Source organism: Ochotona curzoniae, unplaced genomic scaffold (genome assembly GCF_017591425.1).
Source record: "Ochotona curzoniae isolate NIBS_2020 unplaced genomic scaffold, NIBS_Ocur_1.0 scaffold_461, whole genome shotgun sequence".
NCBI lineage: Eukaryota > Metazoa > Chordata > Mammalia > Lagomorpha > Ochotonidae > Ochotona > Ochotona curzoniae.
The window spans coordinates 6,683,021-6,827,199 of NW_024467120.1; the positions used below are offsets into that span (position 1 = coordinate 6,683,021).

A 144,179-nucleotide genomic window follows, 5' to 3' on the forward strand; every position below is an offset into this window, starting at 1 on the left:
GGGGCAACAAAGCTCAACACTATCTATTGGCCTTTCAGTCTTCCTAAAAAGATGATCTCTCATTCAGAGCTTAACATAGCATAAAAAGTACATTCTAAATGCAATTTATTCAAGCTAATAGTATGAGAAGAATGTTTCGATGTAATTGTTAAAACGGTCGTACATTGTCTGGCGATATAGCCCTAAGCCCACGGTTCAGATTGTGACATCAGTTGAGTGAGTTCTTCCCCATCACATCACCTCCATGGGGAAGTTACTCAACTTCTCAAGCTTTGGTTTCCTGTCTGAGGAAGGAGTGTAACACCTGGCTTCACCAAGACCAGGTTGCTCATTTGGGAAACAGAGGAGAGATATGTGTTTGGGTTTTATTAATCATGAGTTACACATAAATTAGCCTGGGTTGGAGGTCCATCTTCTCAATAGTGACTGCAAGCAGCATTGCAATGTTTAGAAATGCAATTGCTAGAAAGATCAAAAGGAGGGGAGAAAGGAAGAAAAGAAGGGAAGACTTGTCCAAAATTTGCTTCTCAAATTTCCCGAAAGAGGCCGATGCATGAACTCAGGTTGTGAATCTTATCCAAATCTGACTTTCAAGTGAATAAGTACATCTGTTAAATTTTTTTAAAGAAAAAAATTCTTTACTGCAAAAGATTACTGCTCCTGTTGAAAAGAAGTTAAAAGGGCAGCTGGCACAAATGAGTGAACACATTGAAGAGTCACCTGAAACTACCTTAAACGGCCACAAGATGTCACTACTGTACACCATTTCCAAATAATCAAGCATTGAGAAAGATCCTTTGGACACACCAGTGATTGAAAGTGGCTCAGTCGTCCTTCTTGCATTTGAGGGCTTTGGTGCCCTCTAGAATCCGCTTTAAGACACTCAGCAAGTGGAGCTGAGGTTCTACACCTGAGAAGAACTAACCACAAGTCATGACGCACCTGTTTCCCAGGCAGAAGCAAAAGGAGGCTTGACACCTTTCACATCTCCTCCACCTGCCCTTCACAACACTTCTTGGTATTTTCTGGTAATTCTATTACCCTTTCTGATGGGAATTTACACGAAACAGTGACTCACCAACACCTCCAAGGCACGCAGCTGGGTTTTAATTACGCTTTCTAATTGACATTTGTCATCTAGACGGAAGTTTAAGTTACTGTAGTGAATTTTTGTAGTAATTTATTATTTTGGTTCAGGGCTGTCCTGTTTACTTTTACTTTTTCCGTTTTTCCTTTTTTAGTATTAGTAAGTCAAGTTTTTAAAAGTTCTAAGGCACCAAAACTATGTTAACCAAGTCAATGCTCTCAACTTCAGCTTTGCTAAACTAAGCCTTAGGTTTATTTTAAATCCTTCTTTTGTATAAAATCTACTTGTAGGTTTAAAATATAATTGTAGAATATTGACATTTATAGGAAAAAGTTTGGAGATTTCATTTTATTAGCACTATCTACCAAGCTTTCTTTCCCTAGTATTCATTATTAAAATTATTGATAAATTCAGATTTAATGATTTCCATGAAGGAATTAAGCTGTGGTTGCTTGTTAGGTTTCAGGGAGATCATTCAACGTTAGAGACCAGAAGGGCTGTTTGCTGTGAAGGCCCCATCCTATCGAGAGTCTACATATACCGTCCGCTGGGAGGCAGAGCACTCAATGGTTCAGAAAATGTAAGATTGTGAGACACGCCCAAGGAATTTTTCTTGTACTAATAGCGAAGAGCTAAGGTTTGCCATTGACTTAACTTTTGAAAATTGGGCACTTGGCACAGTGGTTGAGACACTGCTCGGGATGCAAACAGCTGCGTGTCCCACATCAAGTCCCAGCCCAGGGCCTGAAAGCAACTGCCCTGATAGTACACACCTGGAAAGCCGCAAGGAACAGCTGAAGTGCCTGAATCCCTGCCACCGGCACGGAAGACTCAGGACTGAGTTTGTGACCCTGGCTTTGGCCGCAGCCAGAGCCTGCTGGGAGCATTTGGAGAGAGAACCCAAGAATGGTAGCATCCCCTACCTCAGGCCCTCAGCCTCTTAAATAGAAAGTCAGTAACTCTTTTTAAAAGATTTTTTTCATTTTTCTTGGAAAGTCAGATTTACAGAGAGAAGGAGAAACAGAAAAATTTGTTCGCTGATTCACTCCCCAAGTGGCCACAATGACTAGAACTGAGCTGATCTGAGGCCAGGAGCCACAAGAGCTTCTTCTGGGTCTCCCAGATGGGTGCAGGGTCCAAAGGCTTTGGGCGGTCCTCGACTGCTTTTCCAGGCCACAAGCAGGGAGCTGGAAGGGAAGTCGAGCAGCCGGGATATGAACCAGCACCCATATGGAATCCCGGTGCATGTAAGGTGAGGATTTTAGCCATTAGGCTGTTATGCTGGACCCAAGCAACTTTAAAAATATTAAATTAGTAGACCAGTCTCAAGTCCACCTCACTAGTTTTTATACCTCAGTATGCTTCCTGGAGCAGAAAAAAAAGGAATAGAAAATGTCTTGTTAAGGGGACAGGCTCACACTGCAGAGCGAAAAATTAAAATTCTGAATGCAGAATCAGCATGGTGGCGTGGTGAGCTAATCCTTAGCCTAACAGCACCAGTATCCCATGGATGTGTGCTGGTTCATGTCCCAGCTATTCCACTTCCAATCCAGCTCTCTGCTGATGGCTTAGAAAAGCAGTGGAGGATGATGGCCCAAGTGCTTAGGCCCTCCACCCACACGGGAGATCAGGAGGTAGTTCCTGGCTCCTGGCTTCAGATCAGATCAGCCCTCACTATTGTAGCCATTTGGGGAATGAACCAGCAAATGGAAGACCTCTCCATCTCTCTTCTCTCTGCAAACTTTCAATAAATAAATAAATAAAATCTTCTCTAAAATCATAAATGCCATAATAAGCATTAGGGTTTTTTTTTAAATACATACTTATATAAAGAACAATTAGAGAATACTAAAACCAAAAGCAAGACTACATAACACACTGGACAGAGATGAAAGCAGGTTGTCAGGATGCAGTGTCCTCCCCCCAGCCCTTCAGCACCCTCTCCTGGTGGGTCCTTGTCCTACAGCCTAGGCTGTCCAGGGACTTGGCCTCTAGCAGAGGTGGTAGGAGCTGGGAACTCGTGTCCTACCTATAGCACAAACAGCAGCAGCCACCCTGCAACCGCATCTTCTCAGTCCCCTCCTTTAGATGTCTCCGGCCAGGTGAAACGTGCCGGGAATCTGCAGTTCACCTGCACTTGTCTGTGAAGCCAAAGCACCTGCACCTTTTTGACATGCCTACTTCCTTCCAGGAGGGGCAGCTTGACCTGCAGCTCAACTTATCCCAGAGTGACCCGGATGACCCCGGACACTGACCTCACCATCTGAGGTGTTGATAGGGCAGATACTGCTCTCAGTGCCACCAAGGGCAGTTACAGGCTGCTGACCGAAAACAAGACTCCCCAGGCTTTGCAGTCACCTCTTTGTGATCACTGCTTCCAGGAAACACCCTAAGACTCTCAGGGATCAGCACATCAAGGAATTCCACAGAGGTCCACAGACCCCAAAGTTTGGGAGTGAGTTTCAGCATGCTCTGGGATCCCATATAGGTGTTGGTTCGTGTCCCGGCAGCTCCGCTTCCCATCCATCTCCCTGCTTGTGGCCCAGGAAAGCAGTCGAGGATGGCCGAAGTCTTGGGACCCTGCACCTGCGTGGGAGACCCGGAGGAGACTTCTCACTCATGGTTTCAGATTGGCTCAGCTCCAGCCGTTGCGGCCACTTGAGGAGTGAATCAGTGGATGAAGATCTTTCTCTCTTGTCTCTAGTTCTCTGTAAACCTGGCTTTTAAAAAATGTTAAAAGATAATAAAAAATAATAAAAATTTTAAAATAAATAAAACTTTTGACCTGAACCTGCTGGTGATGCTTCTAAGGATTGAAAACAAAAATCAAAACTTTTCTGGTAACAGTCTCCTGAGACCTTCCAGAAAACTTGCAGTTTTGCTTTCCATTTTGTTTCAAATCTGTTCGTATTTTCTCTGAGATCATGCGCAATACCTGGTTCCATTTCAGGACTGGATTTACAAAAGTCTGCTGAGTGGGGCAGTGGTATGTGAGGCACTGGAATGTAAAGTGTCAAGGAACAAATGGAGGGGTGCTCTTGCTAAGATCAGGAGGTGTGCTCAGCCCCCTGCTGTTGGAACCAGTTGCACAGAAGTCTTGCCAACACTGCCAGAGCACTGCTGTGAAATGGAAAATATTTGGGCTTTTCAAAATAATTTTCTTTTTGCTGTTAGTAGTGTTTCTGTTCCTTTATTATTAATTGTAGGGTTTGGCACCAGCAGTCACCACTTCCTTATATTGGAAGGTTGAAATAAAACAGTGTGGTGCCATTTTGAATGAAACCTCAGCAGCCAGAAATGTAATAAGAGAGCTACATGTGCAGGTTTATGGATGTCTTGTTCTAATTATGGATTGTAAACATTTTCTAGAAAGAATATTCTCTTATAAGTAAAACCAAAACCAAATACCCAAGAGTTAAAGGGATGTTTGCCAAAACAATACATTCGTTCACAGAATATTGTGCAGCTATTGTTAACAACTTTTAGTGGGGTTCCATATCTGTATGGAGAAATGCTCATGAAAGGAAACATTTGCAACAAGCTGATAAGTCAGACACATGACAGAGAATGTTCCAGAAAGATTATATTCAAAGAGAACAGTGGGCTGGCATTGTGGCACAGCATGTTAACCCACTCACTGCCTTCGACACCAGTATCCCATATGAGCACTGGCTCAGTGCCCAGTTGGCCCACTTCCTATTCAGTCTAAAGCTAAGGAGATGCCTCAGGAGAAACACCCTGCTGACAATTGGATTTCACACTTCAGACCTCTAGAACTGCAAGAAAATAAAATTTCTGCTGCATAAGCCATGGTTGCCTATAGCTTTTGGTTGTGGCAATCCTAACATCAACTCTGTCAAAAGGAGAACAGACGAATACACTCTTGGTTATGCAGTGAAACACTACATAGTGTTTAATGAAACCATGAAGTAGCAAAAGTTGTCAAACATAAAGGTCCAAGCTGTGGGAGATCGCCCCTAGATCTCTGTCTGTTTAGCCTACGTGGGAGGTCATAGGCACACAGCACACTGTGTCCCCAGGGGAACCCCTTCACTATGGTTTCAGCTTACTGAGGCCTCAACCTGCCTTGTTCACTAATCATAGAGGTGAGAGGGGTGGGCTGTACCCCAGTCTCTGCTCTCTGTGCTTGGATGAGCTGTGCTGAGACTTCCTTGATAAACACGTACAGCCCATGTTATCTGCCACGTTATCTACATGGTGTATGTGACTCACGGCCTACCTGCCAGCCATGAATGTTACATGAGACATATGATATGAATGGAGCAACTAGAGAGATAGGCATGCTTTCTAGCCAATTATAGTGGCATTGCTGGGTGGGAGGAATGTTGGGAGATGGCCCCCGCCTTCCCCTTTCTTAGTCTATATAAGTTTGTGCTTGAATTACAATGAATGGACATGCTCCATGAGACTGTCTCCGGTGGTTCATGCTGAAGAACACCATTGCCTCACCCCCTCGGTGGTCACAGGGGCCTGCTGGCAGGAAACCCCCGAGATCAAGCAACATGGAATTCTGTGAATAGAGAGCTCCCCCTCAAGAATTTAGTCCTAACATGCTTGACTGAACCCACTCAATCCTAGCAGCCAAAAGAGCTGGGAGCAATACCGTATTCCAGCAGAAGCCTGGACTCTTTGAGCTCGGGGATGTGAAGCCATTGACTCAATCATTACTGGGACCATTTATAAGAACAAGAACAAGGCTGTTCTCTAAATGCAGTGCCAGAACTCCAAACTCTACTCATCTCTGCAAGACACCTCCATTCCCAACCCAAAGAAACCACCTGGTGACGGCAAATGGAATTCATCATTCACTCACTCTAGTTAGTCAGAGACTTGCTAGATAGTAAGGAACGAAGAAGATATAAGAAGCGACCTAGCGGCAGCATAAGTATTAAGGAGAGGGGAGAGGCGTTTCAATGCCAGCTACTCAGCAATTCTGATACAGCTTCCTGCTCTGTGGGAGGCACAAGGTAATCACTCAAGTACTTGGGCTGTTGCCACTCACAAGGACCTGGACTAAGTTCCCAGCTTCTGGCTTTGACCTGGCCTAACCCTGCCTATAGTGGGCATTTAGGGTACGGATCAGTAGATGAGGACTCAATCTCTCTGCCTGCCTTTTCAATTAAAAAAATAAGTAAATGTAAACCAATTTAGGGCAGTGACACTGAAAGTCGCAGACAGCCCATGGTTACTGCAGACAGGCTCCATCAGGCCTGAGGGGACGGATGGTGGCAAGGCTGGATAAAGTAGTAGACTGTCAATTTGGTATTGTGGATTGCAGGAACCAACTGTCCAGGATTGTCCAGCAGGCATGCAGGACTGGAAGGAACAGGTTCCCTGTGACCAGACAGAAATCTTGCCCCGGCATCTGGAGCTTTTCCAGGCCAATGCACACAGTGACCGTGGCAGCCTGGGCTGCAGCTGAGAATGCTGAGACGCCACATCGCCTGGGAAGCAGAGACAACCAGGGGGAGAGAAGGCCTGGGATGAATGGATCCCTAAAGCCCATCCCATAGACCATGCAAATTTGAATGTCAGAAGTGCTTGTCTCCTATGAATTTCCTTTGTCTGGAAACAAAAGGGGCCATTGGATCCCAAAAGTCATGCGGATCCAGAAAAGCTTTTCTCTAGAAAAGTGCTGCACTTTGCAGCAAATGTTCCCCATCAGCAGTTACAGCAGAACAATCCACGCAGCTGGTCAGGCTTTGGGGGACACAGGAGATCCAGGGGGTGCAGGGGTTCAGGTCCCAGAAACATGCTCATTCACCTAAGCAGGATACCTGGAGACTTGTTTATCACCCTGATGCACACTGTCCTGGACACTTTTTTTCAAAAAAGGTCTATTTCTTTTTATTTGAGAGGAAGAGTTACAGAAACTAAGAGGGAGAAATCTTTGGTTGTCTGGCTCATTTCCCATGACCACAACAGTCAGAGCTGAGCTGATCCAAAGCTAGAAGCCAGGAGCTCCTTCTGGGTCTCTTACTGAGTGTAGGATCGCAAGGGCTTGAGCCATTCTTCATAGCTTTCCCAGACTATGGGCAGGGAGCTGAATCAGAAGTGGAGCAACTGGGGGCACGGTATGGTAGCCTAGCAGCTAAAGTCCTCACCTTGTATGCACTGAGATCCCATATGGTCGCCGGTTCTAATCCTGGCAGTCCTGCTTCCCCTCCATCTCCCTGCTTGTGGCCTGGGAAAGCAGTCAAGGACGGCCCAAAGCTTTGGGACCCTGCACCTGAATGGCAGATCTGGAAGAGTCTCTGGGATCCTGTCTTTGGATGGCTACAGTTTGGATGGCTACAGCTTTACAACCGCCTGGAGAGTGGATCATCGGATGGAAGATTTCCCTCTCTGTGTCTCATCCTCTCTGTATATCTGACTTCTAATAAAAACAAAAATAAATAAAATAAATCTTAAAAAGAAGAAGTAGAGGAGCAAGTAGGACATGAACAAGTGCCCATAGGGGATGCTGGCACCATAGGCAGAGGATTAGCCTACTAAGCCCTTGCGCTGGCCCCTGACCTGGGCATTGTTGTAGAAAGGCTGCATAGGAAGTATATCCTATTGGGGTGGGAAACTTGTTCCTGCCAAGGATCGTTTGGATACTTACAACAGCATTTGCAGGCTATGCAAAAATATCAACATAAAAATTAGCATGTTACAGATGTATTGAATTTCAAGTTCAACCTGCAATTGCCTTGGCAAGCTCAAACCAAGTACATGGCTCATGGACTGGACGTTTTCCATTTTTCCACTCCTGCTGGCAGGTCAAAGCAATTTGTTCCTGATCTCATGTCTGCTCCAAGAGAGATTTGTGATGGCTCAGGAAAAGCAGGAAACTCCTCCGGCCTCAGTATTCTCACGTAAGACCTGGCTGCACATCAGACTTAGACAGCACACTACTCTAGAACACCAATCCCATGGCAAAGCTCCAAGCCACGCCAATTGCTCTAAGCAATCTGGGAAATGGAACCAAGGAATCTGTTACAGAGAGCTATGAAGGCAATTGCTACCTGCACATCCCCAAGGTCTCCTGCTTTATAAGTTGTTACTGGACTTAAAAATGTAAATAAGCCATGGGCAACAATGGCAGCCCCGCTCCACCCCACAGGCAACACTGCCAACTGACCAGTACATCCGGGCATTCTTTCAGGCAGCCTAGGAACAGCTACTCCTGGGCTCCAATCTCCATCCTTATTGCACTGTCTATCCTATTGTTTATTTTTTTCCCCTCTCCATCCTAGCCAAAACTGGAATCAATATGATACTTTTTCAAGATGACAGTGAAAAACACTCCATAACAACCCAGCAACTTGACACCTTCCTATTCTTCAGCAGTCACCGTGACCACTGCCTTCATCAGCAATTCTCCTCCTAGGTATGCAAGTCTCCACCATTTCTTTGCATCTGAAGGACCTATACTTCCTCCTCTCAAAGTTCTGTTGGTTTCTCCAGAAAAGCAGTGCATTCCTTCACAATGTACTCCAACTTTCTTCATACATATAGGTTGAGCCTTGCACATTGCAAATGCATGCAGGGCCACAGTGAGTAAGCAGCACATAGCAATGACGGACGGTGTAAAAACACTTTAAGCTAACCAGATGCTTTGGCTTGGCACCCCTAAGCAGCATGAAATGGTAATGCTGTCATAACCACCTTAGGCCTGAATGACACCACTTCACAGAGAAGATGCTGTTGTGAGGTGCAACAGTCAGCATTGTGTAGACTTCCCTGTCCCTTGCATGGTTAACAAACTCTCCATGCAGCAGGGCCAGTCAGTCTGCCCTGTGAAACCATGCAAGAGGAAAAGGTTCAGAGTTTCAACTCTGTCTCAAAAAAGAATCCTCATGCACAGAGGGAGGTCCACTTTGCGGACAGCCAAGCCAAGGTTCAAAATCCAGCTTCTGCATTGAGTGATTCTGAGACAGTCACTTACAGGAGGCCACTGACTTGGACTGGCCCCCTGCAGTAGTCTTGCAGATCAGGCCAAACCAAAAGGCAGCCACAAACGCTAAGGAGGCAGGTAAATCTGCCCAACAGCCAAGTTTGTTTTTTTTTTTTCTTAAACAAAAAAGGAGATCCAAGTCTTCATAATATGGAAGTCCTTCTGTTTAGATCATTCCAATGAAACTGTTTACTATAGCTCGACAATAGGATGCTGGACTCTCTGCCATTGATCATGTCCGCAATGATGGACATATAACTGTGTATGAAGTACTATAGTAATAATATAGGGGAAATCAGTCACGAGGGAGGGACTTGGGGAGGGGATAAGGGAAACACCAGGGCCTATGAAACTGTATCAAAAAGTAATAATAATAAGAAGAAGAAGAAGAGGAAGAAGAAAAGAGCAACAACGCATTAAACTCACACACTCAATCTCTCATTCATTCAACAAACACCGAATTTTCATGACGTACTAGGCACCATGCCGAGTGTTAGACAGAAAGGAGGTAGTCCCTGGAGGGGTCAGGTGCCAACCAATTTTCTTAAAGCTTCCTAGTGGTTGTGATATGTTGCAAAGGTCTGGGCAGAGTAGTGGAGAGTCCCAGTTCTGGGGAGCCACCTGCTAACACTGAGGGAACTCTTACACAGAATCTCAGCCTGAATTATTTATGGCATTTTGCAACTAACAAATTAAGCATTCTTACTCCTTTAAATTATCTTAAAACGTAAAATAATAATAAATATTTTAGATTTTAAAAAAACAGAAAATGTATTCCCTTTCAGCTAAAAGCTCACCAATATAACATATACTTATTACCTGCATATTATATTTGGGAAACCTCAGAAATCTCAGGCAATAAAAGCAGTCTCAACCAGGGCCAGAGTGGAGGCTCAACAGGCTAAGCCTCTACCTGCGGCACTGACATCCCATAAGAGAATCAGTTCAAGTCCTGACTGCTCTACTTTCCATCTATCTCCTTGCTTACAACTTAGGAAAGCAGTGGAGGATAGCTCAAGTTCTTGGGATGCTGAAACCACATGGGAGACCCAGAGGAAGCTCCTGGTTCCTGGCTTTGGATCAGCTCAGCTCCAACTGATGTGGTCATTTGGGGAGTAAACTAGTATTTGGAAGATCTGTCTCTTCTCTCTCTATAAATCTGCCTTTCCAATATAATTAAATAAATCAAAAAGTCTCAACCTTCTTCCTGAATGTTAGCCTTACCTTGACTTTTTCTAATGAAGCAATGGTTCTCAGGAGAAAAACAGGTGTGAATCCATCTTATACGTGTAGCCCTGTAGAACTGAATATAATCTCATAGTGACAAAACACCAAAGCTTTCAGACTCTGTCCGCAGCCCTGATGTCTCCTCCTTCCGTGACAAGACACGGTGCTGGGGGTTCACCATGGCTCAAGGGTCCTGCTCTTCCTGGGACACAAGGGTCGCAGAGAGTAGTAAACCAGTTCAGGTGGTCATCCTAACAGTCGCCTCTCTAGTACCCAGTTTCTGTTTTTAGAAGTAAAGACACTTCAATGCAGTGAAAGCCAGGAGCCAATCACACTGCAAATCCAAAGGCTTCACATGGATTGTTCTCCAGGCATCACACCAATAGCATCATTTTCCATTTTTGCTAGTGTGTGAAGTGTGTACTCTTCTTGGTCCTGAGCCTCGAAGTGTCATGGTTGGAGAGAGACATTGACAGGCTAGAGGCACCTCTATCTTCCCTCCTGGGACAGTGAAGTAGGTCTAAGCCAAGCCCTCCTGGTTCAATGGGAGTAAGCTACTTCTTAGTTAACAATTATTCCACTTAGAGTTCAGGTTTTACTACTGTCCGCACCCACAGGTTCCAATGTCACAGGTTCTGCTTCTAGCCTCTGAAAATATTAGAAAAGGGCCTAGGGCAGTAGCCTAGTGGCTAAAGTCCTCACCTTGTATGTGCTGGGATCCTATATGGGTGCCAACTCTAATCCAGGCTTCCCAACTTCCCTTCCAGCTCCCTGCTTGTGGCTAGGGAAAACAGTAGAGGACAGCCGAAGGTCTTGAGATCCTGCACCCACATGGGAGACCCGGAAGAAGCTCCTGGCTACTGGTTTTGGATGGGCTCAGCTCCAGTCATTGCAAACACTGGGGGAGTGAATCATCGGATGGAAGATCTCCCTTTCTGTCTCTCCTCCTCTCAGTATTATCTGCCTTTCCAATAAAAACAAACAAAATCTTCAAAAAATTAGAAAAAGAAATGGCATAGACTGAATATGCACAGACACTTTCCTTGTTATATACCAATTTACATAACATCTACGTTGTGTTAGATTGTAAGGACTCTAGAAATGATTCAAAATGCAGGAGAGAGCTGGGCCCTTGGCCTGCTGGTGATATCTGCGTCCACCGCAGAGTCCCTGAATTCCACTTCCACTTCCAGCTCCAGACTCTGGCTGCCTGCTAACGCCAGACCTGGGAGGTCACAGTGAAAGCTTGACTCATTGGCTTCCTGCCTACCAATGGGGAGGATCTGCACCGAGTGACTGGGCCAGTCCTGGCAGTGTGGGCATTAGGAGAGTGGTCCAGTGGATAGAAGCACTTTCATAATAAACAACAAAAATTTAAAATACAGGGGAGAACATGTAAATGCAAACATAAGAACCCCAATTTGGGTGAGTGTTTGGTCTAGCAATTAAGAGTCTGCTTGGGATGCCCATAGGCCATAGCCGAGTGGCTGGCCTTGATTCCCACCTTTGACTTCCAAGGGCAGCTTCCGACTAACGCACATCTTGGGAGGTAGCAAGTGACGGTTCAAGCAGTTGGCTTCTTGCCAACCACAAGGTGAACTGGATTGGGTTCCCCACTCCTGGATCAGCCCTAAACTGGGGGTCATTGTGAACATTTGCAAAATGAACCTGCAAATAAAAGCACTCTTGCTTTCATTTTCCCTGTCTTTATCTCTGTCTCTTAAAATGCATATATATATATACACACACGTATACATGCACATATATGTGTATACATTTATATCTATCTATGTATATACATACATGTGTATATATACATGTATCTATTTATATATACACATGTGTAATATGTGTATATATATATATTCTAAACGGGGCCCAGAAAGCAGCCCCCCTGAGTATACTGAGGGCAGCTAAACTTCCGCCAGCACCAAGGCTGGAGGCATGCATCAGGGATGAGCATGCCACATCCACACTTCATGGTCATGACAGGTGCCAGCAGGACACTGCCTGGGAGGAGCCTCAGCCTTTGTCTTTCAAGAGGGTCTCTTGAGCAGGAAGCTCTAGCACCACCATTAATTCTGTGATGTCAGGACAGGAGGGAAGCACCTCTCTGGCTCTCAACTCTCCCCTCTACAAAAGGGGGACAAAACCCACCTGCAAAGTGGGATCAAAGGTCAGAAATGTCACCGGGGAGTAAACCAGACAAGTGCCTGACACACATGGTAAAAACTGAGCATGCCCTGATGCTCATATTACAGCCAATAAAAAAAAATGTATCTCTCATTAACACACACACACACAAGCTTCTGTATGAACACAAAAAGCAATCCTTTCCATCAGAAACATTTCTTTTATATAGAAACAAACTTTTTATTCAATAACAAACTACCATCTGACTCAAACCATTGATTGCGGGCACACCACTGCAGCATATATTTATTATTATTATTATTATTATTATTATTATTTCCACCAACATTTACCACTAGGCTTCTTTTTCCCATGTAGAATTGTGCCCAAACTGAATCCCTCAAGAGCAGTCACAACACAGAACAAAAATATTCGTCTTTCAATTCTGCTTTTCAAAATGATGATCCCCCTAAAACAAAGCTGGGTTTCATCAATGGTGAATCTGAGAAAAGTGGAAATCAACCCCTGTGGAAATCACGGCTGTAATTCTCAACACTCCACACAGGGAAGAGAGAGAAGATGGAGACATCCTCTTCTTCATAGCGAACTTCCATTTCACCTTCCATAAAAATCACCTCTTCACAAGATGTTGTACTGCTGTGGATCATGTGAACATTCAGGTGCCTTTCTGAGCCCATCCGTGGGCAAGCAGATAGTACTTGTCAAACAGGAAAAAAATTTTTTCAGAAAACAACTGCACTCCTTGGCTCTTGGTATGCATGTTTCAGGAAACTCTGATTTCTAATCACGGCTCAGTTCAGAACAGAAAAGAAAGAGGCTGAAGGGTTATATTTCTGGAACAGAACATAGAAACAGCCTACTTGTGGGCACGACTGATTTTCTGTCCATTCAAGCACGGAGGGCTCATTCTCTTGGCCTGTAGAGTTCTCAGTCCTGGGGAAACCTCACAGCCCAGTGCCATCTGCTGTGGCTTTTGGGCTCAGTTACTGTATCTGCAAACCAGTGATGTTACAAGTCAGGGCGTCTGTGGGTATGCTCTGATGGAAGAAGCCCACCCCAAGACTCCTTAGTGATCACCTTCCCACTTTTGGAGCCAAGGCCTGGGTGCCCAGCACCCTGATTTCAGTGGCTGGAAATCCACGTTTTCAGATTCAGTCCCACATTCCAGAACAGACAGTCTCTGAAGCTCCTGCCCCATGCTCCAACACATCCAAATCCACTCAAGCATCCTATAAAAATATGCCAACAAATAAACTGGACATGGCCAATTTAATTGTATAAAAGTGGAAAAAAAAAAAAAAACACTCCCTGCACTTCAAAAAGAAAAAAAAAAAGATGCATGTAAACTTGGCCTCTGAGTGGCTGGAGCATCCTTGAGCCTCGGCAGCTCCTTTTTCACAGGTGTCGCAGTTTCACTCGCTCAGTTTTTCTTGGAGGTATCAGTATGTTTTCTCCTTATTAACAGAATTCAGAGTCTGAGGATGCCTTTGAGTGTGAGCTTGTGGCTTGGCTGGCAGAAATAGTATTATCAAGAGACTTATGATGTGTAAATAAAAATACATGGACCTAGAAATAAAAACACCAGAAGTTATGTTTCCAACGGGAATACCAATAGCAATCATCAATGGTTATATCACCTTCACTGGGGTGAACGCAGACATTGCTTTTGGCAGTACCAAGCATGTCAGTTCTCAGGCTGTCCTCTGTGTACTCCATCAATAGGTGAGGCAGGGATGAACTGAAACACACGCTGTGAAAGAAAATCAACTAGCTCATCTGCAGATACACACAACACAGTGCCAATGACCCAGTAAACAGACCAACACAATCAACCCAACAACAGCTAGCAATCCCTAAGAGTCAAGTTCTAGGGATGCACAGACCAAATTCACACACAGCACTTTGTTCCCTAAACCTGAATATAAATAACACTTTGACCCACCTACTCAAGTGTAAAGTCTCAAGTGTAAAGGGCTCTTTTTGCATACTCTACAGATCAGAAAGATTTCAATTTCCATGACCCTGAAAAATAACACATATCTAAACTGGTAAGAAACAAGCTGTGCTTTCTACAAAATGATTATTTATTTCTATTTGAAAGGCAGATTTGCAGATAGAAGGAGGGAGAAGGCTTCACTCTGCTGGAATGACCAAAGCTGAGCTAATCCAAAGCCAAGAACCAGGAGTTTCTTCTAGATTTTCCATGTGAGTAGAGGGGGTCCAAGGATTTGCACCATCCTCTGCTGCTTTCCTAGATCACAAGCAGGGAGTTGGATCAGAAGTGGAACAGCCAGGACATGAACCAATACCTATATGAGATGCTGGCACTGAAGGTGGAGGATCAGCCTTCTACGCCACCATGCCGTCCCCATCATTGCTTCTGAAGTCCACTGACATTTATTGCAAAAGTGCAGTATTCAATACAAGGCACACAATGTAAACATATATTTCTATCCATAAATATATCTACAAGGGTCATGCAAATGCAAGCTGTTTCTAATTATTTACTTGAAAAGGTTAATTTTATACATTGTCTAGTGCTTTTTGAAGATTAAAGGAAAATAATGTTAAAAGAGGGAGGGAATTACAACTGATTTATCCATCACTTGTCAGTTTCTGCAATTATAAGGTCAGGACACCGCAATCAGAAAACGCTCATGGTGCTCTAAATGTTTCCAGCCTTTAGCAAGAGGTATCTCATGAAAACTGTCTACCAAACAGCCAAGAACTAACAGAAAGAAATATGTCTTCATTCATGTATTCTTGTAGCAAGCACTTAGCGGCTGAGGATAGATGGAGCAAAGACAGAAAGGAGTAAGCCTCGGCCCTTCCCCTGGAGCAGCAGAAACACCTGACGAATGATCGTGTAACCAGCAGAGGGGTCAATGGCCACAGTAAGTGACCACCTAATTTATTGTCTAAACCAGGACATCACTGGCTGTGGAAAAGGACTCTATGGAGAGACAAGTGATTTGAACAAGCATCACTGGATACTTACCTCTAGCTGTAGGTAATGCCAGCTTTTCAAATATGCACATTGAAAATACATTTCAGTCCTGTGCTTTGCGCTAATCTTTCATACTGGAGCAATTACATTAGATTTTACCCAAACACTTTAGCAATCAGGGAAAACATTTCAGTTCCCCCAATGATCTTCAGTACATATACAGACATTCCATCTCCCTCTATCGAGTTTTAAGGATTATTTCATCTTTCCAGTATGGAAAAAACAACCTCTTGAGAACTTACTGAACATGCTAAGGACTGTCCTAAGTGCTCCAGACAAAAAGGTCAATCAGGACTAGGGGGCCAGGTGGCACAGTAGAGGCAGCCACCACTCGAGATGCTGGGTTTAGCCACCACTTCAGAACCAGCATCCCATATCTGAGTTTCAGTCAAATCCTGGATCCTCTTTTTCCAGTCCAGCTTCTTACCCATGCACCTGAGAAGGCAATGAACGATGACCAAGTGTTGGCTCCTTGCCACCCACACAGGATGCCCAGTGGAGTTCCTGGCTACTGGCTTTGGTATGGCCCAACTCCCACTGCTGTAGGATTTGGGGAATGAACCAGGAAAAAGAAGAAGATATCTCTCTCCCCCTCTGTATTGTTCTAATTTTCAAATAAACAATCTAGCTTCTAAAAAAAATTAAGATGAGATACACATTCTGTTTTTAAAAAAACAAAACTGAAATATGACAGTACTTCAAAAAATGTGTGGGAAATTTCATTTGATGTAAGTTTATCCTGTTGCAAAAAAATTGAAATCTGCATGTAGTTCTTTGATGACGATTTCTATAAACCTTTCAGAGATTGCCCCTCATATCCATGGATATCAAAAACTTGTTTTACAAGGAAAAAAAGGATATATATTTTTTTAATTTTGAAAGGTAGAAAGTCCTAGAGACAGAGAAAGCTGGTCCAAGCTCCTAAAGCCACACAGCAGTCAGAACTGGGACAGATCAAGAGCCTAGAACCCACTCTGGGTCTTCTGTGTGGGTGGCAGGAACTCAAGCATATGAGCTGCCACCTGCGGCCACCCAGAGCCTGCACTGGCAGAAAGTTGGAATTGAGAACTGGAGTCCGGACATATACCAGGAACTCAATTTTAGGATACAGGCACCTGAAGAAGTGCCTTAACCACTACAGCACAATCTCTTCCATAAAATAATCCCTTTTTAAAAATTTTCCATTTATTTGAAAGACAGAAGGGAGAGGGCGGGGAGTTTCTATCCATTAGTTCCAAAGCCTACAGCAGCTGGTAACTGAGTCAGGCCAAAGCCAGAAGTCTGCATGATACTCGGGGCTTCCTGCACAGGTAGCAGAAAGCCAGTGACTGAGCCATCTCCCACTGCTTCTAGTCTCTGTATCAGCAGGAAGCTGCATTGGAAGTAGATCCCAGAAGCCAATCAATCCCGTCACTCCAGGACAGGACATGACATCTCACACAGCATCTCAGCTGCTGTGTCACACGTGCCATCCCCAGCTCACCTTTTAATTTCATTTTCCATGAAACTGTGAAATCTCCTCGTAGTTCACTCTCTCAAGGAGTTTGATATCTACAAACTTTTCTACTCAAATGCCAACACTTTAAATAGACCCAATTTAAGAAAGTATTATCTAACAAAAAAGATGCATGAGAACTTTTTAAAAATGGTTTCGCAGAAGGTTAAATATTCTTTAAACTTGGGGTTCAATGATAAAAAACAGATGGAGAAATTTAAGACTGAGACAGGAAGATAATCAGGATTGAAAACAAAACATATCTAGATCTTGAAATATTAAGTGAAGATATTTTGATAAAGCGTGAGTATTCTAAGAAATGGGTTTGCATCCAATAATCATTCTCCCCCAGTTACTAATGTTCACCCAGGTAAGAATCCAAAGTCACATGCATCTTGACTTGAGCCAAAAGGCCTTGTCATTTCAATTTCAGTTCTCTTAAGTGATTGTAAAAACACTGTTGAAGATGCAATCACCAAATAAAAGCTGCTAACAGGTGTTATTAAAATTCAGATTAAATAACATTCTTGCTGGCTGCACACCAAGATGCTCAACGGTCCCACACGTTGGTCACTAAGGCAGATATTTATACAGAGATCAAGAGTCCTTCTACCTCCACAGGAATTTCTGCCTGCACAGAGCTCATCTAGATAAGGAAACTGATCTGAAAGGGCTTCCGCAGTTCATGGAGAATTCATTACCTGCTAATTGCATTGCTCATGAACTTTTGGACATTCCCTGGCAGACAGAACCAAGTTACAAATTCAATAGGCCATCTGGCCATCTGAAATGAACCAAACTGGCAAGAATGTCCGTTATTGTTTTATTCTCAAGATAGGAATATATATATTTAAAAAAAACCCTCAAGATTGTATTTAAAAATAAATGGAAATCTACTTAATAGCAATTTGATTGTGTACCCCCAGTCCCTGACACAGCTTAGCAAACAGCAGAGTTCCAGGTCTCAGGAATTTTTCTTCTTCCAAGCGTTACTTGGGTATTTATAACATCACTCATGGACCATACAAAGTCATCAACTTAAACATCAGCCGATTTAGAGAGTTCCCAGTTCCACCTGTGGTTGCCTCTGCAGGGCCAGATCAGACCATTTTTCAGTCCTTCAGCAGGACCCCATCCCTGCTTTTAGCTGCTTACGCACAGCTCATCATAAACCAATCACCATTCAGTGTGACACTCCAACAGTAAGCTATTTTTCCAAAGAGCTTCTCCAAAGACAGTCTGTAGCTACTGCATTGCTGTTTTTGCCTTTAATGAAACTCGGGTCCAGCCCTTAATGGCTGTGTGAGCTTTTCTCAATTACTCAGCCTTTTCATGACTCCACTTCCATGTAAGAAAACTCTCTCTCCTCCACTGACCTGTCTCCGCCCTGGACTTCATGTTTGCCCACCTTCAGAGTTCTCTGACCACAGGGCTCTCTGGGGTGCTGGCAAACATGGCCCCCTAAAACCCTGACACACTGTGCCTGCTTCATTCCTAATGCACAGCCGCCAGCAACGAGCTCCAATGCTACTTCCCCCCAGCCCCGGAGGTGTCCCTGCTTCCCAGGCCCACAGATTTCAGGTTACAAGCCCTCAAGGCTAAAGCCTTGTGCTATGACCCAGAAGGTGCTCTCAGCAGACATTTAGGAATTTGTCCGTCACTGCCTGCTTTTCCCTCCAGCGAGCGTGCCCATGGGAGCAGGAATGATTTCCATATTCTCTGCCCTTTCCACTTCCAGCCTCTAGGCAGTGCCCCACACAGAACAGCTATTAAATGATACTGAGTTGAATACAAACATTTCTGCTATTGTGTGGTAAATGCATTCCTGAAAAGCTTACCTATGCTTAGAATACCAGGGCCTATAGGGAAGAAATCACCTTAGAAGCAGACAATTCAAATCTAAGAGGCTCATCAGACACAGCACTGCCCAGAACAATTAGTATCTCAGGCAACAACTGGGACAGCTCAGGCAAATGGCTCTGTGGAGCTGAAGAATCACTTTGCCATTCAAGGTTCAGGTCCATAGAAGCCAAGCGTTGGCTTAAGGATCTTGATACAGAGAAAACACACAGAGGAGAGGCACAGGGGCAAAACCAGCTAAGGGTCTGAGTGGCATGGCTGTGTCAGTAGAGCTCACTTCCGTTTTCTTCCTCTAGAGCTCAAAAGGTTCCTATCCGTGGCAACTGAACTCAGTGCCTTTTCTTAAAATTTTTTGGGACTGAATGTTATAATTTTCTTCCTATTGTTCTAGCATCTTTTACATAGAAAAATTGAATCCAAACTAGTATGTAACTTCTTACCACTCAGGTGGTTTTATGAAAATATCACTTTATAAAATAAAACAGACTTCAGTGATGGGTATTACATAAAGTTCCTCCACATAACTTAAAAATAATCATCCTGCTCCTAGACATTGATCCATATATTGAATAGGAGGAGCTTCTCCAATCCATTCCCATCCAGCCCATCACTTATAAGGAATCCCCAACTTATGAGCAAGATATGTTTATGTAGGGCCTGGAAGAAGTTGTTCTCTGACTGTTTCAAGTTTTATAATTGAATCTGCTGAAAGAAATTAACAAAACAATAGGCAAATAAAAATTGTGTGATGTGTAGTCCTGCATGAGTGGTGACAAAGTATAAAACACAAAGAAGAGATAGATGGTTGAAGCTTAAATATCATCTCCAAAGAGGAGAGCAAAATAACGGGCTGTCGGCAATTTTGGAGCAGGTGTAAGTGCTTTTTCGGGCAGATGAATAGTCCCAAAGAACAAACACTCGCCTGGGACAAAGTTCAGCTAGAATCTGGATGTGCTGTTCACCCAGTGTCCTCCTGGGAGTTAATCTTCAGAGAAAGTCATTCCTGCACTTCAGAAGGCCAGAGGTGTGACTTAGGGTGCTGGTACTCCTTCAGCATGCCAGTGCTTCATATTTGGGGGTACTGTTTCCTGAGCTTCAGCATTTCACTGTTCATTTCTAAGCCGTATGTTTGAATCACACTATGTTCTACAGTGAACATAGAAAATCCCGTGCGAAACATTGTATAACACATGTACTGAGTATAAACCGCATGTCCCAGACTTCAGTATGTTTTCCATACTCAGTTCTCACTCCTTTCTTAACCCTCACAGTGGTATTTTAAGTTGGATCCTATGTGCAGTCTCAGGTAAAAGGTAAAGCACAGGTAAAAGGGGGTTAGGAACTTGCCAGAGGTCACACAATCAGCTCGCAAGATCAAGCATCTGATTGCAACACAACATGGAAAAACACAGTCAAACACGAGCAGGAGACAATAAAAATAAGATAGTATAGGTGTGCAGTCCATCCGAAACACTCATGCTTGAATGTAAGGACCTAACACTTTTTCCCTAAGAACTCTGATCTCCCTTATAAGCCTTCTCCACCCTCTATTCCACCTGCTGCCCTCCACCACAAACACCTGGGAGTGTAATTCCCAAATGAGCACCCACCAGGACCACCACCACCTCAGTGGGCAGCCCAGAATCATCCTATAAATTATGCTAGCCAGCCCATCCTCACCAATGGCAGCCCCTACCCTCCATCTCGGTCATGTTTTTAGGATGCCCCTATAAACTGCAGGACAGCTTAAGCCCCGGGAAACAGAAGCAAAGACAGAAAACTCTGTTTTTACCTAGGACATGTATATTCAAAATGCACCATCATAAGTATCCCTTCAGGCATCGTGAATGGCTTAAGGGAGTCCTGTCAACTTGCTCACAGAATTTTGTATGAAGCTTCAATGAATATTTTTTTTCCACATTGAAAAATCCATTCAGAAATTTTTACGAATGCTGGATTCGATTCACAGAGTCTTAAGTCAGACACAGAAAACACCTCAGTCTACTGGATGGCCGTACGGTACTGCAACAACTTACTTGTATAAACTGATGGTTGGCTCAACGGCCAACAGAATGAAGGGTGCGACGGTGTAGGAGACGGCCAGCTGAGTGACAGCCCAGGTGACCACGTCATAAATGCCCTTGGTAGCTTGGGAGGACAGGAAGTAATGTCGGCAGTTGCTCCTCACCTGTCGACCAAGGAAGGCGAACAACGAGGGGTGGAAGTGACCAAAACACCAGGATTACTCCAGGCACAGAGGGAAAACCACACAGAACACAGGTTGCAACACAGAGCCTCCCATCTTGAGTTCCAACTAAAAATGCCATTTACGATTTTTCTTATTTAAGAAACAATACATGTTCACTGTACACAATCTTTAAACTGCCAAAAAAAAAAGTTTTTCTTTTTTAACATACTCCAAAGGAAAGTATTATTTAAAAACTTGGCAACAGCCCTCCAAATTTTCCTCTATTTATTTGCAGGCATATTTAGATTCCTAATGACTCCAGTCTATTTTCTAGCATATTTGTTCATCTAGTAGTTGATCATGAACTTTTTCCTTGTCAGTACTGAGCTCCAATCTAACGTTAACTAGGGAAAAGTTAGCTTATCTTCCCAACTCCCCTCCCCTTTTTTTGGCTTTTATGCATTCACTGCCCCATATAAACATCTCTGCACTGCTTCTGGATGATTCCTTTGGGTAACAGTAATACAAACAAGATTACTAACACCAGCAATAAAAGCAACTATCATTTATCAAGGGCTTCTTGTGTGGCAAGCTTGTGCTAAAGTTCTAAGTAGATCATCTCTGTTGATCTTCCCAAAAAGCATGGTTACTCATCATGAGTCCCATTTACAGATAAGGAAACAAACTTAGATGAAGAGACAGTCCCTGACACGGACAACACTGAGTCGCCGTGATGAGACTCGCGTCTACACAGACCCCCGTGTCCAGATTCAAGAACCCAATCAGGGTCGGATGTTAGGGAGCTCAGCTGCCAAGAGCAAAGCTTCAGTGCCCAAGGGTGCTGACGAGCTGGGGCCTCCTCTCCTGCGACCTAACCAGCTCAGCTCCGCGCCCAGGGCTCCATCGCTGGGAATTGTTGGTCAGAAAGGACACGACATAGTCTATCAGCTTCCATGGGGCTAAGTCATGTTCTAGAAAAAAACAATGGAAGCAATGTTCTATCAGCTCTTTCCATTCCTCCCCCTACCATTGTGGAAATGCTTCTGGGCCTTTCACCAAAAAAAAAAAGTGTTTAAAATCAAAATCATAGTGTTATGTCAGCCAAGGCCTCTGAACTTGAAACATTTGAAGAAGCAATGCTCTGATATACTAACAAACAAAAATCTGACCTTTATGTCTTAGTTTTTCTTGGTCATCTGTTCTTTGGGTTTCTTTTTAAATCTGAGTGAGTATATATATGGGAAAAAGAAAATGTCTTCCCTGTTTTCTACACATACATGGGTATAATAAACATATAACTTTAAAAAGAAGTCCATCAACATGAGTGACAATCAGTTATCCAGCTTGCTTACACACAAGTTCCAACAGACCTGTATCTAAATAACATAGGAACCCCTCAGGACAGTTCCTTCAGAATTATTTATTGTGGTAGCCCAGCAGCTACAATACCAACTAGCAAATACTAATGCTCTTAAAATACTCATAGGCTAGATGAATTAGAAAATGAGTGACTAGCTATTTTGGGCTCCTACATGTATATGCCAAATACAGTTCAGCAAATACCATTAAATACATACTCTTGGTATCTGAAATAAAGAGAATACAGGCATCACCAAAGATTAAAATTAAATTCAACACAAAAATTCTTGACAATGTATGCCCTTTTGGCAATTCCTAAACTTCTAAACAGGTTCCTACCCATTTTTGAGGATTTTAATCCTTTTCTTTTAATCCTTTTATGATTCCCTGCTCTACGAAAAGTACATTGCAAGAACCATCTTGTACAAATCAAAGACTCCTCAACAACAAAAAAAAAAGTTAGGGAAACAAATATACAAAATTCATGAAATCTTTTGCTAGAGTAAGCTAGACTAAGCTAGCTGGCAAGGACCCAAGCGCACAGGCAGTCAGATGCATTGTGGCAGGCACGGTTCTCACAGCTGCCACTTTACCAACTGCCCAGAGAGTTGGTGAACTGCTTCCGGGTTTAGGTTGTGAGCTGGGAAATTTAAGTCATCAGTATCATGACCTGTGACCAGTGCACTCCTTATGCTCATGGACTTCAATAATTAACAATGTTTCCAGCCCTGCAGGAACTACACACTGCTCCTGAAATTCCTTTTCTTTTCACAAGAGCTCCTCTGAAATTAACAAGAAAATAAAATGTTGAACCACTTTGGTAACGACCACAGGTTTCTGAAGGATTTCTTTAATGGGAAGACTTTGGAATAACACTTGATTTTTTAAAACACTATTCCCATTGCCCCTAGGCTTCCAGCCCCCAACTCCAATTAGAAACTAAAGCAAATACAGGCATCATATTCCTAAGGAAAACACCCTATATCCAAAGGATGCTTACCGTTCTAGCTGCTAATGTGACAAGGACTCCAGTTAGGAAGGTAAAATAGTATCCAGGGTAGACACCATGCCACAAAGCAGACAGGATGAAGGTCAGTACCGTGGGGTACCATGGGACCCGCTCATAGCACACACTGTGAAGAAAAGAAGGAATGATAAGCCACAGGCAAAACTGGAAACTTACAGGAAAACCTGCTTTGGGAAAGCAGACCACACAGAAGTCATTTATTTGATCCATTGTCTATCGGAGTGTCAGAATCATGAATACTCCACTTGCAATTCAGTTTCCTGCTAATGTTCCTGGGAAGGCAGGAGATGATGGTCCAAGTGCCTGGGCCCGACACCCACATGACACAGCCTGATGACGTTCCAGGCCCCTAACTTCAGCTCTGGCCATTGTAGCCATTCGAGGAATGAACCAGCAGGTAGAAGATGTCTGTCTCTTCTGTGTGTCACTTTGACTTTCAAATTAATAAATACATTCTTTCGTTAAAAAATTAATATTCTCACATAGTCAAATCTGATTTATATTTCCAGTCAGGCCCATGTGTGAGCCCACATTCTTTTCCATCTTTGAGAAGCAACGCCAGCACAGAATCCTGATTGCAGTTACATGGTCTCCTTAGGCCTGCCACGGTCCACAGGACTTCAATCTGCAAATTTGCCTTACAGAGCAATACAGATTAAATATCCCTACCCTAAATCTTTGGAACATGACATTTTTTCAGATTTTGGATTCTTCCTTTCAGAGTTTGGAATATTTACATATACTGAGATATCCTGTACTCTGAACACAAAGCTCCTTTCAGGTTTCCTATGCACTTTGTCCATGTGGTATGAGAGAAGAACTTTATGCAACATTTTTACTGCAGCTGTGTCTTAACTGTGACTTGTCCCACAAAGTCATATGTGGAACTTTTCTATTTGTGGCACTGTGATGGTCTCTTTAAAAGCTTCAAATTAGGGGCCTGGTACAGTAGCCTAGCAGCTAAAGTCCTCGCTTTGCGTGTGCTGGGATACCATACGGGTGCCAGTTCATGTCCTGCCTGCTTCCCATCCAGCTCCCTACTTGTGGCCTGGGAAAGCAGTAGACAATGGCCCAAAGTTTGGGGACCCTGTTCCTATGTGGGAGACCCAGAATAGGCTTCTGATCCCTGGCTTCAGGTCAGCTCAGCTCTGGCCATAACAGCCACTTGGGGAGTGAATCAGCAGCCAGAATGCAGCATTTGGTGAATGCAGAAGCTCAGCTTCATTTTGAATGTCTAGATCCTATATGCCAGCAACTCTTCTGGAGATCTTTAGCTTTTGTTCCTTAGAAAAACAAACAAGAAATTTTCCCCCAAAATCAGTGGATAAATTAGGAACAATGCCCAAAATAAGCAATGGCATGGTCTATGGGATGAGAACATCCAAATGAGAAATACAGTAACAACTCAAACATTGAAGCCAATCCAGCATTACAGTCAATGGTAATTGACTTAAAACCAAACCCTGACTCTTCACAGGAAGAGAGAATCCATTTTGTCAGGGGGATGAACTCAGGACCAAGACGACATTGTCAATGTTTCTTGTTAAAAGGAGGAGCAAGTACTTTACCATTTATTTCTCATTCCTCTGTTCTTCTATCTGAACATTTTGACCTATTCCCTTGGGAATCTGCCTCAAAGCTGACTACTTTTATACTCTCTCTACACGCATTATGATCAGGAGATCCACCGTTTGCTGCTTCAAGGATAACCATGCAATTAGTTCCCAAACAAGTGTCATTTGTAATTCTAGAACATATAGAGAAATATCAACAAAAACACAGACTTAAGATACAATGATTGAGAAGCAGCTTGGGACCCCCACATCCCACAGCAGTATGCCTGGACTGAAGTCCTGGCCCCACTTCCAGTCTAAGCTTTCTAATAATCCCTAAGCAGCAGCATGTGCTGGTGCGAGTGCTTGGATTCCCAGCTTTCCACGCACAAAATCCCGCTTGAGTTTCTGGCTTCTGACTTCAGCCTACCCTGGCCTAGTCTTGCTATTGAAATATTTTCAAAGTGAACCAGTCAATGGAAGCTCTATCTCTGTTTCTTTAAGCCTTTCAAAATAAATCAATCATTAACACATAGAAACATCTATCACTTCTAAAAACCCAGGGATAAATGGACAATTGTCACCTATTTGGTGCTATCATGGACCCTTTCTTTGCTCTGATCAATAGACTCTCTTTTATCTAAGAGGCTGCACAGTGTGGATGCTAAGAGCCTAGTTGGAGCTGGCCAGGACCGGGACACAGCAGACGAAGCTGTGACTCCTGACTCCAGCATGCCGTATTGGGGTGTTCCTGCACAGGCAATACAAGATGGCCCAAGTGCTCGAACCCTTGCCATCCATCAGGGAGACCTGGAAGGAGTTTCAGTCTCCCGGCTTCTGCGTGCGCCATAGCTGGCTGACATGGCCATTTGGTGAATGAACTAGCAGATGGAAGAGTTTTCCACACCCTCCTCCTAGCCCCGTCACACTGCCTTTAAAATGAGTAAGTATGTAAATCCTTAAAAAAAAAAAATCTAGTTCTAGAAACAGATCATTTGGGCTAGGATCTTCACTCACATGCTGTGTGTCTCTGGGCAAGTTAAGCAACCTCTCTGTCTCGTTTCCTCCTCTCAGGGGGGTTATCACGAGGATTAAATAAACGCCAGGTCTACAGCAATGGTAGTATTAAGTGACAACATGAATGTGCTGCATTATGACCTCAAGTCGTTCTGTTTCTACTTTGTTCCTTCACAAAGTAGAGAAACCAATGCAAAAGTGTCCGACAGCATTAGCCTTGCCAGACCACCGGTGTTCACCTGCTGAATCCCATCTAAACACAGCCAAGGGTCTCGAGCTGTGAGGTTATTTGTTGTTGTTGTTGTTGTTGTTCTTACCATTTTAGCCAAGCAGCTGTCTGAATATTCCAGTTTGCTAAGTACATCTTGAAACTTGTGGCAGTCTAGAAAGAAGAAAATAGCACCTATCATTAGCTTTAAAAATACCCTGAGTCATGGAAAGTCTGTCCCAGCACTTCCCTGGCAGCGGATCTGCCGTGGTGCCTCACCAGCGACTGTCCGCGTGCCACAGGAAGTTAGCTGCTCCCCGCCTCCCGATACACGGTACTTCTTCTGCTGTTTATGTGACTGACTACAACTAAAACTTGGCTCATCCAAATCTCACTTTTCCTAAGACTCTATTTTCAAATTATAGGAAAACCAAAGGAACATTTGTGGGTTTCCCTTCTATGCTAGTTTTTTTTTTTTAAATCTAAAGTCATCTGGATTTTAAAGCTAAACTCTCCAAAAGGAGATTTATCACAGGAAAAGTTTAATCAGGTATGCTCGGAGATAGCTTAAATTTGTCATCTTTTCGTTCTAGCCATTTACAAACTAGGTCAGTCTTGTGCAGTTAATTCTAAAAATAGCTACCCAGGTCCACACGTTTCTTATTGTGTCTGGAATAGTAAAGAGATCTTACACATGAAGGCACCAAAATACAGAAAAAGGAAAAGAAATTATCCGCAACTGGCACAAATCAATCAACTGCTGAAGAAAACAACCTAGAGCGAAGCTGTCAGCTGGGTTCTCACTGTGACGCTGGGAAACACCTATTTGATCTTCCTGGACCGCAACTCTTCCAATTCTTCAAATGTCAAGAGTGATGACAGTGTCTTTCTCTAGGCTAATGAGTTAACTGGTGGCTGGCTAGCCCTCTATGGCTCCAGGATGGGGCTGTTTCTTTAAAAGACCAAGGCAGGATTCCCATGTCATTCCCATGGAGGCAATGAAACCTCCATGAAAACAAAGGTCAACGTTCTGAGAGCTGCTGGATAGCTGAGCGTGAGGAGGCAGCAGGAATATGAACAAGACCTCATGGGTTGGTACGCCAGCCCCACCATAGAGGCAGCTCCGACGCTGGGGCCCTTCTAGCCTTATGCATGGGCCTGATTACCTGGCTGCTCATTTGTATCCTCTACAAGATGCTTCTTATTAATCAATTCTAAATACAAGGATAGTGATTCCATGAGTGCTGCTCTGGCAAATTAACTGAACCCGAGGAGTAGGTTGTCAGAACACCAACGTGCAGCCAGCTAATCAGAAGTTCAAAAAATCCAGGCTGGAATGTGGAGTAGGGACCAAGTCCTCCACCTGGGATCTGCCACCCTCTGCAGGTAGACAGTGTCCAAGGGGGCATCTGCCACAGGATGGCCTGCTTGCTCATGGGGACACATCTTCAGGAGCCCAGAAATGATTAGAGTGATCAGAGCTGAAGAAACACAATACAACAAACTGAGCTGCAGGCTATTTTATGCTATATCCTCACATTCGCCAAATGAATAAGTAAAATAAAAAGTGCTGCGGAGGCAGGTATCATAGTGCTACAGGTTAGAAAGTCACTTGGATTCGCACATCCCAAGTTAGAGTCTTGGTTCACGTACTATTTACTCTGCTTCTGATCCAGCTTCCTGCTATAAAGTACATGGGAAGGCAGCAGATGAAGGTCTGAGTGCCTGGGTCCTTGTGTCCACGTTGGGAATGTCAGTGGAATTCCAGGCTCCTGGCTTCAGCCTGGTCCACCCCGGCTTACAGGCAGGCAGCCATCTAACGAGTGAATCAGCAGATACATAATTGCTCCATCTCTGTTTCTCTTCCTGTCACTCCCCACCTTTCAAATTCATCAATCTTAAGAATAAACAAGACAAATCAAATCAAAACAAAACAAAAATCTTTGGCTGAAATAGCTGGACATAAAAAAAACCATGATGGAAACATGTAAGTTCCAGAATTCTTATGGAAAGTTGAAAATATATGTGCTACTGTTTCCTGCTCAAGTCCCTTTACATATACGAATATCTTATTCAGGCCACAGGTTGGAAGGTTAGGAGATGGGGGAAACAGAAGGAACAAGAGAGATGATAGGTTTTAGGAAGATTTATATATTTTTAATTTGAGCTTTAATTTCAAAACCCAATGAGTTTTTTGTTGTTATTATTTTTGAGTTTTTTTTTTTTTTTGAATCCTGTAATGATAAGGTTGGATCAGACTGAAGCCAAGAGCCTGGACCCATCCAGGTCTCCCACACAAGTAGCAGGATTCCCAGCTCATGGGTCATCTTCCACTGCGCTCCCAGGAGCATTAACAAAGAGCTGGATAGGAAGAGGAGCAGCTGGGATTTGAACCAGCACCCATATGGAATGCCAGCATCCTAAGCGGCGGCTTAACTCACTGAACCACAACACCTGCCAAAGGGGTTTTATGATTTATTTCATTCTTTCTACCACTAACAAACACAATGCTCATAAGCTTAAAGTCCCTTAATTAAATGAGTCTTCTTTGTGTTTATTTAGCTCCTTGCCCTGTATCAATCCCAATGAAAACACAAACTCTCTCCTTCCAGTTTTCTCTTATCATAAATGCGTAACTTCCTAAGATCGCCCTTGACTCTGAACACGTATGGTGAGTTAATGGACTCCACCTTTCAGGATGTCACTGACTAGACTAGTGAGCAGTGACACAGCAAAGGGAGCCACTCTGAAGGACACTGTCCAGCTACAGTATTATCCACAAGTCTGGAGACAGAGAAGAATTTGGGTGGGCAAAAAAGTGGTGACACACTTGACCTCTCTCTGACATCACCTCCGCAGATGGTCTACACTGCTTTTCAAAAATGAGACAGCTTGTTCTGAAGACCGCAGCTTGTCCACTTAAGATGCAATTCATAGTGATGGGTACCTGGGACAACTGATGGGCAAGGAAATATTTGTTCATTCAGATAAAACCCTGTGTGTGTGGCTGTGTTCTCACTATATCTGCCCCAGGTCTCTGACCACAGGAGCTCCCCAGAAGCTCTAGAACCATCCAAATCCAAGCGTCTGTCTATAACAGGCATTCACTTAGTGTGTATTAAATATGACTGACCTTAACAACCAAAGAGCACTAAGTTTAAGTTAAATGTGTGATGTCACTTAATTACAGAACAACTGCAGATGCTTATATTTCTTTCTACTTGCTTGTTTTTTTTTAAAGTAGCAATGCTCCAGGGCTAAAAAGGAAAAAAAAGAAAAAGTAATCTCCCTTACTAATTCCACCAGACATTTTTTGTAGGAAAAAATACACAGATGTTTCCCCTGGAGGCCATCCCAGTGTAAAAAGTCTCAGGCAGAAGAAGAAAGAGGCGTATTTCCTGTCTTATTTTGGCCCAGTATGCACCAAACACGTGTGACAGGTGATCTGTCTCTATACATCCCTGGCTTTGGGCTCAACACTCAAACCTTCTAATGGTTGTCTCTCTGTGCCCTGTGGTAGGCAAAAAACCAAAACCAAATGCAAACATGAGTCACCTGGCTGAAGACCTGAAGCTCCTCCTGCATGTGGGGAAGCATGCCCTCCCTGCCATCCCGCTGCAGGGGCCAAAAGTCTACATCTTGATGTTCCTGTCCACTGGAGGCCAACAATGCAAACAAAGCCAAAAGAGATCTGATTCCAAGGAGATCACCTCAGCGATGAAGACAGATATGCGATCCAAGAACAAAGACTGGGAAAGACAAAAGTGACACCATGCTAGTACCCTACAATTGTGCATCAAGGCAATTCTCAAAAGGAATCAGCACCTAGAAAATTGAAATATAAGCATAGGAGTTCCAATCTGTATTCTTGGTTGAAATACATAGAATAAGAACAAGAGAAAAAAATGGCATCTGGTTTTACAAGCTAAAAGAACAAGAATGCAAACAACAAAAAGATTTTGCTGGCTTGTTTTCAGATTGACTGAGTCATTCTTCACTGACCCATTAAAACAGTCAGAAGATAGGTATCTCTGAAAAGCACAAAAAAAAAAAAATATCTAACATACAAAATGTCCAAGAGTCTGGTGAGCCTGGCATTCCCCCGGCTGGCAGCTTTTCTCAGATGTTGGTGAAGAATTCTGGGCTAGAACACCCCAAGCAAATCACTTCTTTACTCACCAAGGAAGTTTGATTCGAAAGTGTAACACACTCACCTCTATTTTCCAGATGTTTAGGTTAGAAAGCAGATCCCAACAGAAATTTCCATTCTTATCCACTCCGCTGAACCCAAAGCCAGCTGCATTATTGACTGCATCCGCTATGGTTTTCAAAACAATACATTAGGACATGGAACAAAAGTGACACGGCTGCTTCAAAAGACACAAAATATGTCTAGCCTCAAGACTTGGTGAGATGTCGTCGTATCCTCAGAAAAGGAACCAAAAATGCAAAGGACCTGCTAACAATATGGGTCATAAATACACTGTTGGCTGTTTGGTAGATCTGATTTTTTTTTTTCATTCCCTAGCATTTGGTGAGCACCTGCTAAGAAATAGGAAAGGTGCTAGATGCAAAAGTAAAGCTCAAAGAGAACTGAAGATCAGAGGGAAGAGTTAAACAGCAGGATTTAGTGATCTGAAGGGAGAAAGCAAACAGGTAAATGCACATCTAAGCTCAGAAGAAAAGACCAGAAGACACAGGGAACCGACAAGAGGACCAAGAGCTGCCACTAAAAATGGCAGGGCATAAACTGAGATGCAGTGTGGGGCCAGGGAAAAGTCAGCTCTGCAAGCAACAAGAGAGCTCAATCTGGACGTGGAAATGACGTTGTGCCAGTAGCACATGAGATGGAGCCGCCAAGATGCAGTGAAGAAAATGATCAAGACAACAAACAGAGCTAGAGAGGGCAATCTGGGGCCAGCTGCAATCAAGACCACGTGTAGTCACAATGATCAAACCACCTGATCCCACAGAGTCAGTCGAAAACTCAAAGCACCATCTTTATTTGGCTTCATTACATTATAAGAAAATCTTCTTCAGCAGTGAATATTTGATCTCCCATCAATTCCTTAATAAAGTTCTTCCACTAAAGAAACCATTTGGTATAGCAGTAAAAATGTCACCTGGGTATTTCTACATCCCATACCACAGTACCCGAGTTCAAGTCCAAGTTCTGACCCTGAGTCCAGCTTCTTGTAATGCACGCTTCCAAACCCAGCAGGTTATGCCTCAACAGTTTGAGTGTCTGCCACCCACATGGCAGACAGAGTGCAAGTTTCTGACTCCTGGCTTTGTGACTTCAGGCATTTGGGGAATGAGCCAGTAGGTGGAAAAATCCCCTGATTGGTTGTATGCTCTCTCTCACTCCCTCCCACTCTCTCTTTCATTCTGACCTTCAAACAAAATAAGTAAATAATTTTGTAATCAGCCATGCACTCGGTTAACTCAACACACTTCTACAATGATAACCAAGAGGTCAGTTTTCTCTTTTCATTTCTCTTGCTTCAGATTCTGTTAGAATAATCCTCTCTTAAAAACGAAATCATACTCCAATGTAGGATAGAATTCCTTCAACAAGCCTCGCTCAACGTGGCCTTGTACAGAGCTGTACTAAAGGGGAACAACCTGTCCTGTGCTGTCTCACTTATTTTTAGCATAGTTGATGATTTACTGTTGCTTATCTAGGCTTGGCTTCACTGCCCAATGACCTGGTTTCTCCTACAATAAAGGAGGAAAGCTCCTGCATTGCTCTACGTCATCCTCCCAAGCCAACCAGATGGAAAGTCAACAGTGAAAGAGAAAGAAAATGATGGTGGGCCAGGAAACAAATTAAGATTTTTGCATGTGTAGGAATCAATTTGTGAATGACAGAGGTAAACTACCCTGGGAGCAGGAGACCATGGAGAGCTGAATTGACAACTCCCAACAGAGCTGAGACCACAGCAATGATCCCTAATTCTTTTCTCCCGTCTCCAGCCTCTGATACACAATTCCTATTCAGGCCTGAAAGAAAAAAAACTACCGTTGCTGGGCTCAGCATGGTAACCTAGCGGCTAAGGTCCTCGCCTTGCACGCACCGGAATCCCATACGGGCGCCTGTTCTAATCCTGTCGGCCCCACTTCCTACCCAGCTCCCTGCCTGTGGTTTGAGAAAGCAGTCAAGGACAGCCCTGAGCACCCACGTGGGACACCCAGAAGAAGCTCTTGGCTCCTGTCTTCAGATGGGCGCAACTCTAGCCTTTGTGGCCACTTGGGGAGTAAATCAACAAATGGAAGATCTTCCTCTCTGTCTCTCTCCTCCTCTCTGTACATCTGCCTTTCCAATAAAAATAAAATAAATCTTTTTTAAAAATCACTGTTTCTTTGTGTGTTTCTTCAGGGCTTACCATCCTTTCATTTGTTTATGAAATATTTCAGCACATTTCCTAGTTCACCTACACAACAGTTAAGACAGAAATTGCAGAGTTGGCATTATGGTGCAGCAGGTGAAGTTTGCATTTTGGAATCCAACTCCCAGATCAGAATGTCTAGGATGGAATCCCAGCTCCCCTCCTCATGCATACTTGGGGAAGCACCAATTGACAGCTGACATAATGTGGGTCCTGGCTACTCATATTCCCAGATTGAGCTGTGGGTTCCTAGCCCAGATCCCGTTGTTGTGGGCATTTGGGGGAGTAAAGAAGCAGATGGAAACTCTTTGTCTCTCTCTGCCTTTCAAGTTATAAATATTTCTTTAACCAATGGAGATTTAAGATGAGAACGACAGAATAATTATATGCAAGGCCTTGGAAGTCACCTGACTTCTAGAAACTTCTAGAAGTTTCCATAAGATGGATATAATAATGGTACTTAAAAAAAAAAGACACTTGATAGGTGCCAGGGGTGTGGTACAGAAAGTTAAGCAACCACTAGTGATATTGGCATCCTACATCAGAGCACCAGTTTGAGCTTTAAATATTTCAATTCCAATCCAGTTATCCGTTAATGTGCCTGGTTGGTAAAACAGCAGAAGACAGTCCAGGGACTTGAGCCCTTGCTACTCATGAAGGCGCTCCAGTCAATTTTAGGGCTCCTAGCTTCAGCCTGACCCATCATCAGCCACTGCAACCATCTGAAGAATAAACTAGCAGATGCGAGACCAATCTCTGTCTCTCCTTCTCTCTCGCCACTCTCCCTTTCAAGTAAACAAAATAAATGTGTATTTTAAAGGGCTCTTCAAAGAATTCAATGTAACTGTCCATAGAATATGTGGCACAGTGCCTGGCAATCACATGTCAGTGGTTAGGAAGATGGCTGTCACCTCCAGCTTGGTTAGGACATTGATTGAGACTGGAGACATCAAGTAAACATACAGACCACTCAGGTGGCATCAATAACGCCAGGATTCTGAGTCCACAAGCTCATCAGCCAACAACAGCTCTGAAAGAAGGATGATGTGGGCCCGGCAGCAGTGAACCTCAGAGCTGAGGCACTTAGAGGACAGTGGAATTCCCCTCCCAGCGTGGGGAGTTCCACGGTAGTTCATCCAAGATTTGCTTTTGTCTCACAACCGCGAAGGGGTTCACCAATCCAAAGTTGGCTTTTCTTGCATGGCTCTAACCTTTTAACACACTAGTTAATTTGGACATCAATGGACTGGAGTTGGTAATCCTTAGAGCATAACTTGGGCTACAGTGGGGTCTCATTAATTAGTACTACTTAGTAGGCAGAAATCAACCAGAATTATATGCTAAGCCCTCCACAATGGTTTTCTTTAATATAAACAGTAACTAGAGCTGGACTAACACAGCGCTCAGCTCAGCTTTAAGGATTAAATTTATAATCACATATAATTAGTGTATCAATTATATGTAAATGGTGTTTTAAAGAGATTGATAAAACAATTACTCAGTGAAGCAGTTTAAATATTCCCTGATACACTATTCATTGCTTCCTTTATTCATAAATTATAGAGGTTCATTTCAGCTCAGCCCATGCAATCTAAATTAACAAACTTTAAATTGAGGCCACACAAATTAATGAAGTATTTCTACTGAAGCTACCCCAAAAGAGAAGGGATGGGGGCAGAGATAAAGAAAAGGAAGTAAGGGGAGAAAAACAGTGAAGTTCACAGAACAAGCTGTCACAGAGTGACTGTTCTACTCCCAATGCCCCAGGTATGTCCACAGAGCAGGACCCCAGGCGGCCGTGGGCCCTGTCACCTGCTGGCCGCCGAGGCACCTGCCAGGTGCTTGCAGGTGTTTGGGAAGTAACTACCAGAGGGCGGGGGCTTGTTGTCTCATGTGTTCACTCCCTTTCATGAGAGTTTCTTCTCTCTGACACTCTCTGTCCTCTCCATATAGCTCTGATTCAAACAAATAGTCATTTCATATTTGCAAACATTTTCATTTGCAGCTTAAAACCTAAAGCATGAACTGAGAGAAGAGAAGCACAGTCTACAAGGTGCTGGCTCTCACCGATACGGGCTAAAACTAGAAACTGAGTCCACGAATCTGGCTGACCGGGTTAAGTCAAGCTCTCCAAGGAGCACCAGGTCCCTTTCAGCTAAAATGCTTGCCCCCATTCCTGAAAGGCTGCCAAGTGTGAAACAAACACAGCCAGGTTTATCACAATCCGTCACCAAATGCTGCGAAGTGTGCCCGAGAGCTCACCGCACACGTAAGCAAACCTTTACACTGTTACAAGCATAAAACTATTGCGAAAGAAGAGTTAAAAGCTTAATACTGTAAAAGTTATCCCACAGCAGCCAAAAAAAACATGTGATAAAACCAAATAAAGGCAAACTTTCGACTTGAAAAAAAAATCTCTGGCAGTCAGCATCTTTCTGAGATGTAATTCTTAACTGTGTTGGAGCATAGCAAGTTAAGAAGCCACTTGCAATGCCCACATCCATTATGAGAACATTGGTTCAAGTATCAGCTACTCCATGTTTCTGATCCAAATTCTCACTAATTTGCTTACAGAAGCACCAGATAATGAGTTAACGGCCCACGCACCCAGGCCCCTGCCACCCACAGCCCGGAGAGTTCTAGGCTCCGGATTTCTGTGTGGCCAGTTTTAAATATTGCAGGCATTTGAGGGAATTAAAGGATAGAAGATCTCCCCTTTTCACTCTCTCTCCTTCTTCTTCTGCTTCTATTCTCTCACAGTTTCAAATAAACAAATATTTATTTAGAAAAAAAAATAAACAGTTTCTTGACGAAGTGCAACCTAACCTAGCATGTGTGTTAGTCAAACACATGCAATGCATATCCAGTGGTGCCTACAATCCAAGAAAACTACAAGAAAGCAAGAGCATTATGGAATTTTCCCTTAACTTTCCACTGCACTACAATGGCCACACTTGCTTGGTGCAAGGTGAAGCTTACACGTTTTGACACCTGTTAATGACACTGGATTCAAACACTGGCCAGGCTTATTGCTTTGCTTACCACAGGCGAGGTTTGCAGGGGGTGGAAAAAAACACAATGTTGGGAAGTCAAACCGACCCTGGCTCTACTGCCTTGCAATGCAGAGCAGGCCATTTCTGAGTAGGTGATCCAAAGCGTTGTTCCAGCTGAGCCTTCCAAGGAGTCTCCTTATTTCCTCCCTCATTCAGAGCTATTTCATCAAACTCACCTAATGTCCACGCAAAGTAATACTTGGGCTTGGAGGCTTGGGTGACAATATATAAGTAGCAGAGCTGAGTCCAAAAGTTCGTTTCATGGATAAACCATTCTTCAGTAAGGCACGTGACAGGGAAAGTCTTCGTGAGCGTCAAAAACAAAAGGAGGGACACCAAGGTGACGCATAACTTGCGTATCACAGCTCCCTGGAAATGGGGGAAACCAACACAACCATTCAGAAGCTTCTGGAATGACAACAACAGATTTGACAAAGATATTAAAAAGAGCATTGCTCCAACAACTGCTTTGGATTGCTCCTAAGAGAGCTTTTTTTTTCCAAGACAAGGGGGTCTGATGACGACAATTAGGATGAGGTGCTATATTTAGGTACAGACCAGAGCACAAACACTTGAGCACTGGGTACATTCAGAATGGAAGGGAAAAAAATCCTCTAAACAAAGGGGAGACTTCATCATCCAAACTGGAAGAGAAATGGGCAATATTACATCTGTTAATTTTCCATTAGTAAAAAAATAACTATTTGCTTCTACTTCTGTAGCCAAGTCCAAGTCCTGTCTCTGCTTCTGGTCCCAGCTGTCTGCCATGTGCACCCTGGGAAGCTCCAGGGATGACTCGAGTACCCTGCCTCCCAAGTGAAAGAGGCAGACTCAGCTCCACATGCTTGGCTTTGTCCTGGCCCTGCCCGAGCTATTGTAGACATTCAGCGAAACAAGCCAGTAGACAGAAGGTTGATCTCTCTCTCTCTCTTTTCCTCTATATGAAGTCATTTTCTGACATTCGAGAGAATGCCATTCAACAGATCACTGTTTTCAATGTCTCAAAATAAACTACATGGAGGTAGCACTGTAGCATAGTAGACCAAGCTTCCATCTCTAGTGCCAGCATTCCCATACAGACATCAGTTTGAGTCCTGGATGTTCTACTTCCAGTCCAGATCCTTTCTTATAGCCTGGAAAAGCAGCAGAAGATGGTTCAAGGCTTTGGGCTCCTTCACTCATATGGGAGACCTAGAGGAAGTTCTTAGCTCCTGGCTTCAGATCAGCTCAGCTCTAGCCATTGTGGTTATCGCATGGTAAACCAGTGGGTGGAAGATCTCTCTCCGGCTCTCATTTTCTTTGAAACTCTGTCTCTCAAACAAGCATAAAATAAATCTTCCAAAAATAAAGAAATAAACTACCTTTATTGCAAATATGGGCCTAGCAATAGCATCTCCTTTAGAGGGTGGCTTGGGCCTAAAGATAAATATTGACAAGATCAAGTGTTAGCCACAATTGTGACAACCACAAGAGGCACAGCTCCCAAGGGCCAGACTCCAGCAATGTTGCCCAGCCGCACACAACATGCTTCAACCAAAGATATCCTCATCACTTCATGGGCTGAGCACAAACACACAAGTGTCTCCCAAAGTGGCAAGACACCCTAAAAATACTATTTTTGTTTTTTTTAATTTATTTGAAAGATAGATTTGAGAGAGAGAAGAGGGAGAAAGAGAGAAAGAGATTTCTTATCCACTGGTTTACTCTCCAAATGGCCACAATGGCCAGAGCTGAGCCAATCTGAAGCCAAGAGCCAGGAGCTTCTCACAGAGTCTCCACATAGATTCACAGGTCCAAGAATCCAGGACGTCGTCTGCTGCCTTTCAAGGTCTTAAACAGGGAACTGAGTCAAAAGTGAAGCAGCTGGGATCGAACCGGCACCCAAATGCATTCCCAGTACTGCAAGCAGAGGATTAGTCTATTATGCTACTGCGCCAACCCTTGTTGTTGCTGTTTTTATTTAAATAATTTTATTTTTATTTTTATTTGAGAAGCAGATTTTACATAGAGAGAGAAAGAGATCTTCTATCAGGTGGTCCACTCCCCAAATGGTTGACATGGTCAGAGCTGAGCCAACCCCAAGCCAGGAGCCAGGAGCTTCTTCCAGGTCTCCAGCATAGATGCACAGGCCCAAGAACTTGAGCTATCCTCTACTGCCTTCCCAAGTCACAAGCAAGGAGATGGATCAAAAGTGGAGCAGTTGGGCCTCAAACTGGTGCCCATATGGGATGACAGCGCTGTAGGCAAAAGATTAGCATGCTGAGCCACCATACTGGCCCCCCAAAATGATTTTTTTTTAAGTAAAATCATGAGAAACCTGAGAGGTCTCCGGTACCAGATACCCCCTTGAAACACGTGAGTGGCTCTGATGCCTCATGGCCGCAGTAACTTCACTCCCCAGTCGCTTTCCGTGAAGCAGCTGAAGCTGACACCAGACAGCACAAAGAGCTCACCTGCGTCAAAACTTCCCAAAGTCATGAGTAATTAACAAGCTACCTTAACTTCAAATTCATAACTTGTTGCTTGGACTTTAAGTTATGCAAGACTTAACTCAAATTATCTTTGTTTTCTTCCACTCCCAATTTTCATCATTCCTTCAATTAATTATAATTTCCCTTAAATATAGCACATTTTATCAGACTAAATATATTCAAAAGTTCAATAAATTATCCTAACATTGACGAATTTGTTAAAATGAAAATATTATTTCTAAAAAGCTATCTTAAGTTCTCTCTCCAGGTCAATAAGACCAGGTCAAGAATGCCAGTGGGGAACTGGTCTGGTCCTAATTTCCTGCTAATGAGACAATAGGGATGGTTCAAGAATTTGAGTTCTTGCCACCCATGAGGGAGACCTGTATCGAGTTCCTCACTCCTGGCCTCAGCCTGGCCCAACCCTAACACCTGCAGTCATTTAGGAAGTGAACTACAAGATGGGAGGTCTCAATTTGTTTCTTTGCTTTACAAATAAATAAAAAAGAAACAAAATTTCAATAAAGGGTAAATTTATTTGATACAATTTTCAAAATGCATTTGCAGGTTTTTTTTTATTATAACATGCATGGGGGGGGGGGGTTGGTACTGTGACAAACCAGGTAAAGTTGCCTCCTGGCGTACCAGCATCCCAGCTGCTCCACTTTTGATCCAGCTCCCTGCTAATGGCCCAGGAAAAGTGGCACAAGATGGGCCAAGCATTTAGATCCCCACCACCCACAAGGGAGACCTGCATGAAGCTCCTAGCTCTTAGTTTTGAACTATCCCAGGGCTGAGCATTGTGGCCATCTGGGGAGTGAAGCAATGGATGGAATACCTCTCTCTCTCTCTCTCTCTCTGTCTCTCTCTCTCTCTGCAAATGTGCCTTTCAAATAAATAAGTAAAACTTTTGAAAAGGCCATTTGCCATGAATGTTTTGAATATCCCTTATATACATGAATTTGTAAAAGACTTCACACCAGATAAACCTATCTTTTATTCCCATAAACTTCTTGAAGCACATTCATACGACTTATTTTTTGCTGTACGTGAAGCTCAATTCACAAAGAATACATTCATAGTGTTTGAAACGTGGTAAAGGCATTCTACATGCACTTAATATTGGCTGACTAACTAATGAGTTGATCATTTATATATTCCCAGCCACCAAGTTCCTTTGCAAAAATAAACACTCCTTGGTCCAGCTCAGAGAACTGCTACCACTAGATCTCAACACAGGTTGCGCTTCCCTAATCCCAGAATACAAAATCAAAGTATTCCACAACCCGGCACTTGCTGAATGTCAACATGATGCTCAAAACATTTTGAATTTTAGAACATTTCCAATTTCAGATTATTACAGGAGGGATGCCCAGGGCTAAAACCGCCTATGCAGAGATCCCTAAATCACACCAAAAACGGCCCAAATCTGAAACACATCTGGTCCCAAACATTGCAGAAAAGGGATACTCAACCGGTACTAATATCTTAAACAAATGAGAGAAAAGGTTATCGGCCAAGCTATTTCCTCTAAGCTGTTTGGATTTGTAATTATAGCAGTTATTATTAAAAGTCAGCGTGGCAGCAAAACCCCATTCTCTGAATATCTAGGTAAATAATTGGCACTGAAAACTTACAGTGGGAGAAGGTTCTGGGCAGCTGGGAGGGAGGCGTTGCTTCCAGTTCACTTCCAGCAGCTTCATCTGCACGTGTCTCCCCTCAATGAAGGCCACATAGTCAGTGAAATTGTTACAAGGGCCTGCTATGACACTCATGAAATTCAGAAGGTAGCTTAAGTATTCCAAAAATGAAGGTTTTACTCTGAAAACATAGTTGAAATGCTCTTAGGATTGATTTTTTTCTGCAGAATTTAGCAGCTTGCATATCACAAATGCAGATGTTACCTTTGTAGATTACTGTAGGTGACAAGGCTTTTCCTTGCTCTGTAGACTACCAAATCCATGGAAGAGAATCTTATGGTAATGTATAGTGATGGAGTATTGGGGTCTATCATATACAGACATGGGGGTATAATGGAACATGCATCCCTGCATCCAGACGAAAGATGGATTCCCAATGAAACTGTTGGACATGTGTAGACAATGGGATGCAGGACTGTCTGACATTGTCTGTACCAACAATGTTGGGGTACAGTTAAATAGAAGACTGACAGAATTATGATCCCTTATGAAGGACTACACTATTGTAACAAAGTGGGAAAAAATCTGATGGGGGTGGGAGTTTGGGGGGCAATCCCAGCCTATACAAAATCGTACCTCACAATTCAAAATTCGAAATAAAAATATATTTAAAAAAAAAAAAAAGGAAGTTAAATGGAGAGGATGGTCCCAGGCACACTGTGCTCCATAGCGCCCTCTGCTGGCAGACTAGAGCAGCAAAAAGCAGCGCAGGGTCTACAGTAAAAACTCCTTTGGCTGGGAAATGTTCATCATAACAGGTAATAAACACAAGGCAGGTGGAACTGGCCATTTGGCCACCATTCTGGGGCTCACTGAAATGCTTCGAAAGGGAAAAACTTCCTGCCTGCCAAAATAAATACATAACAGATATTGGGTGGATCCAGTTTCCACTGGAAGAGGCCATACGAAAGGACTGCTCAGCAGTGTCTGTGTCGCCCCAGTAGGCAGGCATGAGTCCTCAGCAACAGGCCAAGGTAGCAGCGAGAAAACAATCCGGAGAGAACAGAGCTCCGCTGTGTTTGGTGGGTATTTGGGGAGACTTGTTCTAATGGCCACGGGAAGTGTGCTCTGGATCTCTGCTCCCCACAACGCTTAGCAAGGAACTCAACTCATTGAAATTCATCCCACGGTCTCCTCGCTTCCAAGTCTCAACTCGTTAACGAAGGAGCCAAGACTTCATCTCCTGTGGCCTTCATTCCCCAGTCATCTCTGAATGTGTTCTTGCAGGACCTTCCCTCCCAGCCCTGCCTCCTCCACCCCCGACCCTCACGCCACCCTGCGTGCCTGGTTCTGCCCCACAGCAGTGCTCCCCTCTCCTTGCTCCCCCTCCTCCTTTAGACACGCTTCCTTCTGCTCCAGCACCCTCTCACGCCCCGTCATCCCACACAGCACCACCCTCAGCCTTCCTCTTGTCCCCTCTCATGTTCTTCTCTCCAGCCCCACATTCCATCGTTTTCAACACCAGTGTGTAATACACCAATGTGCTCTGATAATTACCACGTTGTTGAAGTTCCCTTTCACTTGCCCAACAGTGAAAGGGGATCTTACAGCACTGGCACGATCACAGATCCACACACAGTAGGACCCAACAAGCCTGCCACTGGGGATCTATCCTTCAACTGCACCCAAGCACTCCCCTGCCTTACCACTTGTAAAAGACAAACTGATACGCCTACCCAGGAGCCCATCGGTGTCAGATTCAAGAAATAAACCTTATATGCTGGATATGGGACCGAGAGAGGGTCTTGTTAACCTTAACTTACTTCACAGCGAGCCGCTGCTGCTCGGCAGAGAGGTCTTCAGCTTTTCGACCTAATCCTATGAAAAAGAAAAAAAAAAAAAAAACAATGTAGATATGCAGTATCCGTGCACTGGCATTGGCACATAGCTTGTGTAGGTGCTGCCTGGGATGTTGGCATAAATTTGAGTCGCGGTTGTTCTACTTCCAAACCAGCTCACTGCTAACGCACCTAGGCAAGCAGCAGCCGGTGGCCCAAGTACATGGATGACTAGCACCCACATGGGAAGCCCAGGTGGAGTTCCAGGTTTCTGGCTTTAGCGTGACTCAGCCATGGTTGTTGCAGCCAGTTGGGGAGTGAACTAGTGAATAGAAGACCTCCTCTTTTCTCTCCCTCTGTCTCCAGTCTCTCAAGTAAGAATAAAAAGTAAATCTTGGGGGAAAAAAAAACCCACACGAGATATTGATGTTACAAAAGTTACCAAAAATCTGATCAAACTTATTTGAAAAATGTGATGTATCTTTGCTCCAGGAATCATGAAGAATCCTGCACTGGATCACAGAGTCACCCAGTAGCAAGTGCACAGGACGAGCGGATCATTCGGAGGTTACGCGCAGTTTGGATGGAGTTCTCTCCATCTCCTACCCTCACCTTTCCTCACCACTTCGTATGTTTCACTACAACGGGTCTTCTAAAAATTGACAGAGAATCATATTGTGAAAAAAAAAACTACAGATGGTCTTCAAAAATGTTTTAGCACCCAAACTGATCTTTTCATTCCATTTCCCAAGGACCATTAGAAGTTCTCTCCCGAATAAATCTTCTATCTTGCTGGATACAGTTACCTGGTACCTGCTGAGAGCCTAAGGACAGGATCTAACAGGAAAAGCAATAGGGACTTTCCTCTCCCACAAAGAAAGTCAGGAAATGCAGTCCTGAGTGCTTGGAAGACACAAAGGAATAATGAGAGAAATGTTCTTATCACTCATTCATAGCAGAAAATTCCCCCATCAAACCACCTCTGTGCTTCCTATAAAATGTGCACATGAACTTGGAGTCAAGGAAGCTGAAATGTTATAAATAAAAGTCACATTTAAAACTGTACACTCAGCTAAGACTGACAATAGTCACCAACTATGAAGGCAACTAAAAAGAAGCCTCAGAGAAGGCGGGGTGTCTCTGGAATTCACTTTTTCCTCCCACACACAAGGGGGAAAAAAGAAAAAGGCAAATAAACACTTTGCATCAAAAAGGGATGTTCTGAGAAATAACATAAACTGGGAATCCATAAAAAGTGCATTTCGGCAGTTTTTAAAATTTCACTCTTAAAAAAAGAAATCTTCTTAAATTTTTTTTTACTCTTTTTCTAAGAGCTTACTAAGTACTACACCTCTAAAAATTTCAGAAGTTAAACTTGATGTTTGCTGTTGGTTTATGGGGGATAATGTCATCCTATAACCACCCTCAAAAGTGTGACCATTAGGATTTTGATCCTGGAAGTCACACATTGGAAAAACCAATATGGTACTGGGCAAACCAGATGGCTGATCTCTAAAAAGACTTCATCCTAGAGCTAAAATTACCAAGTTCTTTACACAGTGACAAAAATTACCATGCCTGAACTAGGAAGAGATGGGGTCAAATGAAATTCAATTGATTCTGAAGCTTTAAGGAGAAAGAGAGATCCACCTTCTCAGTCCATCAACAAAGACATACCAACAGTCACAGAGTATCCGGCAAAGCAGTGCAAATCTGCAGAATATACTATTACTAATTGCACTGGCACCTCTTAAGCCCATATTAATATCTCCCACCTGGATAATCTTCATCTTTCCAGGAACCCAATTTGAGCTGTAAGCCATATACTCCATCCATGTTCAGGAAGAGCCCGAGCAAAACAAATCTCTAATTTTATACAAACAGAAAATGTCTCTTTCTCTCACCTTTCACAGGATCAAGCCAATCTCATTAGATAATTTTCCAAGTCACATAAACAACTATCATTTAAAAATTATTCGTCAGACGAAGCTGTTTGAATTTTTTTTTCTTTTTTAGCATCTCCTGGGCATCCCCAAAATGAAGCCAAAGCCAAAAAGGAGCCCCCCACCCCTGCTGCCTTTGTTTTTCTTAACAGATTTGGAAATGACGGGCATAGAGCACAGAAAATTAACTTCCATTTAACATGTCGTAAAGATAAACAGAAAGTCCACTCTTCTGAGCACAAACAGCTCAGGAAATGTAGACTCAGCAGGGAAATGGTGAATAATAGCTGGAAAAGTAAAAGGCTATACTTAAAGGGGCCTGGAAATTTTGAACAAGATAAAGTAAGATCTGCCAGCAGTTTTTAAAGCTCGGACTGCACAGAGTGTAAAAGGTGGAGCTCTGAATGTCAGGCTCACTGAAAGCACCAAAGGCGGGGTTGTTTTTCTCACCGTCATGAACTTGGAAAGCCAAGGTTGTGATCTTCTGAGTAACAATCATCAGGGGCCTACAAGGACAACAGAAAATATCCAGATGGGCAAAAATACCACAAGAAAACATTGCATTCCATTCCTCTGCCTGGTGGGGTGTTTGAAATCTTAAAATTCATTTTTGAAAGATATAAAAATGTATTCAAGTCCCTTTATCTGTAGATGAAATGACACTGAGTGACAGTGTCCTGCAGCACAGTTTCCTAAAAGCCATTACTCAAGCAGTGTCCCCGGGCCCAGGCAGACATCACCTGGAAAGAGTCAGAAGATACAGTCGCAGCCCCCAGTCCAGACTGAGGAAGCCGCATCCTGCGGGTTAATACAATTAGCAGGGAATTCCAACATGCAGTGAGAAACACAACAGCCCAGTGCTGTGGTTCCACTAGAGGGATTAACACACAAGGAAACTTGTAGTTCATGGAAAACAGAACTACAAAAAAATGTGAAAGCCCAAGCATATGAAGGTTCTTCAAAAAATTCTTAAATGGCACATTGTGAAAACATTATGCGTGTATTTCAAACATTTTTGTGCCATTTTTCCATTTCTCGGCAAACTTTCTGAGGTATCCTGTGCTGTCTGTTTCACCCAGGTATGCTCTCATGTGCTCTGTTCTATTTTAAAGGCAATTCTCTAGTGTCCACATGGAAGATATATTTGTAAAATGCATCTGCTTATAAATAAATCATTTATTGACCAACATATGATACCAATTTCGATTTGGGGGGAAAAAATCACATAAAATTTAACAAGTGGCAACCAAATCAACAATTCCAGGATAATTCAGTGAGGCAATAAATGATGAAGGGATTACTAGACATCCCTGTAAAAAGAATACAAAAATTAATTCAAAATGAATCAAAGAGCTCAGACTCCTAGAAGACAACAGAGATGTAGAGATCCCTTTTATATAAAATTCTGCTCCAGGTTCATAAACCTAACATCAAACACAGAAACAAAAAGATAGACTTGACAGATACCATTGAAATTGATATTTAGGGGCCCAGTGTAGTAGCCTAGCAGCTAAGGTTCTCGCCTTGCACGCACCAGGATCCCATATGGGAGCCAGTTCTAATCCAGGCAGCCCCATTTCCCATCCAGTCCCTGCTTGTGGCCTGGGAGGGCAGTCGAGTACAGCCCAAAGCCTTGGGACCCTGTACCTGGAAGAGGCTACAGGCTCCTGGCTTCAGATCAGCACAGCTCCACCATTACAGCCACTTGTGGAGTGAACCAGCAGACAGAAGATCTTCCTCTCTGTCTCTCCTCCTCTCTGTGTATATGACTTTCAATAAAAAATAAAATAACTCTTTTTTAAAAAATTGATTTTTGTGTCTCAAAGTACACATACCACCAAGAAAGTTAAGACATTTCATTGTATGCAAAACATTTGCAAGTCATCTTTCTAATAAGAGACCTGGAATGTATCAAGAGATATTAATAGCTAGTAATTAAAAAAAAATAAATAACCACTTAAAAACGACTAAAGAAACTGAATGGATAATTCTCTTAAAATATAAAAGCAACAGGTAAATGCATCAAAATATGCTCTACAGTAATTATGACCAGAGAATTGCGAATGAAGCTACAATGAGATTTCATAGCATGAACACTAAGATAGCTGGACTTCCAAGGATAGACAATGCCAAGTGTTTGCCAAGCACTGAAGACTTTGGAAGATTCTTACACTGCACTGCTAACAGAAACAGGAAAATATCTCAGTGATTTACACATGAGTTACCTACGACCCAGCAACTCCAGCCAAGTATGTGCCCATTAAAAGATGAAAGCATAGCTACATAAAAGTACATCTGTAGCAATAGACAGATATTATATTAAATAACCCAAGGGAAATAATCCAAATGTTGATATAAATACAGATTATTTTATGCAAACATTCAAGATCACATCCAAAAAGGAAATAATTCAGATATCTACCAACTGATGAATAAATAAAATAGAATACAAAATATTATTCAACAATAAAAGGGATGAATATGTACAAATTGAACAGTAAATGATTAATAGTGATAATTTTATAAATTGGCATCTGTTTTTCCAATGGTTTGCCCAAGTTTAGTACTTTTTAGCTCTAGCCTTCCTTGTCTTCCCTGATGGCTGAAACGAAATACTGCAGACTGGGTGGCTTACACAACAAAAGTTTGCTGCCCACTCTGCTGGAGGCTACAGTCCTAGACGAATGCATTGGCATAATCCACGGACGACCTAATCATCTCCCAAAGGCACTACCCCAAAACAGCATCCCCTTAGGGATAGGACTTCACCATATACATTTTAGGATGGACACCAACATTCAAGTCATATAGCATTGCTTGGGAAGATGAGACTAAATGCCACTGCTCTAACTACCACACTTTTCTTCAAATCTTTTCAATCTAGCCTGGTTTTCTCTTAGAGCTATTGATTTAGCCATCTCTGACCCCTTTTGACCAAATGCTCATTTACATGGAAGAATACAGCTTGAGTCATTGCCCTGTGCCAGCATCCTGGGATCACCAGGGGATGCTACACACACCCTAACTCTGTGGCTGGAGGGTGCAGTTTTGTGGGAAGAAAAGACCACACAGCGTTTCACCTCCTTTCTGCAGGACTAAAAACCTAGGAACCAGATTTCTTTATGCAAAGTTCAGCACACAGTATTTTTAATAGTTACTGTCTCTCTTTGTTTTTAAATGTTTATTAAATGTTTATTTGAGAGAAAGAGATCTTTCATCCTCTGGATTATTCCACAAATGACTGCAACAGCTAGAGGTGGTCCAAGTTGAAGCCAGACACTTGAGATTCCATCTGGATCTCTCGTGTGGGAGCAGGTGTCCAAGCACTTGGGGCATCTTCTGAAGCTCTCTCAAATATATTAGCAGGAAACTGGATCAGAAGTAGAGGAGCTGGTGTTCAAGCCAGTGCTCATATGGGACGCCAGCATCACAAGAAGTGGCTGAACCTGCTCAAAGCAGTACCCACATGGGATGTGGGTACTATGGGCAGTGGTTAACCCGCTCATTTTCATTTTCCATATCAATCCACAATCAAAACTAATGTGGCTTTCATATTTACGAAACCTCAGCTTTGAGCCGTATCTTCAATAAAACCTACTTATTTGATTTTCACATTTGCACCTAAACTGGTTAAGCTCAGATGTCCCCATAAAGCTAGGATGAAGTAATGAGGTGACATTATCATCAGTGACAACTGTCAAATGAGTCAACCAATCACCAAAGTGGCTGGCCAATATCAAAATAGATCTAATATGTATTTTCTCAGCAGATACTTTCAGTGCCAAAAAGTGGCACCCTATATTTTTGCAAGGTATAAAAATCTACTTGCGATATCTATATGCTAGGAAAGCAGAGTCATGCAAGCAAGAAGTTTGGCAGGGTGATGTTAAGACAAGCATTACCAACCTCCAACCAACAGCAATCTGGGCCAGGACCACCATGTTGGCATAACCCCAGTGGAAGCTGAGATACGTGCAATCTGTAAGTAGGACCCAACACCTAAGACGATGAGAAAATTCAAGCAGCATCTTGTTCAAGTCCCTCTGGCTTTTGCTCCTCCCACATCCAGGCTCCTCGAGTGTCCACCTTAGTGGAATGCTCTCCAGTTCCTATCAGAGAGGCCAGCATGGGAAAGAAAGAACAAGGGACTTCACTGCAGCTAAGGAAGAACCTGGCCCAATCAGACCTCCAAGGACTCTATCTTCTGAACTCATTTCATTATCACTGGTGTCTGTCTAGAACCACGAAGTGGTCAACCCAAGCAGAGCAGGCTCTAATTCAAAATGCTGATCTTTCAAGATTTAACCTCTCTACTTCTGTATTGAAAACCAATAGTAATATTATCACTTCTTTATTTTGACATAAATCCACCCAGTTTGGTTGGTATAACTTATATTTGCATCCACAGAACTAAGTTCCAAGTGACTATGCTGATTACTGAAAAGCTGGCAATGACACAAAGGAGGCATGCAAATCTTGGAATCTCTTTACAAATATCTTCTCTTTTCCATATTACGGAACCCAATTACCTGAACACACTGGGCTAATCAAATTGAGTGAGCATTACATTGTCCCTGGGACAACAGAGCAAATGGTCCCACCACTTCTGAGTCCTCTTTCTATTAGGTTGCCGTGAGAGAACAGGGAGAACTCCGTGGCTGTTGTCGCAATCATGTGGGCCGCAGCACAACACCATCTTCTAATGTGTATGCAAATTACTTAAAAGACATTCTGTGGGTTCCCTTTATTACCCAATATACTATATCTATATACATGAAAAAGAATGAAACAAATATTAATATCACCAATGAGGGCCCCCCAGGCAGACCACTATGTTAGCATTTTCACTGTTTTCTTCTCTGTGTATACGCACATCCACATTAAGGGGGCAAAAGGAACTAGATACTTAAATTTTGTCTTTTACATTCTTTGAAAACATTTTTGATGAAGACATCCTATTGTCATATTTGAATCACTTCCTTTTTTTAGACCACCTAAGGCATTTCCAGTTTTTCACTGTTGCTGACAAAAAATTAAATATTCTTCAGTGGGAACTGACTTCCCGATGGTAATTCAACTCCTAATCCTATTATGCAATGCAAACTTTTTAAAAAGATCTTTGCTTGAAACTTTTGGCCAAATTGGCTTCTAGTATACCAAGCTATACTCCCACATACAGGTTATAAGAGTTCTCATTTAAAATGTTTTCCGAAACACATGGGCAACTCAAATTGCCAGCATGGTAGCAGAACAATTATCTGCCTGATTCTGGCTTAGCCTGGAAAAAGAAAATAAGAGTGCTTGCTGCTTCTCTTAGATGAAAACTCGATTTGCACCCTTCTGTGACCAAACAAGAAGAATCAGTTCACTATCACAAACCTAAAAGAAATCAAGTACCAGCTTTATTATAAGCAATTGCTGAGCTTCACCCCAGGAGAACAGTAAATGTTCTAGTGCCTTCAACAGCCCACATTCACAGAGAAAACACAAAGAACATTCACCGCCACAGGTATTGGTAGAAATTGTATTAGCAGCACCAATAAAAGTGTATCTTGTATGTTACCATGACCATTAGTGCCAGTCCAGCCCTTAGAAAGTTGACTGCTTATGATAAATAAAACTTCAAGTCCTAGATTAACCTGGAGTGCACATTTATGTGCACACCAAAATTAAAAACATATACATGCTGTTTGACACAAATGCCAGTCTCACCCAATCCCATCAACCCTTCCCTGTGCTCATAGGGCATAACAGAATGTGTTAACCAATAGGATTTACAAGCATGGCCAAAAAGGAGCAATTACCCCACCACGCCGCTTGAAAACACCAAGTTCAACTTCAAAACATTGTTTTACGCCTGAGGAAAAGAAAAAAATTCCTAAGCAAGATAATTCAACTGGGACAGGTTGTGGTTCAGGGGCTGAGATGTCACTTGAAATGGCTGCACCCTACATCTTGGTGCCTGGGTCCAAGTTCAAATTCTGCTCCCAATATCAGCTGACTACCAGTGTGTATCCTGGGAAGCAGCAGATGATGGCTCAGATACCAGAGTCCCTGCCAGCACGAGGGAGATCGGGATTGAGTTGTAGTGTCCTAACCTTGGTATAAGCCAGTCCCCACTGTTGTGGGCATTAGGGCTGGGAACTAACAAAGACCCTTGCCTAGCTTTCTGCGTCTCTTTCAAATAAAATGGGGAGAAAAGACATTTCAAATTAAACAGTAGAGATCAATCAATTCCATTCTGTAATGACTGGAATGTGATAAAAATAGATGCTTGCAAAGAACTTCTCTAATTGACAATCTGTGACTTTAAACACTGTCAATTTCAGGTTGGTATGCATCTCCCCATTAGGCTCCACTATGTTGACTTTCATTATCTAATATTGTTTCATGTTAAGGAAATACTGTACCTTTGTGATGGGTTGGGGGAGGTTGCTTAAGAATGATCTACGAAAAAGAAATAAGTCAATTTCCCATTTAAGACCTGTAGAGTTCAGCAGTTAGAGAATTAAGACATGTAAAATTTTTAGGTAGCAGGCACATTTTCTTTGTATTCCTCTCCTAACAACAGTGTACTTTCTGATTTGAACATGTGCACCTTTGCATATCAGAGATTTCTGAATTCCAGGATATCCACACATCCCAGAGAATAAATAACCCTTGGGGAAATGTATCAGGCCTAGGAAGCTGAAAGGAGACATAGCAGCTACCAATTTCCATCTGCCACGTCTGTCAAACCCCAGAACCATGACATTTAAGAAGCAGAGGACTGTTTTCCATAAATGTCTTCTATTTTTCCTTTGGGTAGCTTTCCACCAATTTTTTTTATTATACTAAGAAATATGTAAAAGTTATTTAAGACTATCATCAAGCCAAATATTACATGTCCTAGCTCATATGTGAAAGCTGGGAAAGTTTATCTTAGAAGCAGAGAAATGAGTTGTCAGGAAAAACTAGGAAGGAATGGAAAGGAAAAGATTAGTCAATAAATAGAATATTGCAGTGAGGCAAGAAGAGTAAGTTCTGATTTTTCCCAGCACCATAGGATGACAGCAATTCTCAACTCAGTATATAGAACTAGAACACACTTTCCCAACACAAAGAACTAACAACCGTTTGAGGAGATGGAAATGCTAATAATCCAATATATCACAGCATCTGCATATACTATCAAATTATTTCCAAATGTGTGTACTTATTGTAAGTCAATAAGGAAACATTTCTTGACAAAGATGAGATGAGTCAGGGCTGGCATCGTGGTACAAGCGGTTAAGCCCACCTCAGATAGCTAGTTCAAGTCCTGGATCCTCTGATTCCTATCTAGCTTCCTGCTAATGGTTTCAGGAAGGGAGCAGGTGATGGCCCAACTTCTTGGGTGCCCTCCACCCATATGGAAGACTAGATGGAGTCCCTGTCTTCTGATGTCAGTCCGTCCAGACCTGGCTGTTGTGGTCCTCTGGAGAATGAACTAGCAGATGAAACAGAACTCTCTCTGTCTCTCATTGTCCTTCTCCCTTATCCCTTCCACCTTCTCTGTCCCTATGCCATTCAAAGAAACCATTTTAAAACATTTCAGTGGAATTATTCAAGGCATTATGGTATTCATGAATGAAAGAGGTATGACAAGCAACAGAGATAAGAACAGCAGAAATGCTCTGGACGCATACAAACACAGAGGACAGCTGTCACCACTCCAAAAGGAACAGAATGAGTCTCCTAAGGCTGCCATAAGGAATCATGATGGGCTGGGTGATTGCAACAGAAACTTGCTCCTTCCTTCTCATCAACTGATTTGGTTCTTCCTGGTGGCTCTAAGGAAGAATCTGTTCCACATGTCTCCCTAGCTCCTGGTGATGCATAGTGCTCCTTGATGGTCCCTGGCTCACAGCTGGCCCTCTCCAGTGTAGGCCTCCACTTTCAATGACCATCTTCCCACCAGGTATGCCTGAGCATCTGTCTCCATGACCTTCTAATAAGCACACCAGTCATATTGGACCAAGGATTCATCCCAATCAGTATAACTTCATTTTATCTTTTTTTTTTTTTAATTTATGTATTGTATTAGAAAAGCAGGTCAGAATTACACAGGGAAGAAGAGACACAGAGAAAAATCTTCCATCTGTTGGTTCACTCCCCAATGACCCAAGCTGAGCCAATCTAAAGTCTGGAGCCAACCATATCCTACTGGTTTCCCACATGGGTACAGGATCCCATAGACTTGGACCATTACTCCACTGCTTTCCCAGGCCACAGCACAGAGATGGATGGGAAGTGGAACAACTGGGACATGAACCAGCACCCATATGGGAGACTGGCACTTACAGATGAAGAATTAGCCAGTTAAGAAATCACGCCAGCCCCTGACCTCACCTCTTAACTAATTACCTGTGCAAAGCCCTGATTTCCAAATGAGGATATATTCTGTGATTATGGATAAACATAAACGTAGGGAAGACAATATTCAATCTATGACTCAATGATAAGTCACATTTTCAACTCCCTCTAAAAACCTGAATTAAATAGTTGCACATTCATTCTGCATTTGCTCATTCCTGTGTCTCTTGTAACCAGGTTTGGTATGACCAGGATTCCTAATATAAATCTGCTGAGTGATGAATGAATGAGCCTTTGATACAGGACCAAAGCCTGTCTTTGGAATGTGGATCTGCTAAATAATGGCCTCTTTCCTAAGACCCACCCACCTTCTCTGGGGTTAGTTCCTCCAGTTGAGACTGAGAAGGTACAAGAGTACAATGCTTGCAAAACAACCCAATCGAAAAATCTTTCATGTTTACAGTACCCCACATCCAAAGACGGCCAATATTCTCGACCCCAAATGCATCTTATTTCAACAAAAACCTTTAAATGCACTAAACTTGCCTTGATGGCTTTCCCAAAGACCCAGCCAAACTACCCTCTGGCTTTTCACACCCACATGGAACCACCTAGCAACAATAAGTTCTACATGTGATGGCTAAAAAATACCCAGACAACTGGTAAAGTAGTTTCTAAGCATATTTGTGAGGGTGTTTTTGAAAGAGTTAATCATTTGACTTGGTTGACTGAGTAAAGAATATCCTCTTTTACCAATGTTGGTGGGGATCACTCAATTCATCAACAGAAGAGTTCTCTCTCCTGGAGCTCAAACATCCATCTTCTCCTGCCCCTGGACATCAGAGCTTCAAGGTCTCAAGACTTGACTCCAGAACTTACTCCAGCAGCCCTCTGCATTCTAAGGCCTTTGGCCTCCACTAGGAGTTACTCTACTGGCTCCTCTGGGTCTCCAGTCCACAATTGCAGATGGTGAACTTTCTCAGCCTCCATAATCATATGAGCCAATTCCTGCAATAACTCCCCATTTCTACATGAGAGAACTTTAAAAAAAAAATGCAGGCAATGAGCCAATTCCATGGCACAGCACAGTTAAGCTGCTGCCTGCAATGCCAGCATCACATAAGGGAGTCAGCATGAGTCCCAGCTGGTCTAATGGCCATCAAGACATCTCTCATTCACCAGCTCACTCCCCAAATGCCTGAAAAAGCAGAGGCTGGGCCAGGCTGAAAACAGGAGCCTGAAAGTCATTCTGAGTTTCCCGTATGGGTGGTAGAAACACCAGCACCTGGCCCATCACCTGCTGCCTCCCAGGGTGCACAAGAGCAGGAAACTGGAATCTGAAGTGGAGGTGGGGCTGTATTCTGGACACTCCAATAGGGTATGCATGCATCCAGTGTGTTATTTTAACAGCTGCTTCAAATACCTATTCCCATTTCCAATCTTTTAAAAAAAAAAAAATTTAAATGCCATGTAAGAGAAGCAGATAATAGCATACTTTGGACCAATTATTTGGTTCAATAGTCTATTTATTCATCGTTAATTTTTATTTTTCATGATACAGTTCCTTAGACTGGGGGGATTTTGCCTTCCACCTTCCCCCCACCCACCACCACCACTATCCTCTCCTAAATTATAACAATAGTATAGTCCTTCAAAAACAGTCACAACTCCATCATTCTGTTTAGGTGTATCCTGACGTTGCAGGTATAGACAATGATGTAAAGTCCGGCATTCTGTTGTCAAGATACATTTAACAGTTTCGTTGGGATTTCATCTTTTATGCAGAAGTAGAGATGCATGCTACGATTAACCTAACCGACATTGTTGGAGCAGCTACCTACCTATAAGTATGAATCTCTTGGAAACACTGAGCAATGGACTGACAAATAGGATAATTAGTTTACTCACTTACAGAACACCTACTAAGAGTCAAGAGCTCTAGAGTGAAACCAGAAATGACATTCATTGATGAGACACTATGGGAATTTACAATCCCATTTACAGATTACTTTCAGTGATGTCTCTTCCTGACTATTTTGTTATCTCTGTTGCTTCCATATATTCAATACTTTCCTAGAAATATACATCATTAAGAATGAGTTTTCCTTTTTTTTATTACATTTGATTACATAACACAATTTCATAGGCTCTGGGATTCCCCCAACCCCTCCCTGTACCCTCCCCCCATAGTGGATTCCTCCACCTAGTTGCAGTATTACAGTTCAAGTCCAATCCTCATTCTTTCATTGCAAGCATATACTTTGCATAGTGTCTAGCATCTTAGTGTCCAGATAAGTTCAACAGTTTCTTGGGCAGACCATCTCTGTTCTGAAGGCAGAGCTGGCAGAATATCATCCTGACCATTAAAAGCCACAACATAACATCAACAACCGTTTACAACCTTATGGAGTTAAATGACAAGGTATTGAGTGACCAATATGTTAGAGAATGCAAGTTCTTAACTACATCTTGTGATTATTTCATTGACATTTCAATTTTAGTTTCTACACAACCGGCTGCTATACACTTAAAAATGGCTATAAGGTACTATTCAGCTGTCTCATGTCTACTTTCATTTTTGTATTTAGTAGTTTATAGTGTTGAAGCATAATTTTTACTGAACTTGGTGGATTTGGGGATAGTCCATGTTGGCTTGTAACTCTAACAAGGCATGTAAGAATGAGTTTTCTTTAGAAAAAATGAGAAAATGTTTTCCACAATGATGGAAAGGGACACAGCTGGAAGAAAAGCAGCTATGACATCATAGTCATGAGTTCCAAAACAACAATTCTTGCTTGTCTGAGCCTTTTCATACTAGAACAGTTTAGTTGCACAATTTGCAAAGTTCACAGAAATGAGCTACAGGTTATAACTCCTTATTTCACTGCTTCTTCTTCAACAGTTCACCTAGTAAGATGCATTTCAACCTACAACTGAACCCTCTCTTTCCCTCTTCTCTACATCTCCCTGACCTCAGCCTGCTGAGAACTGAGCCAAACTCATGGTGGGCGGAGTGACACACACGACGTGCATATGCAGGAACAATGTTGCTTTCTTTTTCACTCCCCAAGATTCACAGAATGATCTTGAATTAACTTCAACCCAATACAGATGGGTGGAGATGGGTGGGAGATGGCTGGTCCACCAAGTGAAGAGCACAGTGACAGCCACAGACTTCATGACTCACCTAGACCCTTCCAGTTGTTAGAGATCACAGGACCTTGGAGTGAGAGTTGGACCAGGGAACACTCAAAGGGTCAGAGTAGTGGCTAATTGTCAGTTTGTATGCTATACGAATTTCTTTTAAAAAAAAAAAAGGATTTGTTTTTATTTGAAAGGCAGATTTTACAGAAAGGAGAGAGAAAAAGATCTTCCATCTGCTGCTGGTTCACTCCCCAAATGGCCATAATCAAAGCTGAACTAATCTGAAACCGGAAACCAGGAGCTTCTTTTGTGTCTCCCATGTGGTTGCAGTGTCCCTAGGATGTGGGTCTTCCATTACTGCCCTCCCAGTCCATATACAGAGAGATCAATTGAAAGTGGAACAGCTGGGGCACAAACTGGCACCTATATGGGATGCTAGTACCACAAAATGCAGGATTAGCCGGTTGTGCCACTGTGCCTACCCCCTTGTTTGCAAGAATTTCTGTACAACCAGCTGGTAAGAGATGAACACCAGCCTTTGCCATATATAGCAATTTCTTTTCTGTTAAAAGCAAAATGGTAAATATTCCAGGCTCTGTGGGCTATATGGTTTCTGTTGCAACTACTCAATTCTGTCATTTTAATGTAAAAGCAGTCACAGACCATACAAAGGTCCTACTTGCATTCCAACATTATGGTACAAATATGGGCAGCAGGACAGAGCCAGGCTGCAGCTCCATCTTGCACTAGCAGGGCTAACAGCCCTACAAAACCATCACACCTTCAACCTGGGGCAGGTGTTGTGGGGCATCAGGTTAACCTGCTGCTTGGGAGGCCTGCATTATATATGAGATAGCCTGATTTAAATCCTGGCTGCTCTGTTTCCAATCCAGCTTCCTGTTAATACACCTAAGAAGGCCACAGATGATGTTCCAAGGCTTTATGTCCCTGCCTTGCACACAGGATACCAGATAGAGTTCAAAGTTCCTTTCAGCCTAATCCAGCTCTAGCTGTTGCAGGTACTTGGGGAGTGAAACATTGGATGGAAATTGTCTCCACACCCCTCTTAAGTACATGAACACAAAATTTTTTATATAACCTTTGACTTTACCCTCATTGGCACAATGTCTTATCAATAATCACCACCACCAATGATTCCTACGCACTTGGTGTTTACAGATCCCAAGAAATGAAATCAAAAACAGTAATGAAATCCCTTTCCCAGGATACTCACCCAGAAAAATCAGTAGTAAGAATTCCATAATGGAAGATGTATATTCGGCTGATGTGACATATAGTAAGATATCCCATTGCTACAAAGAAGGAGTATCTGAAACCAAAAACACAAATGGCCAGAACATTATGTATGACAAAATTGCATTCACTAAACACATATCTTCATCCCATCCACTTACATTTGGTCTCAAAGTCCTGTCCAATCCAGCTACAGTCATGCCCAGCCCCCCTCCTCATCCTCCTATTCCCACTCTAGGAACCATTCTTATCTTCGCACCTGGGCCAAAGCTAAGGCTCCTAGCCTTGATAATATAATGAGATCTGAAGCTTTACAAATTATATATACCCGGAACACAACCCCAGGGTCTCTGGTTTAACTGGAATCAGCTGAGCCTGACCAGTGTGTTTCCAAGGGATAGCCAGGAACCACAGACCTGTAAAGGCTCACACAGATTCTCCTCCACCCACCATGAAATACAAATCACCACCACGATCCTAACCATTCCTTCCTTTACTTTTCTTGGCTTTCATGCTATTGTTCTTTTCCCACCTTTATGGTTAGTTCTTCCAAAGCTCCTAGCTCAGCTAATCTTTCTTTACCTATTTCCTAAGTGTTGCTATTTCCCCAGGAAGCTCCCTATCCACACGTCAGGACTGAATCACAACCTGCTCATGAACTGTCGGTCCTTCAGAGATGATTCCTGTGTTTTATGTAGCACACACACACACACAAGCTCAAATAAGTACTTGTGTTATTCATAGCATTTATCAATGTATAATTATAAGTGTATGTGAAAATCTGTGCTGGAGTAGGTACTTTGGCACAGCATGTTAGGTTGTCACTTGGGATGCCCATGTTCCATACAATGCCAGATTGAGTCCTGGCTACTTCACTTTTTGTGAAGATTGGAGCTCCAGAGAGAGGTGGGATAGTGAGAGAGACAGAGAGATCTTCTATCCACTGGCTTACTCTCCAAAACCAGGAATTGCTTCCAAACAGCCCAACCCAAGCACCTGTGCCAGGCTCCACCATCTTCCCAAGCACACTAGCATGGAGCTGGGTTAGAAGTGGAACAGCTGAGGCACAACATGGCACACATCAGCGATGCTGGTATTGCAGGCAGCTACTTAATCCTCTTGCCATAAGACCAAACATTTCACTACTTTTTTTTAAGAGAACAAAAAACAAATTTTTTTTAAGATTAATTTATTCTATCTGAAAGGCAGTAACAGGGGGAGATAAGGAGAGCAGAGAGATATCTTCCTTCACCTGGGTTACTTCCCCAAATGACTACAACCATTGGAATTGGGCCAGATTGGAGCCAGGTACCTCGTGCAGGTCTTTTATGTGAGGGCAGGAGCCCAAGTACTTGAGTTATCATCCACTGCTGCCGCAGTCACACAAGCAGGGAACTTGACTGCAACCATTGTGGGAGATCACGATGGAGCGCCTGGTTCTTGGCTTCATCTTGACTCACTCCTGATTTTTGCAAGAATTTTTGGAAGGACTAGCAGTTGCAAAATAGCTCTTTCTCACTTGCTCTCACTCTTACTCTTCCCTTGCCTTTCAAGTAGATGAAAATAAAGAAATTTTTTCTAAAGCTATGTAATGAACTGAATGCTTATGTGCCCCTGCCCATATTTTATATGCTGAAATCCTAAATCCTTATGTAATGGTATATTGGCCAGTTTTTCATTGCTTAACTAAAATACCTGAGAGGAGCTACTTAGAAAGGAAGATTTATTTCACCTTACAGTTGTGGATGATCACAGTTCAGATTGGGCAGTTAAGATTGGGCAGGGCCCATCAGTTCAGTCATCTGGTAAGGATGGATGGGGACAGTGGCAGCATAGCAAGACAGAAAGTCAACTTGGCTTAAATAACCAATCCTCTCCCAAGAAATTTCTTCCCAGACCACACCCGCAATGACCTAAAGACCTCCCACCACGCCTACCTCCGAGATGTCATGATTAGATCAAGCCTGTTTACATAGAAGAGAGTCTTTACTAGACACCAACCATGTTGCCTGACCCTGACTTCCAGTTTTCAGAATTACGAGAAATAATTGCTTACAAGCCACTCCATCTATGTACTTTGTTACAGGAGCCCATGCTAAGATAATCTGATGAACTACTATTCACCCACCAGGGTGGTCATGTGTGTTTTCTTCACCCTCACCACCTACTTGGCATTAAATGAGTAAACAACTGTGTGAAGGCTACTCTTCTTGAAAGTCTCCAATGGATTCTACTAGATCCAAATTAAAAGCCTTGAAGACAGTAAGTAAGATGCTTCTCACACTAAGCTTTACCCCCACCTTTCTGGACTCAGCTCCAGCCATACCTTGTGTCCAGTTTACATTCAGTTACACTGGGTTTGTCATATTCCACAACAATCACATCCCGTATTTTTCAGGCTGGATGTCTTTCCAGAGGCTCCTTTTTCTGTGTCACTCTCATTTTCCATTCTAGAATCTACTAGACGCTATCTAATGATCAGATGAGGCTCAGTCCCAACTTCACCTCTTCAACACCACTTGGCCTGCATGGTGTTACTTTACCCACCCAATCCCATTTTTTGCTCTCCCATCTCAGCACAATTCAGTGCTCCATTTTTTGGATTTCCCTGGTATGCCATGCTAACATACATAATATTACAAATGTAGATGTGTTAACTCCCTATGACCTTGAACACCTCAACCCTTGGCTTGCTTGACACATGGGAAGGGATCCATTGCTATGAGTTGAAACATACTGAGATAAATACTTTGCACATTTTAAGTGATGCAGAAGCCCATCACATACAGATATAAATTCAAAGAGTATGACTTCAAACATGCGCCATAATAAAGAGAAGATATATTTTCTGGTTTTACACTGAAATTCACACAGTCACATTAAAATAACTCCAGAAAACTACATCAACCTTAAGAAACAGCAAGTAGGTTTACTCAAAATTCATTTTGTAGCAAGCAATGGTCAGGAAAACTGAAGAAGGGTGCTGTGAATGCGAAAGCATTATACAACTTTCATTTATCCTTACCAATATTCACAATCAAATATGTTATAGGTGTGGAGCATCCCTAATGCAAAAATCCAAAATGCCCCCCAAATTTTCAGATTTTAGAACAGTTTGGATTCTGAATTTTTGGATTCCAGATGTACAAATGGTAAAGCTTACACAAATATTTACAAATCTGGAAATCTATCAAACTCAGAAACATATCTAAGTCCAAAACATTTCAGAGAAGGGATTCTAAACCGCACTACACAAGATCTTTCCCTAGCTTGTGTTCATCCTAAACCCTTTTTAAACGCCTTCCAAACATGGCTTCGAAGCCATGTACAATGCAAACAACTAAGGAAATCATCAAGACAAGTCCCTGTAAGAGCTGAAGCAGGACCAGAGGACAGGGAAGCCATGTCACTTCTAACATTTGTTCCCCTTTTCTGCAGCCAGCCCATGGTGCTCAAGACAGAAGCACGGAGCAGATTCAAAAAGAAAGTCTTTTAGGACCACTTCAAATGCAGCCCAGAGCCATGGGAACCAGATCCTCCAACTCCTTTGTTGCAGAGACCCCACCTGTCAAGCGCAGGGCCAAAGTCTGGGCCCCAACCAACAGAACAATGAACTCATACCCTGATCAGACTTGCAAACCTAAAGAATTGAAAAGTAGTGACAAGAACATGATTCAGGAGACAGAACAGCAGGGGCAAAAGTCATCTGAGGTGTCACAAGTTGGCACAGTGATTAATTTAGAAAGTAGGAGCATGGAAGACTGGGACATGAGGAATGGTACACTCTCCTTGCTGACCTCGGTGATGGTCATTCTGAAAATTCACCCCGCTGTATGCTTACTTCCCTCCTTGAGTTTTCACTTCCTCATCTCAGTAAAGCAAATCCAAGTCTCATACAGCTGTCCCAGAATTAACATACTTGAAATACTGAAATGAAATATTAAATTATAAATTAAATAAGTGTGAACAGATTAAAAATAATGAAATAGAGTATACTTGAAAGAGCCTGGTCTAGGACAAGGTTAAAAAAAAATAGATGCTACCCAAGATAACCACATCAGCAAGCTCTCACACAAGGCTAGTCCAAGGAGATACAACTTACATTATGCTCCAGTTGGCTCACAGATGATGATGAATGATGAACTGGTGCATTTGAATCTGTCCCACAAAGGGGATGGGAAAGGAAAGAAGAGATGGTTCCCCAGGAACTTCCTAAATAAGTCCTGAACAACAGTCATTCCAGGAAGGAGCTAATGGCACCAGGCAGCAAATAGGAGTCCTCCCCTCTTCTTCCAAGCCAGGTGATTGGACTCATCTCTGTGGTTCTGTGAATTGACATTACTAGAAACCCCATGTTTTACAGATGAGAAATGAGAAGGGCAGGGAAGCCAGATAACTTGACCAAACTTACACTGCCTTAAGTCGCTGATTTCTCGATTCCCAGAATCAATAGGAAACTGACCAGAATTTATTTGTTAACGTATATTTAGTTCATCTGTGGGAAAACATGGACCACTCCCTACTTCTGCAGCAATACAGACAGTCACACAAGCACGCAGGAAGAGAGTTTCTTCTGGCCTTAACCCCTGATGTTTCATGAAAGAGTTGTCTGCTACTATTATATGACTGTGGTGAAACAGCCACAGCCGTCCTAGGAACTGTTTAGCTGTGCATCCTAGAATGTAATTCTGCAAACCCAGGCCTGACGCAAAGTAAGTGTGCCTGCAGGCTGTCGGCCTGCTAACAAATGGATTCCTTTTACCAGTAGCTCACAAGTGTGGTCAGAGATACCAAATCACAATTTGTAAACTAATTAGAAATATGTAGAAATATGCTATTGATACACATCCTTATTATTCATTATTTAATTGCTTCCAAAATCATGTTTAGGAAAAGTTTACATGCTCCCTTTCCCTATTTTTTTTTAAAGAAGCTTATAAGTATTTTGCTTTTATACAAAACAAGCATTTCTAAAACCTAATGTTTCCAAATCAGAAAAATGAACTTGTTATTTCCCTCCTGGAACTAAGGATACCATTTTTTTCTAAGAGGTCACTAAAGAGAGAGATTAAGAATTCAGATTTTCAGGACCGGCACGATAGCATAGCGGTTAAAGTCCTTGCCTTGTATGTGCCTGGATCCCATACGGGCTCTGGTTCTAATCCCCGCAGCCCCGCTTCCCATCCAGCTTCCTGCTCATGGCCTGGGAGAGCAGTTGAGGATGGCTCAAAGCCATGGAACCCTGCACCCACGTGGGAAACCTGAAAGAGCTCCTGGCTTCGGATTGGCTCAGCTCCAGTCATTGCGGCTGCTTGGGAAGTGAACCATCGGACGGAAGATCTTCCTCTCTATCTCTCCTCCTTTCTGTATTTCTGCCTTTCCAATAAAAACAAATAAATCTTCAAAAAAAAAAAAAGAATTCAGATTTTCAGACTGAACATAACATTTAAAAGAATGCCAAAATCTTCCCCTCTAAAAACCAAAAATTGAGTCTAAGTAATTGTAAGAGTGTGCACTAAGAATTTAGATTTCAGTTTTTAAGAAGCAAAGCTATTGTGCTAACAACCATTCATCAAAGAGCTTTCTGAAGTGAGAATGGAGTACCTGCTTTCTAGAAGTCACACAAGGGTGATTCTCCTTTCAAATTAATTCAATCAATTCCTTCCATAAATATTTATCGAACTTCCTCTTGTGCCAGGTATTGTCCTCGGCTTTGTGGCCACAGCAGTGAAGGAGTGAAAAATCTTTGTTTTCATACAGTTTACATTTCAGTGTCCATCAAAGTCAAAGTAAATATTGAGTTTTCAGACAGATCACTGTAACTGAGACAGCGTAGACAGCAAATACCCAGATATGTCAATCAATTATTCAAGGGTATAGCTTTCAAAATAGGATTAGATTACTTCTGCACACTGAAGTCAAAGCAATATAGTGAACATATATGTCTTCTTTTGCAAAAATGTTATTATATACATGTAAGAGATACAGTTGAGTAAGGTTGGACATATGCTACACACCCAGATGGTGAACATACAAGTATCTATCACTCCCTAAAACACCATCACACTTCCTTGTCATCTCCCTAAGCCACCACCCCAAGCAAATGCTGGTTTTCTGTACCTATAGATGAGTTCACATTTTCCAGAATAAAATCATGGGGCTTCCTTCATTCAGCACATTTACACGGATCCATTCGTGCTGTTATGTCTACCAATCATTCATGTTTTTGTCTGCTGAGTAGCCTTCCACTGTGGTGAACACTGGGGCTATCACAGAGCTACCCGATCCTGATTGATGTTTTTGTCTCCTGAGGCACCACACGCATCACACCTGCTTCACAAAACCCATGGAACAATCTGGCATCTCCCACTGTCTCCTTCTGATAACATATAGAAGCACAGGTTCACCACTTGTGGAAAATGGGGCAGATACACATTTACCCTGGAATTACGTTGCAAACCTCATAACAACATATGATGCCTTTTTCATTCCCAAGTCCTACCTGTGAACATTAGTTACGCTTGTGGTGACCATGATTCCATAACACATTAACACCAGCACAAACAGATGTATAGAGTACCTTTAAGACACAAGAAAAGTGGGGGTACAATGAACATAGTTCATAGCAACATAGCCTATCATGATGCCAGTACTTCATTTAAAAAAGCAAGCGATGGATGAACTCACTTTTATGTAAGAGAAAATCAATCAAATAGGATTGCTCTATGCAGTTAAGATACTGTATCTTGAAACGACATGAGGCAGTAATGACCTAGTTTGTCAGTTGCAACAGTAACACTATCAAGAATTCATAAACAGAACACTCACACATTTTCACCTATACAAGACAGAGTCTAGAGCGTATTCTTTCTCCATCACTGCTTTTAAGTTTTAAAAGTCCAGTATTGAGGTAGGTACTTCGCCCACCTGTTAAGATGCTATTTGGCATACCCACATCCCACAGCAGAATGCTTGGGTGCTAACGATGGCTCCTCTCCCAGCTCCACCTTCCGGCTAATGCACATCCTGAGAGCAATGGATGATGGTTCAAGTACTTTGGTCCCTGCTAGCCATGTGAGAGGCTCACATTGAGTTATATAGTGGGCAAGTTGGTCCTGGCCCAGTGCTGGCTATTGCAGGCCTTTAAGGATTGAACCAGTGCACAGAAGATGTGCCTGTCTATATCTCTTTTTCTCTATTTCCTCTTCTCTTCTCAATTTTTCCCCATCCCTCCTTTTCTTCATATGTGTCTCTTTCTACCTTTCAAATACATTAAAATAGCTATATAAATTTTTAAATAGTAATAAAGTACCAGTAATAAAACTAGCCTTCCTCAGATTACAACACTTTTATCTGGAGACTGGTTCAAAACATTCTTCTTTTCTCAAATTTTTGGTAAGGATCACAAGCAATATTTGAGTAACCTGATCAAATTCACAAATCTCCTAGAAATATGCTTCTAGAAATGTTGGTCCCTAATTAAAATTTCTTCTCCCAAGAGATTCCCTTCCCAGCATGTATGTGCCAGTTCACATGGGAAAGGAAGTCTAGGCCACGGGGCTTAACAGGTGCCAGTTCATCTGCTTCAGAATAACTCCCATTCCCTCCAATGTGCACTCCAACCATTGTTCTCCTCTAACAACATGCAGGAGCAACAGCAATGTCTCTAGCAGAAATGCAAGACATATATCACCATCTACAAAGGTGAGGGGAAGTTCCTCTTGGGAAAAAAATTAGACCTTACAGCATCTCATTCATATGGTCTTGGATGGGTGTGATTCATGTGCAGAAGTCTCATGGGCTTTTTTCAAATGTATTCTTTATGTCTTTTACAGAAGAGTTACAGAGAGAGGATCTTCCATCCGCTGGATCATTCCCTAAATATCTGCAATGGCCAGGGCTGGGCCAAACTGAAGCCAGGAGCCCAGAACTTCTGGGTCTCCCACGTGGGTGCATGGGCCCAAGCACCTGGGCCATCCGTCACTGCTTTCCAAGGTGCAACAGCAGGGAGGTGCATTGGAAATGGAGAAGCTGAGACCTGAGCAGAAACCCATGTGGGATGCCGGCATCACAGGTAGCAGCGTGCCTACCAGGACAGAGTGCTGGCCCCAGAATCTAGCTTTAAGGAGAAAAAAAAAATGATGCATTGCAATGAGTAATCAGTCCCCTGGAGATACCTCCAACATCCCCATTTTATATAAAGTAATTACAATGTTATAAAAGTGTATAACAAGTGGTATTTCTCAATGCAAGGTTAAGACTATTGTTACAAAATATCCAAAAGATAAATGTGAAGCCTATACTTACCAGCCAAAACAGAAGATGGAGAAATAGATGCCCAAAAGGGTGGCAAATGCATGCCGGATCTTGGAATTGGTTTTAAAGGGAGTTAGGTAGATGCGAAACCAGAAGGCAGCGCCCAATGCAAACAGCTGGCAGGCCACAAAATTCACCTGGAGAGAAAGACAGAAGAAAAATCTATAATGTATTGCCTACATGTGGACTTGCGTTTATTTTCCAGCTTTCCACATCAAGAGACATCTCAGACTTGGATTGGATGTTTTGCCACAGGAGAGTACTGCTTCAAGGCCCGAAGCACAGAAGGGTAACAGTGCCTTCCAGGGTTTCAGAAAGGACAAACTCAACAGTTTCTGCTCCAACTCTAAACACTGGCCAAGGTTGTCTGTTCAAGCCAAGTAGGGAGTTTGGGAGGGAAGGCGTGGCTGGCTGGAAGGTCTGTTGGCAACCCTCTGGCACCACATTGGGAGACTTAGTTTTCAGACATGCCAAGTTGGATAAAAGAGTTCCCTGGTGGACACCAAAGAAATCAAATGCTTCCTGCAAAGTGATCACCTGTTGTCTTCTGATTTCTCATGTTCTCATTTCAATTTCGCACCCAATAAACAAAATCATTCCCCAAATCCAAGGTATGATGTTTCAGAAGAGACTTAACCCTGAATTAAACTTGGAATGCCCATACTGGTTAATGCAACAAAGCAGCAGCATATTTCCTTCAAAAAACCTCAGTGATCAAACTCAGAAGAATGTTTTTATCTTCATATTCTTTTTTTAAACATTTTTAAGTGATAGATGATATATTTGGAGGACTGTAAACTCTAATTGGGAAATTTCACAATATCCCATCTAAAACAATTCCCTGAAAATATGGAGGAAAACCTTCCTTTAAAAAAAAAAAACACAACAAAAATGTATCTCCATAGTTTAAATGTGCATAAATTCCAAATCCACTAAGTGGCTTCAACTATTTGCGAAGCCTAGGCAAGTAATCTGGCCTCTTCCAAGTACCATGAGCTAAAATTTCAGAATCCATTCATTTTAAGAAGATGCTTAATCAAAAAAAAAATGAAGATATGAGTAAGCCCTCCATTTCAGGATGCCTGGTTTTTCAGGCCACAACACTGCAGCTGCTAACGCAATTCAGTGGGGTTGTGCAAGAGGGTAGAGCTGCAGGGAGCAGACATCACTGCACTTGGACTTGCTTTGTTTTTGCCATAAAAAGATATCACACTTTGGAGCCACAGACAATATTACACTCAAAGAAATTTTGGTTTAATTTTTTTTTTTTGGCTGTATTAAGTTTCCATCCCATAGGGAGATTATTCCTCATCAATTTTCCCAAAAATCTATTCCCATGACTTCCCATCTTCACTCTTTTCTGTTTAAAAGACAGAAAGCGGCCTGGCATGATAACCTACTGGCTAAAATCCTTGCTTTGCATGTGGCAGAATTCCATATGGGCACCAGTTCATAACCCAGCTTCTCCACTTCCTACCCCTGCTGTGATCTACCAGGGTGGGAGTCCCAGAAGAAGCCCATGGCTCCTGGCTTCAGGTCAGCTCAACTCTGGCCATTTTAGCCATTTGGGGAGTGCACCAACAGACAGAAAATCTTTCTCTCTGTCTCTCCTTCTTTATGAATCTGACTTTCCAACAAAAATAAATAAATGTTAAAAAAGAAAAAAGGACAGAGAAGGGTAGGCAGTCAGCCAAGTGATTAAGTTGCTTACTTCTTGGATATGAAGACAATGTGGCTATGACATCTGTATCCCCAGTGATCAACCAGGATTGATTTGACTGATCTGGCTGGCTAGGCGGGTGCCCCTTCCTCTCTCACTCTGTGTGCATCCCTCTTGAAGCTGTGTGCTCAAACAGGATGATCTTCCCCTCCAGAGAAGGACCAGTCTCCAGCCAAGGGGAACCTGGACTGAGTTCTCAACTCGCAGTCTTGGCACCCCCAAGCTATTGTGGGCATGTGCAGAGTTAACCAGGGGATGTATGCCCTTATGCCCTCTCTCTGTGGTTGTCCCTCTAATATTCTCTGTCTCCCAAATAAATTACTGAGAGAGAGAGAGAGAGACAAGAGGGGAAAGAAGGAAGGAAGGAAGGAAGGAAGGAAGGAAGGAAGGAAGGAAGGAAGGAAGGAAGGAAGGAAGGGAGGGAGGGAGGGAGGAAGCGAGGAAGGAAGGAAGGAAGGAAGGAAGGAAGGGAGGGAGGGAGGAAGGGAGGGAGGGAGGGAAAAGAAAGAGTGAAAGAGGGATGCAGAAAGATAGGCCAGTGGGTGCTAAGTTACAGTTAGGAGAAATAAGATCAGGGTTCTCTCACACAATAGGATAACAAGAGTTAATGATAGCTTATTGTATTGTTTCCAGAAGGGAAAAATATAGAAAAAAACTCAGCCAGTGTTGTGGCATCCATCATGAGTTAAGCCAAAGCGTGTGATATCAGCATCCCACAGAGGCACAAAAACCCTATATGAGCACTGGCTCATTTTCCATCTGCTCCACTTTCAGTTCAGCTACCTAATACCGAAACTGGAAAAGCAGCAGAAGATGGCCCAAGTACTTGGGTCTTTCTCGCCTGTATGGGAGTTCTGGGTAGAATTTCAGGCTCAAGGATTCGGCCTAAACCATCCCCAGCTGTTACAACCATTTAGGGGATGAACCAGGACTGGAAGAGCTCTATCTATGTCTTCCTCTGTGTGTGTGAGTGTGTGTGTGTGTGTGTGTGTGTGTGTGTGTGTGTGTGAGACTCTGCCTTTCAAATAAGTAAATAAATATCTTAAAAGTTAATTTAAAAAAAAAAAACTAGAAGTACATGGACATTGAATGCTTTCATCCTAAAGAAATAAAAATGTTTGAGGAGATATACTTGCTCTGATTTAAGTAAACATGCATTGAATCTTCAACATTGTACTCTATAAACATATATAAGTTCCATGTATCAACTAAAAAAATTAAAGAGAGGAACAATGAATTATGAGCCTGCCACGCATAACTTAGAAATCTTTTGACCTAAGTTCAGTGAAAAACATACCACTGACTCACACAGAAAATACACACACGAAGAGAAATATCACAACCTTAGCAAAAAAAGGTTCAAAATGTTAAGGAATTAGCAACTAGAAAATTTTTTTTAAAGTTATGACCACATCTGATCTGCAGGTGATCAACCACACATCCTTTCATTCTCACAGCTCAAGAGCCAGCTCTAGGCACAGAAAAACAAATTTCCTTAGGAAAAGTGGGGAATCTTGCTCCATGTATGATGGCTTGACCAGTAGTTACAGAACATCTGTGCAGCAGGGATGATCCCTGGACCAGCAAGAATGTTCTCTAGCAGGGTGACCCTCCCTCCACCCTGCAGCATCACTGTACCAGGCATTTGTCAGAATACACACACTCCCAGGCCCTTGCCCACCAACTCTGACGCTTCCTAGCAGGGACCCAGCATCTATGTTTAACAGATGCCCCCACCCACCCTGGCATATTCAGGTTTGGTGACCACAGGAAGAGAATACAAAGAAAGCAAGTTCCTTGACTTCAAAGAGCTTCTGATCTAATCATGAAAGAACACAAGTCATCTAAACTTAACTGTCAAGCCATCAAGCTATCATTGTGTAGGGGTGGAGAAACAGGTAAGACAACACTTAGGATGCCCATATCTCATGTTGGAGTACCCAGGTTAAAGGCCCAACAACGCTCCACCTTCCAGCTGGGTGCTCAAGGGCATCCTCGGATATAACAGGTGATGGGACAAGTAGTTGGGGCCTTGCCACCCAAGTGGGAGATATCTCCCGGCCTTGAATCAGCCCAGTTCTGCCTGTTACAGGGATTTGAGGAGTCAATGAGCAGATGAAGATTTCTCTCTCTCTCAAATAAAAACTAGATTTAAAATATATCTTTAATGTTGTATGAACTGACAAAGAGCAGCCAAACATTCGACCACTATCCCCACCTTTGTACTTTCTTGTAAAACCAAGTTTTAGGGCCCAGCGCGGTGGCGCAAGTGGTTAAGGTCCTCGCCTTGCACGCCCGGGATCCCATATGGGCGCCGGTTCTAGTCCCGGCAGCCCCACTTCCCTTCCAGCTCCCTGCCTGTGGCCCGGGAAAGCAGTCGAGGATGGCCCAAAGCTCTGGGAACCTGCACCCGAGTGGGAGACCAGGAAGAGGCTCCTGGCTTCGGATCGGCATAGTATCGGCCCGTTGCGCTCACTTGGGGAGTGAATCATCAGACGGAAGATCTTCCTGAACTCTGTCTCTCCTCTCTGTATATCCACCTTTCCAATAAAAAATAATAGAAATAAAAAAACAAAACCAAAAAAAAAAAAAAAAACAAAACCAAGTTTTAATAAGAGCTCTGCTAGGTTAGTTTAGCAATAATCTTCCTTCTCCATCTTTGATTAGTTTCTTCATCCTCCACTATTACCCACTCAGGACTGCTCCAATATATGAGCTGACTGAAAACAATGGCTGGCTCTGCTTTGCACCTGCTATTAACATTGCACACCAAAGATCAGCACGAGGGACAACGGGTTAAGCCACCACTTGCCACGACAGCACATCAGAGCACAGGTTCTGTTTCAAATCCAGCTCCCTGCTGATGTGCTTATGAGAGGCAACAATGATGGCCCAGGTGCCTAGGCCCTGCCACCCATGCAGACATCCAGTCGTGACTCAGCCAAACTGTTGTGGCTATTCAGAAACTAAAGGAACAAGTAAATCAATCTCTCTCCATTTCTATCTCTCCCCCATTTCTGATGTTCTGCCTTTCAAATAAACAATAACAAACCATATAGATATAGATATAGATATAGATATAGATATAGATATAGATATAGATATAGATATACATACATACATCTACCAAACTCACTTTTGCCCAAGGTGTGCGCATAGAATAAATTCAACAAGCAGTTAACCACTGTTGGCCTGCTAAGACTTAGCTTTCTATTAGTAGCTTCCTCTACACGGCAAATGTTTTTAATTGCATTTTTTCCATCTATATCTGTAATTTTAATTCTGTTACTAGAAAAGGGCAGGAAAGTTTTGCATAAATACATTCACTTCAGTATCATTTCTTATACCTAGAATAGGGAATCTAAAAGTTCAATGTTAGAAAAGATACTGGGGCTGGAGTTTGTGTTGTAATGAGCCAAGCCACAACGTGAGACACCAGCATTCCACATGGACACAGACTAAAGTCCAGACTGCTCCACTTCCAACCCAGCTCCCTGTCAATGGCCTCGCAAAGCAGCAGAAGATGGCCCAAGTGTTGGGCCCTTGCACCAAACATGGGAGACTGGAGGAACTCCTGGCTGCTGGCTTCAGGGTGGCCCAGAGCTGGCCACTGCAACCATTCAGGAAGTGAACCAACAGATGGAAGATCATAATCTCTCTCTGTAACTGTTACTTCCAAAATAAAGCTTTAAGTAAAGAACATTTCTGAGCACATGAAGGCAATCCAGGATTAAAAGCCATAACTTTTGGATGACTCTCAGAAAACTATTTATTGGATAATAAAACATTAAATGCTGGCAAAAATGTTGGGGTATTATTTACCAGGAAAAATGAATGAAATAAAAATCAGCTTAAACAGAGGACAAAGAGAAAATAACAACGAGAAGCCTAATATGATAGATTGTCATCATTAAAAATGAAGTTGTGAGGCACCCATAACAAAAATAAAAGCATTCATCATTATTAATAAAAAGCAAAGCATAAAACTATGTGTGTACTTATAACTATGAAAAAGTAGCACATAAGGCAAAAATAACATGTAAAATTCAATATTGTCTAACACATTGGGATGGCAGGAATCTAGGCAGGCTTTTTGATATGTAAATTTGGGCTTATAAAACTCCAAGTGGAATTTCACACACACACACACACACACACTTATTAATTCTACTCCCTGCATCCTCAAGATTGTATTTACTGACACCAACTGCAATTACAGTTTAAGGAAGAATTCGATATAAATGCAAGAAATCAACCCAAGGAAGAATTTCATTCTAAAGAGAAACATTCTCTTTATAGGTAATCAAATGTCAAGAGTAATAATGTGGGTGGTCAAACAGAGTGGAAATATGTACCCAGACCTTTAATAAACCCTTCACATTCAAGAGGAACACAGCGAATGCTTTCATTTTTCTACTCATCCACTCCCCCTACAGCAGCGAAGAAAGCTGTACGTTGATTCCTGACATCTAACAATATGCTCTCCACAATTAAAGCATTGTGTGGGCCCTCCTGCATATGGAAATAAGCACAACTGTTCTGATCAGAGTCCTACACAAGCGAGACCCGCATAACTCAGATCTAGTAACAGCTCAATTTCCACCCCTCCTGCAAGATTTCAAAGGCTTTGCAAAAGAGAACAAAATGCATGCCCAAGTGTTTGATTTCTTATTTCACCAACCACAATCAAACTGTGCTGCAGATTTCAAGTGTACATCTTCAATCTTTTCATTCTAATGGGCTGCTAGTAAGGCATGATGAGAGGATCTCTATTCCAAGCCCTTCATACTTCTTCAACCCCCTAAAAAAAACCTCTTTACCAAGAGGTGAAAACATTGCCCTTCTTCCCTTCCATCTAACGAAGAGATGTAAACAGACTATTTTTAACAAACACGAAATATTAACAGTCTAAAATTGTTTCTCCTACTGGAGTGGTTTACCAGGGGCTCACCAATGAGGTGCAAGCAACTGCCTGGCCTGGAATGCTAGCCTCAGCAACACTGCCTTTTATACCCCAACACAATATGTAGCTAATTAAACGATTCCTTATTTAAAGGCCAGCATTCTTGCACCACTAACAGAAATCTTTTTGCATTGCCCGCTACATACAAATGTGTCAGAGATAAGTACTAAGACCACTATTTTTCTCCATGTCATAGAACAAAAAGTGTTTGTACCACACTATTTAGCCACTTTGAGTTTTCAAAGAGATCCTTGTTAAACCTTCATTCCAAACTCCTGGAATGTCAACAAAAATGAGCCCGTTTGCTTTCTCAGCTCAGGGATGAGCAAATATTATTTAAGACTGATCATTGGCGTTATTTATTAATACTGGTCATTATAACCGAACTTCTCATTGGAACTGTATCATAACAACCAACACCACTTTTAAGGCTTACCATGTGCTGGGCAATGCTAAACTTCACTTAACTGACTCCATTTAAGGCTTGCTACACACGTAGGAAAGTAAAGTACAAAACTTGGGAGTGAAACAGCTGGAGGCCAAGGCTTGACCTGAGTTCACATCCATACCGTATTGCTAATAGACTGTCAAAACAAAAGACCTCAGGGTTGGTGGCTGACGTTCTCTTACACTCTCGGGCTAGACGTTCAAGATGAAGATGCTGACAGTTTGATCTCTTGGGATGCCTCTCTCTTGAACCCAGAGATGGCCATCTTCTCCATGTTTGTGCGCACATGCCATCTTCTTATAAAGACACCACTCAGATTGGACGAGGTTCATGCTAATGGCCTCACTGTACTTTGATCATCTCCTCAAACACTCCCTGTGTGAAGTACCATTTCAGGTTCTGGGCATTGTAAATTCAGGCTATCACACCGCCAAGAAAAATCATTCAACACATGGAAAGAAATCATTTTCCTTCTCCAACAGGTAGAAATCAAGAAAAAATTCAAACTCAAGGCTGTGTGAGGTCTGTGGGTCTTGGCACAAAATAGCAATGCCTGACTAGAGGCACCTCAGCCACTACAAACAGCTCCTAAGGGGCCTCTCAACCACTAAAAATCGTGCCGGCCTACTATGGGTTTACACGTGATGAGAAAGGTCAGTACCCGTTGTTTCAAACACACAAGTTTAAAAGTACCAATAGTCAATATCCGTTGAGCCTGTGATATGTGCCAGAGGCTCAGCAAAGGTGAACTGCTCTTCTAAATGGCTCCTATCTGTTGCATCGCTATCCCCTCAACAGCCCTCAAGTTCTCAAAACTCCCATCTCGCAGGCAGCACCATCCCCCAAATTGAAGTTCTGTCACCATATGTGAGGGCTTCTCCGGATCACAGCCTTACACAGAGGAGACTTGATTTAAACTGCGAGAGCGCAACGTCCTTCCCAACAACTGGCCTTTGAGGTCTCTCTCTTTCACTGGAGCCTGCATTCCTACGTACCGAGCCTCCTCCCACCAGAACAGAGGAAGTCATCCAATCTCTAGAATGAGATCATCCTTCTTACTTCTCAGAGAATGAACCCATACTGGTACACTTTAAGAGACTTCTGGTTTCCCTTGTTCTGCAATACATGCGTTACACATGGATTAACTCCCACTCAGACAATCCTTTAAAAAAACTGACTCCAAAGGATAGAAGAGGGAAGAAATGACTACACCATCTCTTTGGCTATGGCAGTGAAAATCTTGAAAACTATCTGCCTCCAGTTTGCCTCCTTCTTAAAGACTAAATTCTGATTACCCATGGCCCAGTCCATAAGGAAGACTGCAGAGAATTCAGAGTCACCTAGGAACCCTAAGATCCCCACTAACAGACATGCTGTCACTCACCTCCTTTGAAATTAACAGTGCTCCAGGAGAGCTGATTTTATCATTAGCTCAGACTACATGCTAGGAGGTGTCCAAGTCCTCCTGGCTGTGTACCTTCCTCTATTTTAACAACTCTGAGGCTCCCTAAGGTATCCTTAATAGAATTTCATCAAATAGAGATGACGAAATTTACCCCCAAAAGCATGCATCTAATCATAATTCCTCATCATAGCCACCTGTTAGGTTCTTATAACTCTTTCTCGCATGATCCAATGCCTCAACTTCTAGATGAAGAAGCCAGAGCCCAAGGAGAACAGATGACAGCCTGTCTCCCTTTGGTCCTCTGCCAGCCCTGGCTGTGGGCACAAGAAATATGGACTGAGAGGGCTAGAGCGGCCCATCTCGATATAAAGACCTGAACAAAGAATCCTGAACTGCCACAGGGAGTGAGGGCATACATACAGTCACTGACCATCATCTTGACTACGCCCTGGATATGTCCAATTTTAATTTTTACATATTTAAAAAGCAGAGAGACAGAGTTAGGGATGCAGAGAGATTTTCCATCTGCTGCTTCACTCCCCAAGCACCCACAACTGGAGCTGAGACAGATTGAACCCAGGAACATAGAACTCATTCCAGTTCTCCCACATGGTGGCAAGGACCCAAGTATGTGAGCCATCACCTGCAGGGATTTAAAAAGGAGCTAGAGGGCCCAATGCAGTAACCTAATTGCTAAATACTTGCCTTGCGTGCACGGGAATCCCATACGGGCACCAGTTCATGTCCTGGCTGTTCAAATTCCCATCCAGCTCCATGCTGTGGCCTGAGAAAGCAGCAGAATATGGCCCAAAACCTTGGGACCCTATCTGAAAGACCCAAAATAAGTTCTGGCTCCTGGCTTCAGATTGGCTTAACTCTGGCCATTGTGGCCACTTGGGGAGTGAACCAGCAGACAGAAGTACAGATCTTTCTCTCTGTCTCGCTCTCTGTAAATCTGCATCTCAATAGAAAAAAAAATCTTTAAAAAAACATTTTAGTGTTTTCAATAGGCACATACATTGATTTTAATTTAGAATTCCCTGACTATTGGTTGATGAATTGCCCAGATGAAGCAAACATAAATATTTTAATCAATCAGCAGTAATTAGCAACTGCTATAGAGTTAAGGCCCAAGTTATGACATCTGACTGCCTGGAATGGATTCTTACCTGACCCCTTAGTTGCACAAGGTTGGCCAAGTTATTTAGTCTGTGTCTCTACTTTTTTAATACAATGGGACTTACATAGATTCCCTCTGTAGATTAAATTAGTTAGTATATGTCAACTGGTTAACATCTCTGACATGCCCAAAGTGTGCTAGACAGAGTTAGTTTCATCTCTTTGTGTTATATCAAGCTGTTTATCCAACACTGCAGTCCAGAAGAAAAGCCCAAAGGCACTAATTCAAGTTGGCCAAGTTCCCTGCACATCCTTTAGTAGAAAGCATATAAATTATTTTTAAAAGACTGTTCCTAAAATCTGAAATACACAAGGAGTTCCTACTTAGTCAAAGAACTAATGCCTTGGGGCCAGCACAGAGGATCAACAGGTTAATCCTCCACCTTGTAATGCCTGCATCCATATGGGTGCCTGTTCTAGTCCCAGTTGCTCCACTTTCTGTCCAGCTCCTTGCCTGGTAAAGCAGAGGATGGCTCAAGTCCTTGGGCCCCCAAACCCACATGGCAAACCCAGGAGAAGTTCCTGGCTCCTGGCTTCAGGTTAGCTCAGCTCCAACTGCTGTGGCCATTTGAAGAATGAACCAGTGAGTTGAATTCTTAATTGGCCTTCAGGAAGATCACATTCATTACTCAATTTTTATTCTCTTCTTTATTTAAAAATTCTTAGACAAACACATTTTGAAATTGTAATCAAATCATATAAGCCCATCCAGCACAATTCAATTATGCTATGATATTACCATGTCATCTTTCTCAGGCACAATATTTAGTTGTTTCATGTCACCAAGGAGGCAAACACACAAAGATCATCAACGTTTCCCAGTGGGCTAATCCAAAAGGTTAAAAAAGGTTGTTAAAGAAAAGAAGGGAAATGGACTCCCAAGTTGCCTTTCCCAAAATCTACATTGCCTCCTAAACCAAAAATAAAACAAAATAAACAAACAAAATACAACACACACACATTAAAAAAAAAAACCTTGAATGCTTTCTTTCCTGATGGACTTTAAACGTCTCCCCTCCAAAGAAAGAAACTGTCCTCTAAAGCATTACACTCTCCTACCACCAAGAACACTGCTTTCAATTCCAGATGCTATTAGCAGTGAGATTTGGGGGACCATGGAAAATGCAGAGTCAAAGCTGTATTTTCTTATGCAACACCCCAGGGTGAATAGGGTGTGACCAATTACTTCACAGCACGTTGTGAAACTCTCAAATGCCTCAAAACAAAATTAATTTTAACTAAATTTGATATGAAAATAAAACATACTGTCATTAAGGTTTTCATAAATCAGAGCATGTGACAGGCCAGCTGGGATACGGCACAAATACCGACAGTCCAGGAGTGCAGGGGCCAGACCCAGTGGCCACTGCACAACAGGAGACTATAAAAATAGGAATAGCTGTGATTCTGCCTGGTCGTAAGAACTGAGCTATTTTGAACCTCTGTTATGTAATCATTCTCTCCAAAATATGTGTACATAGTAAAAAGGAACTCTAATGTGGACCAAGAGTGAAAAAACTGCACATCCCTGTTTAAAAGGAACCATATTCTACTCAACAGAAACCAGACAACATCTTTCAAAGAAGGAAGACAAGCCATCAACCATGGGCCAATGGCAATTTAAATGGGATGCAAGAGCTTTCCTTGGTACTTAGAAATTCTCTCACCTCCTTGTCTTTCTCTAGAATCACAGGAGAAAGGGAGGGGAAGGAATCATCCACGTCTCCCACTTGGGTTGATAGGAGCTCAACTTGGGCCATCCTCCTATGTTTCCAGGTATATTAGCAGAGATGCCAGCATGGCAGGTGGTAGCTTTACCCATGGTACCACAGCAGCAGCTTCCTTTCTCATCCTTTCTCATCATGAGTTATCCTTTTGTAAACTGCTGATTTCTGGTGCCCAGCATGGTAACCTCGTGATTAAAGTCCTCACCTTGCATGCGCTGGGATCCCATATGGGTGCCAGTTTGTATTCCAGCTGCTCCACTTGCCATCCAGCTCCCTGTTTGTGGCCTGGAAAAGCAGTGGAGAATGGTCCACATCCATGGGACCATACACACACATGGGAGACCTGGAAGAAGCTCCTAGATCTTGGTTTCAGCTCAGCTGAGCTCTGGTCGTTGAGACCAGTTGGGAATTGAACCAGTAGATAGATAATCTTTCTCTCCGTAAATCTGACTTTCCAATAAAAATAAAAACATTTTTTAAAAAAGAAAAAAACTGCTGATTTCTGTGAGCACTATCCCCACAAACTTTTCATAAAGCATCAACGGCATCATCATTCTTCCACACAAATTTGATCATAAAGTTGATAGTTGTTCTTGCTTTAATTTTAGCAGAATTCCTGCTGCTCTGATAAGGGCTCTTCTTAATTGATGTCTAACCTTTTAATTGCCTTAAACTAGATCCTATTCAAACATATCATGGCAACTTAATAAAAGTCTATTTTGCTATCAAAAAAAAACTGCACTTTTGAAATCAATAGTTTTTTCATAATACACAATTTCCATGAACCTGTTGAAAATCCTTCACGGTAGTGATCCACTGAATCCTTCTAACTCAATTTCTTACAAAAATTTTTAAATCTATTTATTTTATTAATCCATAATACAGTTCTATCGGCTCTGGGATTTCCCTTCCCTCCTCCCCAAATCCACCCCCACACTCATTTGCCCATGTTATTACAATAATACAGTCCTTTACAATCAGTCATAAGTCCCTTACTCTGTTAGTTAAGTGTATCCTGACATTGTAGGCGTAGACAATGGCAGACAGACCAGCATCCTATTGTCAAGATACATTCAACAGTTTCATTGGGAGTCCATCTTTGATTTGCATCGTATCTTCACATCTGTATGTGATAGTCTCTACTACACAGTTACTATATATCCCTGGAAATGAAAAGCCATAAAACAAAATCAACAATAGAGAGAAAAATAGAAAATCTACAACAATATGAAATAAATAAATGGTTTTAATATTTTGGTGAGGGTAAAATGTCTTACCCTAAGGAAAGACGCTGACTCATCTCTCATAATGTCACCAGTGACTACACAGATAGTAATTGAATACATATATTGTACTGGCAGGGGTGAGAAAAGAAAGGCAGTCCTCTCCTTTCTACAGCATCCACATCCTCCAAGTCCAGCTCCCTAAACATACACTGGGGCTACAGAAGGTATTACAGACTTGCCACAGGTTGAATATTAAATAATAATAAAGTAACTGTAATTTTCCTCCAAGAATTGGGGAAAGGTAACCCTTTTCCTCCTGATGATTTCTTCTGAGATTTGTGTATGCCAGCTCACTGCACCCATACATACATACACATACATTTTTTTTTATCTATTTATTTATTTGAAAGGCAAAGTTACAGAGAGAGACCTATTTCCTATGCTGGTTCACTTCCCAGTTGGCTACAATGGCCAGTGCTGGCCCAGGCTGATATCAGCAGCCAGGTCTTCACCCAGGTCTCCCACTTGGGTGACAGGGATGCAAGCACTTGAGCCAGCCTCTGCTGCTTTCCCAGGAGACAAACGGGAAGTTGGGCTAGAAGTGGAGAAGATAAGAATCAAACTTGTGCTGAGATGGGATGCCAGTGTCACAGGTGGCAGCCATTTCTGATATTACAAATCCAATCCTGATGTTCATTCATGTACTCTGATATTTATGTGCATGTCACGTGCATCCTAAGACAGTGCCTTCCTGGACAAGGTCAACTCCACCCATTCGATACCTGTGCTGGACGGAGTAGACTCTTCTTGCCTCTTGTTACAACCTCTTGATGTACTTGATCACCTCCACCTTACCCTAATTTTCCATCATCACTTTCTCCAAACACTTCTACTCACCTTTGCCCTCACTCCTTACCTTTTGCATACATTCCCAAACCCTTCTGCCCATCTTTCCCAGTCCCTACTCCTGCCATTTTCCATCCTACACTCACCTCCACTGTCTCTTGGAATAGAAGCATAGGCAGCTCAAGAACCCCTTTCTGCTCCACTCAACACCATGTTGCACATTACTCAATTCCTACAAAATCAGCAACTCAAATTTTTTTGCTAGCTAAGCTTGCATCTTACTTGCATGCAATGAACCTGCCAATAAATTTGCACTCTAAGCCTCACAGCATCTGAACTGTTGCACTTACAACAGCACTGGTGATGATCTCTAAGTCTGGCACCAGTTTTCAGCACTTCATAACTACTGGTTCCTTCTCAATTAAAGAAAAAAGTTCTTTTTACTTACAAAAGGGAACAAATATCATGTATTTCATATATACAATTTTAGGAACATAATGATACCCATGGCCAAGTGAGTTGCATCTCATCAAGGATGTCATTCGCACAATACAATTGAAAAATGTAAGACTGTAACAGGTTTTCAAACTGGAAGTAGATAAAGAATGAGTTAGGTCTAGTGCTATAGCAACAGAAGGTTAATCTACCAGCTACTGTACCAGCATCCCACACGGGCACCGGCTCTGTCACTTCTGATCCTGCTCCCTGCTAGATAAAGCATCTCTCTCTCTTTCTTTTTTCTCTCCTTCCCTCCCTCCCTCTCACTTTCTCTCTGTCTCACTTTGTATCTGACTCTATGTCTCTCTCTCTCTCCCTTGATCTCTTTCTCTTTCCCTCTACCTTTGAAGCAAATAACTAAATCTTCAAAAAAAAGAGAGACAGAAATTAAAGCTTAAAAATTAAACAAAGTGAAATGACTGCTGTGAATAAAAAAAATGTAATGAATCCAAACCTGAGTTAAATGAGACATTTAATTTAAATAGAAATATCAGCAATGGGTTCCCTAGAACCCATCAGTTGTAGGCAGTGCAGATGACAGGTTAAGAATAGAAAATGGGTGAGTTTATCCTGCTACCTCTCTTGCCCATCTTAGTGGGTGCAGCAGGGAGGGATGGTGTTTGAAAGATAATCCAGCTGCAGCAGATGTGCCCTGGGTCATTGTGGCCCCAGGGACCCCCACACACAAGGCAGTCCAGGCCACAGGATAGTCAGAGTTCCTCAAGAGGGTGGGCCCCATTTCAGGTTAGCAGTAGAGAAAGCCTAACACCCTGGCCCCAGTCACTGGCCCAGGGTGTGCCCCTTCCCTCCTCTTTCATTTACAGACTGTTTGATTTCTCTTTCTATTAACTCCCTCACTCCTGTCACTTTCTTTGCCCAACCTCTACTCAATTCCCTCCTGCTGGCCTTCTCCTTCTTCTGTTTTCTTCTTTCTTGAGCTCTAATGTGGATGGAACATAGAGATTTTCTCCAACTAAATAAATACTTCCAGACAACCTGTCGCAGCCTCAGTACTGCACTTTACAGTACTGTACATAGAAAGAGCCACAGAAGCTTTGCTCTCTACCTTCTACAGAAAGACATAAACAGGCACCAAAACCCACTAAGATATGGGGCATCCTTGGCACTCACATGTGTGAGACACCAACCCACAAGCATCCAACAGGGAAGGCTCAAGTCTGCATGGGGACCAGAAGGAGAAGGGATCACTCCAGGCAAAGACAGTTTCTCAATGCACATCATTGAGAAAGGTCTATGACTTAGAACCTCCGATTACTGAGGGATTATCTTATATCTATAGTAAATGTGAGGAAGGGTTGCCAGTATATACAATCTCTCATTGGCAGTTTTGTGTGACAGGATGATCAGGATTTGGGAGTTAAGAGGGTATGGGCTGAAGTTCCTGTTCACTTAAATGTACAACCAGATAAATTACTTAGATATGTTGGGTAATCCTGAACAAACTCCTTGAATTCCTTGGTTACAAAATAAGGATACTAGGCCTGTGTCCAGTGTTGTTGGGAGAATTGGAATAATACACATCAAGTACTTGAAATTTTAGTCCATTCATGCTACTATAATAAAACAGTTTGGACTGGGTAATTTATAACCCACAGCAATTTATTGCTCATACTTCCAGAAGCTGAGAAGTTCAAGATCCAGGTGTTGGCATATTTGGTGGTGAGGGCACCTTCTGGGTGTCCTCATATGGCAGAAGGGCAAACAGGTTTCAAAAGGACTCTTACATTAGTATCTGAATCCCAATTTTATAGTATATCCTGGATGACTTGATCACCTCCCAAAGACCTCAATTCCTCAACAGCGATGAAGTTTCAACAGATGAATTCTAGTGGCACTCCAACATTCAGACCACAGCAACATCCAGTAGGTTGTTCATCTTTCCTACTGGGCCCATACTTAATCAAGGAGCTCTCATTTTTCGATCACTGGGAAGCCATCTCTCCCTCAGTCTGTAGGCCCATTCTCTGGGATGCGGAGAAATGGGCTGAGGTCCGCTCTCAGTCCCTCTCTCTGCTGTCTGCCATTACAGTTTCATTCCTCTTGCCTAACCATGAATCACTCCCGTCCTCATTCCCCACCCCTACTCCTTGCCAAAACACTGCCCAGCGAAGCCTTGCCATGGCACTGCCATGAAGTAAGGGAGGCAGACATCACTTGAATTCAGGCTGCAGAGTTCCTCCTGTGGCCGCAGAACATGTCTTTATCAGTATTCCTCATACCAAAAGGTGATACCTGCGACTCTGAGAGCTGCATATGTTTGTCAGCTGATTCCCAACCCATGGAAATGGAGGAAAACGGGAACCCTTAAATCCAACAGTGATTAAAACATCGGAAAACTATGGAGGCTTTTTTCTCTGGAATGGAAGTTTTTCAGAAAACACAAGGAGAAGGGTTGGCACTGCATTTCTAAAAAGAACCAGGAAAAACACAGTGACTCTTCACTCATGAGGCTTCCCTTGTCTCCCCACTGCTCTCTGGAGAGGCTGGGTGGTGGCCAAAGAGAACTCCTGCTTCCCTTGGCTACCTTCTCAGACAAGATACCTGGAAGGCTTCCCTGTCCTCCACCTCGGGATGTAACTAAAACTGTAACATAACCCACAGAACGGTCTAGCAAGAAAGGCAAATGAGTTCATGTAAACAGAGGTCTTTAATGGCATTCTGCTAAACAAACCAAAAATGCAAAGGAGAGAGAGCCAAGAATACAGAAGATTCAGAATCCTCCAGGTGAAAGGTGACACAACCAGTAGAACCTGGTACAATGATCTGAGCCACCTGGTCCGCCCGACTACTATGGCTCAGTCACCATGACCATAATGTCCACCCAGTCAATTCTTTTGCTTTAATCACACTTTGATGTTGCTGGGAACATGTTCTCTAGTGGCCATAAATGCAGTGACTATCCTGCACTAGTGTTTTTGGTTTGCATATCAGTTATATTAGTCACAGGAAATGGACCTTAGCCCCATTAAATCTAAGTTCACCAACAAAAATCAGACTGACTAGCAAGGCAAAAGGGCAGGACCCTGAACAATGATGACTCCATTCAAGTACTGCCATCAGCAATATCCTGCCTAAAACGTTACCAGCAATAGCCTTTAACAGCATGTAAGAAATTCATGAGGTCTTTGGCCAGTAATTCATAGCAAGACAGGCAGGAAGAGGCAGGGACCTGCATCAGGTCCACCCAAAAGCAGAGGGTGCTCAAGGAACCATTGGACTGTTGTTGGTGACGAGAAAGTCCAGGCTGGCTGGCGAAGCTAGCAATAGGCACCCCAGGAGCACAGGTCTCCTTGCAGATAGCGTAGGAGACACAGGAGGAGGAAGAGATGCTGCTTAAAGTAATATCATGTGAAAATGCATAAACCATCACTGTGGCACTGCAGTTAAGACCACTGTGGAAAGCTACACTAGCAGACAGGCAGACCAGGAATACACAACGACCTCAGGGAAAGGATCCAGTTCACTAAGACAAGATTGAGGGTAAGACTCCATTCCCTCAAAGTATGACTCATTCAAACACTTAAAGGCCTTGATTTAAAAGAAATTAAAAAAAAAAAAAGGACTGATTTGTCTGTCAGAAGAAAATATCTTTGTACTTGAGAGTTCTTTGACACTCTAGCCTGCTAAGATAAATCTCTCTCTTCTCTCCCTCTCTTTCTTTCTCTCTCTCCCTATGCCTGTACGAGTCTCCCTCTTTCTTCTCTCTTCATACATACAATTAAGATATACATACAGAGTAATCTCCCCTTTCCACAGTTTCACTTTATACTGACAACAGGAACAAGGTTGGGTACAGAATATTAAAATATTCTAAGACCACACCCCCATTACATTTATTGGGCAGTAACTGCTATAAGTTGTTATGTTTTGGGCATTTCTACGAATCTCTTACTGTGCTTATTCTATAAATTAAATGTTATCATAGGCAGGGATGCACAGTGGATTCATGCATCCACTGGGAATTTCGGAACATCTGCCCTGCAGATCACAGCAGAATACTATGTGTAGATACACACACACACACACACACACACACACACATACACACACATATTGTCAGTTCTGCTTCTCTGGAGAAACCCTGACTGGCACAATAAGTCTGGTACCTACAACAGCGTCTGATAGATTACAATGAAAATGGATTCTGTATTCTGGGATCTAAGCACTCTCTAAATTTTTTTTCATTCCATTTTCTTAACACAACCATGACACAGTATTATTACCACCACTTAACAGATAAAGAGACTAAAACTTAAAGCCCCCTAAGTAGTGGACACCAATTCCACCTGACTCCGGGAAGAAGGCAAAGAGGGTGAGAGATCTGCATCATGCTGACAATCCAGCCTTGCTTGTGTGTGACAAATAAAAGCACAGACAGAAGAAGATTATGTCTTCCTGCCTGAGAACATCCTCTCCAGTCTCCCACCAGACACACCCGTGGCCCACGCCCTGAGATAACCACATGTCCCGGGTTTCCTAACTCTCCCTGCAGCCCCAGGTGAGGGCGTGAGAAACAGAGAGAAGGGAGTTTGACACTGTGTGGAATGAAGAACTTACCAGGCAATTTTGTCCCTGGCTGGCTGCTGGGTCTCTGACTCTAGAGGCTCCCATGAGACAGATCCCTGGGAGAGCCTTTGAAGGAATAACATAAATAGAGATTTTCTACTCAAGACACATGAAAAGGATTGAAAACTGTAGCTGGCTCTAGGACCCAAGAGATCCACATGAGAAAGGAAACATCATTTCCAACAGGAAATAAACTGACCAAAAATTCCGAACAAAAACCACAGAGCCTTGCGGCCGTGCTATGATCAGTTTCTAGTTCGTGTCGCAGATTCCTTGCTCTCACATGGAAAGCAAAGAAAACATGAGCCACTGGCACCCTGACCTGCCAAGTGTTTAGCAAAATCCACAGCCTGCAGAACACTGTTATACAACTACTCAGCAAGTTGGCTGGAAACATGTATTGCAAATTTAAACATCTTTGGGGTAAAAATAACCCTCTATGTTGATTTCTGCAAAACATCTTTGACTACAACTTGCTCATTCAGATATTATTATAAAGTCCTCCTACGGAGAGAATTCCTGAAGTGCCTGAAGTGCTTGAACACCAGCGGATGACACCTCTGTTGGCAGTCGCCTGCCTCCTAACATGCCTGGCCTTCCTAACATGGCCTTATTTTACTAATTCTGAAGAGCTGAGCTCAGTGGTGAGCAAGCCATATTGGGAAGAACATAGCCTCTGGTGTCAGACAATCAATTCTATGATGAACCATCTTGGTGTGCCTGGGCAAATGACCTAAGCTCTAAGAGTCTATTCTTATCGGTAAGATTAGGATGACTTTTAAAATGTCATAACAAAATTCAAACGACACATCTAGCACAAGTGCTACGGTTTGAACATCTGTCTCCCCAAAACACAAGGGTTTGGTATCCAAAGTCTTACATTAAAGGTATTGAGGGAACAGAAAATTAAGCCAGTCATGGGGCTCAGAGGAGGGGTCTTTAGGAGAACCATTGAGTTCTCGGGACTGAACCCCTTGCAAGGAGAAAGACCCGTGCATTCCCTAACTCTTGCCATATGATTGCTCCAAGCCACCTTGGGACTCCAGGCAAGAATACAGAAGCTCAACCCAAACTAACTACATGACTTTGCCTATGAACACCCCCAACTGTGAGCTTAATAAACATTTCTCCTTGTAAGTTGGCTTCCTGGAGTATTTCACTGCAGTGATAGAAAAATGACTAACATGAAAAGTGACTCTTGCTCATGCACTAAATGCTGGGACTTCATAGGAGAACTTTGTTCTTCCCACTTCCCCCCTAAACACAGCTTCGAGTGTCTATTTTACAGTGTAAAAACTATTTACAAAAATCAAACATAACTTCAACAAAGAGAAGAAGCGGAGTCACATTCTTAAAGTGTAGAACCCCAGGCTGATGAAAAAAAAGAAGCAGAAAAGGGATGCACCCTGATCACCAAAGGGGGATGCTAACAGAACACAGGTTTCCTAATGCGCTTCAAAGTAAAACTGAAACCAAGGGCATTTAAGAGGAAATTCACGACCCAGAACAGCACCTAGCAAGAAGACTTAGAAAGTACCCATGGATGCCTTTGTGGCAAAACAAAAGGTTAGGATAAGAATTTTCTTGAAACAACAAACACCTTCAACATACAAAGGCTGGCTCAGCCCTGGAAACTATAAAATTACTTAGTCACCAGGGGAAATGCAAAATTCCCAAAGGAATGAAAATGTAGAGCCAGTCCTCCAAGGACTGCCTTGCTCAGAAATCCTGCACTCGATACCTAGAATGTACATAACCCTGGAAAACTGAGTTTCTTTCTGAGGCGCCTCAGCACAACATCTCAGGATCTCCTTACACTGGGACCTCACAGGAAATCCTGACTCAGACAGCAATGGAGCCCAGGACTTCATATATGTTTCCAGGTGACCGAGTGATGCTGTGCTGGTCGCTGATTAGGAAGCAGTGAGGTGAGCCACAGACATTTTAAGCCTCCTTGGGATGCCTTAGCTCAGCAGATACTAGAGCCCCATCTCACCAGAAGATCACCCCTATTCACTAGGCACTTTTCTGCAGTAGAATAAATTAATCTTCACATGTTTACCCAGCTAACCTACAGCTGAATGAAAAATCAAAGTTGGGATTGCAGAGCAGAAACACCTGGCACCTTTTCCCTGTCCACCTTGTGGCGAGCCAGGCCCCACCTTCCATGTGCCAGTGGCTGGGACTTTCTATGATGCTGGTCTAGGATCTGGGGTCTGGGTCCTGGACACTCTCCATCCACAGTGTAGCTTCTCCACAACCTCTTCGACTTCCTCACTTCTTACAGTATGGACAGAGCCCACCCATTTTCATGAAGACAAACAAGTTCCCTGACCCTTCCTGCCACTGTCCCTGTGTCATGTCAAGGCCACAGTCCCCACCTTGCGAGTGGTCTACACACGCACCACTTTCTCCCCTCCTGCCCGCCCACATTCCCACAGATTTTGCAAATGGTCTTCTTTCTAGCTGCCCTCCCAGCCAAGCTCAACAACATTTTCCTGGAAAATGCCAGCCCTCTGCCCTGGTGAGGGCCCTGTAGTCTCCTACTCTCTTTCTCTGAGCTCCTCCAGGGTGAGTAGCCGGGGGTCTGCGGTAATCTCAGCGCATTCCCTCGCTCTGTGAACACAACCCTCTCCTGACTCCTTCTATCTGTCCCTCAACACCACTGTGATGCACATTTCTTATTTTTTATTTTCTGCTTGCAGTTTACCAGGGCTAAGGGTGAGCTGAAACCTGCCTCCCCAAAGTTTCCATGACAAGGACTTCATCTGCTGAGGACACAGTACAACTATTTTATTCAAATATCTGAAAATTGGGTTAAGTAAAGATCCCACTTGGGATGCTCATATGCCATGTCTGAATGCCTGGGTTTGAGTCATACCTTTGCTTCCTAGTTGTGCATCCAAGGGGGCAGCAAACGATGGCTCAAACACTTGATTCTCTGTCACCCATATGGGGGACCTGGTTTGAGATCCTGGCTTCTGGCTTCAGCCTAGCCCATTCCTAGCTTTTGCATGCATTTGATGAATGAACTAGAAGATGGAAGATGGTGTTCTCTCTTTTTTAAATATATAAAAATTCAACAGATATGAAGACTCTAATTATAGCATATCTACCAATTTAAGGTTTATCTTCTCTAAATTAAATACCCCTTCTTGCTCTGACGATATCTGTGCATGTGCAATAGGTTCAATTCACACACATCTCCTTACCTTCCCACAGCTACACCTTACTTTGCCCACGTCCCATCTGAAGGGTGATGCCCAGCTTCAGACAATAAAACACCAGGGAGATTGTGACCTGACTTGCAGGGAGGACCTCAATGGTCACTCATCCTGCCACAGTATCACTATTATGGACAAGACAGCAAAATAAGTCCCTTCCACACCTGCTTCCTTCTCAGATGGACTCCACCATTCTCCGAAACATCCCTGCCTTGAGGCTGCATTGGATACCCTCAGGCATAACACACAGGAGCCCATCTGCGTCCAGAGCTGCAGTCTATGGTGCCTGCATCCCATTCGTGGATCTACTGCTGACGAGTCATGGGATCTTACAAAAGTCACTCACCCTCTGGGATTTTCTGCAGAATGCTACTGGGTTGTTAAGCGTTCAGATGAGATGAGCCATGTAGAGTATTGACTGTAGACAGTCAATACAGGAACACACAATCTGAAAGGCCTTGATAGTACTATTAGCATCATGACCTGATTTTGAAGGTAGAAATATTCTTAACAGAATCAATAAGGATAATTAAGCCCACACTTTTTCAGGAATTAGGCTGTATTTTCACTCTCACTGGAAGAGACAGAGGAAGTCATATCTTTTATATGGCCAACAGGTTGGAAAATACATAATAATATGGCTTGACATCTGGTTTATTATAAGGCAACTGAATTTCTTTTTAAAAACTCCCACAGGCAAAGTCACTCTGGTGATGGTGAACACACCCAAATCAACAACCTCAGCATTTCAGTGATAAGAAGTAATATTTGTCTGGCAAAAAAAAAGCCACTCCTTTGATAGATTTGTACACATATGCTGGGTATGCCAATCTTATCTCACTTCAGATTAGATTTCTATTTTCCTATTTCACTAGTCAAAAACAATTTACTTCCATTTGCCATCCATATCTTTACTACTGCCTTATTATGTCTAACCTTTTCTACCCTGCTCTCTCATTATTCTCCCAGTCTTAAGAAAAAGATGTATTTACTTACTTGAAAGAGCTACAAAGAGAGGGGGAGAGACAACGAGCTTCCATCTGCTGATTCTCTCCCAAATAGCAGCAATGGTCAGGTCTGGGTCAATCCATAGCCGGGAGCCAGGAGCTTCATCCAGGTCTCCCATTTGGGCATAGGTGCCCAAGTTCCTGGGTCGTCTTCTGCTGCTTTCCCAGACACATCAGCAGGAAGCTGGATTGAACATGGAACAATCAGGGCACAAACCAGTGCCCCAACGGGATACTGCTATTGTGGTTTAAGATGCTATACCACAGTATTAATTCTGTAAGTTGAATTGTGGATTTTTCTTCCAGATACAACAAAAATCAAACTTACCCTGTAAATAGCACCTACACTCACTTCCCTGCCTAGGCACTAAGGTCGTTTCAAGATCATACTGAAATCTAAGACATTTCAGTGGAAAATGACAGCTTCCAGTGCAGACTATGAAAAGTGAACTCGACCAAGACAGGGAAGGTATATGCCTTCAGCACAGTGACGGTGAAGACAGCAAATATCTGTACGGACATAATCACTTATTAAAACCTTTCCCATAGGTCACCCAACGCATCTGACCTTCACCACTACCCGTTATCATTGTCATTAGTAGCTCATTTTACGGAAAACGAGTCCAACTCAGACGCCGAATGAGCTCGTACAAGGACTTACACCTGACAAATACTGACTGGCTCCAGTTCATCATAAATATGCTCCAGTTCTTTCCACTATCATCACGTGAGGTGGTGTTCCAGGACATGGTGTGGGAGGAAACCCAATGTCAAGTACACAACCTGCAGAGTAAGTTACATCTGCTAAGATTCAGCTTTCACCCCCTAATTTATTTTGGGCAAATATTTAGCAGGGATGCCTGTGACAACAATATGCGCTTGGGAAGGCTCTCTAGTAAGAATAAAGGGACAACCATGTAGCACTCTGAAAGGCAGAACTGCATTTTCAAGATCGAAATTTAATGAGGGATTATCTCAGTGAGCGAGGGAAACGCTTTTAGCTTTGTGTGGCTCCATTTATTTAATATCATAAAGCACAGCAAACTAAACTAACTGACACTAAAAATTAAAAACATTCTTTTTAAATAAACTTTATTTTTTAGAATCAATTGAGGGCCAGCATTGTGCCATCTGATTACATTGTTGCTTGCAATGCCAGCATCCTGTATCAGACCACAGGTTTCACTCTGAGCTACTCAACTTCCCATCCAGCTTCCTGCTGATGAGCCTAAGAAAGCTTACTGGGCACCTGCTACCCACATAGGAGATCCACATAGAGTTCCAGGTTCATGACTGTGTCCCGGTCAAGCCCCAGCAATTGCAATAATGTGAGGAGTGAACCAGCAGATGGGAGACTGTGTGTGTGTGTGTTCTGTAACTACCTCTGTTTCTCTTTCTATCACTCTTTCAAATTAATTAAGCAGTCTTTTTTTTAAAAAGCACACACACTACACACAATAACAGCTTTGTATTTACAGAAAATTACGACAATGGTACCAAGGAATCACACATACTAATAACCAGTTTCCTATACTAACATGCCACACTGATCATGGTGCACTGATCACATCTGATGAAACAATAGTTCATGATTATTGGTAAATCAAACTTACAGGCTCAGGCTAGAAATAAAAATGGAGAGACTCATACTACAGGCTAACCTATCACTTGTTGATCCTCCCTGCTGAGAGATCAGGCCTAGTGAGAGGAGAGTGAAGTAAGCCTGTGTCATTCCTGACACAGATGACATCATCTGAACTAGCCAGGTGTTAACCAGTCAGTTTTCCTACCATTCTGTCTCCCTTGCCTTACAAGGAAATCGATCTGATTTTGTTCTTGGTTTCTCATCTTTATCTTCTGTCTACAAACCTCTGCTCAGCTCACTGAAACACTTACCCTATTTTATAAAGTCTTGTCCCATTCTTGACTATAAAATAGACACAATCTTCAAAGTATACTATTGTGACAGATTTTCAGACTTCCCTTGTTTTGGATGATCTTGAATGTTTTTATTCCTCCTTTGTAATAAGTTTGCTACATAAAAGTTACACACTAAAACTGGGTGGAAGAGTGCAACACTGAAGTGTATTTAAATCATACATAGTTCACAGCAAAAATAAGTATTCCTCATCCTTTTCTTCAGAAAAAGTTTTGAAACATTGTTATGAAATAATTTTACATTTTCCATAGTTTCAAAACCAGTCCAGAGTTCCCATCATCTCTTACTCAACTTCCCTTAACATTAATATCCTGTACAGCCATAGAAAAATCATCAAAATCCAAAAATTAGCTTCAGTTAGTTAGCTTTTTTTGAGTTGTGACTTTAATTAATAATTACATGCATTCACTAATTATAATGTAAGGTTTTAACATAGCACAGGATGTATAATGATCAAATTTGTGTAATTATCATACCCATTAGCTCAAACATTTATCACTTCTTTATGGTAAGGAGACTCAAAATCCTCTTTTAGCTCTATTGAAATATATAATATAATATTGTTTGAAATATATAATATGCTATCATTTGAGCTTGACAATTTTGAAAGGAGTTGGTTAGGTATTTTGTAGAAATTCTCATCTAGGGCATGTATAATGCTTTTTTTCATAGAGTGGTAGGGGTTGGGATTAGAGGTTTCTGTGGAGAAAATCACAGAGGTGAGACATGGTGGACACCATCAGTGCTAACCTTGGCCTTGTGTCTGGGGAATATCTGCCAGGCTTTTCCCCTGCAGGACTTTCCTCCCCACACCATATTCTGGAAGGACATCACTAGTCACAGCCTGCCATTATGGAATAGAGTCGTGCTCCATCTCCTTCAAGTGCAGAATCCACACAAATTATATTTGCAATTCTTCTTTAAGGAAATTTATCTATGTTTGTGTTCTCTATTCATTTACCCATTTAGCCATTTATTTACATGGGCACAAATGCCTGGATATTTCTTTTATACTCTGAGTTATAACTAAACTTCTATAATTCATTGATTACAGACTTATACTTTTTATCTAGTTTATACTTCTATAATCTAATTCTTTTTATTAAAAATGTATTTCTTTTTATTGGAAAAGCAGACATACAGAGAGGAGGAGAGACAGAGAGAAAGATTTTCCATCCAACAATTCACATCCCAAGCCGCTGCAACAGCTGGAGCTGAGCCAATCCGAAGTCAGGAGCCAGGAGCTTCTTCCGGGTCTCCCATGCAGGTGCAGGGTTCCAAAACTTGGAGCCGTCCTCGACTGCTTTCCCAGGCCACAAGCAGGGAACTGGATGGGAAGTGGGCTGCCAGGATTAGAACCGGTGCCCATATGGGCTCTTGGAGCATTCAAGGTGAGGACTTTAGTCACTAGGTCACCATGCCGGGCCCTATAATCTAATTATTTATAGTTATATTGCTCCAGTTGTCCCAGTCTTGGCCTGCAGAAGGAGTGTCAACTGGCTCCGATGTCTGTGTGACATGCTATTATTATTTTAGTTTTATTTTTTGTCTCTGAGTACTTCCAAACTTTCTAGCAATACAAAATGCTCAAGGCTCACCTGTGTATTCCCTAACCCTGTCCTAAAATCAGTCATTTATCCAGGTAGCCCTGGTTCCTCTTACTGGAAAATGGTATTAGAAGCCAAAATCTAGGGCCCGGCGGCATGGCCTAGTGGCTAAGGTCCTCGCCTTGAACGCATCGGAGCGCACTTGGGGAGTGAATCATTGGACAGAAGATCTTCCTCTCTGTCTCTCCTCCTCTCTGTATAACTGACTTTCCAATAAATAAATAAATCTTAAAAAAAAAAAGAAGAAGAAGCCAAGATCTAGGCTTGCAGATCTAGGCTTAGCTTAGCTGTATCTGTTGCTAATGGAGTGTCACTTCGTGCAGAATTCAGGTGACAGTGCAGTGGGATGTGTGAAAGAAAAGTGTTGACTTTGGAATACATGTATCTTTAAACACTTTTATATGTAACCAAATATATCAACATTAATGTAATCCTGAGCTCATACTGATCATTTTTATCTGTAGCTGAAGCATTAGGAAAGTAAAAGTATTTCTAAGAAAGTGAAATACAAGACAGCGGAGAGCAGAGAAGCAAGTGCCCCCAGGAACGGCGTTTTCCTTGGACGTGTGTCCATCCAGGTGACATCGAACTTAAGAGTGAAAGATCTAGAAATAAGAGGTGGGAGGACAAATGGAGGCTCTTCGTAAAGCAAATAATTGTCTTGAAGCTAGAATCCTTCCTAAATCTCTGAAGACTGACACTTCACGAGGGGAAAAGGTCCCAGCAGAGGGAGGCAGCAGGTCTGTGTCCATATGGGGCTTGCCTCTGGCAAAGAAGCAAAGAGTATCAAAACTTGAGAATGAAAGCTTGAGCATCTAAATTCACACACCTTGACAGTCTGTTACTGCAAAAACAAACAAACAAACAAAAGCACCTGAAATAGGCTAACTTTAAAGAAGAATGGTTTCTTTTGGCTTAGGGTTTTAAAGGTTCAGATAGAGGAGGAACTTGTAGTGGAGCTGGTGTTTTCAGTGACAGAGTCCCGAGGGGCACGGAGTATTTCATGCGAAGACACACAGGCAGCATTTGGGTCTATATGTGTGTCTCTCCTTAAAGAACCACCAGGATTCAGTGATGAGGGCTCCACCCTAATGACCTCACTCACTTACTTCCCAGAGCCCCACCTCCAGGTATCACTGGCAGATTCAGTTCTTCCCTCTCGCCTTGTCACAATGGAGATAAAATACAGTACATGAAGCCTTAGTGCTTATTGCTGCTACACCCAAACCATAGCGTCCTGCATAGTCAAAGCAGAGACTCGAAAGCAGGGAATATAGCTGAAGTAAGCCTGGGTTGGGATGCACAGCAGAAATAAACCTAAATACTCTTAAAAGCCCTTCACCTGAAATGCAAGTCTCAAAATAGTTCCATAGCAAAGTACAAGAGGAGAAGTACCCAAGCAAAAATCCACAAAACTCCTTGGAAATGCAAGAAGCCCATCTCACAGACCACACAGAGTTTGATTCTGTTTATACGCGACATCCAAAATCAGTGATGTTATATCTATGAGAAGACTTCAGAAGGTTTGTGGAGAAATGGAATAAAAGGTAACCTTATATTGGGATCAAAAGTCTTTAAAAATCTATGCATAATTATTTCATGATACTCATTTTCCACAGACTTTTTAAAGAACTCACACATGCATAGATGTAAAAAATTTTTGAATGAGGCCCCACGCAAAAGCACAGCAGCTAAAGTCCTCGCCTTGAACATGCCGGGAGCCCATATGGGCACCAGTTCTAATCCCGGCAGCCCTGCTTCTCATCCAGCTCCCTGCCTGTGGCCCGGGAAAGCAGTCGAGGACGGCCCCAAGCCTTGGGACCCTGCACCCGTGTGGGATACCCGGAGGAAGTTCCTGGCTCCTGACTTCGGATTGGCTCAGCTCCAGCTGTTGCAGCGGTTTGGGATGTGAATCGTTGGATGGAAAATCTTTCTCTCTGTCTCTCCTCCTCTCTGTATGTCTGCTTTTCCAATAAAAATATATAAAGCTTTTTAAAATTTTTTTGAATCAAAATAAACTTATCCCTTAATTTCATTTCGCATGACTTTTTTTTTTAATAATATCTTTGTATAGAAAAAGTAGATTAGTGGTTCCCAGGGATGGTGGTAAGAGCGGTGAGGCATGAGGTGGAAGTAGGTCACATATGTGAAAAAATGGGGACACCTAATGAAATCAGGAGTTACTTTCAGAGAGGACAAAAATATCTTAAAATAAGATTGCAACACTTGTACAAACTTGGAAATAAACTTTAAAAAAATTTCAAATCGTACAGTTGAAATGGTTGAATTATGGTATGAGATCCTGGCATGCAAACAGGACATTTATGGGAAAATTGAAAAAATTCAGAAACTCTGGGGTATTTAAGTCATATGCTCATATATATATTTTTTTCCCTAGTTTTAACAAGGATATCCTGGTAATATGTCAACTTTGGCCCAAACTGGGTGAGGTGTGTATGAAAACTCTTCCTCCTACTTATATAACTTTTCTTAACCTCTAAAATGTTGCAAAACCCTAGGTTCTTTTTTGCTTTAGTAGTCTAGGACTGTGATCCATCAACTACCATAAAAAGAGCAAACTGCTAAAGATCTGCAAACCACTTCCTGAAAGTCCCTTGCTGAGTTCATTTGGGCAATGAGGGTTCATTACAAAAGAATGGAACAAAGCAGCCCAGGTTAGGCTCCAAGTTCAAGACTGTCTTCAGAAAAAAAAAAAAAAGATGTTTGCTCCCCTAAGTCTGCACTGATAGCTGCTCCAAACTTTTGCCCTTCTTAGTCAATTTGCTTATTTACTGGAGTTGATTTCCTTTTGTGGAGCATGGTACTTTTGTGACCATTTTTCCTTCTTGTTTCCTAGACTCCCCAGTTCTTCTAGAAACTATAAGCAGCCAAACTCCGAGGCAGATTATGCTAATAAATGTCTGAAGGGTGCCAAGGACACATGGGATGGGTTTTCAACACTCATAAAAAGTTGTAAGTGGTCAATTTCTAAATCACTTTACAGCCCCCTACCAGCTGTCAAATCCCTGTGTGCAGGTTCAACTGTCAGAGATACACACACGGCCCCAGTGCACCATCCGTTGCGAGGATGGAGAAACCAGACCCCACCGTTTATCTTGATGAAATGGCCATTCTTTAGTTTGCAATCTTATGTCGCACTTCTTTTACATTCTAAGATAATAAAACTGACAAGCAGATCAAGATACAATTAAAGACATCCTGAATACTTCAGCAGCAAGTTTTCAAAAAGAGAGAAACTGCCAATGTAGGTTAATAACTTTGGGAAGTTAACTATAAACTGAGATAAAGGTTAACTTACTAAGATTGACAGCAACTAGACACAGGAGTCTCCATTGCATCCTTTCATCAACTCTAGGCCCCACACAAGGAAAACCTCCTTGCTGTGCCCTCCTCCACAATTTGCATAAAATAGCTTTTAGAGAGTAATTCTGGCTGCCTTTCCCTTGTTCAATAACATCTCCTGTCTGGAGGCCAAGGGCAATTGTCTTTCAGGAGAGATCAAACACCTCCACATCCCTCCAACTCCCCCCTCTCCTGTGCGCTCTCAGTGCCTGCATAAATGGCAACCTGTGCTCCCACGTTTCCTAGGCAATGAGAGCACAGGAAGTAGAAAGAGCTCACTCTGCTCTCTCACCCTCTCCAACACCAGCAAACGAAACCCATGCTAAGGGACACAGAAGAGCAGAAACAGAGATTAAAGAAAAGGCATCTGTCACTACAGTTATTTACAAGCAGATACAGACACCAACTTGTAGCAGGGAGGGCCCAGTGCAGTACTCTAGTGGTTAAAGTCCTCATTTTACATGCACCGAGATCCCGTATGGGAGTTTGTGTCCCGACTGCTCCACTTCCCATCCAGCTCCCTGTCTGTGGCCTGAGAAAGCTTTGGGACCCTGCACCCATGTGGGAGACCCGGAAGAAGCTCCTGGCTCCTGGCTTCAGATCAGCTCAGCTCCAGCTGCTGCGGTCACTTGGGGAGTGAACCAGGGGCCGCAAAATCTTTCCAAGTCTCCTTCTCTCTGTAGGTCTGACTTTCCAATAAAAATAAATAAAGCTTTTTTAAAAACCTTGTATTAGAAAGCAGACAAGTTTCTAGGGCCAATTATCACCTGGGACGCCCAGATCCCTTCCTACCATGCCTGTATCGACATCTCAAACCCATTGCAAATCCCACCTCCCACTAATGTGCACCGTGCAAGGAAGCAGGGGACGGGTCAAGAATCCTGGTTCCTGCCACCCAAACGGGAAACCTGAATAGAGTTCCAGGCTTCCTACTTCAGCCTAGCCAAGCCTGTTGTGGGTAGGTGGGGAGGGAACCAACGGCTGGAAGAGCTCTCTCCTCTTGCCTGTCTCTAGCCTTCTCTCCATCTCTCTGCCTTTCACATAAGTAGAAACAAAGAAGCCAAAATGTTAAGATAAAAATGGTGGGTGCAGGTAGACAAAACTGATCTCTGAAAGCAGGTTACCTGGAAACTTAGGAAATGAGGGAGGGTTGTGAACAGGGGGAAGATTGACCGTTCATTAATCCTTTTTTTGTGTGTGAATTGTTTTTTTTTACAGATTTAGTTATTTACTTATTGGAAGAATAGACCCAGAGCAACAGATCATTTACCTGTCGGCTCACTCCCCAAAACAGATGCAATGGCCAGGGTTGGACCAGCCTAAATCCAGGAGCCCGGAACCCAGTTTCATCCAAATGCTCCATGTGGGTAATAGGAGCCCAAATAATTGAGCTATCACTATATTATCGGAGAGCTGGATAGGAAGAACAGAGTAGCAGAGACTCAAATCAGCACTCCGATATAAAATGCAGTTGCCCCCAAGCAGGGGTTTAATCCACTGCACCACAATCCTCACCCCTTTCTGTGCCTTTTGATAGTTAGAAAATTAAATTTTAAACTGAATTTATACAAATAAAACCTAAAACGCAATCCAACATTTGAAAATGTTAGAAATACTGAATAAATAAATAACAAATGCAGAATAAAACATATCAGAAAACGAGTCTTAGGAAGAAAGAAACCTCGATCCAGAGATACTCACGGTTAAGCCACTTCCTGAAATTTTAGAAAAATACTTCTGCTTTTAGCAACTTCCTCTAGGCCCAGCAACCTCTGCTGTGCACCTACGCTAACTCATCGGTTTCAGGTGAGAGCAACAGAAAGATGAATGAGACATAGTTTGAAAAAAGCGTTTGTCTCATATTACAACTCCAGTATTTGAAATGAGAGTTGAGAATGACTCAAATATAGACTTTTCAAATGTCTCTTTGTGTTTTTTTTTTTTCCAAAGCTGACTAGAATCTGAGCTCTGAGTTGATCATTTTGGCAGATAAACCTGAGATTATTTCCAGGACCAGGAGAGTTGGGAATTCCCCAGAACCAGTAGCCTAGACATCTTCACATTTTAAATTGCTTTAAGGTTATTGAGGAATTCTTTAGAAAAAAAAAAAACCTCCAATTAAATCAATATTACTATTGCATAAAAGAACAATCCCTGCTAACTGTCATGAGCAGAGCTCTGCTACTATAAGGAAGTTGATCAATGATTCACCAGGTACACATTTTCTAGCCAAACAGGAAACTCATTTTAAGTGGGTTAGTTAAATAAAATAAATTAATTAATTAAATAAATAAATAATAAATGGCCCGGTGCCGTGGTCTAGCGGCTAAAGTCTTTGCCTTGCATGTGCCGGGATCCTATATGGGCGCCAGTTCTAATCCCGCAGCTCCACTTCCCATCCAGCTCCCTGCTTGTGGCCTGGGAAAGCAGTTGAGGACGACCCAAAGCCTCGGGACCCTGCACCCGCGTGGGAGACCTGGGAGAGGTTCCTGGTTCCCGGCTTCGGATCGGCATAGCACCAGCTGTTGCAGTCAGCTGGGGCTGAACCATCAGTCGGAAGATCTTCCTCTCTGTATATATGGCCTTGTAATAAAAATAAATAAATCTTTCCAAAAAAATGATTCACTTATTACTTGAAAGAGTTACACAGGTTCCAAATAATAAAAGACCTAATTCAGTTGGTTTTTAAAAAGGACTGGCTTCCAATTTTATCTTAATTTACTTATTCATTCCAATCCAAGAATGTAAATAACATTCCATTTTAATTCAACAAGCATGTATTTAGTTCCTACTTTGCCCTGTGCATACAAAGATGGCTAAGATTCATTCTCCATTGGTAGTTCTGAATAAAATTTATAGGAGGCTATTGCTTTGGACTGAGCTCTGACAGGTGGCTCCAACAGACCAGATGGAACCAGACGGAGTCATCCATGCTGGGGACCAAGTAAACAACCTGTTCATTCAAAGAGGCCGGCTTAAACACACACACACACAGAGGAAATCACAACAACCAATCTAAAGGTGTCCTAATTCATTCATGCTGACAGGATAAAGAAATCCATCTTCTTTCAGCCTAGAAGTAAAGTGACTTAGTCAGGGCTCATATACTTCCTGGTGTCTGTGTCTGCATTTTCTGCTTGTAAGGCCCAATGTTGACAGGACTGTCACTTTGGGCCCACGTTTAATACTCCAGTAGAACTGCGGTCTTCCTACTTTTTATGTGCTGAATATTATGATCTGGAGCAAATTAATCCCGTAAATGTAAAGTAGATTAAAATTACGTTTCTGAAAAAAAACAGATGAAGAAAGGGAAGGTGAGGAGAGAGATCTAATAGAAGCAGGGGAAAGAGGGGAGTCTGGTCATCTTCTTGGAGCTGTACCCTTGGCATACACAAAATGTGTTCTCTTTATATTAAGAAAGCAATGTTTTTTTAAGTAAAGCCCATTCCTGTGCTCTGTTCAGTGGAGTGTCCTTCTGTTTAGTACACAGGACACTACCTGGTTCATGAAGCACTAAGAAAGCATAATCACATCTTTAAATCCACTTTATAATTTTCCATCTGCTCGTTTGCTCCTCAGTTGGCAGCAACAGCCAGGGCTGAGCCAAGCTAAAGTCAAGAGCCTGAAACTTCACCCAAGTCTCTCATGTAAGTGGAAAAGACCCAGGCATGAAGACCCCTCGTTTCCTAGGTACATTAGCAGGAAGCTGGACCAGAAGTAGAACAATGAGTGCCAGCATCACAGATGGGGGTAGAACTCCCTGCACCACAATACCAACATCTGAATTTTGTCTCTGTCACTGTCCATAAAGGATAGTCTAGGGGCCAGTGCTGTGGCCTTGGGGGAAAAGCTGCTGCCTAGGGCGACCCAGCGTCTCATATGAGCACCAGTTTGGGAACTGGCTGCTCCACTTCCATTCCAGCTCCCCGCTAATGTGCCTTGGAAAGCAGTGGAAGATGGCCTAAGTATTTGTAACCTCATATGCTGGAACCCAGAAAGAAGCTTCTGGCTCCTAGCTTTGGCCTGGCTCAGCCCTGACCAATCTGGCCATTTGGACAGGGAACTAGAAGACAAAACCACTCTGTCTCTTTTTCTCTGTTAACTTTGATTTTAAATAAACAAACTTTTGAGGGAAAAAAGATTATTCTCCTTTCTTGAAATCTCAAGTCAAACACCCTCTTTTCCTGGACCATTCTGATCACTGCACCTGACTCATCTCCCCCCACACAACAAATTCCCTTAAGTTTTCTACAAGCACTCTCTCGAGAAACCCAGAGGTGCTGGGGCAATGGTGAACACACAGGTGCCCTGCAACAGGGATTGCATGTGTTATAAAAGCATATGGGTGGGCCCGGCGCCGTGGCACAAGTGGTTAAAGGTCCTTGCCTTGCACGCCCCGGGATCCCATATGGGCGCCGGTTCTAATCCCGGCAGCCCCGCTTCCCTTCCAGCTCCCTGCCTGTAGCCTGGGAAAGCAGTCAAGGACGGCCCAAAGCCTTGGGACGCGTGGGAGACCCGGAAGAGGCTCCTGGCTTCGGATCGGCATAGTATCGACCCGTTGCGCTCACTTGGGGAGTGAATCATCGGACGGAAGATCTTCCTCTCTGTCTCTCCTCTCTGTATATCTGCCTTTCCAATAAAAAAAAAATAATAAAAATAAATTTAAAAAAAAAAAAAAAGCATATGGGCCATACAGCTATTAACCAAAGCTCATGGCTCTGGTTCGCAGAGGCACAGGAGCTCCTGAATCCCTGCATCCCCAATTCTGGCCCTGTATCAGGCGTGCAGAGCTCCAGAGTAAGTACTGAGAGCCTCTCAAAGTTGAACAGCACAGAGATCAGATACTTAAGACACACAATAGCGGGCACAACCCTCTATGGACAAGCCACTCTAATAAAAACAATCTTTAAAAAATTGGAGTCCTATCTGGCCCTGTGAAAGAGGGAGCGCCTGGAGCAATAGGGTGCAGACAGAGACCTGACCCTGAAACAGGAATCAAGGCCCAAGGTGAGGCATCACACTCCTGGGAGGAGAAGCTGTGTGAGCAGAAGCTGCAGGGTGTGGAGGACACTGTATCTGAAAGACAGGAAGTGAGCAAGCTTTTGTGGTCAAAGTGCAGGATTCTATGGTGCAGACTCAGAGCAGTGGGTAGAAGCATGGCCTCTAGTGACAACCCTGGGTTCAAGTCCTGCCTCTGCCTGTTTCCAGCTAGTGCCCTGAAGGCAAACTCCATTGAGTCTCTGAGAACTTGAATCGGAAATAACTTTTAGTAATATCTACTAAGCTGTGGCTGAGTGCCAATAACAAAAGCACTCAACTGTGAAGCCAGACAGGTAAACTGAGGCCAAGTCGTAGAGTGCCAACTCTGATTCCACGATAAGATTAAAGTCCAGCACACACTGGTCTCTGCTCTAAAATCCAGGCAGGAGTGGCTACACCCATACTCCCTCAACTCTGCCTCCGATTAATCTCAAATGATGCCCTGGCCCATAGCACCAACCAACACTTTCCAGGAGGACCAGTGTACCCCTTCCTCCTCTCCACACAGGGTCCATCTGCAGCTCCACCAGCCCTACCCTCTCGGGTTGCACAGAATTCTTCACAGCTTGTCCCTGACACTCTGTATCTCCCAACAGCAATCTCTCCAGAAACACAGGGGAACTTCCCATTACTCCAGTGTGCAGCTCCAGGACACTGCGAAGCTCCAGGGCCTCTGTCCCTTGTCCCCAACACTCCCATCCAGTTCCTGTAAGCTTTTCTGATCAACCTGAATCCTCCACTTCCATGGCTCATCTTCCCTCTGCCTTCCTTCCTTCCTCTACTGAATTCCTGCTCCCATTTTATAATAGCAAAGTCAAGGTCACATCAAGGTGGGGGAGAAAAGAGGAGTGCTTTCTCCTACTTTGGCTTTGGGCCATTTTCCCTGCAAGCCTTTTGTCAAACCTTCACTCCCTGCAGACACTGCCCAAATGCCAACATTAGGTAAGAGACTGCACGCAGACCATTTGCTGGCAGAGCAGGTAGTACCCTATACCTCATCCTTCTTTCTGCAGCAGAATCTTTCAGCCTCTGGTGATGCCTCCATATTCCCACAAATCTTAGGTACCCCACAGTCATCTTCTGCTTCCCACATCCCCAAATGTACTTGGGCATCCTTGATTCATCTAGCACCACAGGTTCTTGGCTGGCTAACCTGAACTTTTACTCCACTCCCCGTCCACGCCCCAACTACATCATCACCCGGAAATGCATCACTGGAAACTCATGTACTCATGCATCCCACTTCCTCTGCACCTTGTGCCTCCATTTCTAGATGTTTCCTTCCTTACTCTTCTCAATGCCAACTATGTGTCTGCACTTCCACGCCTGCTCTTCTTCATCTTCCAACAGCCTTTTCCGAAAACTTCCAAGTGTATGTTTGACTCTCCTGACAGAGGTGCTGAAAGAGAAAAGGCACACACTGAAACACACAAAGGGTCTTCAAAGCATTCATGGAAAACCGTGAATAATATCTAAATTCCATTGCCATGAACTTTCTGTGGTACCCCATATTAGTGCCTCTACAATTGTACGCTTTTCATGAATGTGCTTTACTTGGCAACTCTCTTTCCCCATCCCCCAGAGAGGCCACACTAAGCCTTTACTCATCCTCAGAAATTCAGATTCCTCTCCCATCATTGCCTGCTTCACCCTGGGCCCTGGACCACTTCCAAACAAAAGGAAAATCCTCATCCCCATTTAAACCATTCAGGACCTTCCCTTTGATATGGTGATGGCTCTCAAATGCTAGCGTCCCCCACCCTGAGGTGTGCAGTCAGTGGGTATGGCAATAGATTCTGCTGATGGCCTGGCACCACAACTGATCTCCAGCAAACCTCAGCTCTAGGGCCAAGCCCAGCACATGGCCTGTTTCTCAGTGGTCTACCGGCTATCGACATCTCTATTATCAAATGTCAGTGTGCAGGGAGACCATGGGGGTGCAGATGTATGCCTGTTAGGATGCCCATGTCCAGACCAGCATTGTGGTACGCAGTGTTAAGTCTTCACAATGTGGGAACCCTATACAGGTGTACCAGCAAACCATGTCCCAAGCACTGGGTCCCTGCCACCAATATGGGAGGGAGGCCCACATGGAGTTCATGGATCCTGTCTTCAGCCCGGCACAGCCCTGGCTGTCATGAGCATTTGGGGAGTGAAAAAGAAGAGTATCTTTTCTTCTATGTACTCTATCAGGATGCCTAGCTCTGGGCTCTGGCTCTTGGCTCCAGTTTCCTGCTAATGCAGACCTTAATTTTCAGTGGTAATGGTTCAAATAATTGGAAAGTTGACACCCACGTAGGAGAGCTAACTGAGTTCCCAGATCCTAGCTTCAGGCCTTGATGGGACCACACTGGAGGCATCTGAAGAGCAACCAGCAGCTAGTGAAATGGGTGGGCAGGTAGAGAGCGATAAGGAGCTGAGAGACCAGCAACGGGACTTGTGCTTCAGCCCAACACTGCCTAAACCCCACGCTGCACCCCCACTTCCTTGTTGATCCAGGATGACTGCAGGCCTGGCAGACCCGTACCCTACCACGCACCTGTGCCTCACTTCCCTTCGTGCAGCAGACAGTATGATGTGTTGCAGCTCAAGTAGGGATGCCATGAAACTTGAGATTCCCAAAGAAAGGGGACATGGAAGAGAGCAGTACTGAAGCCCCACCCAAACTCTGCCTTATTTGTGTATTCAAAAGGAACGCCACCCATAACCTACAAAAGAACAACTCCAACATTGGGGTAATCACCCTTCCTTCCTCACGGAGAGAAGCTGCCAGCATTTAAGTCTGAGTGTGCACTATCCCTTTAAGTAATCCTTCTCTTCCTGCACCTCTATCTATATCTCTGCTTCGAATTCATTTCTCATGAGATAGAAACTTGGAATAAACCCCGCTGGAAATCCCATTCGCCTACAACAGTGGGACCGCGCCTTCCCTGCCTCTCCCTTTCTCTCTCTCTTTCACTGGCCCTCATGTAAATACCTTTTCAAAAGAAGATAATTTCACTGACACCTGAACATTACATGCAATTCTGAATCAACAAACACAGTGCTATGGGAACGGGGCCACACCCAACTGTTCCTGTGTTATCTGTAGCTGCTCTCATGCTACAGTATTAGGGCTGGGTAGCTGGAACAGACTATACAACCTTCAAAGCCAGAAATATTTACTGTCTGGCCTTTGTTACAAAAAATGGGCCAACCTTGGGCTGCATGAAAAAGTGCCAACACATCGTCTCAAGGTCCAAGTCCACAGCACCCAGATGGCAACCCATGCCACTCGCCATTCCTTGAAGGATGCAGAGCCTCACACCTCCACACCTCTATACGCCGTGTTCTTCCTGCTGATCGGGACCCTCTTCCCTTCACCTGACAAATCCACACTCAGCCTTCACCACTCAACCCACGTCCTCCCCAGATGAGGGGAGCTCTGTCACGCCTCTCTTCAACCCCTCCATAGGCACAGCAGGGATCCCCCCACTTTGTGCCACCTGTGGATCTTCCACTCAACCCACGTCCTCCCCAGATGAGGGGAGCTCTGTCACACCTCTCTTCAACCCCTCCATAGGCACAGCAGGGATCCCCCCGCTTTGTGCCACCTGTGGATCTTGCATCTCCAGCACATATGAGACCCAGCTGGAGGACCCACTGAAACAGTCATTGCTGGGACCAACACCCAGAGTGGGCATGCTCGTATCTAACAAGCTTCCAGGCTGCACCTGCTGGCCAGGTACCCCCACAGGAACATCCCTGCTTGAGACACTTGAGACACTGGTGAATCGATTTTCTTCCCTGAGCCAATCACTCTCAACACCAGACAATGAAGGTAAGAAGTTGGGAAGAGGAGGCCTGTCTTTGAAGAAACTCCTGAGGCCCAAGATAGAAAAATAAAGTTGCTCTCTTCAAGGTTGACAATATGTGGCCTTCCAAATACTCACATCCATTATTAGCTGAGTAAATGAGAAAGGTTAGATGTTCAAGTCAGAAATCCAAGGGTACCGCCGGGGGGCAGCATCAACAAAGAGCAAGGTGGGAGGATGGGCCCAGCCCTTCAGGAAGGCAAATGTGTCATTCATTAAAAACATTTAAAAAGTTAATATGAGCACATATTTTACTCATTATAGACATTTACTGAGCACCTGCTATTTCCCGGGAAGACAAACGAAGAAAATCCTCGAGCATAGGGAGACTTTAAATAACTTCAGAATTCAGTATGTGAACCCAGCAAGAAGCCAACAACACGAACTAACATTGACCAAATATCCATTATAAATTGTGTCAAAGATAAACAGTAAATGCTACAGAGTCCAATGTGACCAGTTGTTTCCTTTGTCTGTTTCTACTCAGATATCGCTCACAGGCCTCTGTGCAGCAAAAAATGCCAGGTCTGTGAGCGTTTAGCCTGTTACTATTTACTGGAGGGCTTGGTCAGTTCTTCCACACTCATGACCTTGATTTTTGTTTTTTTCAGTCCTGTATTTTCATCCTGCAACCAGGTACCTGGCACTAACCGCGTTAAATAAATATTTAACTGATTTAATAATGAATGTGGAATGGGAGCTGAGCTTTTCATGAAGGGCAAGACTTAGATAAAAAGGCAATCAAAGGTTGGGCTTTGCAAGTATAGCCAAGGGAACCAACCAGGTGACTCCATGTTCTAGGCAGGTGAAGAAACCTTGTGGCCGAAGGCCCCAGGGGGATAATGAAAGTCCACTGCTGATTTCACCATTAAACCACAGTGCCAGATCTTTAAAGCTAGGCTTCATTCTTCCAGATTTTTAAACTGTAACATAAACCTACATGTGTTAACCCTGTAAACCTTGGATGCTTTAATCTCAAAATGACTCCCTGGATTCTTATTTCCTGCTCTATTTTTCCCTTGCCTCTTTTTTCTGCTGATGCTAGATGGGGGGTGGGAAGGGCGGAGTGGAAGAAGAATGGAACCCAAAGAATCCTGAACCAGTTCCTACCTGATACTTGACACACACACCCAAAGCTTGGGGGTGCCATTAGGCAAAGATATCCTTGGCACCAAGAATTGCCTACTAGCAGGCTGGGACTTCTACAAAGCCAGGAACCAGCTTCCCTTTCCACTCTCCCAGCTCCTGGTATAAAACTGAACACCACACAAATCACTGACATCAACTGTATCTTCTCTGTCCTGGCAGTTGAGTCAATTTTCAAATTTAGAAGGCTTTGGGTAGCTTAAAGGTAGGTCATGTCAAACAACACAACCCAAAGTGGACAGGGTTCAGGCAAATAACTACCAAAAAAAAAAAAAAAAAAAAACCACCTCCATTCCTTGAGAAGTCCCTGCCTCATTATCCTGTATCACTGTAGCTTTACTTCAGAATAATCCTACTTGAGTTCCATGCTTGCTCAAAGGACAAGGGTTCATTACTTTAAAATATACTTTTCAGGATGAGAGTTTATCCCAGCAGTCAAGATGCTGGTTAGGGTGCCAATGTTCCATATCGAGTACCCACGTTCAACACGCGGCTCTAGATCCTGACTTTAGATTCTTCATCACGCACACCCTGGGAGGCACAGGCATTGCTGCAAACCACTGAGCCCTGCTATTCACATGGGAAGCCCATGCAGGCTTCCCATTTTCCAACTTTGGAATGGCCCAATCCTGGCTATTGCGGGCATCTGAAATATGAACCAAGAGATAGAAGAACATCTCCAGCACTCTCTCTCTCTCTCTCTCTCTCTCTCTCTCTCTCTCTCTCTCTCTGTCTCTCTCTCTCTCTCCCACCTTACCCCTAACCCTCTCAAATATATAGTTTTCAGAAAATGTAACTATTATCCATTTCCCACACTCTTCATTTGAACTGCTTGGCTGACTCTAAACAAGATGATTTTACATTTAACATTGTCAGCAGGATGCCAAACACGAAGAAATGCCAGGAAACAAAAGCTATAGAGATTCTACTTCAGCATCATCATAGTTACACAAAAACTTCCCTTTTGAAAGGCGCCCAGAAGCCACCAGAAGTTAATGAAACAACTACATGAAAAATCAAATGAGCAAAAATGAGAGGGGCTGGTGTTCTCCCTAGCAGTTACGATGCCATTGAGGATGGCTGAATCCCAGATCCATGTGCCTGGACTCAAGTCCCAGTTGTACTCCCGGCTGCAGCTTGCTGCTAATGCCACTTGTGTTCTTGCCACCCACCCGGGAAACCCTGGTTGAGCTGCCAGTGCCTGCTTTTGATGTGGTCTACTTCCAGCTATTGAGAGCATTGGAAAGCAAACCGGTTGATGAGATGGATATCTCTTTCAGCTACCCAACTGTCTTGTAAATAAAAAAGAAATACATAAACTCTTGTGAGTTCTTCCCTCACAAAAGTAACAAACTCGACAGATACCTCAACTTTTGCAGGTTATGAATTACTCCACGATGGGAGACTTAGAGGCAGTGGTATTCACAGAACGCACTGAATCAGGAATTACAAACAGACATATGAAATGTTAGGACATCCGGAAAAGGATTCAGTGTCCTTAAGAATGTGAAGAATGATGTGATGGATGATTTGAGGAACCTGAGCTATGCTTAATAGTTATGAGTCCATCCCAGGCCAATAATAGGTCACCGGTTCATGGAACAGGACTAAACACATTTATCTAGGACTATGCTCTTACCCCCAGGGAACCTTCCCAGATCTGGTCTCACCTTTCTCTTCCCACTTCATGTCCAGAAAGAGCCCCTTCCAGTCAGAATCACCCAGGCATCTAAGTCAGCCACCCTTGAGTGGGCCTGACCACTGGGAGGCACTGACAAGAGACAGAATGGTTATGGGATGGGAAGGAAAAAAGGGCTAAGGCTCTCTCCACTCTGATGATTTTCTACTGCATCCTGGACACAGCTCACAGTGGTCAATGGCAATGCACTTTCTCCCGTTCCCTTACAACGTCAGGGTCTGGGCGTTTTTGATCCCCTTGCCCTGCCCATGCCCTTCTAAGTGGGTTATTAAAATCTCATTTGTACCATTAAGCTAAGACCCTGTCTGATACAAGCATTTCTCTAAGATTTCTTATCTACCTAACATTTCTTATCTACCTAACATTTCTTATCTACTTAAAATTTCCCAAACCCAAAAGGCAGGTCTTATTGCCACCTCTCATTTGGTACACAAGGATACTGAGGCTCTGGTGGCGGGGCATTGGGGGTGCAAATTCCTAGCCAGCCTGTCATCACATAGGATGCGTGCTAGCAGGGTGAATTCCCCCAGATGGGTTTTACATCTCATCTCAGTTCCTGACAAGCCTTAAATGTGGAAGAGAGAAGCACAGGATGTTTCCAAAACATCAGTTAGGCCTCAAACTGTATCATTTATGATTCGGGATTTTTTTCTGAGCCTAATAAGCTACCCAGAGCACTGCCCTATAGATGTTTCTCACACCCAGAGTCATTTGAAATTGCCCCTACACGGCAAGAGGAAGGAAGTGGAAGGGAAGGCGGGTCAGACTGACCTGAGGTTTTCAGGGACCCCAAGTGCTTCCCCTGTCCATCACCAACATCTTTCTTCTGTTCATCTCAGGAATTCCCTACCTTGCAACCCTAAAGGCCCCCAAGGCTCCTTTTCCCTTTATAAATGATCATATGTATGATTTGAAAGGCACTGTAACAGAGATAGAAAAGATCTTCCACCCGCTGGTTCATTCTCAGGTGGTGGCAAGAGCCAGAGCTGAGACCAGACGGAAGCCAGGAACCCAGAATTCCATTCGGTTTTGTCACAAGGGTTGCAGGGACCCATGTACTTGATCCATCATCTGTTGCTTCCTGAGAGGCATAAGCAGAGTGCTGGATTGGAAGCAAAGGTGCCAGGCATCCACTAGCACTCCGATATGGGATATCGTGCCCCAAGCAGCGGCTTCCACACTGCACCACAATGTCCTCTCCTATAAGTTAAAACCAGGGCTACTTTACAGGAATTTGGGAGATGAGATGGAGATACATACAGTTAACAGACATTGATAACATTATACTAGCACCCACTAGGGTACTGACACCAGGTATCTCTCTGCATACAAAATGTCTCCCACATTCTTTTCTCCAGCTGGGCAAAACAGCTTAAAAGAAGAAATGCCATTTTAATAAATGTTGATGGGGGGAGGGGCAAGTACAAAGCCAACTCCCCTTAAGGAAATTCCACCATGAGTTATATTTAGCTTCAGGCTAAAGAATTTGCCTCTGCCTGGGTCCCTGGGTTGTCTTCCCAATCAGCTAGAGTAACAAAATCGCAGTGCATTCCTTCGCACCTGATAGCCAGCCCCAGATCCTGACTGTCTTCGGATTTCCCAGCAGGTTAGTCATGTCTAGGGAAGTCTGGAGCCAGCTCCTCCTGAGCCAGGTACCAGGCTGACTCACCTCACAGCATCTGAATGAGGCAAAGGGCCAGCACTCCACTTCCTCATTGCCAAAGGACTGAGGAGGGACAGCAGGTATGCTTTTTTTTTTTTTTTTTTGGAGAAGAGAAAGAAGAGAGAGTGTGTCTGTACCAACGAAAGGAAGCGAAAATAAACTGGGCAAAAACTGTACAAAATAAAAGGAGTGCAGCGGGCACATCCACCGTGTGTCCTGCCCAGTTCCATTTAAACCAACAAGCATTCATTGAGTCACTGCTTAAGCACACAGTAGACCCAGCCTGTAGCATCTAAAGGGACAGTAAGGAGCACGCAGGGGATGGCTTCCTAACCAAGAATGACCACTGTTGCCATTTTAATTATAACGGACAGCAAATAGTTCCTGGACAGTCCACACAATCTGGCTGCACCTCCTCCCTTCAGTTGACTTTCAGGGAAAGCCCAGCAAACACAAAGTGTCCCCGTGTCCCTCCTCCCTCTCTCCACATCACCCACGGCACAAAGTGGTCATCACCCTGATTGGACAAGCCTAAGGGCTAAGCACTAAAACCCAGGTCTCTCATTCCAAAAGCACAGGTTTTCAAAAATTATTATTATCGTTCTTATTTTTCCAAACTACCAATAATAATGACCTGATTATCCTGAGAAAAGAAATGTGCACGTGTGATGTGGTTTACCAAGGCTACCTTCAGGAACTGATTACAAGATATGCAACAATCCAAAACTTTTTTTATAAAGTTCAATCAAACTTGGCCGCACTTCTCACTCTTACAAAGAGGAGGGGAAAAAAAATACAGCCCACCTGTTGAGATAGGCGGAGGCTGTAAAATATGCCACCGGGCGGGGCAGGGCACGCAGCCAGGAAACGCCATCCACCCGGTTCCACACCCGCCCTGCCCGGGGAGCCGGGGTCTCCACACAGCGGTCAGGCCACACACATTACCTGGTCCAGCGGGATGCCCAGAAGCTGGCTGAGTGGGTACAGGCAGGTGGAGCCCGTGGTACGGTAGGAGAGGTTGGTCGACTGCGGCTCTACGGCCATCCTGCATCTTCAGGAGGCAGCTTCCCGAACTCCGCCCGCTGCCACCCTGCCTTTGCCCTTCCGCCCGGGCACTTGCGCGGGGTTGCAACGAGGGGTGGCAGGCGATCGCCTGGTTCTCGGGGGACGCGAACCGGCGTGGTTTGAGGGCACAAACTCAGCGTGGGCGCCGTGCCACGGGAGCCGGGGGCGGGCCGGACAGAGCGAGCTGCTCTGCTTCCCGCTCCACTCCGCTCGGCGCCCATTGGCCCGGCAGCCCGGGACGGCCCTAGGAGGAGGACGGAGGGAGGAGGAAAAGCGGGGACGCGGAGTCCAGCCCTCCCAGCGCCACCCGGCCCGCCCAGCCCGGCCCTTAGACAGCCGACGACCGAGGGGAGAAAAGCAAAGCCAGCTGACGCCGCCTTGGGGCGGTGGCGCGGGGCTCGGGAAGAGAGGCACCCGGCCAGCGTCCCAGCCTTGTCCTGCGCAGCAAACGCCCTGGGCTTTCCCTGGAGCCGCCCTAGGCTGGGGTGTGCTGGAGCCCCAAGCGCCACCAGCAAGCGCCGCAGTGCGCACTCTGAGCCTGCATTTTCGCGGTCAAAGCGGCGTTTCCTGTACCCTGATCTGATGTACTGTGTTACACGGGCAAGTTCAGGGAACTTCTGATCACTAACGTTCCTTTGCATCAAGAATTTCTGTACCCCTGTGAGAACGCGTGCTCACTGTGCTGTGTCTTGTGAGTCTGTTGAGGTATTTGCATGGCAGGACACTTGCAGCACCTTGCCCAGTCACTTGTCTTGACTCTGATAACCTGTGCACTACTGTCATTCGAGCAGCACCTTGATCAATAGAGTTTGAGAAACGTGAAAACCCTGATGGCCCTTTCCAGGGATGGCTGGTGAAGAAGGCTTTCAGGAAGGCGGTGCCATGGGCTGAGGACTGGAAACCAAAGAAAAGGGAGCTCTCGTGGCCCCCTGGCTCCACGGGAACAGTGGGAAGCTGGCACTAAGGCTTTGGTTAGCTGGTGGAGAGCACAACCAAATTGGTGGTGACTTGGGCAGACTTTTGTAACATGGCCTCCAGCTACAAGTGAAACTGATGGGCTGTCAACTCAGGCTATAACTTCCTCTGGAGGAATTTCAACACCAGCCCAGCCCCCCGAACGCGAAATTGTCAGGCTAGAGTTCCTTTACCCACGTGCCCTGCCAAGTAGTGAGTTGCCCTACTCCCTGAGGGGGTGGAGACTCTGTGTAGGAGGCCACCACTGGGTGACACTGCTCTCCTACTCAGACACATACAGACATGTAGGGGAGAATTACAAGGCTAGACAGACTCATTAAATACACGCCCCACAGTCGTGGAGAACAGCCAGAGTTGAAGCAATGTTCATCTTATCTCCAGTAAGGTGACAGTTTAAGTGAAGCAGTTGAGAGCAGAAGGGCCTTGAAAAAAGAAAAAGAAAAAAAAAAACACTCAGATGTGAATCGCCAGAAAACAGAAGTAAGCCATCCATTTTGGGTAGTGTTTCTGAATCAGGTGGTTTTCCACAAACAAAGCTGTGCTCGCACACTTCAAAGAATAATCTTCACAGAGGCATAGATGAAATGGAAAAAAGTGAGCACGATGCAGGTTATTTGCTCCTCAACATATTCTAACTAGTCTAAAATTTTCTTTTTAAAGTACAGTGATGATCCTTATAAACAACTTGTGCCCCAATTATAACCTTTCCTGAACTAGTGATACTAGAGTGTAATGAATGCTAGAACTATGACATGATGCAGAACCAAGAAATGGACCAATTACCCTGCAGAGGCTGCAACAAAGAGACATGCTCTTAGATGTGTACCAGCTGCACCATGAACACACGGCTCTCCCTTCATCTGTCCATCTCCATCCTCCACTCACTGTATAATAAGATGTATAATAAGAATGCCATGTTAGCTATCACTTTACAAAAGCTGGTTCATTTAGCAGGGACAATAGCTCATGTGGTAGTTATAATACCCTCCCTTTTACAGATGAGAAAGTAGCTTTTTAACCACCAGCGTAACTTGGCTGCTTGTAGGGAGGTTAAATAAAACATGTTTGTCCCATTCCAGAGCCTGGGCTTTAGTCATTACACGTTGCCTACTCTAAAACAAAGTGTTTCACTCTTCATCAAGTCTGACACAGGCTTGTCATTCTTAGGGGAAAGGCATTATGTTTGCTGTCCAAAGCTAAACCAGGGAGTGCTATAACACATTGGGCACCGATTTTCCATCTGCTGCAGGATAAGGCTTGATATCACTCAGTTTCTTTAATCTTCATACAGCCATGCTCAAAATGAATGTCACCCAGGACACCCACTGCACATCCTGATGAAAATCAAAGGCCTGACACAAAAACATTCTGTTCTGTTCAGGAAGACTGCATACTACTATGGACCAATAAAGACTCCCAGCAGTCAGCTACCAAATCTAGACCCAGCCTGGGATAGTCAAACAACAAAAATGAACTACAGCCATCCTCCAAGCTCTCAGAAGTATAACTCCTCAAGAAAAGAAAATTGTAACAAGACATTCAGTCCAGATTCAACCAAAGGTAATCCCCAGCAAAACCAAATTAAAATTATCTACGATTATATAAGCTATGAACAAATAGAATTACCAGGGCAGACATTCGACATTCGAACTTGCAGTTCAGATGCCAGTTAGAATGCCCATGTCTCACGCTGGAGTTTCTGGGCTTAATACCCAGTTCTGGCTCCTGGTTCTATCTTCTTGCTAAAGTGGATCCACAGACACGTTGGGAATGACTCAAGTAATGGGGTTTCTGTAACACAGGTGGCAGTTGGATTTCCTTGCTCCTGACTTTTGCACCTCACCTCACCCTGACTCTTGTAGGCATTTGGGAAGTGAGCCAGGACACATTCTTTGTACATGTGTGTGTTGTGTGTGTATGTGTACTTGCCTCTCAAATAAGTAAACTTTGATTTATTTTAATTTTAAATGAAATTGCCAATTTAATAATGCAATATATTTATATCTCACCGAGCATATGTATTTATACCATATTCTTTGATCTTCCAAACAATGCTATGAGATTGGAAGGGCAAATGCTATTATTTTTATTATTACATCATTATCTCCATTTGTATTCAGAACAGTTTCTGTGACTTGCAACTAGCTTAATCAGCTAAGAGATACCAAAATGACAACTGAAACCTTGCTGCTCTATATGTTTTCTAAATTATACAGAAATCGTTTTATTATACTGGGAATCCACCTTCGGGAAAAGAGTAGAAACTTGTCTGCCGAGGGTGCTACACTCCAGCTTCATATTTGGGAACTGACTTGAACTGCTTTGGTCTGCTTCTTTAACGTATTTGCCACAAAACTAAAGGGAATTTATATTTTTGCAGGCAGTACTCCCTTTCTTTGTGTTTTAGCTAGACTGCTCTGTGTTTGCTGGCAACATATTCAACTAAGGCTGCCTTCCTTTTAGTTTCCTAGCTTGGGATAACAGTTCAACATTATTCATATATTTGTACATGTTCAGAACACGAAGAAACAAATATGTCTGAACATCTGTCAGATTTAGTTATTGCTGCTCTGCTGTAGCACTTTCTCCTTATGAATATTCTTGTAATTTAGTCATGTGAGATAAACCAAGTCATGTCCGAGAGCTAGCCTCTCGTATCTATAACTAAAGCTAAAAGAATCCAAAGTAGTACATGAGATTCTCAAGGAAACCAGCACTGAAAATACACAGTAGAAATTAGTTGCTGGCAACTAGATGCAGAAATAAAGCTGGCTGGCAAAACTCTGTTGGCTAAATGCACTCTGAACATTTCCAAACATCACTATGTATGACTTGAGTGGTCTGTCCAGAGCTTAAAACATAGAAGAAAGAGGGGGCAGGCAATAACATCCCAAAGATCCATCCTTTAGCACAAAACAAAACTGGCTCTGAAAACCTATCAAAGGGTAAAATCACTGGCCCAGAGTATCTTCAAAAAACCATTAACTCTGTTGAATTGAAACTTACACCCTATAAACTAATATTTTATTTCTAATTTTGGTCTTTTGGAAAGCAGATTCACAAACAGTGCGCCTGTAGCTGAATCTTAGATGGAGTTAATGATCACCACTGAGTATTGATTCATTGCTGTGAACAGGAAAACCTCCTGCAGTACAGGATGTCTGGTGTGTCTTGAGTCTTCATTGTCCTTAAGTATGTCCAGAAACATCAGCTTTCTTAATTTCTGTGTCTGCTTTCTAGGGTTTCCATCTCTTCTCCTGCCATCTTCTTTACATTGCCACTCTCTTGCCTCCAATGTTGGTTCTCCTGAGATTTGAGGAACTCTCCAGAAAGCCTGAGTCACCATGCATTGGCCAAGTGCCTAAGGAGTTCTTGATGAAATGAAGTGCTGTGATTTTAAGCACATAAACTCAGTGACATTCTAGTTTGGATATTCAGGGCCTGTTTTTCTTCCTCCTCCTTGATTCTTTGGCTGAGTTCCAAAGAGTTTCTGCAGCCAAAGAAGTATCTTATGAATATGCTTGAGAAGATGAAGATAAAACATCAAGCGCTGTCAGGATTCCCTGGCCAATTGCAGTGAAAAAAAACGCAGGGAAGCAGTGGGTAAACAGAAAAGAGAACAGGCTCAGGCCTCTCCTGATGTCCTTGGACCTTTGGGTGTTCAGGGATGCTTGGGCACGCCCTCTTGACACCTGCCTCAATGCCACCAACAACGAGCTTCAGGGAGCTCCAGAGAGTTAAATTAAGCCTTCAACACAAAAGTTGTATTCATTTTGAAGAACACTAGGAATTTCCCTCAATTCCTTTCTCCTTATTCCTCACTTGCTGTTCTGCAGCCGGATTCCCCAGGACCAATAACAGCGCCAGGCATAACAAAGACGTTTCTTGCTTTTTTATTCAAAAAGTTTAAAAAAAAAAAAAAGAAGACAAGAAAAATAATCTTATCATTTTAAAGTCAAGCTACAGAGGTAGACACAGAAAGAGAGATAGAGAGACAGACACAGAAAGACAGATAAAGGGAGAGGGAGAAAGACAAATCCTCCATCTCCTGGTTCACACCCCTAAATGGCCTCAACAGCCAAGGCTGCTAAAACCAGGAAGTGAGAGCTTCATTTGAGTCTCCCAACCAGGTAGCAGTGGCCCAAACACCTGGGTCATCTTCTCTGCTTTTCACAGGCCATTAGCAGGGAGCTGGAACAGGTAGAACAGCCAGAAGACAAACTGACGCCAGTTGTTACGTTGATGTGGCAGGTGGTGGCTTTCCCTTCTGTGCCATAACTTCTGCACATCATAGGATTTTTGTATAGGATTTTTGGAAATCAGTAAGAGTCATAACTATTGCTTCCAAACTCCAGAATCCTTATGATCCAGTTTGTTGTTCTAAGACCTTTTATCAGCACGTTGGCTGGGCCAGCCTTAAATGCTGAGTATGCAGCACAATCTGTTACTTACAGGACTCAACAGATATTCAGTCCTATTCACCAAGATCCTTTCATATACTCTTAATATAACATTTCTACAACTTTCAACTTCACTTCCAAACATTTTTCAATCATTGCTGACCACTGCCCTCACAATGTCTTATAAAACAAGCTTTGATATTTACAGAGATCACAAACATACATCCTTAGGTACTTGTGTCAGTTCCCAAGAAACAGACCATCAAGCTTAGTTGACTACAAGATATATTTTGTGTATTGTGTATTAGTATTCTAGTTATACCCAAAAAAAGTTTTGCTTATGAAAATTAATAAATGGTACTTATTGAAGGGTTATTATTTATAAATCATTTTCTAGGTACTCTGGATATATGTTAATTAAAAAGACAAAATCCCCATAGAGGATCTTGTAGGCTTCCCCCATGAAATCTACATTCTTCCAAGAGAAGGTATTAACATTCATCTTTAAAATAATGCTATATTATACAATCAGTATCTCATTAAAAAGGAAAGAAAGAAAAATATAGCAGTGTACAAAGTTGTAATGCTAGATAGAGTTGACATAGTTGGTCACATTAAGAAATTTACATTTACATAAAGACATCAAAAAGGTAAGAGTTAACCAAGCAGAGCTCTTGACAAAGAGCATTTCAGAAGCAAGAACTATCTAACTATCTAGGAAAAAAAGGTCCTATGCCAGGAGCAGACCTGGTGGGTGGCAAAATAGCATGCTGGCCAGAAAGGCTGCAGTAGCTGAGATGAGAAGAGAAGGAAATGAGTCAGCAAGGTGGGGGTGCAGGGACTCTGCAGGATGTTGAAATGACTTTAGCCATCCTCTCCCCGCTACCGAGAGGTGTTGCAGGGATCTGAACAAAGGAAACAGCCTGAGGAGACACAGATATAGATATATACATATCTTTATTTGAAATATGGAGAGAAAAAGAGAGAGAGAGAGAGAGATTCGATCCGTGATCCACTCTTTAAATACCCATTATAGCCAGGGCTGGACCTGACTGCATATAGGAGCCTGAAACTCCATCCACGTGAGTGGCAGGAACTCACATGCTTAAACCATCACTTGCTACTTCCAAGGCACATTAGCAGGAAGCTGGCTCCGAAGTGGAGTAGCTAGAACTTGAATTGCTGTGTTATGGGATGCAGGCTTAACCTACTGGACCTCATTACCCAGATTATATCATTCTGGGCATGTTAAAAATAGACAATAGTGGAGACAAAGTTAGAAGAAGGAAAAATAGAAGTCTATTGCAGAACTTCAGGCAAGAAACTAGGGTGGGAATGGGAGAAAGAGGTTGGTAGCCTCAGATGGTGAGAAAAATAGATGATGAGGGGGGGAAAGGTGGAATGCTAAATCTCAGTCCACTCGGAACGCAATAACAAAATACCTTAGACTGGATAATTTATAAAAATTTGTTGCTTACAATTACAGAAGATGGGAACTAACACATCTTCCATCAGTAGGGACTTCATCTCCCCTTGAAAGATGCTGTCTTCCAGCTCTGTCTTCAAGTGGGATAAGGTCAAACAAGCTTCTCAGGCCTCTTTTTAAAAAATTATTTATTGGGGCCTGGCATGATGGTGCAGTGGTTAAGGTCCTCGCCTTGCATGCCCAGGATCCCATGTGGGCGCCGGTTCTAATCCTGGCAGCCCCCCGCTTCCCATCCAGCTCCCTGCTTGTGGCCCGGGAAAGCAGTCAAGGATGGCCCAAAGCTTTGGGACCCTGCACCCGTGTGGGAGACCCAAAAGAGGCTCCTGGCTTCGGATTGGCTCAGCTCCAGCTGTTGCAGCTGCCTGGGGAGTGAATCATCGGATGGAAGATCTTCCTCTCTGTATATCTGCCTTTCCAATAAAAATAAAATAAATCTTTAAAAAAATTATTTATTTTTATTTGAAAGGCAGATTTACATGAAGAAGGAGAGATAGAAAGAGAAGGTCTTTCATCCACACTGGTGCACTCTCCAAATAGCTGCAACAGCCAAAGCTAAGCTGATCCAAAGCCAAGAGCCAGGTGCTGAATCCCAAGGACTTGGACCAAACTCTGCAGCTTTCCAAGGCCATAAGCAGGGAACTGTATTGTAAGTGGAGCAGCTGAGACATGAACCAGCACTCATGTGGGATACTAATGTCACTGGGTGGATTAGCCCATTGAGCCATGGTGCCAAAAAGAAAACAGAAGGAATCAGTTGCCTATGGCTCTCCTTCCCTCAGTTTCAAAGAGCAGAGCATGGAGAGAGATGTCTCCTATTTAGAAGAGGAAGTGGACAAGTAATTGAACTCCAATGTGAGGCTCACGGTGAGAGATTCCTGTTTCCAGGCCTGGGTTCACAGGCTGAATATAGGGAACCCCACAGAATAAGCATCATCTGCCATCCCTTTCTCTAACCACCAGAGACAGCAGGGCAAGGCTCCAGTCCTGGGGAGGAAAAGAAGACAGATGGCTGAGGACAATGCATTGGAGCTTAGAGAAGGTGTTTCCCTGACCTGAGACCAGCATCTAGGGAAACCAGGGGCTTCTACTTCCAGGCTGGTACTGACGGGCTGAATTTTCAGGCTTGTCTCAGCTTCAGACAAGGACCTGCACTTGGTGAATCAGATTCGTTACAACATGTATTGCTTCCAGCTTCAGGGGTGTGGGGGTGCTGACATGCATCCTCAGCACTTCGCAAGGTCCAGTGACTGTGAAACCCAGAGATACCTGTCTTAGCTAGAAAGGGAATGCCTTTATCCAGTTCCTCCATACTTGGACAGATAGCAAGGAGTCATGGGAATCTATCTTGATACCCAGAGTAGGTTGTAACAGTCCCTATTCCATGGCAAGGACCTCTAGACAGCATCTTTAGAATTGCCCAGTTTCAGGAGGAGTTGTGAATCCTGCTGGGACAGGCTTATTTGGGTGTGTGGCACTGTAGGCCTCATGTGGGCCTGGAGTGTATGTCCAAGATCACACGGAACCTACTGGCCACGAAATCCAGGTGTGATGCACCCAGCTCCCACCTGGGCAACTGAGGGGCTATCTCTATCACTCACTCCGACAAGCTTGAAGAGACAACAAGGAACCACAGAACCACTGGGGAACTCAATGCCAGGCTGGCAAAATTTTAAGTATAAAAATTGCATTACGTGTCCTTTTGGACCACAATTTAATAAAACTAGAAATGACTAGGAAAGAATTAAGAAAATACAAAAGTACACGGAAACATAACAGCTTGTTCTGAATAATCAATGAATCAAAGAAGAAATCAAGGACGAAACAAAATTTTCTTGAAATGATGAAAATGGAGTCGTACCAAACTGAAATCTATGACATACATTAAAAGCAATCCTGAGAGAGGATTTTACAGCAATCAGTGCCTGTATTGGAAAAAGATTGCAAATTTTTTATCACTGCTCCTCAAAGTACTATTAAAGAACAGGGGCCACAACAGTGGTGTAGAAAGCTAATTCTCTGCCTACTAGCACCGGCATCCCACAAGGAAGTCAGTTCATGTCCCCACTACTCCACTTCCAATCTAGCTCTTTGCTTGTGGTCTGGAAAAGCAGCAAAAGATGGCTTAAGTCCTGAACCCATGGCTTGTGGCCCTGAACCCATGTGGGCGACCCAGAGGAAGTTCCTATCTCCCTGCCTCAGAAAAGCGTAGCTCTAGTCATTACAGCCATTTGGGGAGTGAACCAACGAGTGGAAAACCTCTCTCTGTCTGTCCTTCTCTCTGTAAAGTCTGTCTTTCAAATAAAAATAATTAATCTTTTTAAAAAGAACAAACCAAATCCAAATTTAATAAAATAAAGTTCAGAGCACAAATAAGTGACATGTAAACTTTAAAAAGAGAAACCAAAACAAAACATCAACACGTGTAAATCCAGACTTTCTAGGCTTCAGTATCTGTGTGTGTGTGTGTGTGTATAAAACTAATTTGCGAATTTAATAATTTTTTAAACTTTATCGAGAACTATAGCATACATATGTGTATGCTTGTATAAATACATGGAGATAAATATATATGGAGAGAGACTTCAAGTGGTTCATGGAAAACAGAATTAAATATCAGTTTTAGTGCAAAAATCTCTGAAATTGAAGTCCATGCAGGTTTTTTTTTTCACAAAGCATGATTTCACATGAACTTACATGCATGGATTTCAAATATTTTGCAGCTCCATCCTTGGCCTCATAAAATGCCCTTTCCTGTGTGTCCATGTGTGTCCATGTGTGCGTGTAACTCAGATAAAAAATCAAACAAAATATGTGTGCTCCCAGAATCATTTTAAGAAATAGAACCTCAATAATGCATTTCAAACAAGTCTACTACTCTTGCCTGTTCCTAGCCCAGGCACATGAGACTTTTTTACTGGAATGCAAACATCAGCTCTGTTAAGGGAATTTATCTGTAGATACCCCAATTCCACATGCACCCATTCCTAAAACCCAATTGGCCTAACCACTCTTGGGTTCTCCTCTGTCCCCTTGGCAAAGCATTCAATGCAAACACACCACAGTGTGCCAAGTCCTGTGGTGCAAAACTGCTAAAACGGATCAAGCTCCTGGAAGGATTAATCAAAGCACAGTAAATCCACAGGACTGCCTGTGCTTCCTAAATTTTTTAAGGATTTATTTATTTTTATTGGAAAAGCAGATTCACAGAGAGAAGAAAGGAGATACATAGAGAAAGATCTTCCATCCACTGGTTCACTCCCCAAGTGGCCGCAGTGGCTGGAGCTGAGCTGATCCAAAGCCAGGAGACTCCTCTGGGTCTCCCACACAGGTGCAGGGTCCCAAAGCTTTGGGCCATCCTCTATTATTGCTTTCCCAGGCCACAGACATTGAGCTGGATGGGAAGTGGAACAGCCAGGATATGCACTGGTGCCCATATGGGATCCAAGGTGAGAATTTAGCCACTGAGCCATCGCACAGGGACCTGCATTTCCTATTTTATACATATGCCAGTTGAGGGTAGAGTGTGACTTTTAGAGTTCAGTGTTTTGGTCCCTGCCATCGTTTGAATATGGTTTGTGTCCCATGGATTCATGTGTTGGAACCTTGGTTCCGATGTGTTAGTAACAGGTTGTGGGCCCTAGGAGAGGTGGCACCTGGTGAGAGGTCACTGGAGGCATCATCTTTAGAAAGGATCCTCAGAAGGAATTAAATATTTATCTCAGGACCCAGTTCTTATGAGAGAAATTGTTAGGAAAGATCCAACTCTTCCCTGAATATCTTCCTTTCTCTTTCTCTCTGCCTCTGTTACTCCTTTCTTTCTTTTTTTTTTTTTCCCAGAGCCAGCAGCATGCTATTTGAACTTTCTGCCCCGAAATTTGTGAGCTACATAACCCCTTTTTCTTTACATACTTGCCCTGCCTCAGGGATTTATAGCATTGAGAGAAAGGATCTATTCAGCCCCTACTATGATGTTCTGAACCCAAATCTATGGTGGTGATGAGGGTGGGGACTCGCCATGGTAAGCTTCACCTCCTCAAAGAGTGAGAAAATGGAAAAATATAAGACAAAGAGTTTAAGTACAAAATATTCAACAGTAAAAACCTTGAGATTTCTGTGTCTTTCAGCTATGCTTAATGCCCTACCCTAGGATGTGTCATTTACTGGGGATAAAACAGCTTGATACGAATGAAGCAGTTTAAAGCACTGTGGACAAATCATTCTGGGTCTTTTCAATGTAACTGTAATATTTTCTGGGACTGCCAAAATTTTCAAGACAACTTTGGACAAAATCCCAAGGCAAAATTTGTTCACATTTTCTACTAATTCTGGAGGCATATTATAAAGCATAGTCATTAAAAGTTATTTTATCAATTATATCTTGACATTTTTGTGGTTGCATTGATGCATCATCAGTTCATCCTACAAAATGGCTATAGTTTTCTATAGCCTACTAATAGGAAGCTGCCTATTCGATTCCACTTCTTACTAGTATAAATTGTTTTCCCTGTTAAAGCACAGAAAAGCAAAGTCATGATTCTTCTCTCTAATATGCATTTCCAATAAATTTTCCCTTTCCATACTGAATTATTATTAGCACTTATAATATACTTCAGAGATTTTGATCAAACATAGTATTAATAACTATAATCCCGAGTTGATTTAGAAGATTTTTTATTAGAGCTTTATGGCTTTGGGAAATGATATAAATGTAAAAATAATATAAAAGAATTACAATCGCATGCGTATATTGAGAGAATGGTAGTAGGTAAATCAATAGAAGACTTTCAAACACAAAAATATATTATATTGGAATTAAAATTCTTTGGAGGGGGCCAGCATGGTGGCATAAGTAGGTCAAGCCACTCTGCAGTGCCACCATCCCATATGAGTGTTAGTTCTCATATGGGCTACTCACTTTTGCTCCAGCTCCCTGCTAAAGCTCCAGGGAAAGCAGCAGAAGATGCTCTGAGGACTTGGAATCCTGCACCTGCAAGGGAGACTCAGAAGAAACTCCTGGCTCCTGGCTTCAGCCTGGACCAGCACTGGCTGTTACGGTCATTTGGGGAGTGAACCAGTGGATGGAAGACATCCTTCTGTCTCTCCTTCTCTGTAACTATGACATTCAAATAAATTGATAATTCTTTTATGAAACAAAAGGCTGTAGAGGATCATGTTCCTGTGTTTTTGGTTGTTGGTTGGCAGTAGTGTAAAAAGTTAACTCTAGCATACACTGAATACTACTGAATTTTATTTTTAAGTGTCAGTATTTCTAACTAATAAAAATAGTATTGTTTGCCACCATTTCAATATTTTAAGAACTTATTTATTTTTATTGGAAAGGCAGATCTATAGAGAGAAGCAGAGACCGAGAGAAAGATCTTCCATTCGCTGTTTCACTCCCCAAATGCCACAATGGCCAGAGCTGAGCTGATCCGAAGCCAGGAGCCAGGAGCCAGGAGCTTCTTCAAGGTCTCCCACACTGGTATAGGATCCCCAGTCTCTGGGCCATTCTTGACGGTTTTCCCAGGCCACAGGCAGGGAACTGGATGGGGAGTAGATCATCCAGGACACGAACCGAAGTCCACATGGGATCCCAGCACATGCAAGGTGAGGACTTTAGCCACTGGGCTACTGTGCCGAGCCCACCGTCACAATTTCTTTTTTTAAATAAAACTTCTAGATATTGACTTTAAAACATAGGAGCAAATTTGCAGTTTCTCAAAATTCTTTAATGGGAAGGCATAAAAATATTTGGAACCTAGTGTTTTCTAAAAGCCCCATTATCTCTGCTCCCTGCATCACAGTCTAACAGAAGTAGAAAGTGCTTGCTTTTCATTGTTTACTTTCTTCTTGTTGTAGACTTGTCCCACAGGATGTATCTGTAAGCATACATTCTTAGTTTTGTCTAACTTTGACCTTTGTATCAGAACTGTCACATGACTTGTGAGTTTTTTACTCAATATTATACTTGTAAGATTAATCCATTTAGAAATACACTAAAATAGTTTGCTCATTTTCAATGCTGTATAGTATTCCTTTACATAAAATAAGGCCCAATTTTCAAAACAATTATTTTGTACATTGACACATTCCTTTTTTTCCAGATACTCATTTTTGAAGATAAGATTGTTACAAATATTCAATGAAAGCTTCTCTGTGGTAAATATTCAGAAGCAAGGATGACTGAATCACAGGTTGAATATACATTCAACATCAGACAATGAGGCCAAAACATTTCCCAAACTGCTTGCATAAATTTACCCTCCCTCCAACAGTGTGAAAGCCCAAATGCTCTGTCTCTTCACTAAGATTCTGAGAGTAAGATTTTTTTTTAAATTTTTACCAAACCCAATGGGTTGCTTTATTACTTTTTAGCAGTAGTCATGAAAACAACCATCCTTTCACTTGTCTCTTGCCATTTTGTGTTAGTTTAAATGCTAGCTGCTCCATTTTCCATTCAGCTTCCTGCTTATATTCCTGGGAAAGCAATGGAGCATGACCAAGTATTTAGGCCCCTAATACCTGTGTGGGAGGCCCAGGTAGAGTTCCTGGCTCCTGGCCACTGCAGTCAACTGAGAAATGAATCAACCATTGCAAGATCTCTCTCTCTCTCTCTTTCTCTCTGTCTCTCCCCCCCCCCCTTTTCTCTCTGGCATTCTTTCAAATAAATAAAATGAATCTTTAAATAAATAGATAAATGTAGTCACACTTAATATATTTTTCCTTTATTATTCTTTCTTATGTAAGAAATATTTACCGCAAATTCACATAGAGCTTATTGCTGTGACTTGGATATAAATTTGAGTGTTCTGAAAATCCACGTTTTAAAGGTTTGCTCTTCAAAGTACTTACAGGGTAGACACTTAACCCATTGTAGTGTGTTAAGGTGGAGCCTTTGAGAAGTGATTGTATAGGATTAAGTTGTTGGGGGACTCTTCATGACAAAAGCTTTGTAAGGAAAGAGTCCCAAGCTTCCTTTTGACACGTCATGAGCAGCACTGCCTGAGGACATTACCGGCAAGAACACCGTGGCCAGATGACAAACTGGTGGATCCGTCTGAACTTGGCTCGTAAGCCTCCAGACCCATGAGCCAGCGGAGGCCTCCCTCCCTCAGAAGCAAGCTGCGTCAGGTACAGTGACAAAAAACTGATCCCGAAATCAGTGCTGAGGCAGGGGCCTTTAACTATACCAAAAGATGGAGACAGCTTTGGTGTGGGTTAATGGAGCTGTTGGAGGATTGTGGAGGGTCAGGCAGGGAAAAACCTGCAACACTGTGAGCGGACAACTGAGAGATTTGGTGAAGTCGCAGGAAACAAGGGAACTTGGGAAGAGCTGGGATGTGTTGGAGACCAGCTAAGCAGTCGCCATCGCAGGGCCGCTGGAAACGTGGACAGTAAAGGCTGTGCTGATGCCTCCTCAACAGGGAACCAGGGGAAAGGCCAGCCTTGTTACAACATAACAAAGAAACTATCTCTATTATGTCTGTGCCCTGTGAGTCCAAGGAATACTGGACTTCAAGATGATGAATTAGTTTATCTGACAAAGGAGATTTCAAAAGAGCAGAGCATCCAGCCTATGCCATGAATATCAGTGACTGCTTCTGGGCAGCTTACCCTGAGAATCAGGAGCACAAAGATGCAGGGCAGGAAGATTCGAGAAATTCATTACCATGGCAGAGAAGAATGAAAACATTGTGAGTCAGAGATGGGAGAACAGAAGAATAGTGCGGTAAAGGAATTAGCGCAGATAAATAGACAGGACACTTCAGAAATCTTTCAGGATTCCCTTCCCATAATAGCCCCGAAGCCTCAAAGGGCAGATTGTGTTTTGTGAAACACCAGAGCTTGTCCAAAACCACTTGGGATTCAGTTCCTCGCCAGAAAAGCATTCTTAAACTGTAGCCATGGTTCCAGCAGGTGAAGGTGCAGCCCGTGCTGGTGGATGGCCTTGGGGTCACTCACGCGTGAAGCTGTCTTTGCAAGCATTCAGAAAGCAAGAGTGAAGAGGTCAGGGAAGCTCCCATCAGCATGTCAAAGGAAATCAGAGACCAACTAGAGTTGCACCACAAAGTCGGAGCCTCTGATGGCCTGATACCTGGTGCAGCTGTGAGCGTGAGGCCAACATGGAGACCCCAGGAAGATGAGATGTGCAGCAGCAATGTGACCACCTGGGAAAGCCAAAGAAGCCGACATGCAGCTCCACAGAGTAGTTGGCAGATTCTGGAGGGCATGGAGGTCTCCACTCTAATTTCAGAGGATGTGCTAGACAATGAGACACAGGGGTAATGGGGGATAGAAGGAGATCTGACCCAGGTGTGGAGCCACTGTAGAGGCCCCCACACTAGAGCAATTCCAAATGCAAATGCCGGGCTGGAGCTGCCACAGAGGGCCCTCACCAGGGCAAAGCCCCTTGGAGCTACGGATTGAGATTCCAACCTGTGAGAACTGAATCATGGATTGTTCCCTGAAAAACCATGGTGCTGGTGCTGCCCACGCCCTTGCGAGACAGTCTTCTACAGCATGATCATAATGCCAGGTGTGAAGCTTTATGAATTAATGCCTGCTCTGGTTTCTTTCCTTTCTACTTGCCTGTTACCACCACTTGTAATGGAAATCTATGTCCCATGCCTATCCTGCCAATGTATCTTGAAAATGTGTATCTTGGACTTTTGCGGGCTCATGATTAACGGAGTCTGGGATCTCAGATGAGATTTTGGACTTGAACTTTTGAATAACTCTGGAACGTTAAGATGTAAGGCCTTTAGAGGATGGAACTGAAGTGTTTCATATGAGATGTGCATAAACTTTTGCAGGCCAGAAGCAGCAGAAGGCTACTTATTTGTGGTATCCCCCAAAGGCCCATATATTGAAGGCTTAATCCTCAAAGTCTTTTCTTAATATTACTAAAGAGACTGGAAACTTAATCCAATCACGGTGTTTAGAGTCAGAGCCTTTGGGAAGTAATTAATGGGATTAGGAAGCACTACCACAGGACATAGTCACCAGATGCCAATTCCACAGGGCTTGTCTTAGATTGTGAGCCCCCAAACCCATGAGCTTAAATAACACTCCTTCCTTCATCAGTAACTTTCCTCAGGTATTTTGTTATACTAATGAAAATCTGATCGGTAAGCGTATCCTCTGTTTTCCCCGAGTCTTATAAGTTCCTAGACCATGCTTTTAGAGCAGTGCTAAGTTGGCAGAAAAGTTAATGGTGAAGTACAAAGAATTCCTGCATATCCCTTTTGCCTCCCCATCCCCAAGTTACACTGTTGTATAGCTCTTGTATCTGTGCCATACACTTTTCTGCAACTGATGGACCAACATTTACTCGTTATTATTGTTTATGCTTTACAATAGGGTTCACTCTGTGTTGTATATCCTTTGAGTTCTGACAGTGTCTAGTGGTATAGCTCTATCATTACTACACTGAACACTAAAGATCAAAACTCTAAACACACAAACTTCAAAGAATTCATCCATTCCTCACCCTCCATTCCCTCTAATCTCTAGCATACAATGGTCTTGTCTCTACATTCATAATTCAGCCTCTCCCAGAATTTCATAGCGTTGAAATCACACAGTAGTCTTCTCAGATTGTCTTCTTTCATTAAACAATAGGTTTTTAACCTTCTTCCACCTTTTGTGAAAACTTTATAACGCATTCCTTTTTATCACTAAGAGTTCAATAAGTGAATACATCAGTTTATTTATCCATTCAGATGTTCTTTGGAAGGACACCTTGGCTGCTCTATAGTTAACGTGATGTATCAAATTGGGTAAGCTATGGATGCCCAGATGGCTGGGGAAAAATACTATTTCTGGGTATATTCTTGAGTATGTTTCTGGAAGAGAACAGCATTGGAATTAATGGACTGAGTTTAAAAAAAAAAACTGGCCTCCCTAACATGGGGAGCAGAACATTCAACCTGTTGAGTGTCCAACTCAAACCAAAAAGGCAAAGAAGAGAAAATTCCTTGTGTTACTGAGCTGGGACACCCTTCCCTGGCCTTTGGTTCTTAGACCTTCACATCAAAGTTGGGACTTACTCCAGTAGCTCCTTGGATTCGCAGGCTTTGAATCCTACTGCCTTGAATTCTCACTGCTTTTTCTGGGTCTCTACCTATAGATGACAGACTCTGGGACTTTCAAGCCTCCATAACCACATCACCTGACCCCTCATAATAAATTTCTCTTTCTTCTGTCACTCTCTTATATTAGTCATGTCTTTTGGAAAACCTCAACTAATAGTCTTTTATTCCTGATTTAATTGTTTCATTTTTATTCATTTTAAAAGCAGAAAGAGAAATAGATAAGAGCTACCATCTATTGGTTTGCTCCCCAAATGCCCCAACTACTGCAACTATATCAGGCCAAACCTGAAAAACCTAGTACTCAGAGGGGTCTCCCACATGAAAGGCAAAAATTCAGGAACTTGAGCGTCCCTCACTTCCTCCATGAGTGTGCCTTAGCTGGAAGCCAGAGTCAGGGGCAAATGATTGTTACAGTTCTTGGTTCACTGATACCAATATACAGGACCCAAGTGGTGTTGACTGACTTCAAGCTTCAGTGTGGCCCAGCCCTGTCTGTTGGGGTCACTTGGAGAATTAATCAAAGGATGGACGATACCTTCTCCCTTTCTCTACCACTTTGTCTTCCCAAAAAAGAAAAAAAGAAAGACTTTTTAAAGATTATAGTTTGCTTTCTCTTTTCTAATTATTCTATATCTAATTGTCTTATCCTAGGAGCTGACTAGCCTTCTGGTATGCTCATAAGGAGTCTGACAAGATGTAGTCCTTCTACTTAGGGTGTTTCATTAGGAGAAATATATGTATCAATATGATATAAATTACGTCCATTTGTATAAGATTTATGTAACCTAAAAAAAGACAACATTTAACTCCTCTTTAGAAAATAGAGGTCAGCACTGCCACATGGAAGGTTAGACTGCCACCTGTGACACTGGCATTCCATTTAGGCAGTTTTATGTCCAGGCTTCTCACCCTTCTGACCCAATTCCCTTCTTGCGCTCGGGAAGTACCAGAAGATGGCACAAATGCTTGGGCCTCTGTTACCTTTTGGGAGACCTGGAAGAAGTTCCTGGTTTTTGCCTGGCCCAGCCCTAACCAGTGTGCCCATTTGAGAAGTGAGCCAGCAGATGCAAGAGCTGTCTTACGAGAAAAAAAAGAGATATGGTCTAATTCCTAGTGTGTGCTTATCACTGGGGTATAAAACTATTTTACTAATTGAAGCCAATTATATAAGCATTCAGTATTTTTTTACATCAGTGGTAGAAAAACTGTTTCTGAAGAAGACAGATTATAAAACTGATGATTATTTTATTCATACATTTATTCAAGAGACAGTTATAAAGCCAATATTGTCCCAAGCCATACACATATAATTTGTTCAAACACTGTCCCTGTGCTGGAGGGGAAATTTATTTAAAGAGTCAAACATTTTTGTGTCAACTGGCTCTTCCAAGAAAATAACCAACATATGGGACTCATGTGCAACCCAGAACACATCCTGTGGAAAGTGTATGAGTGAAGCATTTACTTAGAATGATTCAAAATCTGTCTTTCTGGAACTCTTAATCACTAGTACAAGTTATGCAAGGAAAAGAAAAATAATATATTTTCCTCTGCTGAATAACAGTTTGAAGCTTTCACTCTCTTGGCTAACATATTCCTTCTGTAAATGTATATTTTAGGATCCAGTGCAATCCTAGGCACCCTCCTTCTCCGAGCAATTGCTTGGACCCATCTCCTAAACACCATAGACACTACGGCCAACATTGTGGCATACGGGTAAAGCTTTTCTCCTTCCAATCCATCTCCCTGGCTTTGGGAAAGCACCAAAAAGGGAACAAGTCCTAGGGACCCTGCACGCACATAGGAGATCTGGCTGGAGCTCTGGGCTCATCGCTGTGACCTAGACCAGCCCCAGCCATTGTGATCCTAGTGGGGAAGGGGAATCTACAGGCATGGAAAGATCTTTCTCTGTGTGTCTCTCTTTTCTCTCACTCTGCTTTTTAAATACATAAAATAAATCTTGGGAAAAAATGAAGGGGTTCACACTACAGACAGCTCTAGAGTCAGGGTCTTAGTATGTTTAACTTGGTACTTGTTCTGTCTCGAGGCTTTGCTCTGGAGACCCTGTTCTGGTTCCATCCTCAGGAAAGTCTCCCTTGCAGCGTCAGGTTGGCTGTGTGATATCTCATCCCTTCAGCTGCAAGAATGACCCATCCTGTGGGCAGAAATTTTAGGAGGCTGTCTCATGGGCCCTAGGCAGGCATGTGATCACTATTGAACCAAAGAATGTACCGCCTTGATCGGTCAGATCTACACCACGTGCCTATTTATGGAGCTGGAAATTGAATGAGCTCAACCCAATCCTCTTAGACAGGAAGCAAAGCAAGATAATTTATTAAAGGGAAAAAAAAAGTTGTTGTTTTTTTTGTTTTTTGGGGTTTTTTGTTTTTGTTTTTGCAAAAGAAGGAAAAATGGATGTTGGGTATTTCATAAAAACAGATCCACTTCAGCTCTAAAATTTTAAACATACCAATCCCTGTTACTTTCACCCATTTTTCCCAATGATAATGTTTTTACTAGCCACTGTATGGTTTTGGTTAAATCACTTAACTCTTTCAAATTGTTTTACTACTCAAACTATAAAAATGAAGGAAAGAAATGAAATAACTAAAGCTATTTTCACTCTTAATTCTTTCATTTAACAATCTAGAGACATAAATAGATATCTAGGTGAAAACAAGTTGTTCTCAGTTGAAAGCAATGCGGGCAGACATTTGATGCAACAATTACAGCATTTGGAAGGTCTGCATCCCATAGCGAGCGCCTAGGCTTCAGTTCTGATTTTATTCCAGCTCTCTGCTAACACCCACCCTCAAAAGTAGCAGGTTGATGGTTCAAGTGCTTGGGTCCCCGCCAGCCATGCGGGAGACTTGTTGGAGACCCCAGCATGCAAGCTTTCGGCTTGGCTCAACTCAAGCAGTTTGGGGCATTTAGAGAGTGAACCAGCACATGGAAGCTCTCTGTCCATCTCTGCCTTTCAAACAAATAAAACTAAATAAATGTTTTAAAATTGCTCAATTGAAGGCAAAGATAGAACTAAAACTCTTGTTGCCTGCAAGGTTTTCAGCTAACTTGGAACCCCTGAATTAAATTCTAGAAATTGTCATTGGGTGTCTTCTCTCAGTCAATAAGAACCCACTGTGAATGGAGCAAAGCTTTGACAAAGTCATCAAGAAGAGCTATGATTTTGTGCTTGGAAATGACTGTCAGAAAAGCAGAGAAGGTAGAGATCTAAAAACGTCATTTTAATTGAAAGTGCCATTTAATTCCATTTATAAAGGCACTTGGGAAAGGTGAAAGGAGGATAAAATCAAGCACAAGTAGAAAGAAAAATGATATTGACCTCTAAGAAATAACAAAAGGGCAGGCATCTGACACGGCAGTTAAAATTCCACCTGCTGCAGCCCATATGGAGTGGCTGGGATTGAGTATTCACTGTGACCCATTTGCAGCTTTCTGTCACTGTGTACCCTGGGAGACAGCAGGGAGTGGCTCAAGTGCTTTGGTTCCTGTCACTGACATGGGAGACACAGGAGGAGACCTGGGCTCTTGGCCCAGCCCAGCACTGGCTGTTGCAAATATTTTGAAAAGTAAACCATTAGGTACAAGTGCTTCCTGTCTCCTTTGCTCTGTCATCTTGCCTTTTAAATAAAATAAAGACCTTTTTTAGAAAGTACTATCAATAAGCCCACAATTCAGCACCATTTGAGGCATGCCTTGTGAGATGGACGGGTAAAAAGAAACTACGACACAACTACGTGTAAAGCTCATTGGTGCACTAGTAAGTGTTGCTGGCTACAGGGTCCACTAACACATCAGAGTCTCTCTCCTCATCTGTAAACTAGGAGTTATCATGATTTTACATAAATAAAAAGGGGTTACATTTTTAAAAGCCCCTGACATTTAAAGTCACTCAGTAGCTTTTCCTTCACGCAGCAGGCTTGAACTTATAAGCATTTTTATCAACAACTTGTCTGAGATCAAAGTATTCTCTTGATCTTACAGATGATGTGACGTCAATAAAATAATTGTTCAGTAATGGTCAGCGTCAGAAAGATAATTCAGAAGATGACAGTGACCCCAATTGGGAGGATGAGAGTCCAGGGGTTGCAAAAAGTCCCCTGGAATGTGGTGTATTTGGGATGCATGGACCAGCTCCACTGCACCAGGCTGTAAGAGTCCAGAAGAACAGGCAGCCACCAACAAGAAGCACAGTGTGTATGTGGAAGATTACAAGGCTTACAGAGACGATGGTGATATGGGACACTAGCGAGGAAGACTATGTAGAAACAAATAGTTAAGATGGAAAATTTTTTCCTTACAATTTTTTAAAAGCTTTAGTTATTTATTTATTCATTCAATTATTTATTTTTATTGGAAAATTAGATCTACAGAGAGGAGGAAAGACAGAGAGGAAGATCTTCTGTCCAATGATTCGCTCCCCAAGTGGCCGCAACAGCCAAAGCTGTGCCAATCCGAAGCCAGGAGCCAGAAGCCTCCTCCAGGTCTCCCACGCGGGTGCAGGATCCCAAGGCTTTGGGCCATCCTCAACTGCTTTCCCAGGCCACAAGCACGGACTGGATGGGAAGCAGGGGCTCTGAGACATGAACCAGCACCCATATGAGATCCCGGCGAATGCAGGTGAGGACTTTAGCCACTAGGGTATCACTCCAGACCGTTCTTATAATTTTTATACAACCCCGCATTGCAATTCCACCCTTTTATCTGCCAAGCTGCAATACCCACTTTCCCATGATGCACCATGTCTCATCCAGGACAGGAAAGAGGGTGCACCATGATGCCACTTAGCAGTTCAGCCCTTTGTGGAGATGCCACGAAACTCCCAGAAAACCTCACACACATTAAACTCCAGCCAGTTTGTGTGTTCAGTTAGGACACAACCGTCTCTCCCAAAAGAGACTGCTAACATGGGCGAGCCCTGCGTCTGCTACTGCCAAGCTATGGGTCCTGTTCTGCACCTCCTGACCCCTCATAAACTACTCTCTAGCCCTCTTACGGCAGGTGTCTGTCTACGTGAGGTGGCCCACACGCTCATGTGACTCTAGTCATGCACACATTCTTCGTATAAACGCTGCTCTCCCTTGTACACTACCATTATGCTTCCGCTTCGAATCGTTCTTAATCTCTGTGGGAATAAGAACTTGGACTAAAAATTAAGATACTTAGACCCCTAACAATGACATGACGTATGGCAACCAGCCAAAGCTCCCTGATGGCTCACAGCAGAAAAAGAGATCAATGGTACAATGGGGCCACTAGACTTGAAGTTGAACAAGGATGAACTGACAACCTGAAACCCAGACTTGTACAGCAGGAACGCTACGGACCTGGTCCCCACACCTGTTTCTTAAAATGTCATTGGTAAGCAGCTCTTCAACTTCTTACTCTTCACAATTTTCAAGTGTCACGTGAGAGGTACCCCACCTAACAATATCTTCATGATATGCTCCTGAACTGAAGCACCAATCCCACAAAAGGGCCTGGACCAGCGATTTCTCCCAACTGAGACTCCCTCCTAGAGATTGAACCTTAATGAAATCCTTAATAAAACTTAGTGCTGTGTTTAAAAAAAGAAAAACTCATACCTGTGTGATCTTTGGCATTCTCAAACAATTTGAAATTCTGGCGCCTCATCTAGAAAATGAAAATAATTATATTACCTATTATGCAGATCAGCAAACAAATTCAGCTCTGTGAAAACTTTTTAAGCCCTACGTACACTAGGCAAATCAGCAGTAATTCATTCGGGGGTGCCGGGCTCAGATGTGTAGGAGGTATCCTGCACAAAGGTTGCCCTTAATAAGGCATCATTCACTTTGCAGGCATCACAGATCTGTGTATTTATGCAACAATTTTCTGACGATGGCAAAATGCCTCACATTACAAAGCTAGTACCTTACGAAAATTTCCTACAGAAAAACAGCGTCTCAAGAAGGACGTTAAAGAAACATGACAGGAAGCCCTTGTTTTGCTCTGCACTGGGCTGCAACAAACCTGACTAAAAGCCAAAATGAAATCACTTATGGCAAACTTCTATATCACCATGTCAAAAATAGACTGTTTTTCGGGCCTTCCAAAAAAGCTGGCAACATGAGAAATAACAGACACCCTTCTAAGCAGGTCAGTTTCAAATGGAACGATGGTGAAGTTCGGTCTAAATCTTCATGCCAAAAAAACTAACCTGAAATAGCCTGAGACTACCCATTAGCTATTTACCTATAGCTCTGTCTGCCTGTCTCACAGAGAACAATTCTGAAATGAGCGGCCTGTCTTCTGTTTTATAATCTGCCCTCCACCTTTTTTTTGGTCTATGAAACCAGCTTCCTCTGCTTAGCTCCCTGCAAAACCTGCCCTGGTTATTGAAGTGTTTCCTCTCGACCAGAAATCAAATCAAGTTGTGTCACTTTCGTCCTTAAAGAAAAGAAAGCTTTTGTTTGCTTGTTTCTGCTTTTGCAGGAGAAAGCACCTTACAAGCTGCAGAGTTGCTGTGGGTATTTATCCAAATTAACTCCAAAAATCAGAATAAAATGATCACATAAACACGTACCCCAGAAAAGCATAAATAACAATTATAACCAAAACAGAAGGCACAGTCAGTTCCCTATCCCTTGGAACATTCCAGTAAAGTCCAACTCGGCAGCAATGGAGGATATTATGTCAGAACTGCCCCTGTGGAGGGAAGCGTTAGTGTTGCTTAATTCCACAAAGAAAACAGTTAACATTTACTAAGCATCAGCTGGCACCAGGCTTTGAGCTGGAATCTTCCACTGACCGCTGGATAAAGACAGACCTTCAAAGTTAGTGTGTTGCTGAGTCCCTGCTTGGAAGATGTGAACACGGATCATCTGAAATTCAAAGAGGGCTAGGAAGAGGCAGCAAAGGCACTGTCGGACACTATCAGTCTCCATTGCTGCCGTGATCAATTGGCTCAAAAAACAAGTCCCAGGTTTTATCCCGAGGTTCTGAAGGGCCTCCTTTATCACCATGCTTCTGCAGTCCTTTCTGCTTATGAATGAGGCTTGAGAAACGAGTAGAAGACACGGTCACTGCTCTTAAAGAGCTTTCAGTGATTCTGTGGTGCTCAATGTGGGTCTCTCACAAAGAGGCTGCAATAGAAACCCCAGCTGTGCCTTGGTTCATAACATGTCTGGCTATGTCATCTTGGAAGCAGCGTGGACTTGCCTTTAAACCTGGGGAAAGGGGCTGTAGTTGGTACACCGGCGGAATAGCACTTGAGATGCCAGCATCTGACATCAGAGGGCTGGGGTTCAGTTCCAGCTCCACTTCCAATCCTTAATATGCACCATGGATGACATGAAGGAAGTTATCAGATCCTGTTCCTGCAGGCATTTTGAGAATGAACCAGCAAATGAAAGATAAATCTCTCTCAAGCAAGTAAATAATTTAAAACGTTTTTAAAAATCAACCATTTCGAAATAGAATTATCATATGATCCACCAATCCCATTTCTGAGAGTAGATCGAAATGGAAAGGAAATCAGTATGTCAAAGGGATAGGTGCATTCCTGTCGCAGCATTAATCACGATAGCTAAGACTAAAATCAATTTAAGAACCCATCCATGGATACATGAATAAGGAACATATACCCGCAATTGAATCTTGTTTTGCCATTCAAATAGTAAGATCTTGTCATGTATAGCTACCTCAGTGAGCCCAAAGCATGTAAGAGAAATAAATCAGACACAGAAAGACCAGCACCACACATTCCCAGGCACATGTGGAAGGTTAAAAGTTGATCTCATGGAAGCACAGGGTGGACTCATGGTTATCAGAGAAGCAGGAAGGCTGGGATGGAGAGAGGTGGCTAATGAGTAGAAGGGTACGGTTGGAGTAACGTCTAACCTTCTGTATTACACAGTAGGGCAATAATGGTTGCTAAAAGACTATTTCCAAATAGCTAGCAGAAAGGATTTTGAATATTTTCAACACAAAGAAACCAGAAATAATAATGAATATCCATTATTTTTACATATTATTTAATAATTAGTATTATTTAATAATATTATTGTTGCTGCTGTTATTAGAGAGACAAAGACAGAGCTTCCATAGGCTGGTTTGCTTCCTAAACACCTGCAACAGCTGGACAAGGCTGGAACAGAGTCAGGAACTGGAAATGCTACCATGGATATCCCATGCTGCCTCCAATCCCATCACTGCTGTGATCACAAAGACAGCACCTGGCTGGGGCTTGCTGCATCTGCCACGTGAACGTCACATATGAGCACTGGGTTGTGTCCTGGCTGTTTCACTGCAGATCCACCTCCATGCTCATGTTCCTGGGACAGCAACAGAACATGACCCAAATACTTGGACCCCAACGACCCATGTGGGAAACCTGTTACCAGAAACGCCTAGTGGGTTCTTTCCTCAGCTTAGTATAGAAATAAAAAGCTGGGAATCTGTTGCAGACAGAAAAGTTTATTTGCGAAGGGAACAGGTGAGCAGGGAAGGGAGAGGGAAGGGGAAGCACCTCCGGGGAGAAAGCGGGGAGGTGGGGTGCCTCTCGAAAGACAAGGGAGAGAGAGACCCCAAAGGTTTGAGAAAGGGTCTTGGGGTTTTAAGCATTCCCTGACCCCTCCTTGTTGGGCGGGGAAACTACAGGTAAGATGTTCCCCATTGGTGGTCTCTTAATTAGTTAGAAAATGGGTGGGCAATGCTGGTGCCACCCACTTGAAGGTGTGGCCAAGACCTCAGCAGGCGTGGATGGGCTCAGAACCTAAAAGAAACGCTTGGCTCCTGGCTTGAGTTTAGTCTTGTTCTGGATGCCAGCACTGCAAGCAGTCGCTTTACACACTAAGCCACAACACCGGCTCGCACTTCCTATTTCTATGAACATAGACGCTGAGGATATGGAATCAACTTGGGGGTTGAACAGCAGCCTTTTTAAAAAAGACTTAACAAAGAAGGGATGGAGAGCAGGCAAGAGAATTTTTTTCATCCGGTGGCTCACAACCCCCGTCCCCACCCCCAAATGGTAGCCACAGCCAGGAGTGGCCCACAGACTTTGGCAGGGGCCCGCAGGCTTGCACCATCCTCCGCTGCTCTCCTAGCACGTTGGCAGGGTGCTGGCAGGGGAAGTGAGGCTTCCCGGAGCCTGAGACGGCCGGGCGCACATCAGAGGTGCCACCATCACTGACTTCACTCGCTTTGCCACAACACTGGCCCAAGGCATCCTAACTTTTACGGTAGGCTCTTGTCTCACACAGAGATAAGCGTTTTAGTCTGAGACTTTTACCATGGGCAGAGAGGGGATTTACCTCACAGTGAGTTAAAAATCAGATTCTCTCAAGAGGGTGGCCGCCACACCCGGCGAAGTCGCCTCCTGAGTGAGACAGAGGGTGACCCATGGGAGGGAAATAAAAACCCAGAACACTACCTGCAGCATCCAAGGGGCACACTCCTGCGCTCTCGGCCTCTTCTAGGAGGCAGGCGGTGGAACTTTCGTCCCAGAGCTAAAGTCTGTGGGGTCTGAGCATGCGCCCTGGTCGCGGAGGAGGCGGGGACATCCCCAAGAGGGGGCGTGTCAGATCGTTAAAGCGACAGGCCAGACTGTGTGGGGGTGCAAAAATTCCTGCCCACATGAACTAATTGTCTCGGGTACCAGCAAGTGCCAGCTCCAGTCTGTGGTCCTCGTAACAAATGTAAGTGTGAGGGAGTTCTCCCATTAGGTGACCCAGGGGTCCAGGAGTCTTCGTCGTAAAGAAGAGGAAAGAAAATGGGGGTCACGTTTCCTTCATGGCCAGAGAGAATATTAAAATCACATGACCCGGGCCCGGCACGGTGGCGCAGTGGTTAAGGTCCTCACCTTGCACGCCCGGGATCCCATATGGGCGCCGGTTCTAATCCCGGCAGCCCTGCTTCCCTTCCAGCTCCCTGCCTGTGGCCCAGGAAAGCAGTCGAGGACGGCCCAAAGCTTTGGGAACCTGCACCCGTGTGGGAGACCCGGAAGAGGCTCCTGGCTTCGGACCGGCATAGTATCGGCCGTTGCGCTCACTTGGGGAGTGAATCATCGGACGGAAGATCTTCCTCTTTGTCTCTCCTCTCTGTATATCTGCCTTTCCATTAAAAAATAAATCTTAAAAAAAAAAAAATTACATGACCCCTCTCCACCAGGCAAAGATCTGTGTGTCACAGTTTGTGGCCTTGATTTTTTCTTTCACTGCTGAGGGGAAAAAAAATTATAGTTCAGAGAGACGAAAGTAGGGATAGTAAAGCAAAATTAAAGTACGTATAAGGGAAGCACGGACCAGGAAAGACAGCGTGTGGAATCCTTCCTTTGTAGTTTGGGAGTTTCATCTTAACAGCAGATGCTGACTGGTGACCTAGCTGGCCCTGACGTTTGTGACCGATACCTGAGAAATGGCATAACTTTGGGCCCTCTATGCATGAAGCTATAAACTAAACTCTTCCATTTTCTCAGGATAAATTAACTACAAGTTCAACTGCAAAGTCGGTGACCTTGGAGTGGGGGAGGTCCCTGGAGGAAGGTTCCTGTGGTTGTCTGATCCCATGCCTGTCAAGTGCACCGGGAAGAGACAGAAATGTAAGGGGGAAAACAAAGGTTTCTCCTTGGTCCTATGGTGGGGACCAACAGCAGCCCTGATCATGGCACCTAGGACTTCACACAGTCATCCCAGCCTCTCTGAACTGCCTGCTTCTAGACCTAAAATTCATTTCTGGAAAGCCTCCAATCAAGACACTGTTGACTGCATAAGCAAAATACCCCAGATCGGATTTATAATCCAGGTTCTTGTTTTTGGAGCCAGACAACCCGTAGGTCTCATCCATCAGCCTGTTGAACTGTGTCTTTCTCAGAGACCTACATACCATCCCCTACTTTCTGTTTTTTTTTTTTTTTAATCCTGTCTTCTATTCAGTTGCGTTGAAGTTTTTTTTTTTTTTTAAGATTTATATATTTTTATTACAAGAGAGGAGGAGAGACAGAGGGGAAGGTCTTCTGTCCGATGATTCACTCCCCAAGTGAGCCGCAACAGCCAGTGCTGCACCAATACAAAGCTGGGAACCAGGAACTTCTTCGGGGTCTCCTACATGGGTACAGCGTCCCAAGGTTTTGAGCCGTCCTCGACTGCTTTCCCAGGCCACAAGCAGGGAGCTGGATGGGAAGTGGAGCTGCCAGGATTATAACCGGTGCCCTTATGGGATCCCAGTGCATTCAAGGTGAGGACTTTAGCCTCTAGGCCACACCGCCAGGCCCACATCCCCTACTCTCTGAATATCCTTGTTTTTAACTGTAGTTGCCTGCTGTGCGGAAGTAATTGAACTCAAAACCTGTTTAGCCTCATTTTCTTCAAGGACTAGCCTTTCTTTCCCCGCTTGAGATAATGATCCCCCAATACCCAGCCTCATCCAGACCCGACTGCAGTTCTTTTCACCTAAAGGAGTTTAGGATCGCAACAAGAAATTATTTAATCAACCATGTCAATGCAGAAGCGAGCACACACAGGTCACATCCTGTCCGAGACTACAGGTGCTACAAGTGGTCACCAGTTCCTCCCTAGCTCCCCATCGTCTGTCATTCTGGACCCTCTCGCTTTCCACGGAGGCTGAGTTCTCTGTGGAGGTTGAGTGAATTACTTCTACAGAGCTACTCTGGGACGCTCCAGCATAACTGTCCTCTCGTCGTGGTGTCGCCATTCCACAGCCATGCACTGTGCCTGAGAATGATCTTCCTTCTGACGGCAGGTACAGCAAAGAGGAAACCCAAACGTCGGCTCCATCACCTGCATTGGCAAGCTACTGGACATAGGGACTGGCCAGTATTTGGCCCTTTTAAATGGTATTCATTTCATCATGTGTCTTCACTAGCAATAATAAGAATATGTCTGACCTGCAATGGGTAGAAAATCATCAATAGCAGGCAGAGGGAAGAGCTCTCCAGCATGTGCTCAGCTAGTCACTAAAGGCAGCCTCTATTTCTAGGCAGGTTAGAAGAAAAGCAATCAAAAAAAAGAAAGAAAAAAAGAAAAGAAAAGAAATCAAGTAAATACACACTGCCTACAGCCAGAAAGTTTTTAGCTTAAAAAAAAAAAAGACACTGCTACATCTGCTGTTATTGATTTTATTCCAGATGGACTTTTGAATGTAGCTCAGGATTCAAAACCTTTTCCTAAAACCTTTTAAAATCCTGTAAACATCCAGCGCCACTTTTCATTCTCCTCTACAGAGAGAAAGAAATGCTTTCAAATTACTAAATGGCACCACACCTATCTAGAATATTTTGCCTGTAATTGGTGTAGCCAAAGCAATACTTAAGCCTCTTCTTTTTTTTTTTTAAAGCTAAGTGGAATTATGCATCTGGGATCAAATTCTTCCCCTTTTTCAAATTTCATCAAGATGCATTGAGTTACTTTGTAAATCCAGGTAGGCTCCTCCAACTTCCATGAGCATCTATTCGAGACTACTTTTCAGGGCTAGAAAAATTTGCTTTTTCTCACTCTGTTTATTTTTTAAGATGTATTTTTTTTTAGGAGTATGACGGAGAGAGGAAGAGACAGAAATAGAAGTCTTTAATTTACTTCTTACTCTCCAATGGCCACAATATCTGGGGCTGGGCCCTGCTGAGGCCAGGAGCCAGGAACTCCATCCTGGTCTCCCACATGGCTGGCTGGCTCCTGGGTCATCATCTAATGCCTTTAGAAGCATACCAGCAGGGAGGCGGTTCAGAAGAAGAGCTGCTGAGATCAAACTGACATTCTGATGTGTGGCTCTAGTGTCACAAGCAACAGCTTAACCCCCTGTGCCACACACGGATCTGATTGTCACTTGTTTACATTTCTTTTCACGGCCTATTTTATTAGGTCATTACTGTTATTATTTGAACTTTCAATCTTGAATCATTTACTTCCCAAGAGAAGGTTGGGATGATTTTGATTGCTTTTTTCATTTTTGCTTTTGTTTTTATTTTTTTGTATAGGTATATCTTGCTTGAAATCAAAGTTCACAGCCTTGGCCGTCCATCAGAGTCAGCTGGGGAGTTGTTGAAAAATACTAATGTCAGGGTAATATTCCCAACCAACTAAATAGAAATCCCTGGAGGTGATTCCCCACAAGATAGATAATGGCCCTAGAGTAGACAATACTGGAAAAGAAGATCAAAGTGTAAGGAGTCACTCGACCTGATACTAAGGCTAATCTGGTGACATTTTTGGAGGGATGGATACATAAATCCATGGAACAGAAAAAGAGAACTCGATCCACAGAATATGCCCAACTGACTTATTTTGAAAAGTAGGTTGGTTCGCTCTCTGAATAACTGCAATAGCCGGAGATGGTCCAGGACTACATTTGTGATCTGGGAACACAATTCAGATCTCCCATGTGGAAGCCAGGAACTTAGTTACTGGAGTCATTAACCTGGCCTCCACCCCCAAGGTCTGTATTGCCAGGCAGCTGCAGTCAGGAGTCAGAACCAGGCATGAAACCCATGCACTCCACTGTAAAACATAACGCATCTTGACTATCGTCCTCACCGCTGGGCTAAAGGTACCCCTTCAAATAACTTCTGACAAAGGTGCAAGAGCAATTAAGGTGAGAAAGGCATGTGGGCAGGCAGGCAGTGAGGAACACAGAGGTAAGGACTGTGGACATGCAAGCCGTGTGCACCACCCAGATTCCATCACCTTCCAAGCCAATTCCACACCCACTCCTCATCAAGCAGCTAAGTGCATGTTCCGTCATGACCCAATGTTATCATATCTTCCTGGAGGCCAGCATGTATATTGGAACCCCAATTGCAAACCGTGGCTCCCTTGAATATTTCATCAGCCCTGCCCAGAGCATCACCAATTATTCTATCAAAGGGCAATCTCAGCCCAGATGGAGACAGTTCCTCCTCATGAGGTTTCCTGCACTTGTGTCTGAGTGTGTGCTATCCCTTCAGATTAAAACTCCAGTGAAATTTCACTACACATATTCCACGTAGCTAAAGTAAAAAAAATAGTGACATTATCAAATGCTGTCCAGGAAGGGAAGAAACTAGAATAGTCATACGCTCTTTGAAGTGTTTAAATGGCAACAGCCACCCTAGAAACTAGGTCGGCAGCTTTGTATAAGATGAAATATGCACTCACCTTATGACCCAGCAATTCCATATTTGGTCATTTATGTCGGAGAAATCGCAAAAACCTGTACATGAAGATTTACAACAGCTATATTCATGTCAGACCCAAACTGGAAACAACTCAAATACCTCTCAGTTGATTGGCCCAACTGCGTTAAACCAGTACCAGGGACACTATGCAACTATAGAAATGAATGGATTTTTGGTATGCTTACCAAAGCCTAGAAGAATTTCAAGGCAATTTTGCTAAGTGAAAAGAGTCTATTTCAAAACATCATAAACTGGATAATTCAATTCACATAGCATTCTTGGCATAATAAAACCATCAAGACAGAGAGCAAATTAGTTTTTTCCCAGGACTTAGAGATGGGTAAATACCATGCAGCAGCCTCATGGTGATGGCACAGTTCTGTGTGGTACTTCATCAATCTATATGTGTAGTAAAATTGTATAGAAAAATATACAAATGTGAAATTGGAAAAATTCAAATAAGTTCGATGGACTGTACCAGTATTATTTTCCTGGAATTGATATTGTACTACACTTATGCAAAATTACCTTTCAATGAAGCTGGCTGGAAAGTACATAGGGCCTTCATTTATACCTTTATATATTTTTTGTCATTCCTTATGATTTCATAATTATCTTTTAGTATTAATTTGGTTTTTTTATTTTTTGGTGCTTTAACAATAATTTCATTGGTTTCATATCTTTTTTTTATTGTTGTTGCTTTATCATACAGTTTCACAAGCTCTGAAATTTTCATTCCCCCTCCCCAAGTTCCCTCTCCCACCCCATTGGTTTCCCCTCTTGTATTACAATGGGTGGTCCTTTATGAATAGTCACAAATTCAGCATGCTCTTGTTGAAGTGTTTCCTGGTGAATGCATAATTATCTCAAAGTAAAAATGTAAGCAAAAAAAAAAAAAGTACAGGAAACTACTAATGCCTAGACCCTATTGTAGAACTATTATATCAAAATTGACTGGGGAGGGACCAAGATGTCAATGTTTTTAAACCCTCCCTAAAGGACACTGATATGCATCTTGGGTTGAATTGCCTTCTTATGAAATATGGTTTTTCCGAAATATATTAGTTAAGGGGATGATGAAAGGAGTGTGTGAGCTAAGCACATAAAATTGATGAAGAGCCAACTTCCAGCTAGGGACCCCTCTAAATGTGCTTTCTAGGAACACACATATCTAGTGCCCATGCTGAAGGAAAATGGTCAGTGATATAGACATATTGTTATAAATACATGTGAGTACCTTTTTAATAAATCTGTGTTTGCAAGGGACTTTTGTCCTCAGTGGTCACCTTTGGAAGTAGTGCCAGAGTGGTGGCCTTACTGATAGAGTTCCTGGGATGGGTTTACTATAAAGTAGGAGACTCATCCTTAGTATTCACCCATATACTATATGTCTAAATAATGACACATAACTATTCAAACATTTAAATACATTCTAGCCTCCTCACCGGATACATGTACCTTTGTGATGAACAAAAAAGAAGAAAATGAGGTATAAAGCTACAGTTTTTATGTATCTAAAAGTCAGGAAATAAAAAAGCAATTGAATTTAGTTTTTTTTTTTTTTAATACTTGTTTATATGAACTGCAGAGCTACAGAGATACAGAGGGGGGACAAGGGAAACAGGATGTCTTCCACCCACAGAGTCATTCCCAAAAGGCCACAACAGCTGCAGGTGCGCCAGAAGGAGCCAGGGCTTCATCCGGGTCTCCACACAGGTGACCAAAGCCCAAGGATTTAGAACATCTCCTTTTTTCCAAGCCATGGTAGTAAGAAGTAGCTCCAAAGTGGAATAAGCACCCACATGGGATGGGCCACTACAGGCAGCCACTTAAACCACTGTACCACAGCACTGGCCTGGATTTTACCATTTTTTATATATATATATTTTTATATATATATTATATATATATTTTATATATATATTTATATATATATATTTTATATATATATATAAAATATATTACTTGAAAGACAAATTTACTGAGAGAGAGATTGAGAGAGAGGGTTTCCATGTACTTGGTTCACTCCCCAAATGACCACAAGGTCTGGAGCTGAGCAACCGGAGCTAGTAACCAGGAGCTTCTTCTTGGTCTCCCACATGAGTATAAGGGCTTATTTAATTGACAAATTCTATACATTTTAATTCATCCAAATTTTTCAACTCACCAGTACAATAAGCATGCTTATGCACTAGTAGTTAAATTCAAGAGCCAGGAAAATAGCACTGTGGCACTATTAGGTTAAGCTTCTGCCTGAGGTGCCTGCAGCCCAAATGCACACCAGTTCAGGTCTTGGCAACTCCACCTCTGGCTCAGCTCCCTAAAAATGGCTGGGGCTCCTGCCTCTCACATGGAAAACCAGGAAGAAGCTTCTGGCCCCTGGCTTCTGGTTTGGGCCTGGCTCAGCATTGGCCAACGTGGTCAGCTAGGGAATAAACCAGCTCCAATCCCAATTTTCTTCCAAATTCAGGGTTGATGTTATTCAGTATGTCCTGAAGAAGTATCTAAGAATAGTCCATATCCACTAGCTTCTCTCTGGAACCTGAATAGCCCCATCCACGTTGCCCATAGTCACCAACCTGTGGTCAAGTACCCCAGGATTCTACCATTCTAAGGCTTTACCATGGAGGGAATTACCATAAGCACCATGCAATGATTTATAACTGGCATCCCCTTTGTCCCTCCCCCACCTCCACCACCTACCCTCCACCCCGCTGCTGCCAACCAGCAGATATTTAATCTTTCCATGTTATGTTGCTGGGTGGGAAAGGAATGAGCAATCTTACGGTCACCAACACCACAATGCTAGATCACATATGGAGCTCACAGCTCTCCAAGGGCTAAAACCAAGACCCAGACTGCCTGCTGCTCAGGCAAAATCATGACCTAAGACTGTTGCAACCAACTCTAGATGACACTAACTGGGACATACGTCTCATCACTGGACCACCAGCAATTTCTTCCTGGTACCAGGGAGGATCCAGAGATTCTGCCCATAGGCACTAGTCATGAGACAAGGATTGCTGGGTTCTGCCCAGTGTTGTTTTAGCAACCCAACTCACATTCCTGTGGTCATATTCCTGCCCTAGACCTTAGCAAATAGAGTCTTGCCACTTATTTTTGTCCAAGATTGGGGGAAGGGTAGTAGAGGTAGTCCCTTAGACATATAAGCTGACCCTTAGCTGGGTCACACCTGAGTCATGGCCGTGGACTCTGAGCGGTTTCACAGGTGTGCATCAGATCGATACAGGCCAGCGGCAATACTAAGCCAAATGAAACTCCATCCCACTGGCATGCAGGTTTCCAACTGATTGCGGGCAGGTCTAAAGGCTCCATCTGGAGCACTGTCTACAGATTCGGATCCTCAGGCTTTGACTGTTGTTGGGTTTCACTGTGATTGGCCTGATACTAAGACAAAATCCTGTGCTCACTTTCCTGTCCTACTTCTGAGGAAGCTCAGCCTAGCTCCGCAGTCCGTCCAGCACTGGGCAAGGGGTGCCATAGGCAGTCCCTGAGGGCAGGGTCTCCCAGGGTGATTTCAGCTTTGAGCTTTTCTGTACAGTTTTGTACTGGGTTTAGAGTCTGAGGTTTGGATTTGCTCAGCCTCTTCATCCCTAAAATGGGGAGTCCTCTCTATCCAGGGCTATCTGGGGTTAGGTAGGGATAACACAAGTGTATTACTTCCTGCCTCTCTCAATACTTATTTTCTTGGTTTATTATACCAAACTCAGGCCTGCTGTTCTCTCACCTGGCTTCCTGCGCTCCTTTGAAAATGCTCTGGCACAAATTGACATCTCTTGAGAAATAGTCACCGTGGCCCCTTACTCAGCCACCATCTTGCTCCAACTTGAATATCATGACTTTGTTCCACTCTGTGGATATATTGTTTCATTGTTTATCTTTTTTTATTTAGCATAATTTTATGCAGGATTTAACTGCTGTAATTTTCTCCTGATCATTTTTTTTTGGTGAACTTTTAGAAGCAGGCATAGTTTGCGTAGGTTTTCAAACTTCACAAGACCCTAACTTATAATGCTTGAAAGCAACAGCATAAAACAAATACGTCATCCAGAAATACAGTGAGAGCTTTGTGAAATGTCTTTGATGACTTTCGCTCTGAATTCTCTCTCTAGTTCTTCTCCATCGTCCCTATCAGTTGCTACTTGCCAACTCTTTTTCCTCGGTAGAGTGTGCTGTCTTCAGAGGAAGTCCTGGTGATCAATTTTGAGAGCTCATTGGTTTCAAGACCTTTCAGCCCTTACTTTGAGTCCCTTGTACTCCTCTGTGTTACGACTATAAAATCTCCCAGTGTCAGCTGCAGTCTGTAAGAACTCTATTTGCC

General features: G+C 43.2%; 1 protein-coding gene across 1 annotated transcript; it reads right to left on the minus strand.

Moving 5' to 3' along the window:
* Positions 1–12,626: 12,626 nt before the first annotated feature.
* MBOAT1 (membrane bound O-acyltransferase domain containing 1) lies at positions 12,627–108,886 on the minus strand. Its single transcript, XM_040967723.1, has 13 exons — positions 108,611–108,886; positions 64,516–64,661; positions 62,711–62,788; positions 56,189–56,284; positions 43,927–43,982; positions 41,519–41,573; positions 39,693–39,876; positions 35,761–35,953; positions 30,357–30,460; positions 26,252–26,316; positions 23,338–23,470; positions 20,827–20,978; positions 12,627–13,994 (listed from the first exon to the last, which is right to left on the minus strand). The coding sequence occupies exons 1-13, from the start codon at positions 108,707–108,709 to the stop codon at positions 13,868–13,870; spliced, it is 1,488 nt and encodes a 495-aa protein (XP_040823657.1). The 5' UTR covers positions 108,710–108,886; the 3' UTR covers positions 12,627–13,867.
* Positions 108,887–144,179: the final 35,293 nt, after the last annotated feature.

Coding starts and splice junctions, on each gene's coding strand:
- MBOAT1 (XM_040967723.1), bottom strand. CDS start 108,709: ATGGCCGTAGAGCCGCAGTCGACCAACCTCTCCTACCGTACCACGGGC. Junction 39,877..41,518: donor CAGCAGCGGCTCGCTGTGAA/GTAAGTTAAGGT, acceptor CTATGTTTTCAG/AGTAAAACCTTCATTTTTGG. Junction 13,995..20,826: donor CCAACCATCAGTTTATACAA/GTAAGTTGTTGC, acceptor TTTTATTTCTAG/GTCCATGTATTTTTATTTAC.